Here is a 118,475-nt window from a genome sequence, read left to right as displayed (position 1 = left end):
GGTCCGGGATGCGCCCCAGCATACGCTTCATAAAGTTCGCATTATCCCAGTTCGGGGCATATACGTTCACCAGCACCACCGCCTCACCTTGCAATCTGCCACTCACCATCACGTATCTACCCCCACTGTCCATCACTGTGGTCTTCGCCTCAAACAATACCCATTTCCCCACCAGTATTGCCATCCCTCTATTTTTCGCATCCAAGCCCGAGTGGAATACCTGCCCCACCCATCCTTTTCTTAATCTGACCTGATCCGCCAGTTTCAGGTGCGTCTCCTGAAGCATAACCACGTCTGCCTTTAGCTTCTTTAGGTGCGCAAATACCCTCGCCCTCTTAATCGGCCCATTCAACCCTCTCACGTTCCACGTGATCAACCGGGTTGGGGGGCTCTTTACCCGCCCCCCCCCCCCCTCGTCGACTAGCCATCCCCTTTTTTAGACCAGCTCCTCACCCGGTTCCCACGCACCCGCTTATCCCCCGGACGGTGCCCTCCCGTCCCGACCATCCCATCCCGTAACAGCTCCCCCTTCCCCTTAGCAGCAGCAACCCAGTTAGCCCCCCCCCCCCCCTCCGCTAGATCCCTCTCTAGCTTAGTTGCTCCCCCCATATTGCTTCCGGAAGTCAGCAAACTCTGGCTGACCTCAGCTTCCCCCGTTTATCCTTAGCCTCCCATTATGTGAGGCCCCCTCCTTCCTGCGCCCCTTTTTCCCGCCACAATTTCCATACCGCGGGAACAAAGCCCGCGCTTCCCTCTCGGCCTTGCTCCTGATGGCGCAGCTCCCTCCTTCCCCCTCCCCTTCCCCACCGGCGCCCACATTTCTTCGTGTCCCCCCCCCCTTCGAGGGGAAAGAAAATTTGCCCCCATCTGATTCACAGTCCCTTGCCACCACCTCGCTACTTCATTTCAAACACTCATTCTCAAATCTAGTCCAACTTCTCCTCTTCAATAAATGTCCACTCCTCCTCTGCCGTCTCGAAGTAGTGGTGTTTACCCTGGTGTGTAACCCACAGTCTTGCCGGCTGCAACATTCCGAATTTCACTTTCCTCTTGTGGAGCACCTCCTTCTCGCCACCTCCGCACTCCAATCCTGATACACGCGGATCACCGCGTTCTCCCACCTGCTGCTCCGTGTCTTTTTCGCCCATCTCAGGACCATCTCCCTGTCCTTGTAGCGGTGGAACCTCACCACTATTGCTCGAGGTATTTCTCCTGCCTTTGGTCTTCTCATGAGGACTCGGTACGTTCCCTCCACTTCCAGGGGGCCCGTCGGGGCCTCAGCTCCCATTAAGGTATGGAGCATCGTGCTCACATACGCCCCAACGTCCGCTCCCTCTGCCCCTTCGGGAAGACCCAAGATTCTTAAGTTCTTCCTCCTCGAGCTATTTTCCAGGGCTTCCAGTCTCTCCATACACCTCTTATGCATTGCCTCGTTCATCTCCGTCTTCACCTCCAAGCCCTGTATCTCGTCCTCATTTTCGGCAGCTTTTGCCTTCACTCCACGGAGCTCCATCTCTTGGGTCTTCTGCGCCTCCTTTAACCCCTCAATCACCTGCAGCATCGGCGCCAGCACCTCCTTCTTGAGCTCCTCCACACATCGCCGGAGGAACTCCTGCTGTTCCAGGCCCCATACCAACTGACCGCCCTTCGCCGCCATCTTGCTTCTCACTTCCTTCTTTGCCGCTGCTCCAGAGGATCCTCCACAATCTGGTCACGATTATCTCTTCTATCCATTCACATCCGGGGGGACTCCCTTCTATGTCGCCTCACAGTGGGTTTAGCCTTCGAAAATTGCAGTTGGGGCTCCCGATAAGAGCCCAAAAGTCCGTTATAACTGGAGGTGCCGAAACGTGCGACTTAGCTGGTCATCGCCGCACCCGGAAGTCCCAGGATGGAACTTATTGATGTCATCGTGTAGTCGTTTCAGTGATTCTTCGCCGTCGGTCCAAAGGGAAAAAATGTCATCGATGAATCTGGTGTATAACGTCGGTTGAAGGTCCTGTGCGATGAGGCGGTTTTGTTCAAACTTGTGCATGAAGATGTTGGCATATTGAGGTGCGAATTTGGTCTGATTATCATTAGAGTAACAGACCCCATTGTGATTATTGTTAAGAGTATAAACTTTCGGTTTAATTATCATTGGATCAATAAACCCTCAGACTAATTATCAATAGAGTAACAGATCCCAGTGTGATTATCATTAGAGTAATACACCCTCAGTAATGAACCCTGGGACTGTTTAGCACAGGGCTAAATCGCTGGCTTTGAAAGCAGACCAGGGCAGGCCAGCAGCACGGTTCGATTTCCGTAACAGCCTCCCCGAACAGGTGCCGGAATGTGGCGACTAGGGGCTTTTCACAGTAACTTCATTTGAAGCCTACTTGTGACAATAAGCGATTTTCATTTCACTTCATTTCAGATTATCATTGGAGCAATACACCCTCAGATGAATTATCATTCGAGTAATAACAGCTCAGATTCTTTATCATTGGAGTAATAACAGCTCAGTCTGTTTATCTTTGCAGTAACAAACTCTCTGATCGGCCCGTGATGGGCCATTCCGTTGTTCCGGGGACGAAATACTTTGCGGGACCTCTTGGCCGATTCTAATTGGTGGGCTGGAGAAGCAGTGTCCCGCTAGAAACAGTCCGCGGGAGGAGAGTCTCGGAGCGGCAGTTGGTGAGTGACCTTCAGAGTCCGGCGCCGGGTTATTCGGCGGTGGGTGAGGGGGCTGCGGCTCGGCCTCCCGCCCGGCCCGGCCTCCCGCCCCCTGGCAACAGCGGCCTGAGGTGGGACGGGGAGAGGCTGCTCTCTCTCTCCCTCCAGGCCCCTGCTGTTGATTCTCTCTTTAGTCTCGCGGCTATTCTGGGTTAGGCCTCTCTTCATCTGATCCACACAGAACAAAAATAAAATACCGCAACTCTGAAATAAAAACAAAGTGCTGGAAATACTCAGCGGTCTGGCACCCTCTGTAGCCAGGGTTTTGTCTATTTTCCGCTGCCATTATTACCTGTCCCATAGAGAAACAGGTCCACCGTCTAATATCCTTCCATGCCATCCTGGTTCTTCCTTGTACACCACTTACAGGTGTTGTACTTTGCATTATCTTTTCCCAAACACTCCCCTACTGTTCTGTCTAAAATATGTGAGTTTCCTTGATAACCCTGCCTCAAAAAAGTTCCTCCGGACCACTTTCTCAAGCACCTGCTTGTTTGTCTGCTTGGCCGTCGACGACACACATCATATCCGTCCAAGTCCTTTCATTTCAGATGCTCTCATTCGAACCTTGTCACTCTTCTTGATGGTCCAGCTTTCACAGCCGTGCATTGTCATGAACCACACATTGGCTTTCAGAAGATGAGTTTTCATGGTAATCAGGATGCTGTGGTTACTACACCCTCTTTTACGTGAGTTCACAACGTCATGACCCTTGTTAAGTCTAGTCCAAATTTTTTTGGTTGATTGGAACTTACACGATGAGTGACCCAAGATAGTGGAAGATATCAACCTGTTCACGCTGAACTCAGTTAATCAGAATCCTGCAGGTCTTTCCATCCATCCTCATCAATTTTGCCTTGTCGACATTGATCAGGAGATCCTATATATGGTTAACTTGGTCAAGGCAATCCACCAACCCCTGTAGCTTCTCCACGGAGTTAACAAGCAGAATAATGTCACCAGCATATCAAAGATTCAAAACTTGCCACTCTCCAATCAGTATCCCACCTTTATATCTAAGTGTTTCTCCCATAACCCTTTCTGCTAAGATGTTGAATAAATATGGTAAGAGGACGTGTCGCTGTCAAACACCCTTTGTGACTCCACCATTCTGAGAAGGTGCTAGCAACTCTACCCCTAGTTTATTGTTTACGATAATGTCTGGCTAGCGAGTTTATTAAATGCGGTGGGTATCTCATGTTTAACATTATCAACCAGTGTTTCCATTGTGAGACTGAATTGAATGCTTCTCAAAATCAATGAAGCATGTGTACATTGGCTGCTGATGTTCCTTACACATTATGATTGCAAGATTAGTTACTTGAACTAATTCATCTTCCACATCAAAATCCAGCTTGCTCATCGGCAATCTTACTCTCGTCTTGTGCCAAGATGATCCTGAGCAAGATTTTACTAGCATGGGAGATCAAAGCAATTATTCTATAATTTTTTCAGGTCATTTTTCTTCAGAGGCGGGATAAAGGTCGCATCAGTCCAGTCCTCCATGCAATCGCCAGTCTCCCTCGGTGTCAGACATATTCTATACATCCTGTCCTCTACCAATTCTCCTCACATCTTAAGTCAACCTGCCTGTATATTGTCTGGACCTGTGGCCTTAAGTCACCCTGTCTGTATATTGTCTGAGCCCGTGACCTTACAGCTGGTTTGTCTGATGAATGACTCACTACCTCAGCTTGAAATGGAGGAGGCTCGCGTTCGACTTGGCCTTAAATTCCGACTCTCACTCATCCCTGTAAAGTTACTCACGATATTTGCGTCATCGTGCAACCATTTTCTTCACTTCTGTTTCATTCTTGCCAGAAGCTGACTGAATGCAATGTAGGCGAGATTGAAACCTTGGTGAAATTGATCAAACTGTTTGGAAAGGTTTCCGTATATTGCCTTTCTGAATCTCCATTCTTAATGCATCACACATGTCACTTAGCTGCTTTTCTTATCCGCCCACAGCTTTCTTTGAATTCCTGCCTTTAAACCTTTGTAACAATCCACATTCATTACCCTCTTTGCCTCCTTCATGGCTTCAATCAGAGAAAAAAGCCTCCTTAGCTATCCATCCTTTCCATCCCTCAGACAGCACAGATCACGCCATTTACTTTTTTACCTCCAGGTTTGCCAAAGCTCTTCTGCTGTTCTCTTGTCAGCCACCATCTGTCGAGCTTTGAACCGCTTGGTGATTTCTACTGCCCACTGCACTGCCTTATCATCCTTTAGCTCATCTAAATTCAGTTCTATCATTAAAACCTATCATCACTAGTAAATGATGATCAGTGTCACAGTCTGCTCCTGGATATGTCTTACAGTTCTTTAGATGGGATCTCCCATTGCTTTACTACCACATTGTAATCAATCTGATTTTTAGTTTGTCCATTTGGTGAGGCCCAGGTTTACAATCGTTTTTGACCATGTGTTGACCAGAACCAAATCATGTTCTTCACAAGAATCCCAAAGTTGCTCTCGAGCTTTATTCGTCCTGCCTAATACCAAAGGGCCAATTGTTGTCTGGACTCTATCTGTAACCCCAGCACCAATTTAGCATTGAAGTCACCCATAGCTAGCAAAATAGCTTTCTTTGTTTCATCGTCCTTAAAATGTTGTGATAAAAGACTGCAGAATCTTCTTCTGCAGCAGTCGATGCAGGGCTGTGAATTTGAATCAAATAGTTTTGCATTGAGGTACACATCTATGACCCTATCACTGATTGGCTGGAGCCACAATTGGATATAAACCAAAAACTTGTGTACTCCATTTCCCATGCATAGCCTCTGGAGTAAACTAAGGTGTGCCCTTCCAAGGTTGTGAAGTAACGCATTTCTCCCAGCCCACACATACCCACGCCAATTCTCTCCATTTCCTTTGTATGCAATTTGACTTTGCCAAGCTGAAGCATGCTACACACGTTCCATGTTCCAAGTCTGAACATTTTACAAAGTTGAACTGATGTCAGGAGATCACTTTCTTGGCCATTTGATACTGATAATGTTTCCTTTCCTTTTTCTTCCAGTAGCACGTTTTCCAACCCTGTCCGGGTGAGTCAACAGGTGACACGGACCTTGGTTCACTGGGCGTCATCTGAGCCGGTATGAGATCTGCTTCGTATTCATTGTCCATAGTGTTGTTTGGGTAAATAAGCTGGTAGGGCCCCTTGTCTTTCCATCTCGCAGTGAGGAAGCCATTCTCCAGTTGCACTGGACATCTGTCTTCCTGTTGCTACAGGTTGGCCATTGGCACTTAAACCGTGATCATCTGCCCAGTGGTCAGAAAAGCCCGCTGCTGCCCAAGTCTTCACCGCCCATGTTATGCAGCTGCTTTCAGAGTTCCTGTTGAATTGTCCACCTCGTGTAATGCCCTAGTTGGCACTTCAGGAATACTTTCACGACTGCTAGCAGAGCCCCAACAAGCAATCCCCTACTTCTAGTTCACCCATTCACCACATTGAGGTTCAGGTTGGATTTTGAAGGGGTGTGGAGAGAGTAACAGAATTAACATTTCAGGTTTGCGACCTTTCATCAGAACACACTTCTCTCCCTATTTCCTTCCCTCTCCCAGTTCCCCTTCAGCCCTTTGCTCCTCCCCCATCTCTCCCAGCCCCCTGCCCAACCATAACTGTCGTGTCCAGTGACTAATATGTAAACCGCCTGATTGGTTTTTCTCAGATTGACCTTCTTGCTCCTTTTTTTGCGCAGTTCGAAATCTGTTGATGCACTGAGAAAGGAAAGATGGGAAACACAAGCAGTGAACGTGCAGCGATGGACCGTCAGGGGATTCACAAGCCCCCTCGGAGGGACAGCACCGGCAGCTCTATTCATGCCAAAGAACATGATCGGCCAAAAATTCTGATGGACAGTCCGGAAGATGCAGACATCTTTCATGCTGAGGAAATCAAAGTAATGGTATCTTTACAGAGGATACTAGTGTTTTTCCATCCCTGGTGCTGCTATCTGCATGGTTCTAATTTGCTGTGTCTAACTTGTCCCCGAGATCATTATTCGTTTCCGTGTCTAGACAGTGTGTCTTGGCTGGCTACTGAACTAGGGGTGGCGGGGGCAGCACGTCTGAAGTCAGCATGTATGCATGTTGAGGGTGCAGTGAGTAATGGTTGACAGTGGAAACCTTGTTTGATTTATCCCTCACTTAAAGCTTGATGCTAAGGCCGATAATTTCACTGTAAACAGCCACTCCAACTGTTACCCACTCACACAGTGAAGTTCAAATCTGGGACCTTCTGTGGCTCACTACGCTTTGAAAAACCATAGCAATCTCGTGGGAAATGGATTTTTCCCTGAAAGTTTGTAATCAACGGTTTAAAGTTTTAAAAAAAAAAAACATATTTCTAATCTTAAATAATTTGAATCATAAAATGAATTGGAGAGGTTAGCATTAAAAAAGCCAGTGACTGAATAAAATTTCACCATTGTCTCATGATTTCCAGGCCCCAATGGAGAAGGAATACTTTGCCTGGCAGCAGGACCTGGAAGTTTCTGACAAAATTTCCAAACAGGCTCGTCCAACAGTATTTCGGTGGAAAGGGGGTGGGAAGGAAGTTTTCATCTCTGGATCCTTCAATGGGTGGACCAACAAAATCCCACTTAACAGAAGGTAAATGTTTTTCTAATCTCTGAATTTCTCATTATCAACTTGGCACAAGTCCAGGCTGTCGTCTGTGATGGTTACAAAGCAGGCAATGTACACTTTGTACAAAAGGGCTTCCGATTCGGGACTGGGAGAGCAGGAGCTTTTAAGCATGCTACTGAAAACTAGCATGCTGCTTACAGTAAGTCTAGTGTGAATGGCACATGGTGTCCACATGTAGCATAACTCAAGCAGTAAGGCACTTTCCCAAGCTCTTGAAGTATATTTCATTGGTAAGTCACCACGATCCATGGGTATATTTCAGTAGCTTAAACGATAAGAGACATGGGTGTATTGTATTGCACAATGTACACAGTGACATACACTGGGTATATTGTATTGCACAATGTACACAGTGACATACACTGGGTATATTGTATTGCTTAATGAACACAGCGACATACACTGGGTATATTGTATTGTGTAATGCACACAGTGACATGCACAGTGGGATATATTTAATTGGATTAAGTGCACAGTTACAGACATGGGTATGTTTAATGCGTTTGCATAAACAGTTGTACACAAGTAAATTTCATTGTTTAATATGCATGGTGATGTAACCTGAGGTATATAAACATTGGGTAGCAGATGCAGTTACAGACTAGAATATGTTTCATTGGAATGTTTGCACTCATTTGATACAGGATATATTTAATTTGGTAATGTACACCGAGGCAGATAATGCAGAGGCGTATACTAACGCTCCAAGACAAGAGTTCAAATCCCAACAATGGCAACTAGTGGAATTGAAAATCAATTAATTAGATTAATCTGGAATGAAAAGCTGGTCTCCGTAATGATGATGGTGAACCTACTGGATTGTTATAAAAGCTCCCTTGGTTCACTAACGTCTCTTTGGGGGATTCCTGTTGAGAGGGCAATTGTAAAATGCATTTTTAGTGTGTGTAGACCAAGGTGCATATTTTGAGGTTCAGGTGGTCTGCAGCCTGTGTGCTGGTCTCTCTCATTCAAAAACAAATACTTGTGTAAGCTGAGCAGTAATGGGAAACTGCAGAGCCCTGCAATGGAGAATTTCCAGTGAATTCTCACTCTCTCAATGTAACATGACGGAAAAGTGGTGGGGGCCCTTGGGAACCAATGTACTGTGCTGTTTACTCCAATTTTCAAAGGGAGGCACCAATCCCCTACAGGGGTCCCGCCAATCTGCTGGAGAAACCCCAACAGAAATCCCTGAGGTATGTCACCAACATGCCACACTGCAACCAGGGAGAAAAGGTCTGGTACTCACGCAGAATCCCCACCAGAAGGCATGACAAATTTCTGACAATCGAGTCATGCAGAGTTAGCCATAGAGAACAGGCGGAGAGCAGTGTGTTTCCTACCCTATCTACTGCCGAATTTACTGCGTAGGGGGAATTACATACTGACCACTGACTAAGGCATATTTCAATTTCATGGGTTTACTTTCTTCTCTCCCTCTCTCTTTTTCTGTAGTCACAATAACTTTGTGGCGATTCTGGACCTCCCAGAGGGTGAGCATCAGTATAAGTTCTATGTGGATGGTCAGTGGACCCATGATACATCAGAGGTATGATATGGAATTGACATGCTGCAGTTTAAATGTCTTAATTAAACATGCCCAAAACAATGTATATTGTATATGCGCTCATTGTAGTGTCCTGTGCCCTAAACACCTTTTATAGGGTTTGGGCTCTACTGGTCCGTGTTTATGACATGGGGGAGGGGCTGCCCTGATGGAGAATTGTAGAAATAATTCACGTAGACTGCCTTTTAGTTTTCTAATGTGGAGAGATTCACAAATGTACCCAGTGGCCCTGAAGGCAGGGACAGATGAACAGAAACCCGCTGCTGTGCTGAGTCCTTTGGATTTGTTTCCTGAAGCCGGAACTTACTGCCCTTGCAGTTACTATCAGTCTGCAGAGTGGCTGGCCAAAGAAAAAAGGATGTATGGTTTGTGTGTTAATGTGGATAGGTCGCCAGTGAATGATGCTGGCCTTGGGTCTGGATCGCAACGTGATTCCGGCACGTGGAACACACATTAGCATGGTGAGGATGATGGTGTTAAAGGCCTCTGCTATCTGGAGGTTGTAACATTGAAGTGTGCGATTGCTGACAGTTGTAATATGTGCTTTATTGCCCACAGCCCGTTACCACCAGCCAGCTTGGTACCATCAATAATGTTATCCGGGTGACTCAGACTGATTTTGAGGTGTTTGATGCACTGATGGTGGATTCACAGAAATGCTCCGACGTGTCAGGTGGGTCCCAAGTACAATGGGCAAAATGTCAATAATAACAGAAAGAGCCATTGAATATGGTCATGGAATGAGACAGCACAGATGGAGGCCGTTTGGCTAATTGTGTTGTAGTAGATCTTTGGTGGAGCCACCCAATTAATTCAACTCCCCTGTGCTTTCCCCACAACTGTGAAAATTTTCCCACAGCCAATGCTCTTTTGAATGTTACTACTGAATCTGCCTCCACCATTCCTTTCAGGCAGTTAATTCCAGACTCAACAACACATTATGTGAAATAAATTAATTTCCTCAAGTTGCCTCTTGTTCTTTTGCAGTCATCGGAAACGTGTGTCCTCTGGGTTAGCAACCCTCCTGCCACTAGAAGTGGTTTCTCCTTATTTACTTTATCAAAACCATTTGTGATTTTGAAGCCCCTATAAAATCACCTTCTCTCCCAAGGAGAACAATCCCAGCTTTTCCAGTCTCTTCACTTAACTGATATTCCCCATTTCCGGTAGCATTCCAGTAAATCTCTTCTACTTTCCCATTAAGGTTCAACGTCCCAGCTTGTGTAATCTGTGCCTCTCTTAATAAATCCAAGGACCCTGTGGGGTTTAATCTGTCACCTTCAAAGACATGTGTACATACGATGCCTGGTCTCTGTGCATGCATATGTTTTAAGTTCATGTTGCCTCTCCTCATTCCTCCCAAGATGAATCCCTTCATACATCTTTCCATTAAATTTCATCTGTCGTGTGTCTGCCCAGGTCGCCTGTCTGTGTCCTCCTGAAATCCTCTTAACTATTCTTGTGTCATCTGCAAACTTGAAATTACAGCTTGTATACACAAGTCCAGGGAATTAATATATATCAAAAAGTTGTAGTCCAATATCAACCCCCATGTACACCTATTGATTCACCACTACTCTCAACACCTTAACCAATTTTAAATCCACACTGTCACTATCCCTTTAATCCCAGTTGCTTTAATATTACTGCCAATTTTATTATGTGTTTACTTTCAAACATCTTTTGAAAGTCACGTATAGATCCACCACATTCGTTTCTGATATCAACCTTCTCCGCTACTTTATCTAAAAGCTCAATCAGGTTAGTCAAACAAGGTTTACCTTTAACAAATCAGTGCTGGCTTTCAAGTATTTGCCTATACTTTTCACAATGCTAATTAATTATGTCCCTGAATATTGTCTTTGAATGTTTACCCATCACAGGCTGACCAACCAATAGGTGCTAGGTTTATCCCTAGTTTCTTTTAGCATTTGCAATCCTTCAGTCCTCGAGCATTACCTCCACACACAAGGTGGATTAGAAGATTGTGGCCAGAGTCTGCATTTCCTCAGTAAACTAGAATGCACCCATTCTGGACTGTCGAGGTCTACTGATATTTTAATTGCCTCCTGTTTATCTATTTTTATCCCATCTAATAATGTGATTGGCACCTTCTTTACTGCTAAATTTGCAGCATTCTCTGCTCGAATGAACAGTATATTATTCATTTAATACCTTTCTTACAAGAAAATCTACGATTTGATCCCTAATTTGATTCCTTTGCCTATAGTTTTACTATTTATATGTTTACAAAACATTTCTGCATTTCCTTTTATGTTAGTTGCTAATCTCTTATCTTCTCTCTTTGCCCCTTATCCTCTTTTAGGTATCCTCTGTGCGTTCTACTTTCAATTTGATTTCGGTTGCATTATGAAGTTTACAATTGTTATCGGCCTCCTTTTATCCATTTCATTTTTAACGTTTATATCTTTAATCATCCAAAGAGCCCTGTCTTTCCACCAATTTCTTTTTAAAATTTGTTTCTGGGATATGAGTATTGCTGGCAAGACCAGCATTTGAATACCATCCCAAATTGTCCATGAGAAGGTGGTGGTGGGCTGCCATCTTGAATCACTGCAGTCCATGTGGTGTAGCTTGACCCACAGTGCTGTTAGGGAGGGAGTTCCAGGACTTTGACCCAGCAACAGTGAAGGAACCATCGTTCCAAGTCAGGATGGTGTGTGATCCGAAGGGGAACTAGCTGCTTTGTTCTTCCATGTAGTAGAGGTTGTGCGTTTGGAAGGTGCTGTTGAAGGAGCCTTGGAGAGTTGTTGCAGTACATATTTTACACTGTACTATTCTGTATCCAAACCATCTCCTCTTCTGAGGTCCTCTATTATTCAATTACTGCTTTTGATTACCAGCTTTTGATTTCAGTCCACCCACGCAGTCCCTTTTAAACTCAGAGTCACCCCTCCTCCTGTTAGTATTTTTATGCTTGATTGAATTTATCCCTTTTCCATAACTATTTGAAACCTGATATTGTGATCACTATTTCCCAAATGCTCTTCGACGCAAACATGCTTCACTTGCCCCAGTTCATTCCCAAGCCCTGTTTTTCCTCAGTGTGCCAGGAACACACCATGATCAAGAAAGTTCTCTTGTAAACATTCCAAGAATTGCTCCCCCCCCCGCCCTTCACCATATTACTATCCTAGTCTATATTTTCCCTAGTATCACTACTATGTAATTTGTCTGGAAATTTGCTTTTCCTTAATTCAAGCCCCAACTACGTCATCCCTCTTCAATGCTATGATAGTTTCTTTAGTCAATACTGCCACTGTCCCTCTTTTAATTCTTTCTTATCTTTCCTGAATGCCTTGTATGCTCCCAATCATCTCCTGCTTAGAACTGGACCTATGTAATTCCTATCATTTCATAATCCTATGTGGCGAATTTTGTCTACAGCTAGCCTATTTTATTTACCATGCTCGGTGCATTTACATGCGTAAACACCAAATTGATCTTGGACTGTTTAGCATTAGCCCCTGTCTGATGATCCTATTTGTGCACTATCCTTTACTCTTGTTCTATTTACTCCCCTAGCCGGCTGTACACGTTATTTCTGCTCTCCAATTTAGATCCATGCACAGCTTCTCTCATCCATCTCAATGCTAGTGTAATTGAAACAATTTACTTTCCTTAGATCTGTCAAGCTCTCCCCCCGGCCCGTATCATCAGGATCCTTATGTGTACAAACCTGAGGAGAGGATAAAAACGCCTCCTATTCTGCCGCCACACCTGCTCCAGGTCATTCTGAACAAGGACACAGGTATTTCAGTGAGTAAAAACTACTTTTATTTGCATTGAGTTGAGATTTGGTACCAGTCACTGTGGATAATCCTTTACAGCAACATTTATAGATTAGTTTTAGCTCAATATTGCTGGGTTTGCGAAATGGACATAATCTGATGGGCCAGCTTTCTATCAAAATATTCCAGTTAACAGACCTGGATATCTGGAGTAAGTGTGTACGGTTAATGCACAAGTTGCTATGTGCATGAGCCGGAAGCTGTGTACAGGTGCCCTGATTTTAACTCAGGGCAATGAGATGAGTTAAAACTTCCGGCTCCAGAAATTAGGCCAAGGATATCTTAACTCCTGGGCCACCAAGTCAGTGGGAAAAGATGGCCAATTGCAAGGGAGTCCTTGGACACAAGGTGGTTGTGTGGGAGTGGGTTTCCTTATTGGGCCTAGGGGACCGCTTCTCCTTCCAACAAAAGTGAGGTCTTCTTGGCCTCTTCCTGACTGGTCTTTTCCTGCTGTGGCTTCCCCACTCGACATGCAGATGTTAGAAAGTGCAATGAATATCAATGGAATTTCTCTGACACCATGAGGATGTCCCAAAGTACTTTACAGCCAGCGAATCAGTTTTGAAATGTCATCACTGAAGGAAAGGTGTCCTTACTGTTCACACAAGTTAGAATCGATCGCAGTAAAATCCTGGATGATCTTAACCTACCTGGCTCCCATCATATTGGTGACTTAAATCCTCCTCCATTGTCTGACATTGGCCAGTGTTGAGTATTCGAGTCTGGAGTTGTCTACATTAGAACAGTTACATGATACTAAATATGTGTACTGGGTACAGTCTATGCAAACTGGGATGTCTCTGACTGTGGGCATGTGTGACTTAATGAACCTGAACCTGTGTACATGTGCTGGGCACTCTTGTGTACGAGCTTGTGCCTGTTTATGTTTGTTGCAAGTGTGAACATATGAACCAACTTGCTAGGTGCTAAATGCACTCCTGCAGCCTGTGTTCTAATGTTTGCAGCTCCCAGTTCCTAGCCCTTCAAGGACATTCTGGATTCATTCCATTGTAACCTAACAAATAGCTGACCAATCCAACCATTAAATTCACAGAATCCATCTATTGTCTCACTTGAGAAACATTTATCCAATGGATCCTTTCATCTGTTTACAGAACCCAGGATTTTGGTTTCATTTTTCATTCAACACAGCCATCATCATTTTCTATGCTAACTGGGGAACAGTGTTGTCCATCGCTGAGTTAGCACTGTCTACAATACCATCCTCTCCCACATTGAAAAGCTATGAAGCAATCATTATACACTTGCCAAATCACTAAATATTAGAGCATAGGACTGGCCCACTGGACTCGTCTAGGACAATGCTCCAGCAATCTGCTATGACCCCACCCTCCACCACCCCTGCTTCCGAGAGCTGTGTGCTCCAATGCCCCCTCCCCTTGTGAGTTGTCTGCACTGACACCCCCATCCCGGGTGCTATTTGCTCTGAACCGCCTCCCCTCTCCCCGGGAGTTGTCAGCCGTGGCACCTCCACCCCCAGTGCTATCTGCCCTGAACCACCCCCTGGGTCCTATATGCTCCGAACCGCCTCCCCTCTCCCGGGAGTTGTCTGCTCTGTCCAACCTAAGATACAGTGAATGTTTTGAACCTGCCCAAGTAGGCTCAAACTCTCTCTGCTCTGTTCTGATTGCCTGTGCTGGATTAAGGATCGAATAAAGCTAGTTTAGCTGCTGTGTATCAGAAGGTGTCAATCGACATCCGGTGACGGGGATGTGCTGAATGGACGTGTGAAAGATGGCTCTCCTCCTGGAAACTTGAAATTAGGCACTTTTAACCCAAATATAGACGGCTAAACTCGGGGGGGGGGGGAATAAACCCCACCCTCCTCCAATACCACCTCAATGAACAGGGCATGCCAAGCAACGACCTGAGGAGCCGAAAGGACGACAGAATCAGCAAAAGTCTAGGGAGGAAGATTTAGATGATGACAAACACACGGGGTGACGAGGAATCGGCCACAGGACGGACCACCAGGACATATGCCAGGCTACCCCCCCGGTAAATGTAACACAAGAGCTCCGATTGCACAGAGACACGGCAAATTAGAAACAATGGTGGCGCTGATGGCAGCGGTTGCGGAGGCGCTGTCCCCCTTCAAGCGGCGCTGGAAAAACTGAAACGGCGACTAGTGACACAGGCAACTATCAGAAGGCTTGAGAAGGCTGCGACTGGTCAGAGTGAACGGATCGTCTCGCTGGAGATGGAGATGGCAAGGTTGGTGGTGACACAAGGGACTCTGAGGGGGAAGGTTAAAGACGAAGAGAACCAGTTGTGCCGTCAAAATCTCCGCATTGTAGGCCTACCAGAGGGTACCGAGGGCAGGAACCCTACAGAGTACATGGCCCACATGGTGGGCAAACCTGTTGGAAGGGAAAGCTTCCCCAAACCTCCAGAAGTGAACAGAGCCCACAGGTCACTCCGGCCAAAGCCGGGGAGCAGCCACAGGCCATCATCGCCACACCACCAGAACCAAAACTGGGAAAATATCCTGAATGGGACTCAGCACCTACGGTTCTGTAAGTGGGAGGGACACTCAATTCGTGTGTACCAGGACACTGGGCCAGACCTGGCCAAGCACCAGGCCAAGGTGGCCCTTATACAAGAACAACAGCACGGTAGCATTGTGGATAGCACAATTGCTTCACAGCTCCAGGGTCCCAGGTTCGATTCCGGCTTGGGACACTGCCTGTGCAGAGTCTGCACATCCTCCCCATGTGTGCGTGGGTTTCCTCCGGGTGCTCCGGTTTCCTCCCACAGTCCAAAGATGTGCGGGTTAGGTGGATTGGCCATGATAAATTGCCCTTAGTGTCCAAAATTGCCCTTAGTGTTGAGTGGGGTTACTGGGTTATGGGGATAGGGAGGAGGTGTTGACCTTGGGTAGGGTGCTCTTTCCAAGAGCCGGTGCAGACTCGATGGGCCGAATGGCCTCCTTCTGCACTGTAAATTCTGTGATAAACAACGTGCGGTTTGGGCTGCTGTAGCCTGCCAAACTTGACTTTGCAGGGTAAGGAGTACTACTTCACCGCACTGGCAGAAGCAGACAAATTTGTGCATGTCACCAGCAGGGAACCAGAATCCTAGTTACATCGGTTTAAAAAGAAGAGACAATTTGCGCGGGACAGATCTGCCTCGTCTTCAATCTGACTGAGGTTCAGGAAGGCGAAGGTGAGAGCGGTAGGACACAGAATGGGGTGAGGAGGGGGAATGGGGGGAAAGAAGCACAATGGTTGGGGGAATGGTTGGGATCGAACGCGAGCCACTGGAGGGGGACCTGAAGATGAAGCGGTTCCTTGATGGACTGGACATGCCTGTCTTGGGGGAAGATAGGGGACGGGGCCTGGAAGTACTATTAGAACTGGGAGAAGTCATGGAGAGTATTAACTCCATGCAGGCGGGGAAAGTGCCGGGACCAGATGGATTCCCGGCAGACCTATACAAAATACTCGCGGCAGCATTGGCCCCGCACCTGCGGGAGATGTTTGCAGACTTGCTCGCAAGTCGCACCCTACCACCAACGCTGGCACAGGCTTCAATATCGCCAAAAAAGACAAAGACCCAACTGAGCGCTGGTCCTACAGACCCATCTCACTACTCAACTTGGATGCAAAGATCCTGGTGAAGGCCTTGGCAAGGCGCCTGGAGAATTATGTGCTGGAGGTAGTCACGGAGGACCAGACAGGCTTTGTAAAGGGTACACAGCTGACAGAACATCAGCTGCCTGCTAAACATGATAATGACCCCATCTGGGGCGTGAACACCAGAAGTGATCATCTCTCTGAACGCTGGAAAGACCTTCGACGGGGTCGAATGGAAGTACCTCATAGAGGAATTGGAATGGTTTGGGTTCGAAGCAAGGTTCACCTCTTGGGTGAAACTACTGTACAGTGCTCTCATGGTGAACGTACCGACAAACACCACCAGTTCTAAATACTTCTGGCTGCACAGTGGCGCGAGACAGGGATGCCCGTTATCCTCGCTGCTGTTTGCTCTGGCACTCAAGCCACTGGCGGTCGTCCTCCGAGCAGCGAAGGGATAGAGAGCATAGAGCCTCACTCAGGAAACATCCTGAGATACATTGAGGTCAAAACCATTCTCTTAAGGAAACAGAGACTTACCCCCAGATACCAGGACACCCAGTAGTAGAAGAATTGCTGGACGTGGGCGACCGAGGGAAGGGAAACTGTGTGGGCATGTATGGACGACTGTTGGAAGAAGTATGCTACTCCCTGGACGAGAGAAGGGAAAATGGGAGGAGGAACTAGGCAGAGAGATGGGGGGAGGACTCTGGATCGTAGGACTACACAGGGCGAACTTCACCTCCAAGTGTGCAGGGCTGAGACTGATGCAACTGAAGGTGGTGCACAGAGCGCACCTAACCAAATCCGGGATGAGAGGGTTCTTTCTGGAGGCAGAGGACAAATGCAAATGTTGCCAGGGAGGCCTGGCTAAACACGCCCACATGTTCAGGGCCTGCTCCAGACTTGTCAGGTACTGGACTACCTTCTTTGAGGCCATGTCCAGAATTGTGGGAATGAAGGTGGAGCCATATCCAAAAGTGGCGGTCTTCGAGGTTTCATGTCAGCCAGAACTCTTCATGGCGAGAGGGGCCGAATCCCTAGCCTTTGCCTCCTTGATCGCCCGCCGGAGAATCCTGCTCGGCTGACAATCAGCAGCAGCACCAAAACTGCAGACCTAGCGGAATTTCTCAGGCTGGAGAAAATACAATTTGCCATCCGGGGGTTGGAGGAAGGTTTCCACCAACTTGTTCCAAGAGCGGTTCGTAGCCTGCAACCAGTAGAGTAAGAAGGGGGGCGGGGGGCACGAACGAGCCAAGGGACAAAGAGGAAAAGGAAGAGGGGTGGGGAGAGGGAAGGGAGGGGCACGAACGAACCAAGGGACAAAGAAACAGGGAAGGGCGGGCAGAGAAAGGGGGAGGCGAAGGCACGCAAACAGAACAAGAGGCACACGGGACAAAGCCACAGGGAACTGGTCCGAGGGCAAGCTGAAGCCCAAACCATACTTTAATAAATGCTTGTAAATACATGCTCTGGCCTTACTGGGAGTTGTAACATGTGTATGCCGGCTAAATGGTGGTACGGCAACAGCTTGTAAATGCATCTGTTGGTTTCTGTTTTTGTTTCTCTTTTCCTTTTTTTGGGGCGGTTTTGTCATGTGTTACTGATGAATCGTTAAATATAAGTTGTGAAAATCCAATAAAAACATTTATTGAAAAAAAGGAAAGGTGTCAATCATGGCAGACTGATAATCCGGCCCCTTTTCTACTGTCAATATCGCAAGAGCAGCTATGATTAGAGGCCAGGATGTTGTGGAGGAGGCCTGGTTCTCAGCCTTTTCTCTTTGCTCTTACAGTGTGATCCTGCATTGCTGCCAGAACCAAACCACGTCATGTTGAACCATCTTTACGCTCTGTCCATTAAGGTCAGTATTGCACCATCTACTCTACCAATTTGCTGTTCAACCCATCCATTTGACACTCATCTCACTGTGTCTGTTCACTTCCAACCTCCACGTCATTCACTCCCTATTCCTCTCTTCATCCTGTGACCCACTGTATCTTTCAAGTATTTTAAGGAGAGTTTGTTTCCGGGGCACAGGATGTGGGACTGTTCGGTTATGAGTTCACCAGAATGAGCAGAAGTACTTCAAAATGCTTCACAGCGCCAGTGTCCCAGGTTTGATTCCTGCTTGGGTCACTGTCTATGCGGAGTCTGCACGATCTCCCCGTGTTTGCGTGGGTTTCCTCCGGGTGCTCCGGTTTCCTCCCACGAGTCCCAAAAGACGTGCTTGCGAGGTGAATTGGACATTCTGAATTCTCCCTCTGTGTACCCGAACAGGTGCCAGAATGTGGCAACTAGGCGATTTTTACGGTAACTTCATTGCAGTGTTAATGCAAGCCTACTTGTGACACTAATAAATATTATTGTCAATTTTTCAAATGTAAATCTCACAGTAAGGTTCAAATGAAAACATGTTTTACTTCCATTAATCTTACAATTCAAATAATACAAACAAAATGAAAAATCAGCCGAAAATCTTTAAAGCATGAAGACTGCAGTTCTGTCTTTCTGGTCTCTTGATAACTGGGCTATTCATAGAATCCCTACAGTGGAGAAGGAGGCCATTCGGCCCATTGAGTCAGCACTGACTCTCCGAAAGAGCACCCTACCCAGACCCAATCCCCCCGCCCCATCTCCGTAACCCCACATAAACTTTGGACACTAAGGGGAAATTTAGCATGGCCAATCCACCCAACCTGCACATCTTTGGACTGTGGGAGGAAACCAGAGCACCCGGAGGAAACCCACGCAGCCATGGGGAGAACGTGCAAACTCCACACAGTCACCCAAGGCCAGAATTGAACCCGAGTCCCTGGCTGTGTGAGGCAGCAATGCTAACCACCGTGCCACCCCTTATTATTCACTGCAGTATTCCAGTGAACCCAACTAATCAAGTTTCATTGATTAGATTATGGATTACTCATTATCCATCGTTTGTGTTCTATCAAATTATCTAAAGCATGCTATTTTGAAAGGATTGGTATAAGAAATACTGAGAGAGATGGGAAAAACCCTTCCTGCCTCCCCACTGACTCCCTCATATCCTCCATTCTATACCAAATTCCTTTAGACACTTTGCTTCTCCCATTCCATAGTCCGTCCACCCTCTCCTCTAGTTTGTACACCTCTCCCATTATGCATCGCATCCTTACACATGCTTTTCGCTCTTAAGTGTTATTTAATGTGACTCAGAAGATCAGAGATTCAAAGCCAACTGCATACCTTTCGCATCAAACCTGATATTCTTTGCTGCGCTGTTTGGATACGATTAAACCAGACTTGGACTTGTCTAACTCTTCAGGTTCTCTGGCACTTTTTTGGGGAAAAAAAGCAGGATATACTCCCAGGTGTCCTGACCAATACATTATCCCTCAAGCAAAACCACCCGAACAGATTCATTGCTTATTTCTCTCCACTGCTGATTTTGGAATCTTGCTGCAAACCAATTGACTACTAGATATTTTTTTTATTCGTTCATGGGACTGGGCGTTGCTGGCTGGGCCAGCGTTTATCGCCCATCCCGAATTACCTTTTGAGGGGGCGGTTAAGAGTGAATCACGTTGCTGTGGGTCTGGAGTCACATGTAGGCCAGACCAGGTAAGGATTGCAGATTTCCTTCCCTCAAGGACATTAGTGAACCAGATGGGTTTATATCGACAATGGTTCCATGGTCATCATTAGACTTTTAATTTTGTGGAATTCAAATTTCACAATCGACAGTGGTGGGATTTGAACCGGGTCCCCAGAGCATTACTCTGGGTCTCTGGTTTACTAGTCCAGTGACACTCTGCCAGCGCCTCCTTCAGATTTACGCGTATTCCAACTCCATCTACACTTCAAAAGTACTTTATCTGTAAAGTGTTTCAGGACATTCCACAGATATATAAGTGACTATATATTTGCAGCTTATTTCCCCCCCCAGTTGAAAAGTTTGCTGCAACTTTCACAGACCCTGCACCTGTCTCCAACTCTGCACAATCCTCCCTCTCTTGCACATCTTCCGCTTTCCATCCCCCATTCTGTACTCTACGACCCCCTCCTTTTTTTCATGCTTTCTATTCGATTCTGCATGATGTCCAAACTCATCCTTTTTTAATTGTACAGTGATAGACTTCGGCTTCTGTATTGAAAGTATTTTGAATTATTCACAGGATGGTGTTATGGTGCTGAGTGCCACGCATCGCTACAAGAAGAAGTATGTCACCACTCTCCTCTACAAGCCCATATGATCTCTCAAAGCGACATTCCGCATTCATCCAATCAGGAAGCTCCAATTCCTTTTGCAGTCACTCGCACTCACCGGTTATTGTCCCCAGTGTGCCTAGGAAGATTGAATCGAATGGTAATTTCCGGGGCCCTCTTCCGCAATTGAGAACTTGCTTCACTTCCTGCTTCCTGTTTAGAAAAGGGAAATCTGTAATCTAAACCCAGGCAAAGTGCCCTCCTCCCGGTCCCTCACACTAAAGTGGCAGTAAAACCTTCTCCCCAACCATGAATCCATGCCTCTTACTGCAGCATGTCAAATTTCATTAATCTTAAGAGTTTCATAGATTATCATAGTTTCTTCAGCTCATGATCAGAGGGCTCTGTCATTTCACAGACCTTTTGTGTGAAGGAGTCACTGAGGCCCCCCACTACCATCCAACCCCCCCCCCCCCCCCAACAGACTGCATGGTGACATTTTCAGCATGTTAAAACCATATCATGGGATAAAACCATATCATGGGAACGCTGCTAACAAGTTCCTGGTGGAACATTCACGATTATTAAGGGAGCAAAAACAAAAGTGTGTGAATTATAATGAAATGGAGAACTGACTGAAATCCCATGTTTCTTTACATCTGTGGGCCCACTAGAATTGTAATGACTGAGTGCTGCACTAAACAAAGCTCACTGTGCGCACTCATGGTATATGGCAATAGTCAGATTTCCTCATCACATGATGGGATCTCCATTCTGTCCCTGGTGTTGTGAGGACTTGACTGATGGTTGCGGTGTTAGGAGGGTTCAGTTATATGGGTGTAGCCCTTAGTGTAATACCATGTATTTCAACAGTTTCAACTTGGCACTCCCTCTAATCATGTAGTTCCATTCATTAACACTTCTCTGTAATTCTCCTAATCACTGCAATAGAAATAGTCATTGGTAGTATTGAACCCAAGTATTGCTGACAAAAAGACACAAGTTGTCAATTTGTCACCTTGCACTCATCCGGACAATTTGCAAGAATACCACATGTAAAGGGAACAACAAAAATATTTCATGAGAAGGGAGTGCTGATTGGTTGACGAGTGGACTCTGGTAGAAGCGTTGCCATGAAGAATGCACTAGTTAACTGCTGACTGACAGTCTAACTGACGAGCTTTGTTAAATTCAAGCCAGGCTTAACTCTGCTGACCAAGACATTGCCCTGAGGAATGAACCAGAGAATGGCTGTCACAGATTTTGTTTTGTTGAAACTGGTGTAATGTGTGTAAATGACCTTTTCTGTCTTTTTTCAGCAATACTCAAGTTGCAATCTTGTTTCTTCAGCCTCATCAAGTCTTACTTAATTTGGGGAAATGAATCTTTAGTTCTCCCTCCCCACTAATCACAACCGCACTAATCCTGAGGCACCACTCTTTATGGTGTGAGTCGAAGTAGCTGTTGTGATAGTCTGTTGTCTCCACCAACCCCAACACCGCAGTTACTGGAAAGCCTGATCCCGCCCTTATTCAAATGCTGCCTGTTTGAAGGAAGCTGTACCCCCCCGCCAACACATTTCAGGTGGGAAGCTGGGTCTTTTTCCGTCCTTACGGGTATCAGAAGAGGTCACTGGTCAGTCCTTCTCCCCTTTTCCGTGGGCTAGGCCATTGTTGCAGCCATTGTTGCAACAGTTGATTTCTTACTCCTGTCCTAGCTCAGACCAGCTAATTAAACACAGATGGGGGACAAGTCTGGGATCCTCCCTGCTTCAGCATTGTATCAGACAAGGTGTTATGAGTCATTGGAAAAGATCTAAAAGAAAGCTCTCCAACTCACAATCACTCTTTTTTTTTTTTTGCTTATTTTTTCCCCTCTTTGGCACATTTGTGTTTGAGCCTGTCCCAGTTCAGCCCGTCCCAGCTCAGAAAGCCTCCATGTCAGACCCACTTGTTAGTAACTGTGCACCCTGAACCCCTTACGGTCAGGGAGGGAGGAGGAATGTGATGTTGTCAAATGGGTTGCTGTTTTAATACTTTACTAAATGGCAGGACTCCAGGACCGTGATTCACTTGCTCAAATGGGGTGGATGATTCTGCCAGTTACATTGGTTGGCTTTGAGCAATTTTCAGTTTTTACACCAACCTGGCTTTCTCTGTCAAATAAATTCCTGAAATGTCAAGTAAATGAAATTCATCTTGTCCAGCAACTCCTCATTTGTCACACAATGTCATATATCACAGGGATGAGTTGTATGTGTTGTATCCTCATGATAACAGTGAACCTCGCAGTAGGTGGCTTGTTTCCAAGGAGTTCTTTGGTTTGTTTGTATTACTAGCATTCTTCTGACAATCAATAAATATTCTGATTTGAGACTTGAGCCGAGTTAGGCTGAAACAAACATCACATTATTAGAGCTACTGTATATTAATGTACAGTGCTAGGGCAGCACGGTGGGACAGTGGTTAGCACTGCTGCCTCACTGCGCCGAGGTCGCAGGTTCAATCCCGCTCTGGGTCACAGTCCGTGTGGAGTTTGCACATTCTCCTCGTGTTTGCGTGGGCTTCGCCCCCACAACCCAAAGATGTGCAAAGTAGGTGGATTTTTTTTTTTTTTTTAAACGCATTTTATTACAAACTTGTATCAAAGTAGGTTACAGCAAATAAACACCCCGGAAAACATACTTCCCAACAATCAGCTATACAGTTTATACAGATTTTTCTCCTTTTTCACTCCCCATCACCCACCCCCCTGCAACAAACAGCTCCTCAAACACGGTCACAGACATCCCCCACCTTTTCTCGAACTCCCCTGATGAGCCCCTTAACTCATACTTTATCTTCTCTAACCGCAGGAAGTCGTACAGGTCGCCCAACCATGCTGCTACCCCCGGTGGCGATGCCGACCGCCACTCCAGCAAAATTTGTCGCCGTGCAATCAGAGAGGCGAAGGCCACGACATCGGCCTTCCTCCTCTCCATGAGCTCCAGCTTCTCTGAAACCCCAAGTATCGCCACCAAAGGGACCGGGTCCACCTCCTCCTCCACTATCTTGGCTAAGACCGCAAACACTCCCGCCCAGAATCTTCCCAATTTTTCGCAACCCCAAAACATGGGTGCGTGATTGGCTGGCCCCCGCCCACACCTCTCACACTCGTCTGCTACTCCCTGAAAGAACCCACTCATTCTCGCCCGAGTCATATGCACCCTGTGCACCACCTTAAACTGTATCAGGCTCATCCTTGAACAAGAGGAGGTGTGCAAGGTAGGTGAATTGGGGCCATGCTAAATTGCCTCTTAATTAGAAAAAATGAATTGGGTACTCTAAATTTATTTTTAAAAATTAATGTACAGTGCTACACTTCTCATCATTGTGGCCCCGGTAGTTTCTTCTACACGAAGAAGGTGGGAAAATGGTTGAGTAGCTACACTGGTGAACAGCCACATGGGAATATTGTGTTCTGGCAATAACAGAGACCTGGCACAAAAAAAGAACAGAAGAAATAGGAGCACCAGGAGGCATTCGGACCCTCAAGTCTATTCCGCCATCATTAAATTAATGGCAGATCTGATCTTGGCCTCAATGAAAATGAAATGAAAATCGCTTATTGTCACAAGTAGGCTTCAATGAAGTTACTGTGAAAAGCCCCTAGTCGCCACATTCCGGCGCCTGTTCGGGGAGGCTGGTACGGGAATTGAACCGTGCTGCTGGGCTGCCTTGGTCTGCTTTAAAAGCCATCTATTTAGCCCAGTATGCTAAACCAGCCCCAATTCCACCTTCCTGCCCTCTCCCCATAACCCTTTGCTCCTTTGCAGGTGGCACAGTGGTTAGCACTGCTGCCTCACAGCGCCGGGGACGCAGGTTCATTTCCGGCCTCGGGTGACTGGATTCTCCCCGTGTCTGCATGGGTTTCCTCTGGGTGCTCCGGTTTCCTCCCACAATCCAAAGATGTACAGGTGAGATGGATTAACCATGTGAAAATTGCCCCTTAGTGGCCAGGGTTAGGTTGCGGGGAAGGGGCAGGGTGGATAGGGAAGTGGACATGGGCAGGGTGCTCTTTCAGAGAGTTGGTGCAAACTCAATGGGCCAAATGGCCTCCTGCACTGTAGGGGTTCTATGATTGTCAATCAAAAATTTGCCCAACTTAGTTGAATATATTAATAGACCCGGCTTCCACTGCTGTAGACCAGGGTTTTTAAAAGTGTGGGTTGCGGGTATTGGGAGGGTCACGGAGCGATCGGTCATAGCGTTCCCATAATGGTCCCGATTGTGGGTGAAGTACCCAAAGGCCGCTACCAGCAATTTTATTGAGAGTGGTCCACAGCCGCCTTTTAAGTGAGTGGGAATGAGGCTGTGTGCAGTCTTCCAGTCAGAAGTGGCAGCAGACAACAGGTCACACACCCTGTACATACACTTGACAAGCACCCTCTATGTAAGTGCTTCAGGCACCAAATCATGGAGCAGAGTGGCACCAGGGATCCAGGTTCAATTTCGGCCTTGGGTCACTGTCTGTGTGGAGTTTGCACATTATCCCCGTGTCTGTGTTTCCTCCGGGTGCTCCAGTTTCCCTTCACAGTTCAAAGATGTGCACGTTAGGTGGTTTGGCCATGCTAAATTGTGCCTTGGTGTCAAAAAAGATGTGTAGGTTAGATTAAGGGGTTAATGGGATAGGGCGGGAGTGAGCTTGGGTGAAGTACTCTTTCAGAGGGTCGGTGCAGACTCGATGGGCCGAACGGCCTCCTTCTGCACTGTAGGGATTCTATGTGGAAAGCTTTTTTCCATTTTCCAGCTGCGAGCAAGCAAGGCAAGAGACTGAAGATTAATTATTTTCTTACAAGTAAGAGACAGCCAGCGACTCACATAGGCAGTGTACTTAGTGGACAGCATCTCACAACTGAATCTGCTGGTGAGAGCTGCTCAGGCGAGTCCTGGGCAGGAGAGAACCGTGCTGGTGTTAGCTCTGTTCAGAGCTTCAGGGCCTCTGGTTAACAGCCTACAAAGAAGAAACTTAACTCGGGAACAAATCAGTCTAAAGATGATTTCTTGAGTTATGGTTTTGTCAATTGTGCCAATGCTAATAAGGATGCAAAGCCATGTGTGTAAATGCAGGGAAGTACTGGCAAATGAGAGCAGAAGTATCAGATTTTGGAAGAGAAGTGATCACCTACATGTGCTAGGTTGGATTTTCCATTTTGGTGGTACTGAAGTCAGCACCTGATGTGCACATTGCCTTCTCCTGTGAACCTAATTGGAGTGAGATTGTGAGGACCAAGCAGGTTCACCTTTTGCATTAAAGATAAGCAAGCGTGGCGTGGGTTGGGAAGGTCAGCTTGTGTATGGTGCGAAGATCAGCTGGTTGGCAAAAGTGGGTCCAGGGAAAAAAAAGTTTGAAAAACACTGTTCTAGGCTATTGTGTCCAACTCTGGGCACTGCACCCGAGGCATGATATGAAGGCTTTAAAGAAAGTACAGAAAGGCAATTAAGAGATGGGCAATAAATGCTAACCCAGCCAGCGCGTCCTCATCTCATGAACAAATAATAACAAAAATATTTAAGTGAATGTGCTGTGGCTGAGGGACTTCAGTACACCGATTTAAGGTAATTGGCAAAAGAACCAACAGCAACACGAATGGTTAGAGTCTCGAATGCACTGCCACAGTGTGATGGAGGTAGATTCAATCATGACATTCAAAAGGTTACTGGATCAGCACGTGAAGAGCGAACATTTACAATAAAAGATTAGGGCAGTGGGACAAGCAGAATTGCTCTCACAGAGAGCCAGCATGGATGGGATGGGCCAAATGGCCTCCTGTGCTGTAGTCATTCTGTGGTTGGGTTGAAGAACCCCTGCAGTGTACAATGCCACCACAATTGAATAGGATGGAAGTTGGGCTCAGGTGATGCTGATCTTGAATTATTTTCAGTCTAAAGACTGTATGTGGACGGGGAAGTGGCAGACCTGTAATGAAGGCTCTGTGTAATAAGATGCATCTTAACCTGGACGACTTGGTGGATGAGTCATGGGAAGGGTGTGCAGATAGTCTGGGTCAAGTTGATATCAAGAAGGAGCAGGTGTTGGCATCTTAAAATGCATTCAGGTAGATATGTCCCCAAGGCCTGATTGGATCTGCCCCAGAATACTGAGGGAGGCAAGGGAGGAAATTGCTGGGGCCTTGACAGTAATCCTCATTGGCTACAGGTGAGGTCCCAGAGGACTGGAGAATAACCAATGTTGTTCCTTTGTTTAAGGAGGGTAGCAGGTATAATCCAGGAAATTGTACGCTGGTGAGCCTTCTGTCAGTGGTAGGGAAATTATGGGAGAAGATTCTTCGGGACAGGATTTACTCACATTTGGAAACAGATAGGCAGCATGGTTTTGTGAAGGAGAGATCGTGCCTCACTAACTTGATTGGGTTTTTTGAGGAAGTGACTATGATGATTGAAGGAAGGGCAGTGGATGTTTGGGTTTTTTGAGGAAGTGACTATGATGATTGAAGGAAGGGCAGTGGATGTTATGTACATGGACTTCAGTAAAGCCTTTGACAAGGTCCCTCATGGGACCATACTGGGACAAAGGATGAAGCCACACGGGATCAGTGGTGAGATGGTTAAAGAACTGGCTTGGTCACAGAAGACAGGGTAGCGGTGGGAGGATGCTTTTCTGAATGGAGGGCTGTGACTAGTGGCATTCGGCAGGGATCAGCGCTGGGACCTTTGTTGTTCATGGAATATATAAGTGATTTGGAGGAAAATGTAGCTGGTCTGATTTAGTAAATTTGCGGATGACACAAAGATTGGTGGAGTTGCGGATAGTGAAGAGGATTGTTAGATGATACAGCAGGAGATCGGTTGGAGACTTGGACAGAGAAATGGCAGATGGAGTTTAATCCAGACAAATGTGAGATAATGCATTTTGGAAGGTCTATTACAGGTGGGAATTATACAGTAAATGGCAGAACCCTTAGGAGTATTGACTGGCAGAGAGATCTGGGTGTACAGGTTCACAGATCACGGAAAGTGGCAACGCAGGTGGATAAGGTAGTCAAGATGGCATATGGCATGCTTGCCTTTATCGGTTGAGCCATTGAGTATACAAATTGGCAAGTCATGCTGTAGCTGTACAGAACCTTAGTTAGACCGCTTTTGGAAAATTGCATACAATTCTGGTCACCACACTACCAGACAGATGTGGAGGCTTTGGAGAGCATACAGAAGAGGCTTACCAGGATGTTGCCTGGTCTGGGGGGTATTAGATATGAGGAGAGGTTGGATAAACTTGGATTGTTTTCACTGGAAAGATGGAGGTTGAGGGGCGACCTGATAGAGGTTTGCAAAATTATGAGTGGATGGATAGAGTGGATAGTCGGATGCTTTTTCCCAGGGAGAAAAGTCAATTACTAGGGGACATAGATTTACGGTGCGAGGGGGAAAGTTTAGAGGAGACATGCAAGGCAAGTTTTTACACAAAGGATGGTGAGTGCCAGGAACGCACGCCCGGGGTAGGTGGTGGATGGGATACAATAGCGACATTTAAGAGGCATCTTGATGTATACATGAATAGGATGGTAATAGAGGGATACGGATCCTAGAAGTGCAGAAGGGTTTAGTTTAGACAGGCATAATGATCGGCACAGGTTTGGAGGACCGAAGGGCCTGTTTCTGTCCTGAACTGCTCTTTGTTCTATAATGACACATTTACAAGACATGGGTAATTACAAGTCTGATCCAATGTGGAAGTGACTAACCACAAGAGGGCACTGGGTACACTGATTTTTCTAAAAATTACAAATGTGTTTCTTCTGTTCTCGTCTGAAGACATCTTGCCCTCAATTTACATGTGTACACTTACAGGAAGGTCACTGGGGCAAGAAGATGTGGCTGATTGATCCTTCTCCCCAATCCAGGGCTCTGAAATCTGTTAGAGTGGCCCTGCATCTGTCCCAGCGAAGATCAGCTTCAGCAAATTACATTGGTACAGAATTTATAAAGGAAGAGCTCATATTTATATGACATCTTTCACAAACTGAGGCTGTGCCTAAGTACTTCACAACCACTAAAATACTTTCTTGAAGTATAGTTACAAGTAGTGGGACACAACAGCCAATTTTCATACAGCTGGGGGAGGGGATGGGATGAGGCATGGGGGAAAGCCAGGAAGGGTAGGGTTCCTCAGGGCTGAAGCCGTGTGGGAATCTGAGGCTGAGAAGTGAGGGTACAAGGAGATCCAAAGCAGTACAGTTTCCTGAGGAGGAAGTAGAAATAGCATTAAACTCCTTGGCGGAGCTCAGGATGATAGCAACCCATGTAAACTCTCCCCTGTGGCCAGTTAGGAAGTCCAACATTGTGGAGAGCCACGGTGGACTACCAGGTGCTCCATAAGAACATCTTTGCCTGTGCACCCACAGTAGCAGCATTGGCTGATTTAATAAGTAATATCCTTTCTTAGGCCACAACCTTCACTGCGTTGGACATAGTCAATGGGTTTTGGTCTATTCCATTAAGATAGGAAGACAAATACAAATTACTTTCCTGTTTAAGCGTTGGTGTAGTGGTATTGTCACTGGACGGTATTCCAGCGACACAGAGTAATGCTCTGGGGACCTGAGTTCAAATACCACCAGGCCAGATGGTGAAATTTGGATTCAATATAAATCTAGAATTAAATCAAACGATTGTTGTAAAAACCCACCTGGTTCACGAGCGCCCTTTCAGGAAATAAATCTGCCATCCTTACCTGGTCTGGCTTACATGTGACTCCAGACCCACAACAATGCGGTTGGCTCTTAACTGCCCTCTGAAATGGCCTAGCCAGTTCAAGAACAATTAGGATGGGCAATAAATGCTGTCCCAGCCAGCAATACCGACATCCCCTCAACGAATGAAAATAAATGTGGTCTTGTGTCCCGCAAGGCATTCCAAATAGTCCCTCAATTTTCTACTGGCGTATAGCTAACGCTTTGAAGAGCTTTATAAAGGCCACATAGCTGTTACAGGACCTGGATAACTTGTTACTGTGGCCTGGGTAGTTCAGATGATGACATGTTTCTATTGGATGATCTTTTAAAGGAAATTGGACAGGAGGAGGTGCAGTTTTTAGAGCTGACAATCAGAACAAGGAACTACTCGTCCTGAAGGATGTATCTGGGGATGAGATCTTTTCTGGGTACAACCGGGTAATGTACTGTTGGAGCCATGATGGCTCCTCTGGTTATGCTGCTTAGGAAAGGCGTAGACTCCGAATGGGATGTAAGTTGCCAGGAGGCATTCAGCTGTCTGAAAGAGAGCCCCCAAACTGGCCCCCTACTGGGAGCAGTAAATGGGCTTGAAGATTTCTTCTTCCGAGGTAGCAGCCACTGCGGATTGCTTGAGTGTTGTGTTACTCCAGGAATGATATGAAAGGCTGAGGCCAGTGACTTCTGCCTCCCAGGTGCTGACAGGTAGCAAGGGGTTATTGAAATTGTAAATACCACCTCTCGGTGACCTACTGGGCTGCAAACCTTTTTCAGTCTTTTCACATGCCTTTCCGAGTGACCTTACTAACTTGCCCCACCCTCCCTCACACACAGATACGTCTCTCACACGATGAATATAAGAAACTCACATTTTGTAGTTTGTATTTTTGCAATAATATTATTCAAACCTAGGTTAAAATGCTTACAGACATCATGTCTGCTAGAGCTGTGATTAAAAGTGAGGTAATCATTGATTTCTTCAGGGAAATGTTTTGCGGAGCCCCAAGAGAACGCCACCCTCGGAGACAAGAAAGGGGACCACGGTAATGGGGACACACCATTAAAAGTTTTACTGTGGAGTGGAGGACCCCTCAGTGCAATGCTAGTGTTTCTCGTTTTTTCACAGAAGCAAATTGGATCCAAAGATGAAAAATGGGACATGCCCTGTGGCTAAGTGTGGTAATCATCCTGGTCGGTTCAAGATATCTTTCACCTATGAGTGTATCGGGGGGATACGGCCCCATCATAACACCGAGCAGGACGAGGCCTGGGACACCGAAAGGGTGATCATATATTCCCACGAGCGAAAGTGGTTGAATTGAGTTATAAGTTGCCTGGATCCTATTGGCTGGGGACAATTGGTTACCCCATGTTTCTTGGGGAATATGAGCTCTCCCAATGAGGGGGCAGGGGCAACCATTAGCAGTGCAGCTGTATAAATAGAGCTGGCCAGTTGGTACCAACTAGAGAGGGAACCAGTAGTGAATTGCTGGTACTTTGTACATATTGCTGTAAATAAAGTTACCTTCTGTTAAGACTCACAAACTTGTGCTGAATTCATCCTGGCCCTCACAAAAGTTGGCTGGGGCCAAATTCGATCAAATACTCCAATTCCAAAAGCTACCAGTTCGGTGTGACATTAGTGTCCTGCCCAAGATTAAATAACACAGCCAGCATGGTATGGGTGAAAGAGGGAAGTTGAGTATGCCTGGCATGTCAGGGAAACACTTTGAGAGATGTGTGATGTATGTAGGAATTTCAGACATAGTGTTATATGTATTTGGTGCAGTAATGGTTAAAAATAGTGTGTGAGTGCTGCAATCATGTTTTAAAAAATCCAGGTTTGAAAGATAGCTTGGCTTTTTGGAGCCAGAGGTGCAATTAAAGCATCATAAAAGTTTGGACTAATGGACTTTTATTTATATTAAGAGGGTTCCCTGTGGAGTAGTTAATTAGGGGCATTATATTCAGTTTAGTGAGGTGATGTAGTTAATGGGAGGAGCCAAGGGTTGAAGCACCAGGTGTTGAGGTTTTCAGAGAGTATTAGTTGCCAATGGGACATACTGGGCTGGAATCTCCAAATTCTGGAGCTATGTCCCCACACCGGCTTGGGAAGGGTGGCGTTTTACGCCAGGAAGACGAGCGCAAAGCAGCCACCGATTCCCCATTTTGCTACTGATTGCCAACCAGAGAAATACCCATTAATCCCCACTCTTTGCTTTCTATTAATTAACCAATCCTCTATCCATGCTACTACTTTACCCTTAATGCCATGCATCTTTATCTTATGCAGCAACCTTTTGTGTGGCACCTTGTCAAAGGCTTTCTGGAAATCCAGATATACCACATCCATTGGCTCCCCGTTATCTACCGCACTGGTAATGTCCTCAAAAAATTCCACTAAATTAGTTAGGCACGACCTGCCCTTTATGAACCCATGCTGCGTCTGCCCAATGGGACAATTTCCATCCAGATGCCTCGCTATTTCTTCCTTGATGACAGATTCCAACAACTTCTCTACTACCGAAGTTAAGCTAACTGGCCTATAATTACCCACTTTCTGCCTACCTCCTTTTTTAAACAGTGGTGTCACGTTTGCTAATTTCCAATCCGCCGGGACCACCCCAGAGTCTAGTGAATTTTGGTAAATTATCACTAGTGCATTTGCAATTTCCCTAGCCATCTCTTTTAGCACTCTGGGATGCATTCCATGAGGGCCAGGAGACTTGTCTACCTTTAGCCCCATTAGCTTGCCGATCACTACCTCCTTAGTGATAACAATCATCTCAAGGTCCTCACCTGTCAAAGCCTCATTTCCATCAGTCACTGGCATGTTATTTGTGTCTTCCACTGTGAAGACCGACCCAAAAAATCTGTTCGGTTCCTCAGCCATTTCCTCATCTCCCATTATTAAATCTCCCTTCTCATCCTCTAAAGGACCAATATTTATCTTAGCCACTCTTTTTTGTTTTATATATTTGTAGAAACGTTTACTATCTGTTTTTATATTCTGTGCAAGTTTACTCTCATAATCTATCTTTCTCTTCTTTATAACTTTTTTTAGCAGCTTTCTGTTGCCCCCTAAAGATTTCCCAGTCCTCTAGTCTCCCACTAATCTTTGCCACTTTGTATGCTTTTTCCTTCAATTTGATACTCTCCCTTATTTCCTTAGATATCCACAGTCGATTTTAAGGAAGGAAGGAGCCCCTTGTGAAGATACAGAGGGCTTCTTCATATAGACCTGCCTTACATGGCTCAGGTCAGGGCTTTCAGATGTGGAGATGTACAAGATAAAATCAGAGGAGCAAATCACAGGACGAAGGAATTAGTGGTCTTGCATAAGAAAGCTGGGTAGATTCATTGAATCATAGAATTTACAGTGCAGAAGGAGGCCATTCGGCCCATCGAGTCTGCACCAGCTCTTGGAAAGAGCACCCTACCCAAGGTCAACACCTCCACCCTATCCCCATAACCCAGTAACCCCACCCAACACTAAGGGCAATTTTGGACACAAGGGCAATTTATCATGGCCAATCCACCTAACCTGCATTTTTTGGACTGTGGGAGGAAACCGGAGCACCCGGAGGAAACCCACGCACACACGGAGGATGTGCAGACCTCCGCACAGACAGTGACCCAAGCCGGAATCGAACCTGGGACCCTGGAGCTGTGAAGCAATTTTACTATCCACAATGTTACCATGCTGCCCTCATTGAGCATCATTCTCTCTACATCCTCACTATTCAGGCTCATTAGACCAGCCTCCTACAACAAACACTTCTTTTCCCAGACTATAGAACTGCAGAAATAATCATCTTCAAAAGCAAGACTTCCCTTAAGACTATAGCAGTCTCTACCCTTCCAAAATACTTCAGTGCGAAACTCTCCTGGAAAGAGCTGAAGATATGAATATTTTTAAAATAAATAAATTTAGACTACCCAATTATTTTTTTTCCAATTAAGGGGCAATTTAGCGTGGCCAATCCACCTACCCTGCACATCTTTGGGTTGTGGGGGTAAGACCCTCGCAGACACGGGGAGAATGTGTAAACTCCACATGGGCAGTGACCCGGGACCGGGATTGAACCTGGGTCCTCGACGCCTTGAGGCAGCAGTGCTAACCACTGCACCACCGTGCCGCCCCCGCCCCCCCTCCTGAAGATATGAAAGACGCAACATAAATACATGCCCCTTCTTTCACCCGACAATTTTCAGACTTGCCATCACTGAATTATTCCTCCCTGTGGAACCTTGTCAACCTTCAAATGTTACACAGTGAGTCAGGAAATAAATTGGCAGCTTCCTTTCATCAGTTCAACTATCAGCATTTCAGCAGAAAAGCCATTTGGCATTCGGAGACCAACACCATCGAAGGCTTATGACTAACGACTGCCAAGCTCTGCACAAAGTGTGGAACCGATTTGCTGAAATAGCCACTAGGGCGAGTGAGGAGATATATTTAGGCACCTTAGAGAAATATCAATCAACTTTGTCCTGAATCTGGGGGCCTGGTGGTCTCTTCAGTGTTACATGATCCAATCTCCCAGATTAATATTGGACGGAGCGAGACGGGGAACATGAAGGCGAGGAGCCAAGGATAGTTTCCCCTTCTGTTAACCTCTCTTTTTCCTTCCAGAGACTCTTCAGCTAATAACCGAAGGTATTAAAATTGGAATAACCTGGGCAAAAACTCACAAGATCAAACCGGCTAATGTGGAAATGTTACATTTTTATGTTTAACTGCCAGTATTCTCACTCTGCACATCCATATGTTTATTTCACAGGTTTTTTTAAATCTTATAAAAGATTGTTAACTCTTAAGTTTGAATGTTTACAATTTAAATACTCGCTATTGCTGTTTGCATTCAGTTTATGAGTTGTTGAATTTTTTTTGCACTGGGGACATGTGTCCCTATAATTAGCTGAGTCAACGATAGGATTACATATCAAAATACAGATTTTAACATGTACAAAATGCACCTGTCCTTATTCACAAGCTCCAGTCACTGACACGACTACACAAGCTGAGAGCAGCAGTTCTGCATCTGTCGCTGCCAGTAACAGGAGGTGTCAGGAGAAAGGATCACGTGCATTCCGTCCCCCGTCCCCCGTCCCCCCAACCCCGCTGCACACTTCTCCACCATTGGGGCATGGAGGTCTGCAAATATTTAAACCACTGCTTTCCCTGTAGTTTCTCCTTTCACAAAATCAGTCATGGAACTGTCAGCTGTTCTTGAGCAGTGGCACTCAGTTCTGAGTCAGAAGGTCAGGAGATTGAGTCCCAGTCCAGCGTGGGACTCAATCCACTCGACCAGCACTCAAATGTGCAGCGCTGATGGAGTGCGGTGCCATCTTCCAGCTGCAACAATGAACTGAGGCCTTCTGTTGTGACTGTGAAGATCCCAAAGCGAATAAGAGCAAGAGAGTTCTCTGGTGTCCTGATGAATTTTTATCATTCAATCAGCAAGATTCTCTGGCCATTATTATGCGGTACTCCTTCAGATTGTCCACTTGCCTGCTCATTGCCCATGGCCACAGCCACGTGCAGCCATTAGAATGTTCTTAGTGAGGAAAAGTAAGCCAGCTGAGAGCAGCCAACAGAAGGCAACCAACCCATTGTTTCAATTGTGACTGCGGTAAATAGACTGGAGCAACAGGCATCCCTAGGACTCACCAGACAAGGAAAACGGGCCCATGTGTTGGTAACTCCATGACTCAAGCCTCATACGTGCGATATTTTAAAGAAAGGACTCATCTTTGAAAATGTTCTCTTTATTTCATTATCATTAAACTGTACACCCTTTTTTCTCCTATGCACCAGAGTCACTTTTATTTACAAAATACATTTTTGAAAAGGTAGATAAACATCACTTCAGCCAACACTGAATGAGAATTTAATTTGTAAACATGAAACAAGAATAAAGCCCAACAATTCCATTACCTGTTACAGTTTTCTCTTACTACGAAGAATGTGACAACTGCAGAGTGTAAACAGCAAATATATTCGCTATATAAGCTAAGTCCAGTGTGTAGATGGATGAATTTATTCCGCACAGCAGGATCTGACTTTACACTGGATTGAGTAGTGTAGAGTCACTAACATTTCAGTAAAACACCATGGTGAAACTTCCATATAATGCCCTTTTGAACCACATACCTATCAGTAAATAGATATTGTCCTTCTAAACTTTGTCTTTCTAAACTTGGGTTGTGGCTGTAAAGAATAATGACCACTGTACAACATTGGGGTGAAGTGCCGGGAAATACAGGTCTGGTAGTATGCTCGCCAATGTGAACCACCAGAGATGGTTCAAGGTGACAGCCCTTCACCACCTTTTCAAGGAATGGGCAGTAAATGTCGGCCGCCCTGGCAATATCCCGAGAATGAATTCTACAAAAAATGCACTGGGAACAATTGGAGGTGATGAGTGCAAGTTGCACATTGTCATGGTTACAGGGTATTGGTGTTTTCTGGTGGGTGTTGATACCAGAATGTGAGTGACATCACCGGGTGATGCATGAATCCATTTGCATCAACTACAATATCGTTATAAACATACACACCTTGAGATTGAGCTCTTTGTCAGCATAGGTTTGTACCTGAAATCACTTCCTCTGCTATCGTCACAGCACCTATCATAAAATGGGGCTTGCACCTCTGTTGAAAGACTCTCAGGATCCTGGGAAAAACATATCCAATGTCATGAACTAATACTGTAAATGCTGACTTTCAAGGGATTATCTTTCTAATAAAATCATTAATAACATACATGATGATGTCCAGCCACATAGTAAACATGCAGAGCTAGTCGCAAATGATGTGATCAACTGCACTTGGGAACCTGTTTCTGCACCAAATTAATTCTGCAGCCTTAAGGGAATCATGAATACTGATACATTTTAAAATAACATCCCAAATTGTTGCTGCAGGTATTTTCTGTGTTAATCCAGCCACCAGTTTTGTTGGAATAGTCTTTCACGAGCTTCCTGTTAGCATAAAGGTTTGAAATTATTTCACTTTTCTTTTCCGATGAAAGGACGTGACTGGTTTTAAGACTTCAAAAAAAATTCTGACTTCTGGCCAGCTGAGTAAGATGGACACGTCAATTACAATATAATCTGCACGTGGTTGGCACCAATTACACGTGACTCCTTCCTCACTCAGCTTGTTGCTGGTGAATTTCCAAATCAGGTTATTTTCCTTGCTGTTTGGCCGATCAGTGCTGCTGCAAATTAAAAGGCAAAAAACAAAAAGATTAAATAAACAAGGAAAAGAAAAATCACGCGAATATTGGAAATGTGAAACAGAAAATCACAGCAAGCTATTCAGGATTCTGATGTGTCAGAGGGTTATGATCAGGAACCTTGCCATCAATAAATGCGTCTATTGTGAATTTCCAGCATTTTCTGCTTCATTGGATTATAAGTTCTATTTTTAAAAAAATATTTTTTTCTCCTTTTTCACATTTTCTCCCAAATTTACCCCCAACAATAAACAATAATCAATAACGAATGCAATGTCAATCCCCATATCAATAACAACGATCCCATCCCCCCACCAAACATGAGCCCCCATGATAACATAAACAAATGACAAAAAGGAATCAGGAATCACCCATTGTCACCATTAACACATACAGTCCCCCTCCCCCCAACCTCCCAGATCCAACCCCCCTAATGTTCAATGTAATCCAATTCTCGAAAGTGCATAATGAATAACGCCCATGAATTGTAAAATCCCTCCATCCTTCCCCTCAGTTCAAATTTGATCTTCTCAAGCATCAAGAATTCCAGCATAGGGCAGCACGGTGGCGCAGTGGATAGGTCTGCTGCCTCACGGCGCCGAGGTCCCAGGTTCGATCCCGGCTCGGGGAGGGAAGGTGCCAGAATTAGAAAGGTGCTACTACAGAGAGGAAGGCAGGCAGGGGGTTTGGGTCTTCCGAACCTGATGTATTATTACTGGGCGGTGAATGTGGAGAAGGTACGGAGCTGGGTCAGAGGGGTTGACTCCCAATGGGTCAGAATGGAGGAGTTTCAGAAGGCAGCTCATCACCACCTTCTCAAAGGCAATGAATGCTGGTCTGGCCAATGAAACACACATCCCTTGAATGAATAAAAAATATATATATTCTAGGTCCCTTAATAACATTGTCCATTAATAACAGTTCGGAAAGTCTGGGACATTTGTGGGACTTTAAAGCTTCATTAAAAATATTTTGCACCAATCAATAAGTTCATGGCTGGTTTGCAGGATATTTCAACATGACATTATATTAAAACAGTATTTGAAAGCTTTCATCGCTGGAGCTTTTTAAAACCGTGTCATTCCAGATTATTTGTTTCTCCATAACTGTTTTGTGCATTTATGTCCTTTATTGTTTCCTACATTAGAAAATAAATGATGTTCAACTGTTCCCCTTTCTGCAGCAATTTATTTTCATCTACAATTCAAAATACAATTTTGCCATGTTTGTCTGCATTTCAATTTTATATCTAATGAAATATTTATTATACTCATTTCGTTGACATGTTTTATATTCATAACTCCTTCATTTAATTTATCCATGACATCAACCTACTTTATGTGTCCAATATATTTCATATCACAAGCAAGGCAATGGCAGGATACTGAGAGGTGTAGTGGAATTGGGGGACCTCAGATTACAAGTGGGATTTTCCGGCCCTGGGACCCCCAGAATACGTTTCCCGATGGGACGGAGAATCAGGAACAATGCAAATTACTCTATTTAGCGGGCCCGACGCCCTATGTTCCAGCCTCCCATGATTGTCCGGTCCCTGCAGCCGGGAATCACATGAACGATCTAACCAAATTTGTTCTAAGTGTGGTAGCAAGCGGTAAATCCCGGGTGTTTCCAGATAGCCAACCCAGTGAGGCCGTCACTGGTATCTAACATTAATTGGTCCACTATATGAGGCCCCAAGGGCTTCACGCCGCAAATGACTACTCCGCTGGCTGATTCGGCGGGACCCTGCCCGGGTCTCCCCATTGACGTGGGGGAGCAGCGCTTAAACCGATCTCTCCAAGCACACCCCACACAACACGCAGCCATGCCAACACCTAGAGCAGTTTCTAGATTCAGAATGCCGACCTGGATTCCTCCAAAGGGCTCGGGGATCAGCCACAGGGCAGCCAGTGCCGACTGGGAGGATGTGGCAGCAGGCGTCAGCGAGGGGAGTGTGACCAGGAGTACCGGCACCCAGTGAGACAAGAATCTAAATGACCTCCACGGGGCCGCACAGGTGAGTTGGCATTGGCCCCCTGGCACCAATCCCGGCTGTCCTCCCCACCCTGCACCAGAGCAGAGAGACATAGCTCGGTGGGCGAAAGTGGTGAACAGGCTTCTGGGGCACAATCAGTTGGACACCTCACAGTTACAGATGCACATCAGGTGGAGGCAGGAATGTCCAGGGGAGACAGCAGTCGGAGGCCTGCTGGATCCCAGGGCCCAGCTAAGTCCCAATCCTAACTGAGCATCCGGACCAGGTTTACCCCGAGCTGATGCAGTCAATAGGGTGCAGCTGTGAGATTCAGAGGGGGATGTTAGGACACTCCAGAGGCCCACAGCCAATACGGATGCAGGAGATGGCGCTGGCAATGCGTGGCGCCAAGGCAAACACTGTTAAGGTGGCGACTGCAGTGGAGAGCCTGGAGCACGACATCAGCACCATGAATGGAGGTGTCCAAGGAGTGGCCTAGTAATTGATGCCATGGCTGAGCGCCTCAACAGCATGTCCCGGTCACTGGGGAACGTGTCCCTTATGCAGATGGATCTTTCTGAGGTGCTGCGGAGCATGTGCCAGTCTCAGGTAGACCTTGTCGGGTGATGCGGAGCATGTCCCAGTCTCAGGTGGACCTTGTCAGGGCGCTGCGGAGCATGTCCCAGTCTCAGGTGGACCTTGTCGGGTGCTGCGGAGCATGTCCCAGTCTCAGGTGGTCCTTGTCGGGGCGCTGCGGAGCATGTCCCAGTTTCAGGTGGACCTTGCCGGAGCGCTGCGGAGCATGTGCCAGTCTCAAGTGGACCTTGCCGGGTGCTGCGGAGCATGTGCCAGTCTCAGGTGGACCTTGTCAGGGCGCTGCGGAGCATGTGCCCGTCTCAGGTGGACCTTGTCAGGGCGCTGCGGAGCATGTGCCATTCTCAGGTGGACCTTGCCGGGGCGCTGCGGAGCATGTCCCAGTCTCAGGTGGTCCTTGCCGGGGCGCTGCGGAGCATGTCCCAGTCTCAGGTGGACCTTGTCAGGGCGCTGCGGAGCATGTCCCAGTCTCAGGTGGACCTTGCCGGGGCGCTGCGGAGCATGTCCCAGTCTCAGGTGGTCCTTGCCGGGGCACTGCGGAGCATGTCCCAGTCTCAGGTGGACCTTGTCAGGGCGCTGCGAAGCATGTGCCAGTCTCAGGTGGACCTTGCCGGGGCGCTGCGGAGCATGTCCCAGTCTCAGCTGGGCATCACTAAGGTGCTCCAGAGAATGCACCAATCACTGAGGACCATGTCCCAGATGCAGGTGGACATTGGCGAGGCACTGCAGAGCATGGCCAGCTCACAGAGGGGCATCACTGAGGGTATCAAAACATGGTGCAGACATTGGGGAGCCACCAGGGCTGGCTGAGCCAGATGACACTGGGGCATCAGAGCTCAATCCAGCTGCCCTGCGTTCCCGAGGAGACCCCCAGGGTCCTAATGGCATCGACCGGGAGGAGAGCACTGGATCCGGAGCCACCCTAAGGGATGCTGACGGCGGCCACCAGCTCCCCCGATCCCATCCCCCAACAACCGCATTTCTTGGAGTCAGCGTCCGGAACATGGGGGCAAATCAAGGCAAGTGCCACTGGCAAGTAAGCCGGGGCCCTCCGGCACCAGGGCCCCTAGAGGCAGGGGCATCAAAGGCCACGGGATGCGGTAAGTAGCAGGCTGCCTCCACCGCTGATGTGCATTCTGGGTACACACCGAGATGTAGCAGTAGAGCACAGAGGGCTAAGCAAAGACAGGATCACTGAGAGGGCACTGGGGTAGAGAACGGGAGTGGAGGGGAAGGGGGAAAATGGTGCAGAGAAGGGGTTGGGGGAAGGGGACAGCACCATCAGGGGCTAGGGGCAGTTGGGGTTACTACTGCACAACAACAATACACATTGCACCTAAAACATGTGAAGTCTCTGGCACGTTATTCTGCCCTGCGGCCGACCTCCAAACCCCAGCTCCCCAGGTACAGTGGTCCTGGATTTGCCCCCCCCCCCACTTGCCAGCATACCAGATGCAGCTGATGAGTGTGAGCGCACACTTGAACAAAACAGCACAGGAACAGGCCCTTCGGCCTTCCAAGCCTGCGTCAATCATGTGTCCTATCTGGACCAACCGCCTGTATCCACTGAGCAGACAGACTATGGCATAGAGTGAGGAGCGGCAGAGGGTTACCATCACCCTCCTGCCTTCGACATGGACCCGCTGACAGTGCCGACACAGGCCCATCACCTGGAGTGAGGTAACACAGACCCTGGGAGGGTGGAACATGGTGATTGAGGGGGGGGGGGGGGGGGTAACAGCAGTACATGCTTTTCACCATCTGTTCGAATGACCAGCAATGACTGTACACCTTGGACTATCGTCAGTCTCCCCCTCTGGATCGTTCCTGGTCTGATGGGCGGCTGGGTCCTCAGAATATAGGGTGGGGCCCTGCACATGAGCCACCGTCTCGAGTCTCTGTCAACGCTGCTGCCGCCGCCTTCTCCGGCATTTGGCCGCCTGACCTGCCACCAGCACGGGGGGGGGGGAGGCTTCCACGGGGTCCAAGATAACATCCAACCCGTGTAATATCTGTAAGGAATTGACCAGGGTGAGGGACAGTCAATCCACTATGGTTTCCAGCCCGGTACCGTCCGGTTCCCCCATGGCTCTCCCCCTCACATCCCCTGCCATCCCGCAAGGTGTCATCCAGCACGCCCCGCACACGCACCTCTGGCTGCAGCGGGAGCCCCTGGGCACCAGACCCCGGACCCTGTACCCCAACATCCACTGGTAACGTTTCCTGGACCGGGTGCTGGTTCCCTCCCTGGTCCACACACCCACCCTCTGGTTGTGGGGATGCCCACAGTGCTGAGGCCTAGCTGCTGAGTGTTTTAATGTTGGCTTCTGCCCCTGTGGTGTTGAAGCTTCCCATGTTCAGGCAAGGTGTCCAGGCCTCAGGGTCTGTTTGGGATGCTAAACTGTAACTCTCACCTGCGACATGGCACTTCTGCTGACTGGAATCCACTCGGGAGCTGTGAAGTGCTCACATTACTCGGATTGCCAATTCCTATTAGCAATAGCCGTCAGCTGTGAGCCCCGAGGCTGCCACGGTCAGTGGGGGTTGTGGGTGGTCGGTGGGACAGGTAGACAGGAGCTGCCCTCATTATGGGTACAGATGATCTAGAGAGTGTCATGTCAGATCCACGGCCTCCGAGGGACCCACCACCGCCCCAGCCCAGGGGCGACCGCCACCTCCCCCCCCCCCACTGATGGCGGTCCACCCCCTCCTCCGACCAATGCCATTAACCCCCTGGGGTCTCCCCCTGCCCTGTCCCCCCTGGGGTCTCCCCCCCGCAAACCAAGCATTGGCCCAGCTCGCTGCTCAGGATTGAAGACGGCTACACATCTCCTCAGATCCCCATAGCAGCCATTCCGCCCGCTTAATGTTTGTACTAATCAGCGCTTGCTGGGGAGGAGGTTCGATCACGCAAGGCCGTTAGATAGAGGGTTGTTCCCCTTAATCGTATGGAAATCAGCTTGAATTGGTGGCCTAAGTGATGAAACCCCAAGGTTTGTAAGCATTGACCGTATCAAAGAGATAAAAGTGGACTAAGTGCATTCCAATCACTCAAGCGTGTGATTTCACTGCACTTAACTCTCTTTGATGTGGTTAATGTTTACAAACATTGAGGTTTCACCACTTAGACAACTGAAGGGATATGAATGGATCAAAGCTGCAGATGTTTTTTGCGAGCTGTCAATCACAAACCAAAGCCATGAATGGATTGCAGTTAGTGGACCTATGGGAACCAGACACAAGCACAGCTGTTCTCCTTCAAGGAATGGATGCATGGAGCTACAAGGTAGATATTACAGCTATAATGCTTCCCACAGCCCATGTCAGGACTGCTCTCTGGCTTCCACAAAGGGGTCCATTTTCTGGAGGGGAGAGTGGTCTGTGTGGAGGGGGGAGGGTTCTGAGGGTTGGGGGGGAGGGGGGAGTCTGTGGAGGGGGTTCCTTTAGGCAAGAGTCCTTTGGGGGGGTCCTCATACTGCAGGGGTCCCTGGGGGGGGTGTCCCTCTATTACTGGGGTTCCTATGGTTGGGTCACCCCCATACTTGGAAGAAGGGGGGGGCAGGCAATCCAGGGGTGGGGAGCTGCCATGCGGTGGGGGGAGGGCGGGGAGTTTAGGGGGCAGGTTTGGGGCCGATTTGTGGTGGGGGGGGTCGGGGCTGATTTACGATACAGGGGGGCGGGAGCAGCTGCGGGGCTCCACTCTCGGGCCGCCCACTTAAGATGATGGCGCGACAGCAGGATTCTCTGGGAATCCCTCGTATTCCATGCCACGCATAAATTTGCACGGCGTGGAACACACAATTGCATCCCGCTTGATGACCACAAGGGAATTGTAAAACTAGCGCAATTCAGCTCCGGTGGGAGAACGTAGGGCGGGATTCTCCCTCCCCGGAATGCCCAGAATGTGTTCCACGATGGGGCAGGGAATCAGGCGCAGGGGCAAAATTCGGGATCAGCAACGGGCGCCGATCCGAATGCCATGCTCCCCTCGCTGGTGGCGTGAACGAATTCCACTACCTCCCAAACGGAGAATCCAGCCTTGCATGCCCACATGTAGGTAGCAGGACAGGTAGATAAGGACAGACAAGGTGATTATGAAGGCTTACAGGATACCTTGCCTTCATTAGATGACACACAGAATACAAGAACAGGCAGGTTATGCTAGAACTATATAATGCACTAGTATACCCCAGAGGAGTACTGCGCGCATTTCTGTTCCCCACAGGACACATGTGAATGCACTAGAGAAGATACTGAGGAGATTTACAAGCATGTTGTCAGGACTGGACCGTTTAAGGTACAATGACAGATTGGGATAGGTTGGGGTTCTATTCTTTGGAAAAGAGGAGGCTGAGGGGAGATTTAATTGACGTGTATAGCTTATGAAGGACGAAGATAGAGTGGATAGGAAGTACGTTTTTATCCTTAGCAGCAAGATCAATAACCAGGAGCACAGATTTAAAGTATTTGCGAGAGATTGTCCTGCTTACAAGGGTGGCCGGCGCAGAAATCCTCATCAGATTATTTTTTGTGCGCTCGGAGTGTCATAAGAATTAGGAACAGTAGGCCATCTGGCCCTTCGAGCCTGCTCCGCCATTCAATGAGATCATGGCTGATCTTTTGTGGACTCAGCTCCACTTTCCCGCCCAAACACCATAACCCTTTATTCCTTTATTCGTCAAAAAACTATCCACCTTTATCTTGAAAACATTTAAACTCAATGGATCAGGCACTGAATTAGGCTGGATTGTTCATCTTCGGCTACCACAAATACACTGAGCTGAGTGGTCACCTTCTGTCTAAACGTCTGTAAATTTCAATCATTTCCGTGATATTGCTGTGTTTAGAGTATTTCCAATATACTTAATATACTCATAACATTGAACCCACTCTATGAGGTGTTTCCAGTACAAAGAACAAAGAAAAGTACAGCACAGGAACAGGCCCTTCGGCCCTCCAAGCCTGCACCGACCATGCTGCCCGTCTAAACTAAAATCTTCTACACTTCCTGGGTCCGTATCCCTCTATTCCCATCCTATTCATGTATTTGTCAAGATGCCCCTTAAACGGCACTATCGTCCCTGCTTCCACCACCTCCTCCGGCAGCGGGTTCCAGGCACCCACTACCCTCTGCGTAAAAAACTTGCCTCGTACATCTACTCTAAACCTTGCCCCTCGCACCTTAAACCTATGCCCCCTAGTAATTGACCCCTCTACCCTGGGGAAAAGCCTCTGACTATCCACTCTGTCTATGCCCCTCATAATTTTGTAGACCTCTATCAGGTCGCCACTCAACCTCCCTCATTCCAGTAAGAACAAACCGAGTTTAAGACCATAAGACCATAAGACATAGGAGCAGAATTAGGCCACTCGGCCCATCGGGTCTGCTCCGTCATTCAATCATGGCTGATATTTTCTCATCCCCATTCTCCTGCCTTCTCCCCATAACCCCTGATCCCCTTATTAATCAAGAACCTATCAATCTCTGTCTCGAATTGGCCCCCACAGCCTTCTGCGGCAAAGAGTTCCACAGATTCACCACTCTCTGGCTGAAAAAATTCTTCCTCATCTCTGTTTTAAAGGATTGTCCCTTTAGTCTGAGATGGTGTCCTCTGGTTCTAGTTTTTCCTACAAGTGGAAACATCCTCTCCACGTCCACTCTATCCAGGCCTCGCAGTATCTTGTAAGTTTCAATAAGATCCACCCATATCCTTCTAAACTCCGAGTACAGACCCAAAATCCTCAACCGTTCCTCATACGACAAGCTCTTCATTCCAGGGATCATTCTTGTGAACCTTCTCTGGACCCTTTCCAAGGCCAGCACATCCTTCCTTAGATACGGGACCCAAAACTGCTCACAATACTCCAAATGGGTCTGACCAGAGCCTTATACAGCCTCAGAAGTACACCCCTGGTCTTGTATTCTAGCCCTCTTGACATGAATGCTAACATTGCATTTGCCTTCTTAACTGCCGACTGAACCTGCACATTAACCTTAAGAGAATTGTGAACAAGGGGTGGAATTCTCCCCCCCCCCCCCCCCACGCCGGGTGGGAGAATCGCCGGGGCGCCGCGCGAGTCCCGCCACTCCGCCCCGGCACCCGCACGCGATTCTCCCCCCCCCCCCCAAACCGGCGCGGCGAGAATCATGGCTGGCCGCTCGGAGAATCGCCGCTCGCCGTTTGTAACGGGCCTGCCCAACACGACAGATTCCCACCGGTGTCGTCCACACCTGGGGCGAAATTCTCCATTATCGGCGGAAAGTCCGCCGATCGGCGCAAAAAACGGCGCAAATCCCACTTGCGTCACGTCATAAAAATGGGCCGATAGTCTGCGGCCCGAAATGGCCTAGCAGCGACGTAACGGGATCCGCGCTTGCGCAGTGGTTCACGCCGTGCAGCGTCATACGCGCTGCACGGCGTGACGGCTCATAAGGCCGCGCAGCTCCCCCCCACCCGACCGGAACAGCCGACCGCAACACCCGACTTGATGGCTGGCCGTCTCTCAGCCCCGAGGTTCGAGTCACGCGATGTGGAGGCGCTCTTGGACGCGGTGGAGCAGAGGAGGGACGCCCTGTATCCCGGGCACGGCCGCAGAGTTGCCCCACGCCACAGCCGGCGTCTGTGGAGGGAGGTGGCAGAGGCCGTCACCGCTGTGGCCCTAACACCACGGACAGGCACCCAGTGCCACAAGAAGGTGAACGACCTCGTCAGAGTAGGCAGGGTGAGCCTCCCCATATCCCCCATATCCCCCCTCCCCCAAATCCCCCCCTCCCCCATATCCCCCCTCCCCAATATCCCCCCTCCCCCATATCCCCCATATCCCCCCTCCCCCATATCCCCCCCTCCCCCATATCCCCCCTCCCCCATATCCCCCATATCCCCCTCCCCCATATCCCCCATATCCCACCCCTCCCCCATATCCCCCATATCCCCCCCTCCCCCATATTCCCCCCTCCCCCATATCCCCCCTCCCCCATATCCCCCATATCCCCCCTCCCCCATATCCCCCCTCCCCCATATCCCCCCTCCCCATATCCCCCATATCCCCCCTCCCCCATATCCCCCCTCCCCCATATCCCCCCTCCCCCATATCCCCCATATCCCCCCTCCCCCATATCCCCCCTCCCCCCATATCCCCCATATCCCCCCCTCCCCCATCCCCCATATCCCCCCTCCCCCATATCCCCCATATCCCCCCTCCCCCATATCCCCCCCTCCCCCATATTCCCCCCTCCCCCATATCCCCCCTCCCCCATATCCCCCCCTCCCCCGTATCCCCCATATCCCCCCCTCCCCCGTATCCCCCATATCCCCCCCTCCCCCATATCCCCCCCTCCCCCATATCCCCCCCTCCCCCATATCCCCCCTCCCCCATATCCCCCCCTCCCCCATATCCCCCATATCCCCCCCTCCCCCATATCCCCATATCCCCAAGTGAATCCAGCCCTAACCTTAACCTCTGCAATGCACGCGCAACCGATGGCGTGCATTCATATACCTGCCTAACACTGTTGCCTTTTACCCCTGCCACCACCCCCCCCCCCCCCCCCAGGAGAAGCGCGCACACAACAATAGGGAGCATGTGAGGACTGGAGGAGGGCCCGCTGATGAGAGGCCACTGACCGTACACGAGGAAAGGGCCCTGGAACTGGCTGGCGGACCTGAGGACCGGGAGGTTGCTGATGCAGAGGTCGGGGCCCCACGAGCAAGTGAGCCACCAACAGCCCGTCCCCATATCCCCCCTCCCCTATATCCCCCTCCCCCGTATCACCTGATCACTGCCTGATGTCTAACCATGCATGCTTCATTGTGTATCGCAGGACCAAACGTCCAGGCACCCATCCCCGCAGATGCACACCGCCCGCAGGATGCCCCTCGGAGACCACAGGAGACGGAGAGACCCGCACCCTCCAGCATGCGACGCCCGCAGGATGCCCCTCGGAGACCACAGGAGATGGAGAGACCCGCACCCTCCAGCATGCGACGCCCGCAGGATGCCCCTCGGAGACCACAGGAGACGGAGAGACCCGCACCCTCCAGCATGCGACGCCCGCAGGATGCCCCTCGGAGACCACGGGAGACGGAGAGACCTGGAGCAACAGGGAGACGACACCCCTGTCACGTGCGGGAGCGACCACCCAGCGATGAGGGGGGTAGCCACAGGCCCCCGTCACATCCGAGCCAGGACACCCCTACCCGGGACACCACTACCCAGGACACCCCTACCCGGGACACCACTACCCAGGACACCCCTACCCGGGACACCACTACCCAGGACACCCCTACCCGGGACACCACTACCCGGGACACCACTACCCGGGACAGCACTACCCGGGACAGCACTACCCGGGACAGCACTACCCAGGACACCCCTACCCGGGAAGACGAAATACCGGACAGTGACTCAGAGTGGATGGGTGGAGACGAACCCCCACCCCAAAGTGCCATGGACTCAGAGTGGGACGAAGAGCACGACACAACGCCACTGCTGTCACCAACACCCTCCACCATCGCAGAAACACTCACCACGGTTGGGCACTTTAGTGATGAGGCGTCTGGTACACTCACTGGTGCGCACAACACAGCCGTCCCGGTACAGCAGGTGGAGGTAGGAGCATCAGAGGGACCGGGCGGTCGGAGGGCAGCCCAGGCCAAGCGAACATCTGCCGCCCAGATGGATCCCGGGTTCCTGCAGTTACCACACCCACACATAGATCCGATGCAACCACCGACACGGAGATGAGCGAAGAGGGTGACGGGTGGCTTGCGGCGGCTGCGGTCGCAGGTGGAGGAGTCCACCCGCGTCCAGGAGCTGGGAGTGGTCCCGGTCATGCGTGCCACCCAGGCCGACACCGCACGGGTGGCGTCCGCGGTGGAGGCAATGGGTGCGACGGTGTCAGACATGGGGAACGGTTTGCGAGGCCTGGGGCCTTCCGTGCAGGCGGCGTCTGTGGCCCAGGAAATGGCTGCCCTCTCACAGGAGGCCATGAGCCAGTGCCAGCGCCAGATGGCAGAGGCGCTCAACGCCATAGCCCAGTCTCAGCAGGCCATGGCCCAGTCTCAGCAGGCCATAGCCCAGTCTCTGCAGGCCATGGCCCAGTCTCTGCAGGCCATGGCCCAGTCTCAGCAGGCCATCGCTGAGGGCATCGGCGCCAGTGGCCATGTGCGAGCTGGCGTCGCACTGTCGCAGACAGGGTTCGACAACCCCCTGGGCTCCATGGCTGCAAACCTGCAGACCCCTGTCGATACCAGCACGGGCCTCCAGGACTGGCAGCGCCAGATGTCGGGGGCGCGTCGGATGGCCAGTCCGTTCGCATCCCCCACCCATGTAGAGGCCTGGGGGCCATCGGGCACCCCGAGGGAGGAGGAGGTGGTGTGGTCCATCCCGGCTCCCTCTGTAGGGGAGGTCCCGGTACACCGCGACACCTCGGACTCCCCCCCTTCCGTCCCAGGTGCATCGGGTGGGCAACGGGCAGGACAGGCTGGCAGCTCGCCATCCCAGTCGCCCGGGCCGCAGCCTGGCCCATCTAGGCCAGGACGCCCCAGGAAACGGCCGCCAAAGGGATCCAGTGTCAGAGGGCAGGAATCACAGGAGTCCACCTCCAGTTCTGCTGTACCGTCTGGGGAACCACGTAGACGTAGTCAAAGGGCCCGTAAGGCCAAACAATTAGACACTGAGTAAGTTGGCACGGGTGCAGGGCACAGATGAGTTTTAGGGGCTAGGGCACGTGCATGAACTCCTTTGGTTATTAAAGTCAATGTTACACCTACCGAAGCTGCCTTTGTGCTCTGTCCAAAGTGTGCGGGGGTGTCATGTACGTTGAGCGCAAGTGTGTGTGTGAGGGGTGGTCTTACCTCAGCCCCAGGTGAGTCTGCCCCCTTCCCCCTGGGCCGCCATCAACATCCCCCGGGCAGAGGACGGGACCGTGCGCTGCAGTGTCACAGCCGCATGCAGGGATGGTCCGGGTGGATGGTGGTACTGTGGCCATGGGTCAGACATAGTCCAACGATGTAGAGCCAGGAGCTCATCGGAGGCGGGTTGTCATCATCCTCCATGGCCTGCGATAGACACGCGTCCACCCGCAACTGGGTGAGCCCGGCCCGTTGTGCCGCCGGTGGATCGGCAATTGGGGGTGGGGGGGTGGTGTGCATGCGGGTGGGGTGTGTGGGGTTGGGGAGGGGGGTGAGGGTGCTGGGTGGGTGGATGGGTGGGGGGTGTGGTTGGTCGGCTGTTGTCATGGTGTGCGGTCTGTGGCCATACTACCCGATTCCCACGCCCATCTAGTCAGTGAAGCGGGCGTCTATCAGTCTGTCCCGTGCCCGCTGGGCCAGCCGGTAACGGTGGACAGCCACCCGCCTGTGTCTACCCCGTCTGCCCTGACCATTGCCCCCATCCCCCTCATCTGGGGAGGACTGGGCCTCTTCCTGCTGCTCCTCCACTCCGCCCTCCTCTGCCTGCGGCACATCGCCCCTCTGCTGGGCTATGTTGTGCAGGACGCAGCACACCACAATGATGCGGCCGACCCTATCTGACCGATACTGGAGGGCGCCCCCAGAGAGGTCCAGGCACCTGAAACGCATCTTCAGCACGCCAAAGCACCTCTCGATCACTCCCCTTGTCGCTACATGGGCATCATTGTAGCGGTTCTCCGCCTCATTGCGTGGCCTCCGTATAGGCGTCATCAGCCACGATCGCAATGGGTAGCCCCTGTCGCCCAGCAACCAGCCCCTCAGCCGGGGATGGCGTCCCTCGTACATGCCGGGGATGGATGACCGCGACAACACGAATGAGTCGTGTACACTGCCTGGGTGACGGGCGCAGACGTGCAGGATCATCATGCGGTGGTCGCAGACCACCTGTACGTTCATCGAATAGGTCCCCTTCCTATTAGTGAACACGGCCCTGTTCTCTGCAGGTGGCCGCACGGCGACGTGCATCCCATCGATCGCGCCCTGGACCATGGGGAACCCGGCAACGGCAGAGAAGCCCACGGCCCGGGCATCTTGGCTGGCCCGGTCCACGGGGAAGCAGATGTAGCGGTGCGCCATGGCATAAAGGGCATCTGTCACTGCCCGGATGCACCGATGCACCGATGTCTGCGATATGCCGGACAGGTCCCCACTCGGTGCCTGGAATGACCCCGTTGCATAAAAGTTCAGGGCCACCGTAACCTTGACGGACACGGGGAGAGGGTGTCCCCCGCCAGTGCCACGCGGTGACAGGTGTGCCAGCAGGTGGCAGATGTGTGCCACGGTTTCCCGGCTCATCCGGAGTCTCCTCCTGCATTCCCGGTCCGTGAGGTCCTGGTATGACTGCCGGGGCCGGTACACACGGGGCGCCCTTGGGTGCCTCCGTTGCCGTGGGGCCGCGACGTCCTCCTCCCCCTCCTCGTCCTGTCGGTCAGGTGTCCCTCCAGCCTGGGCGGCTGCCGCCTGCCCCTCTGCGGCAGCATGCGCCGCCTCTCTGGCACGCTCCTCCTCCTCCTCCTCCTCCTCATCCAGGGCAACATAGACATGAGCGGCTGCCACCACGGCGGCCAACATCGCTGGATGGTCTGAAAACATGACCGCCTGGTGTGGGGGAGGGGAACGACGACATGTCATCATTGCCCATATCCCCTCCTCCCCCCAGCCAGGTGGCATGGACCGCATGGGTCCAACTGTTGGAGGCTGGCACCTGGCCAGGTGGACCAACTCATTTGCCCTCCCATCACCCACCCCGGCACGGACCCCAACCCCCAACCTCCACCCCGGCACGGACCCCCCCCCCCCCCCCCAACCTCCACCCCGGCACGGACCCCCCCCCAACCCCCAACCTCCACCCCGGCACGGACCCCAACCCCCAACCTCCACCCCAGCACGGACCCCCCCCCAACCCCCAACCTCCACCCCGGCACGGAACCCCCCTCCCAACCTCCACCCCGGCACGGACCCCCCCCCCCAACCTCCACCCCGGCACGGACCCCAACCCCCAACCTCCACCCCAGCACGGACCCCCCCCCAACCCCCAACCTCCACCCCGGCACGGAACCCCCCCCCCCAACCTCCACCCCGGCACGGACCCCCTCTCCAACCTCCACCCCGGCACGGACCCCCTCCCCAACCTCCACCCCGGCACGGACCCCCTCCCCAACCTCCACCCCGACACGGACCCCCCCCAACCCCCAACCTCCACCCCAGCACGGACCCCCCCCCCAACCCCCAACCTCCACCCCGGCACGGAACCCCCCCCCCAACCTCCACCCCGGCACGGACCCCCCCCCCCCCCAACCTCCACCCCGGCACGGAACCCCCCCCCCAACCTCCACCCCGGCACGGACCCCCTCCCCAACCTCCACCCCGGCACGGACCCCCTCCCCAACCTCCACCCCGGCACGGACCCCCTCCCCAACCTCCACCCCGGCACGGACCCCCCCCCAACCCCCAACCTCCACCCCGGCACGGACCCCCTCCCGGCACTCCCCCGGAGCCCAGCCTACTCTAACCAGCCCCCCCCCCCCCCCTCCCCGCCGCACACACACACACACAAGCCGAGACACGCAATCCTCTCCTCACGCAATCAGTCTGCGGCCACGCCATTTCCTGCCCAGAGCCAACCCCCCAGGCCGTCACTCACCTCCTCGCTGGTCGGCGTGAGCCTGGAGCACAGGGTCACGCCGATGAAAAGGAGGTTTGATTGACGTCGACGTGAACGGTCATCACGTCGACGGGACTTCGGCCCATCCGGAAGGGAGAATATCGGCAGGCCGAAAATCGGCTGCCTTGCGCAGACCCGTGACATCCTCCGCGGCAGCGGCGCCATTAACGCCCCGCCGACTTTTCTCCCTTCGGAGACTTCGGCGGGGGCGGGATTCACGGCGGCCAACGGCCATTCTCCGACCCGGCGGGGGGTCGGAGAATGACGCCCCTGGTCTCTGCCGGCGGGAACAGCGTGGGAACAGTGGTGGGGCGGCCTGTGGGAGGGCGAGGGGCATTCCTGCACCGGGGGGGGACTCAAAAGGGGTCTGGCCCGTGATCGGTGCCCACCGATCGGCGGGCCTGCCTCTCTGAAGGAGGACCTCCTTTCCTCCGCCGCCCATCCGACATCTTCTTGCGTGGCGGCCGCGGGGAGGAGGGCAACCGCGCATGCGCGGGTGACATCATTTACGCAGCGCCGGCCGCGTCATTTACGTGGCACTGCTTTTACGCGGCGGCAAGGCCCGGCGCGGGTAAATGACGCGGCGCCGCTCCTAGCCCCCCGGGGACAGGAGAATAGGGGGCTGGAGCAGCCTCCGACGCCGGACTGAAACACTCCGGTTTTCACTCCGCCGCCAGGACTTAGTCTCCCGATGGGAGAATTGCGCCCAGGGACTCCCGAGTCCCTTTTGTGCTTCTGCTTTCCGAAGCATTTCCCCATTTAGAAAATAGTCTATGCCTAAATTCCTCCTCACACTTGTCCACATTGTATTTCATTTGCCACTTCATTGCTCACTCTCCTAGCTTGTCCAAGTCCATCTGCAGCCCCCTTGCTTCCTCAACACTATCTGTCCTTCTATAGATCTTTGTATCATCTGCAAACTTAGCAACAGTGCCTTCAGTACATCCTTCCAGATCATTAATGTATATTGTGAAACGTTGTGGTCCCAGCACAGACCCCTGAGACACACCACTAGTTACTGGCTGCCATCCTGAAAAAGATCCCTTTATCCCCACTCTCTGCCTTCTGCCAGTCAGCCAATCCTCTATCCATGCCAGGATCTTACCCTTAACACCATGGGCTCTTAACTTATTTAACAGTCTCCTATGCGGCACCTTGTCAAAGGCCTTCTGGAAATCTAAATAAATCACGTCCACTGGTTCTCCTTTGTCTAACTTCCTTGTTACCTCCTCAAAGAACTCTAGTAGATTTGTCAGATATGACCTCCCTTTGACAAAGCCGTGCTGACTCAGTCCTATTTTACCATGCACTTCCAAGTGCTTCGCCATCTCATCTTTAATAACAGACTCTAAAATCTTACCAATGACCGAAGTCAGGCTAACTGGCCTATAATTTCCCGACTTCTGCCTCCCTCCCTTCTTAGACAGTGGTGTTACATTAGCCACCTTCCAGTCCTCTGGGACCCTTCCTGCCTCCAGTGATTCCTGAAAGATCACCACTAATGCCTCCACAATTTTCTCAGCTATCACATTTAGGACCTTGGGATATAGTCCATCCGGTCCAGGTGACTTATCCACCTTCAGACCTTTCAGTTTCCCCAGAACCTTCTCCTTAGTAATGGTCACTGCACTCACCTCTGCCCCCTGATTCTCCTGGAGCTCTGACATCCCACTGGTGTCTTCCACCGTGAAGACTGATGCAAAGAAACTATTCAGTTTGTCTGCCATTTCTTTGTTTCCTTTAATTACTTCTCCAGCCACATTTTCTAGTGGTCCAACGTCTATTTTTGCCTCTCTCTTACCTGTTATATATTGAAAAAAATCTCTTCCTATCTTCCTTTATATTACTAGCTACTTTGCACTCATACTTCATCTTCCCTTATTGCTTTTTTAGTTGTCCTCTGCTTGCTTTTAAAGGCTTCCCAATCCTCTGGTTTCCCACTAATCCTCGCCACTTTGTATGCTTTTTCTTTAGCCTTTATGCTGTCCTTGACATCCCTCGTCAGCCATGGATGGCTTGTCCTCCCCTTAGCATGTTTCCTCCTCCTTGTGATGAATTGCTGTTATGCCTACCTAATAACGCCCAAAAACTCCTGCCATTGCTGTTCCACTGTCTTCCCTGCTAGGCTCCTTTTCCAATCAACTCTGGCCAGTTCCTCCCTCATGTCTTTGTAGTTACCCTTATTTAATTGTAACACCGTTACATCTGATTGCAGCTTCTCCCTCTCAAACTGCAGGGTAAGTTCTATCATATTGTGGTCACTGCTCAGGGTTTCTTCACCTTAAGTTCCCTAATCAAGTCTGTCTCATTACACATCACCAAATCCAGAATTGCCTGCCCCCTAGTAGGCTCTGTCACAAGCTGCTCCAAAAAAAATCTTAGACATTCCAAAAATTCCTTTTCTTGGGATCCACTATCAACCCGCTTTTTCCAGTCCACCGACATATTAAAGTACCCCATGATTATTGTAATATTGCCTTTTTCACATGCCTTTGCTATCTCCTGATTTATTTTCTGCTCCACATCCTGACTACTGCTAGGGGGCCTGTACATAACTCCCATCATTTGCGATTCCTCAGCTCTACCCACAGAGATTCTATGCCTTCTGATCCTATATCGCTCCTTGCTATCGATTTAACTTAATTCCGTACTAACAATGCAACCCCTCCCCCTTTGCCCATCTGCCTGTCCTTTCGATAGGACATATATCCTTGGATATTTAGATCCTAGCCCTGATCCCCTTGCAGCCACGTCTCTGTGATACCCACAATATCGTACCGTCCAATTTCAATGTGCGCAACAAGCTCATTTACCTTGTTCCGTATACTGCACGCATTTAGGTACAACACCCTCAATCCTGCATTAGTCACCTCCCTTTTCACAATCTCCTCGGTCACTGTACCCTGTACTGTGGCCCTTTTTGATTTTTGACTGTGGCTTCTCTGCCTTACACTTTCCCTCTTACTGCTTTTTGTTTCTGGCCCCGTTTTACTTCCCTCCGACTTCCTACATTGGTTCCCATCCCCCTGCCACATTAGTTTAAACGCTCCCCAACAGCACTAGCAAACCCACCCCCCCTAGGACATCGGTTCCAGCCCTGCCCAGGTGCAGGCCATCCGGTTTGTACTGGTCCCACCTCCCCCAGAACCGGTTCCCATGCCCCAGGAATTTGAATCCCTCCCTCTCTCGATCCACACATTCATCCTATCGATCCTGTCATTCCTACTCAGACTAGCTCGTGGCACTGGCAGCAATCCTGAGATTACTACATTTTAAGTTCCTACTTTTTAGTTTAACTCCTAACTCCCTGAATTCAGCTTGTAGGACCTCATCCCACTTTTTACCTATATCGTAGGTGCCTATGTGCACCACGACAGCTGGCTGTTCACCCCCCCCCCCCCCCCACCAGAATATCCTGCAGCCGCTCCGAGACATCCTTGACCCTTGCTCCAGGGAGGCAACATACCATCCTGGAGTCCCGATTGCGTCCGCAGAACTGCCCGTCTATTCCCCTTACGATTGAGTCCCCTATCACTATAGCCCTGCCATTCTTCTTCCTGCCCTCCTGCACAGCAGAGCCAGCCACAGTGCCATGAACCTGGCTGCTGCTGCCTTCCCCTGGTGAGCCAACTCCCTCAACAGTATCCAAAGCGGTATACCTGTTTTGCAGGGCCGCAGGGGACACCTGCACTGCCTTCCTACTCTTGCTCTGTCTTTTGGTCACCCATTTTCTATCTCCCTCTGTAATTTTCACCGCCAACTTGCTAAACGTGCTATTGAACTCACTGGGAGTGAGTTAAAGTTGCTCTTTTTAAATTGACCTGAGTTACTCCCCCCCCCCCCACCTGCTTTTAGATCAAAGTAGCTTAAGGTGACTGACACTTAACTGCCAACCAGTTATGTGAGTGGGTGGGGCAGCCCTTGTTAACCTTCACTGCACAATTCTAGATTAATTTAAATTCCTGAAATTTAAAAAAGAACAGTCTTACCGATTCATTTCCAACCTCGCTCCAAATTCTCAAACTCACTCTTCGCTGTGCCTCACTCTGGCTGTGTCTTCTCTGGCTCACTGGGAGAATTCACTGAGAGTTTATTTAACCTCTCCTCATAGCTAATGCCCTCCATACCAGGCAACATCCTGGTAAATCTCTTCTGCACCCTCTCTAAAGCCTCCACATCCTTCTGGTAGTGTGGCGACCAGAATTGAACACTATACTCCAAGTGTGGCCTAACTAAGGTTCTATACAGCTGCAAGGTGACTTGCCAATTCTTATACTCAATGCCCCGGACAATGAAGGCAAGCATGCTGTATGCCTTCTTGACTACCTTCTCCACCTGTGTTGCCCCTTTCAGTGACCTGTGGACCTGTGCACCTAGATCTCTCTGACTGTCAATACTCTTGTGGGCTCTACCATTCATTGTATATTCCCTATCAGTATTAGACCTTCCAAAATGCATTTGTCCGGATTAAACTCCATCTGCCATCTCTCCGCCCAAGTCTCCAAACAATCTAAATTCCTCTGTATTCTCTGACAGTCCTCATTGCTATCCGCAATTCCACCAACCTTTGTGTTGTCCGCAAACTTACTAATCAGACCAGACCAGTTACATTTTCCTCCAAATCATTTATATATACGACGAACAGCAAAGGTCCCAGCACTGATCCCTGCGGAACACCACTAGTCACAGCCCTCCAATCAGAAAAGCACCCCTCCATTGCTACTCTCTGCCTTCTATGACCTAGCCAGTTCTGTATCCATCTTGCCAGCTCACCTCGGATCCCGTGTGACTTCACCTTTTGTACCAGTCTGCCATGAGGGACCTTGTCAAAGGCCTTACTGAAGTCCATATAGACAACATCCACTGCTCTACCTGCATCAATCATCTTTGTGACCTCCTCGAAAAACTCTATCAAGTTAGTGAGACACGACCTCCCCTTCACAAAACCATGCTGCTTCTCGCTAATACGTCCACTTGCTTCCAAATGGGAGTAGATCCTGTCTCAAAGAATTCTCTCCAGTAATTTCCCTACCACTGACGTAAGGCTCACAGACCTGTAGTTCCCTGGATTATCCTTGCACATAATTTGAATGCATCCTTGGAACTGACCTGTTAATTTGGTTTGTCATATTTTTAATAGTTCTAGGTATGGACTGTTTTGCCTGTGTCTCATATTTAATACTCTTTCTTCTGCCTGATACATTTAACGTTTTACACTACATTTCTTGTTTTATGTGTAGCTTTTAGTCAAGATTTCCACGATTTCGACCTGTTTTCAATTACATTGACCCTGTTTCATGAGCGTCTGATATATTTAACCTTGTTATATATGTATCATACATTTAACATCACTAATCCAATTTATGTCTGTTTCATCTTTGTTTTATGGGACATTGATCTCTTCTATTACATTTTAACACAGTCTATTACTGCATTAGCTAATAAAACTCAACGATTATCACAAAACATGCCCAAGTCAACAGCTCAGTTCAATATCTTTCCTACTGAGATATGCAAAGTCAGAATAGACTCCGATTCTGTATAATCTGAGCAAAATGTTTACTGACAGAGGTTAAATATCAACAGTTCAAGAATGTGGATAATTTACTCAGAGAATGCTGGAAATAATCAGCAGGTCAGCAGCACCTCTGGAGAGAAAAAGAGTTAACATTTCTGCTCAATGACCTTCATCAGAGCTGGAAAATGTTAGACATATAACAGGTTGGAAGCAAATACAGAGGCAGGGAAAAGAGGGGGTCAAAGAATAAAAGAAGTCTATGGTAAATTGGGAGCAGGAGAGATTGAATGACAAAGGGGATATTGGTGAAGGGTAAAGGGTGAAGGGACATAGATGGGTCTGGAGGAGGTGCAGTGACTAATAATCCAGGCTCCCAGGCTAACACTCTGGTAAGGTGGGTTCAAATCCTCCCATGGCAGCTGTTGGCCATAAGACCATAAGACACAGGAACAGAATTAGGCCATTCGGCCCATCGAGTCTGCTCCGCTATTCAATCATGGCTGATATGTTTCTCATCCCCATTCTCCTGTCTTCTCCCCATAACCCCCGATTCTCTTATTAATCAAGAACCTATCTATCTCTGTCTTAAAGACACAGTGATTTGGCCTCCACAGCCTTCTGCGGCAAAGAATTCCACAGAATTCCACCCTCTGGTTGAAGAAATTCCTCTTCATCTCAATTTTGTCCCTTCAGTCCGAGGCTGTGTCCTCGGGTTCTAGTTTTTCCTACTAGTGGAAAGATCCTCTCCACTTCTATCTGGGCCTCTTATCCTTCTAAACTCCAAGTACAGATCCAGTACAGATCCAGAGTCCTCAACCGCTCCTCATATGACAAGCTCTTCATTCCAGGGATCATTCTTGTGAACCTCCTCTGGACCCTTTCCAAGGCCAGCACATCCTTCCTTAGATAAGGGGCCCAAAATAACTCACAATACCCTAAATTGGGTCTGACCAGAGCTTTATACATATTCAGAAGTTCACCCCGGCTCTTGTATTCTAGCCCTCTCAACGTGAATGCTAATATTGCATTTGCCTTCCCAACTGCTGACTGAACCTGCACGTTAACCTTAAGAGAATCGTGAACAAGGACTCCCAAGTCCCTTTTTGCTTCTGATTTCCTAAGCATTTCCCGATTTAGAAAATAGTCTGTGCCTCCATTCTTCTTACCAAAGTGCATAACCTCACACCTTTCCACATTGTATTCCATCTGTCACTTCTTTGCCCACTCTCCTAGCCTATCCAAGTCCTTCTGCAGCCACCCCCCCCCCCCCCCCCCCCCCCCCGTTTCCTCACTACTACCTGCCCCTCTACAGACCTTTGGCATTTAAATTCAATTTGTTATTAAATCTGGACTAAAAAGCTAACCTCAAAAATGGTAACCATGAAACTATTGGGTGGTCGTAAAAACCCTTTTGGTTCACTGATGCCCTTTGGGGAACGAGATCTTCCATCTTTACGTGGTCAACATGTGACTCCAGACCCACACAATGTGGCTCATGCTTAAACGCCCTCCTCTCCAGAAAAGACGGAAAGAAGTAGAACGGGATTTCCATCCAACGTTGACCTGAGCACCAGAAGCGAAAATGGCAGTTGCCCCGGCAGAATCCTCCTCACTAACACCAGGGGGCTGGAGTTAAAACTGGGAGAGCTGCCCCACAGAGTATACAGGCAACAGCCTGACATGGTCATACTGACCGAGTGACACCGTACAGCCATAATCCTCCTCCATCACCACACCTGGGAATTTCCTGCCTCACCAACAGGACAGACCCAGCAGAGCTGGTGGCATGGTGGTATACATGTGGGCAGGAGTTGCCCTTTTGAGTCCTCAACATTGACTGGTTCCCATCAAGTCTCATGGCATCAGGTTAAACAGGGGCAACCTACTGTCCTCCCTCAGCTGATGAACCAATGCTCCTCCATGTTGAACACCAATTGGAAGAAGCACTGAGGGTGACAAGGTGCAATGAATGTAATCTGGCTGGGGAACTTCAATGTCCATCACCAAGAGTGGCTCGGCAGTACCACTACTGACCAAGTCCTGAATGATTTACCTGCCAGACTGGGAGAACCAACAAGAGGGCCAAACCTACTTGACCTCGTCCTCACCAATCTACCTGTCACCGATTCACGACTAGATGTGGCAGCACTGCAGAGCTTTGATCCGATCCATTGGTTGTGGGATCACACAGCTGTTTCTATATCATGCTGCTTCTGCTGTTTGGTGCACATAAAGTCCTGTCTTGTAGCTTCACCAGCTTGGCATCTTATTGTTAGATGTAACTGGTGTTGCTCACGGCATGCTCCCCTGCACTCTTCATTGAACCAGGGCTGATTCCCCCAGCTTGATGGGTGGAGTGGGGGATATGCCGGGCCATGAGTTTACAGGTTTAATTTGTATACGATATTGCTGGTGCTGGTGGCCCACAGTTTGGTCATGGATGCCCAGTTTTAAGCTGCTAGATCTGTTCAAAATCAATTCAGTAGTGCCACAGAACACGATGGAGGTTTTCCGATGCATCTGTCCCATGACAGTATTGGTAGGAGTGATCAACGCACAGTCCTCGTGTAGATAAACACCTATCTTCACATTGAGGAAAACCTCCATCGTGCCAACCTGGTGAAGCTACAAGACAGGACTTTATCTGCACCAAACAGCAAAAGCAGCTGGATCGGATCAAAGCTCTGCAGTGCTGCCACATCTAGTCGTGAATGATACATAGGAGCAGGACCGTTCAGCCCCTCGAGCCTGCTCGGCTATTCAACTAGATCAGGCATCGTCAAACCCGGGGGCGCGACCCGCGGGTGGGTCGTGGGTAGGTATCGGGAGGGTCACGGAGCCGTCCGTCGCAGTGCTCCCGATCGCGCAAATCTGCGCGCAACAGCCGCCTGTTAATAACGCGGGCTGCAAGCGGCCTTCAAAATGGCCAAATCCAATACCAAATATTTCATTGTTGGGTTTCTGACATATTGGGTCAGAAAGAAGCCCTTTACACATTGCAGAAACTCCATTCCCTTATCGCCTTTAGTTACCTCTTCTACCCAATTAATATCAGGGTAATTGAAATCCCCCTGATTATTCGTCTATGTTTTTTACTCAATTCCCTAAGTTGTATATTTCTTCTTCCACCCCCTTTCACTATTAGATGATACACTCTTTTAGTGTGATTGATCCTTTATTACATTTTGCCTCTATCCTTATGAATTTCATTTCTGTGTTGCTGATAGCTGCATCTTTATTATGCATTATGAATAAGAACAGTTGCTCCAGCTTCTCAATTCCCTCTCTATCTTTTCTGAATACCTGCAGTATTTAATACCTATTTCTGATTTCCCTGTAGCATTGTCTCTGTAAGCCCTACTATGTCTAAATCCTCCGAAAGCATGATTGCACATAGCACTCCTATCTTATAAGACATTTTATGCAATGCTGACAGACATTTTAACTATTTTTAACAGGTTTTCCTCTCTATGTTTAACCATTTTATTATAATCCCATGCTATAACTTGATATATTCCCTTGCCATGAACTTTATTCCCTTACTTATTCTTCTCTGTGTTCTCTTGTGTTTACATTGAGGCTGCTTATATGTCTTTTAGATCCCCCCCCTTATCTTACTCGTCTTTGTCTTCTCCCTAGTCACCCTTTCCGCCAGGACATGTAACCCACTCCAGTTAAGGTGGCACATCTTCCATTGGTGTAGCTCCTTCCTGTCCCAGAACTGATGCCAGTATCCCATGAAAAAGAATCTCTCTTTCTCACACCAGCCCTTTAGCTATCAATTATTTTGTCTCACCTGTCTGCTCCTATGCAATAATCCAGAGATTGTTACCCCAGAAGCCTTGCTTTTTAATTTAGAGCCTAACTCCTGATACTCTTTCAGCAGGACCACCTCCCCCTACCTATGTCATTTGTTCCAACATGAACCACAACAACTAGATTTAACCCCTCCTTTTCCAAGTTCCTCTCCAGCAATTGTGAGATATTCCATCCTCGTCAGCAACACATCTATTGGGTTTCATTCTTGGTTGCAGAAGATGTTGTCCATCCCACAAATTATGGAGTTCCCTATAACCACCATATTCCTATTCTCCCCTTCCTCCTCTGGACAATCTCCCAAGCCATGCCGCCTTTATTTCCACTGTATCTGTCACCACAGGCAGTGTCTGCCTCGTACTGTTGGACAGGAGCAGTGTCTGTGGGAAATCCTTTCCAACCTCCCCCGACTCCCTGCTACTCAGCTGCCTATCAGTCACACCCTCCTTTTCCTGAACTTTTAATAATATCTTTATTGTCACAAGTAGGCTTACATTAACACTGCAATAAAGTTGAGGAGGAAACCCAGACAGGCACAGGGACAATGTGCAGACTTCGCACAGACAGTGACCCAAGCCGGGAATCAAAGCTGGGATCCCGGCGCTGTGAAGCAACAGTGCTAACCACTGTGCTACCATGTTGTCCATCGCTACCGTGAACTTGTGTTTTCCCCTGGGGTGTGATTATATTCTGGATATATGCTATACTTTATAATATATTTTATCTTTCATACAATTACTTCATCAGATTAACAGCCCTTCCATCCCTCATTTCCTATCATAGAATCCCTACAGTGCAGAAGTAGGCCATTCAGCCCATTGAGTCTAACCAACCCTCTGAAAGAGAGCCCTACCTCGGCCCAATACCCCACTCTATTCTGCATAACCCCACCTAGGGGCAATTTAGCACGGCAAATCCACTTAACCTGCACATTTCTGGACTGTGGGAGGAAGCCGGAGCACCCGAAGGAAACCCACGCAGACTTGGGGAGAAAGTGTAGACTCCGCACAGTCACCCAAGGCCGGAATTGAACCTGGGACCCTGGAGCTGTGAGGCTGCAGTGCTAACCACCAGGATCTCAGTCTCATTTTGTCCTCCTGACCACTTTGTGCAGGAGGTTTCTGTATTTTCACCCCGTGGTTTCCCTCAGATCTTTCCCTATGATTGTGGCAGAACCTGTTGTTCTTACTTATTTACATTGTAATGTTGTAGTGCTTTAGATTCTGTTCACTTAGCCTGCATTTGCTAGTTTTCAATATTGACTACGTTCTCAGTAAAGTCGCCATAGTCCCAGATGACCATAAGCTGCTTTCTTCTTTGAGGGGGAGAGCTGGCTGGTGGTGATTTAACCGGAGAATCATCAGGTCCTTAGTACATCTCTAAAGATGCAGTGCCTAACATTTAGATTATCCACGCTTATCACAGGCTGATATTGGGCAAATGACATTAATCACTAGCCGGTAGCATAGGAGTCAATTCCAAAGGCACCATTTAGAACTATTCAGCACCTCAATGAGTTTGAACATTTTACTGAGTGCTTTACAGCTTGTGCACGGTGACATTCCCAAAGACCCCTGCAAATATAGATACACACAGAGCAAAACATCGTTGCAGGCAATATTTATATGCATATACAGGAACTGAAAGCACATTCTAGTCCAGTAACAAAAAATCAACAGACTCATGGACTGGCCCATCCCTCGCACTGGCTTGACCCACATGGTGGAAAAATTTGGCATTCATCTGTCATTGGAGGGCTTTTATACAATAGAAGCAAAAAACGCTCAAAACACTCGCCAGATCAGGCAGCACTGATGGAATGAGGAACCATAGAAAGCATCCTAACGGGCTGCATCACAGTCTGGTAACTGCTCGGCCCAGGACCGCAAGAAACTTCAGCGAGTCGTGAACACTGCCCAGTCCATCACATGAACCTGCCTCCCATCCATTGACTCCATCTACACCTCCCACTGCCTGGGGAAAGCGGGCAGTATAATCAAAGATCCCTCCCACCCGGCTTACTCACTCTTCCAACTTCTTCCATCGGGCAGGAGATACAGAAGTCTGAGAACACGCATGAACAGACTCAAAAACAGCTTCTTCCCCGCTCTTACCAGACTCCTAAACGACCCTCTTATGGACTGACCTCATTCACACTACACCCTGTATGCTTCATCCAATGCCGGTGCTTATGTAGTTACATTTCTTCTCATGTACTTAATGATCTGTTGAGCTGCTCGCAGAAAAATACTTTTCACTGTACCTCGGTACACGTGACAATAAACAAATCCAATCCAAACCAATCCAAGTGAATCTTTCAGATCGAAGCCTGATCTGGTGAGTATTTCCAGCATTTCCTATTTTCCTTCCAAAGTTCTAGCATCCTCATTTATCTGGGACTCTCTCACCCAGGAGGGGGTACAAACACTGCCCACCACGCCCCCCCCCCCCCCACCCCCCAACACACTGCCTCAACCTCAGCCCCAGGTGAGGGAGCTGATCTTGAAATATAAGGCTAATATCTGTAAGTTTCTACGAGGATGCAGGCTACTTCACCGCTCTGTGTGCCCTCCCCTCCATGGATGAGTGAGGCCCCAATGGAGTTCCTCATGCTCCTCATTTAATGAAGATTCCGCCCACTACATTGATGACAATAACCAGGTTGGTAGCTCCAGGTATCCACCAGAGTCCCTGTGGAGACCAGCATATCCCTGAGGAATTTCAGCTTCAATTAGCCAAGAGGAGAGAAGTGCTAGTCCAGTTCAAATTGTTAGTATAGGTTACTTACCATTACCAGACAGAGATTGGCGTATTATTAATGCAACGTGATCCACCAGCGTCGTTGCACCCGACTCGGGACGCACCAAGGGTGCCAAATCTCGCGAGGGGCATCTTGCGAGATTTACGACACTCGTTATGCCTAGTGTGATCAAACGAGATCTCGTGAGGCATCGCAATCTGGATCTCGCCCTCAATGGGCAGGATCCAGTTTTGCATAGTCAAGTGAGTAGTTAGCCTCACTTGAATATGTCTATGCCGGAGTTACCCACGGTGCGGGATCAAACGCCTCGGACACCCCACTGTGGCGCCATTTGGCACTGGTTTCCACAAACGTGGATCAGGTGTACCGGCATTTGGGGAGTCTCCAAGGTGATTGGAGGAACTTGGGTGGTCGGGCTCTGGGCAGGGTGATACCCTGGCACTCCCAATGCCACCTGGGCTCCGTGGCACTGCCACCCTGAGACGTCTAGGGTGCAGAGGTGGCACTGCCAGGCTAACATGGGCACTGCCTTTTGCTTTGGCTTAATGGTCTAAAACTTTGCTTTGGAAATGTTTCAGCTGAGGGATCTTCTGGAAATCTTAACAGACTTTTAAGAAATATTTTTCTTTCAGGGGATGTGGGCATTGCTGTCGAAGCCATTCCTAATTGCCCTTGAGAAGGTGGTGGTGAGCCGCCTCCCTGAACCGCTGCAATCCATGTGGTGTAGGTGCACCCACAATGCTGTTAGACCACAAGTCCATAAGACTTAGGAGCAGAATTAGGCCATTTGGCCCATCGAGTCTGCTCTGCCATCTTCCTCAAATAGTGACGCGCACACACAGGAACTCCCCCAAATAGTGACCCACACACAGGAACTCCCTAAAATAGTGACCCACACACAGGAACTCCCCCAAATAGTGACCCACACACAGGAACTCCCTAAAATAGTGACGCACACACAGGATCTCACCCAAATAGTGATCCACACACAGGAACTCCCTAAAATAGTGACCCACACACAGGAACTCCCTAAAATAGTGACCCACACACAGGAACTCCCCCAAATAGTGACCCACACACAGGAACTCCCTAAAATAGTGACGCACACACAGGAACTCCCCCAAATAGTGACGCACACACAGGAACTCCCCCAAATAGTGACCCACACACAGGAACTCCCTAAAATAGTGACCCACACACAGGAACTCCCCCAAATAGTGACCCACACACAGGAACTCCCTAAAATAGTGACGCACACACAGGAACTCCCCCAAATAGTGACCCACACACAGGAACTCCCTAAAATAGTGACCCACACACAGGAACTCCCCCAAATAGTGACGCACACACAGGAACTCCCCCAAATAGTGACCCACACACAGGAACTCCCCCAAATAGTGACCCACACACAGTAACTCCCTCAAAGAGAGACGTACAGACAAGAACTCCCTCAAATAGTGACGCACACACAAGAACTCCCTCAAATAGTGATGCACACACGCAGGAACTCCCTCAAATAGTGATGCACACATGAACTTCCTGAAATAGTGACGCACAGACAGGAACCCCCCTCAAATATTGACTCACACACATGAAATCCCTCAAATAGTGACCCACACATAGGAACTCCCTCAAATAGTGACGCACTCACAAGAACTCCCTCAAATAGTGATGCACACAGTAACTCCCTCAAATAGTGGCGCACACACACAGGAACTCCCTCAAATAGTGACGCACTCACAAGAACTCCCTCAAATAGTGGTGCACACAGAGGAACTCCCTCAAATAGTGACGCACTCACAAGAACTCCCTCAAATAGTGGCGAACACACACAGGAACTCCCTCAAATACTGACTGACACACAGTAACTCCCTAAAATAGTGACACCCACACACAGAAACTCCCTCAAATAGTGATGCACACACAAGAACTCTCTCAATAAGTGACCCACACACAGTAACTCCCTCAAATAGTAACGCACACACACAGGAACTCCCTCAAATACTGACTGATACACAGGAACTCCCTTAAATTGTGACACACACACACAAGAACTCGCTCAAATACTGACATACACACAGGAAGTCACTCAAATACTGACTGACACACAGGAACTCCCTCAAATAGTGACCCACAGACAGGAACTCCCTCAAATAGTGACACACACACACAAGAACTCCCTCAAATAGTGCCGTACACACAGGAACTCCCTCAAATAGTGACGTACACAGGAACTCCCTCAAATAGTGACACACACACAGGAACTCCCTCAAATAGTGATGCACACACAGGAACTCCCTTGTGGTGAACGTATTGCTGCTACAATTCACCACTGTATTGTATTGTATAATGTTGATGCCCTTGTGGGCTCTGCCTGTGGCTCTGCCCCCTCGGGGGTGGTATATAGATCTGCAGCCTGTAGGCGGCACTCAGTACAGAGCAGTCGCAGGCAGGCAAAGATCTAGCTTATTAAAACCACTGTTCACTTCAACTCTTCGTCTCGTGTGAATTGATGGTCACATCATCCCTCAAATAGTGAAGCATACACAGGAACTCCCTCAAATAGTGATGCACACAGGAACTCCCTCAAATAGTGACACGCAGACAGGAACTCCCTCAAATAATGACACACTCACAGGAACTCCCTCAAATAGTGGCGCACACGCAGGAACTCCCTCAAATAGTGATGCACACACAGTAACTCCCTCAAATAGTGATGCACACACAGTAACTCCCTCAAATAGTGACCCACACACAGTAACTCTCTCAAATAGTGACACACACACAGTAACTCCCTCAAATAGTGATGCACACACAGTAACTCCCTCAAATAGTGACCCACACACAGTAACTCCCTCAAATAGTGACACACACACAGTAACTCCCTCAAATAGTGGCGCACACGCAGGAACTCCCTCAAATAGTGATGCACACACAGTAACTCCCTCAAATAGTGATGCACACACAGCAACTCCCTCAAATAGTGACACACACAGTAACTCCCTCAAATAGTGACCCACACACAGTAACTCCCTCAAATAGTGACGCACATGCAGGAACTCCCTCAAATAGAGACACACACACAGGAACTCCCTCAAATAGTGACCCACACACATGAAATCCCTCAAATAGTGGCGCACACACAGTAACTCCCTCAAATAGTGATGCACACACAGTAACTCCCTCAAATAGTGACGAACACACAGGAACTCCCTCAAATAGTGACGAACACACAGGAACTCTCTCAAATAGTGACGAACACACAGGAACTCCCTCAAATAGTGATGCACACAGTAACTCCCTCAAACAGTGACACACGCACACAGGAATTCCCTCAAATGGTAACGCACACACACAAGAACTCCCTCAAATACTGACTGACAGACAGGAACTCCCTCAAATAGTGACACACACACAAAAGAACTCCCTCAAATTCTTTTTTTTTGAAAGAATATTTTATTGAAAGTTTTTTGGTCAACCACCACAGTACATTGTGTATCCTTTACACAATAATATAACAGTATAAATAACAATGACCTGTTTTATAAACAAAGAATAAATAATATTTAACAAAAACGAAAACTAAAACTAAATGGCAACTGCCTTGTCTCAGATAAGCACTCTCCAAAAATATGGTTTAACAATCCAATATACAATTATTTATAGCAACGACCTATACATATTATACATATATATTAATAACCCTGAGACTCCTTCTGGTTCCTCCCCCCCCCCCTCCCCCCTGGGCTGCTGCTGCTGCCTTCTTCTTTTCCATTCCCTCTATCTTTCTGTGAGGTATTCGACGAACGGTTGCCACCGCCTGGTGAACCCTTGAGCCGATCCCCTTAGGACGAACTTAATCCGTTCCAGCTTTATAAACCCTGCCATGTCATTTATCCAGGTCTCCACCCCCGGGGGCTTGGCTTCCTTCCACATCAACAGTATCCTGCGCCTACTAGGGACGCAAAGGCCAAAACATCGGCCTCTCTCGCCTCCTGCACTCCCGGCTCTTGTGCAACCCCAAATATAGCCAACCCCCAGCTTGGTTCAACCTGGACCCCCACTACTTTCGAAAGCACCTTTGTCACCCCCACCCAGAACCCCTGTAGTGCCGGACATGACCAGAACACGTGGGTGTGATTCGCTGGGCTTCTCAAGCATCTCGCACACCTATCCTCTACTCCAAAAAATTTACTGAGCCGTGCTCCAGTCATATGCGCCCTGTGTAACACCTTAAATTGAATCAGGCTTAGCCTGGCACACGAGGACGATGAGTTTACCCTACTTAGGGCATCCGCCCACAGCCCCTCCTCAATCTCCTCCCCCAGCTCTTCTTCCCATTTCCCTTTCAGCTCATCTACCATAATCTCCCCCTCGTCCCTCATTTCCCTATATATATCTGACACCTTACCGTCCCCCACCCATGTCTTTGAGATTACTCTGTCCTGCACCTCATGCGTCGGGAGCTGTGGGAATTCCCTCACCTGCTGCCTCGCAAAAGCCCTCAGTTGCATATACCGGAATGCATTCCCTTGGGGCAACCCATATTTCTCGGTCAGCGCTCCCAGACTTGCGAACTTCCCATCCAGAAACAGATCTTTCAGTTGCGTTACTCCTGCTCTTTGCCATATTCCAAATCCCCCATCCATTCTCCCCGGGGCAAACCTATGGTTGTTTCTTATCGGGGACCCCACCAAGGCTCCCGTCTTTCCCCTATGCCGTCTCCACTGTCCCCAAATTTTCAAAGTCGCCACCACCACCGGGCTTGTGGTGTATTTCTTCGGTGAGAACGGCAATGGGGCCGTCACCATAGCTTGTAGGCTAGTCCCCCTACAGGACGCCCTCTCCAATCTCTTCCACGCCGCTCCCTCCTCTTCCCCCATCCACTTACTCACCATTGAGATATTGGCGGCCCAGTAGTACCCACTTAGGCTCGGTAGTGCCAGCCCCCCCCCATCCCTACTACGCTGTAAGAATCCCTTCCTCACTCTCGGGGTCTTCCCGGCCCACACAAAACTCATGATACTCTTTTCGATCCTTTTGAAAAAAGCCTTCGTGATCACCACCGGGAGGCACTGAAACACAAAGAGGAATCTCGGGAGGACTACCATTTTAACTGCCTGCACCCTCCCTGCCAGTGACAGGGGTACCATGTCCCATCTCTTGAAGTACTCCTCCATTTGTTCCACCAATCGCGTTAAATTTAACCTATGCAATGTACCCCAATTCTTGGCTATCTGGATCCCCAAGTAACGAAAGTCCCTTGTTACCTTCCTCAGCGGAAAGTCCTCTATTTCTCTGCTCTGCTCCCCTGGATGCACCACAAACAACTCACTTTTCCCCATGTTCAGTTTATATCCTGAGAATTCTCCAAACTCCCGAAGTGTCCGCATTATCTCTGGCATCCCCTCCGCCGGGTCCGCTACGTATAACAACAAATCATCCGCATATAGAGTTACCCGGTGTTCTTCTCCTCCTCTAAGTACTCCCCTCCACTTCTTGGAACCCCTCAATGCTATTGCCAGGGGCTCAATCGCCAGTGCAAACAATAATGGGGACAGAGGGCATCCCTGCCTTGTCCCCCTATGGAGCCGAAAGTATGCAGATCCCCGTCCATTCGTGACCACACTCGCCACTGGGGCCCTATACAACAGCTGCACCCATCCAACATACTCATCTCCAAAACCAAATCTCCTCAGCACCTCCCACAGATAACCCCACTCCACTCTATCAAATGCTTTCTCGGCATCCATCGCCACCACTATCTCCGCTTCCCCCTCTGGTGGGGGCATCATCATTACCCCTAGCAGCCTCCGTATATTCGTATTCAGCCATCTCCCCTTCACAAACCCAGTTTGGTCTTCATGGACCACCCTCGGGACACAATCCTCTATCCTCATTGCCATTACCTTGGCCAGAATCTTAGCATCTACATTTAGGAGGGAAATAGGTCTATAGGACCCGCATTGCAGCGGGTCCTTTTCCTTCTTTAGGAGAAGCGATATCGTTGCCTCAGACATAGTCGGGGGCAGCTGTCCCCTTTCCTTTGCCTCATTAAAGGTCCTCATCAGTAGCGGGGCGAGCAAGTCCATATATTTCCTGTAAAATTCAACTGGGAATCCATCCGGTCCCGGAGCCTTCCCTGCCTGCATGCTCCTAATTCCTTTCACTACTTCCTCTATTTCAATCTGTGCTCCCAGTCCCACCCTTTCCTGCTCCTCCACCTTGGGAAATTCCAGCCGGTCCAGAAAGCCCATCATTCTCTCCCTCCCATCCGGGGGTTGAGCTTCGTATAATATTTTATAAAATGCCTTGAACACTCCATTCACTCTCTCCGCTCCCCGCTCCATCTCTCCTTCCTCATCCCTCACTCCCCCTATTTCCCTCGCTGCTCCCCTTTTCCTCAATTGGTGGGCCAGCAACCTGCTCGCCTTCTCCCCATATTTGTACTGTGCACCCTGTGCCTTCCTCCACTGTGCCTCTGCAGTACCCGTTGTCAGCAAGTCAAATTCTACATGTAGCCTTTGCCTTTCCCTGTACAGTCCCTCCTCCGGTGCCTCCGCATATTGCCTGTCCACCCTCAGAAGTTCTTGCAGCAACCGCTCCCGTTCCCTACTCTCCTGCTTTCCTTTATGTGCCCTTATTGATATCAGCTCCCCTCTAACCACTGCCTTCAGCGCCTCCCAGACCACTCCCACCTGGACCTCCCCATTGTCATTGAGTTCCAAGTACTTTTCAATGCACCCCCTCACCCTTAGACACACCACCTCATCTGCCATTAGTCCCATGTCCATTCTCCAGGGTGGGCGCCCTTCTGTTTCCTCCCCTATCTCTAAGTCCACCCAATGTGGAGCGTGATCCGAAATGGCTATAGCCGGATACTCCGTTCCCCTCACCTTCGGGATCAACGCCCTTCCCAAAACAAAAAAGTCTATTCGCGAGTAGACTTTGTGGACATAGGAGAAAAACGAAAACTCCTTACTCCTAGGTCTGCTAAATCTCCACGGGTCTACTCCTCCCATCTGCTCCATAAAATCTTTAAGCACCTTGGCTGCTGCCGGCCTCCTTCCAGTCCTGGACCTTGACCTGTCCAGCCCTGGTTCCAACACCGTATTGAAATCTCCCCCCATTACCAACTTTCCCACCTCTAGGTCCGGGATGCGTCCTAGCATACGCCTCATAAAATTGGCATCATCCCAGTTCGGGGCATATACGTTTACCAAAACCACCGTCTCCCCCTGTAGTTTGCCACTCACCATCACGTATCTGCCCCCGTTATCCGCCACTATAGTCTTTGCCTCGAACATTACCCGCTTCCCCACTAATATAGCCACCCCCCTGTTTTTCGCATCTAGCCCCGAATGGAACACCTGCCCCACCCATCCTTTGCGTAGCCTAACCTGGTCTATCAGTTTCAGGTGCGTTTCCTGTAACATAACCACATCTGCCTTAAGTTTCTTAAGGTGTGCGAGTACCCGTGCCCTCTTTATCGGCCCGTTCAGCCCTCTCACGTTCCACGTGATCAGCCGAGTTGGGGGGCTTCCTACCCCCCCCCCCCCCCCTTGTCGATTAGCCATCCCCTTTTTCCAGCTCCTCACCCGGTTCCCACGCAGCTGTATCCCCCCCAGGCGGTGCCCCCCCGCCCATCCCACCCCATACCAGCTCCCCCTCTCCCCAGCAGCAGCAGCCCAATAATTCCCCCCTCCCACCCACCCCGCTAGATCCCCCACTAGCGTAGTTTCACCCCCCATGTTGCTCCCAGAAGTCAGCAAACTCTGGCCGACCTCGGCTTCCCCCCGTGACCTCGGCTCACACCGTGCGATGCCCCCTCCTTCCTGCTTCCCTATTCCCGCCATGATTATCATAGCGCGGGAACCGAGCCCGCGCTTCCCCCTTGGCCACGCCCCCAATGGCCAACGCCCCATCTCTTCCACCTCCTTTCCTCCCCCCACCACCTCCTGTGGAAGAGAGAAAAGTTACCACATCGCAGGATTAATAACATAAAACTCCTCTTTCCCCCCTTCTTCGCCCCCCATACTCGCCCCACCACTTTGTTTCAAACGTTCTTTTTTTTAATAACCCGCTCATTCCAATTTTTCTTCCACGATAAAAGTCCACGCCTCATCCGCCGTCTCAAAGTAGTGGTGCCTCCCTTGATATGTGACCCACAGTCTTGCCGGTTGCAGCATTCCGAATGTTATCTTCTTTTTGTGAAGCACCGCCTTGGCCCGATTAAAGCTCGCCCTCCTTCTCGCCACCTCCGCACTCCAGTCTTGGTATACGCGGATCACCGCGTTCTCCCACTTACTGCTCCGAGTTTTCTTTGCCCATCTAAGGACCATCTCTCTGTCCTTAAAACGGAGGAATCTCACCACTATGGCTCTAGGAATTTCTCCTGCTCTCGGTCCTCGCGCCATCACTCGGTATGCTCCCTCCACCTCCAGCGGACCCGCCGGGGCCTCCGCTCCCATTAACGAGTGCAGCATCGTGCTCACATATGCCCCGACGTCCGCTCCCTCCGCACCTTCAGGAAGGCCAAGAATCCTTAGGTTGTTCCTCCTCGCGTTGTTCTCCAGCGCCTCCAGCCTTTCCACACATCGTTTATGGTGTGCCTTGTGCATCTCCGTCTTCACCACCAGGCCCTGTATGTCGTCCTCATTCTCGGCAGCCTTTGCCTTCACGACCCGAAGCTCCCGCTCCTGGGTCTTTTGCTCCTCCTTTAGCCCTTCGATCGCCTGTAATATCGGGGCCAACAGCTCCTTCTTCATTTCCTTTTTGAGTTCTTCCACGCAGCGTTTCCAAAACTCGTGTTGTTCAGGGCCCCATGTTAAACTGCCACCTTCCGACGCCATCTTGGTTTTTGCTTGCCTTCCTTGCCGCTGCTCTAAAGGATCCACCGCAATCCGGCCACCTTCCTCTCCTTTTTCCATCCGTATCCAGGGGGGATTCCCTTCTGATTCACCGCACAGTACTTTTAGCCGTTAAAATTGCCGTTGGGGCTCTTATTAAGAGCCCAAAAGTCCGTTACACCGGGAGCTGCCGAAACGTGCGACTCAGCTGGTCATCGCCGCACCCGGAAGTCAACTCCCTCAAATTCTGACACACACACAGGAACTCCCTCAAATAGTGATGCACACAGTAACTCCCTCAAATAGTGACACATACATAGGAACTCCCTCCGAGTACTGCTGCACATGCAGGAACACCCTCAGATATAGGCGCACATACAGGAACTCCCTTAAACAGTGGCACACCCAGGAAATCCTTCAAATAGTGGCACACACAGGGGCTCCCTCAAATAGTAATGCACAGACAAGAACTCCCTCAAAGAGTGACTGTTACGGGCGAGGTGTTTTCAGAACCCCAAAATGTATCGTGGAGTTCAACCAACCTCCCCCTTTAATGCATTGTTGCTTTTGAAGCACACGGCTTGTTCCCCAGGAGTGATATTACAATTATGGACACGTGGTTTTTAACACAAAACAATGTTTATTCTATGAACTCAACTTAACCGTTTAAATAAACATTGGATCCCTTAACACCCCTTTCTTCAAAGATAACTCTGAAAATATTACAACACTAAATAATCCTTCAGTTATCCCTTTCAACATCCATGAGACTTAACACCTTTAAACAGAAACACACAAGGTCACAGTTAATATATATTTTCTGTTTTATGGCAGAGATATATCAGCTTGGTTGACTTCAGCTCCAGCACCTTGCTTTTTCTTCCTGCAGCTCTCTGGAAACACACCGACACACCCAAGCTGCTTTCTCACTTCAAGCAGATCACAGCAAACCAGGACTTCTCAAACTGGCTTTCTCCTTTTAAGCAGCTCACAGCAAAAACAGCCAGGCACTTTTAAACTGCTCTCAGCAAAACCAGCCAGGCACTTTTTAGCTGCCCTCAGCAAAACTGAAACCTCAAAATGGCTGAACTGAGCTCAGCTCCACCCATTCTCTGACATCACTGTTTTCTTAAAGGTATATTGCTCAAACATCCATTTCTTAAAGGTACTCTCACATGACACTTCTCATCAAGATAAAAAAATAAACCATCAACTTCAAGATGGTTTCATTTTTCACTTTTGCACCATCCACGAAGAATTGCACACAGTAAATATACATTTTCATTTAAAGAAAACAACACACTCAAACAGGTATAATAATATAGTCCATTTTTCTTCGTTCTTCTTCCTCCAACCGAAAACCTTCTCGATTGACAAGTCTCTTTGAACAAGAAAGTTTCTGCACAATCCATCCATTCCTCTACTCCTCGGCATTTCGCTTTAGAATCAGATACTTTAGTTCAATCTGACCACAGAGCCCCTTGCAATTCTCCAATACAGGAACATTGGTGATCACAGCTTTCAGGCAGTCAAATGCCTGTTGAAAGTCCGCTGTCCATTGAAATTTTTGACGTTTCATTAGCAAGTCCATCAGTGGAGCAACCACGCTACACATCTTTTGCACAAATGTTCGATCAAATCCACTCATGCTAAGAAATCGCATTATTTCCTTTCGTCTTGAGGGTATCGAAAACTCCGCAAAGAAAGTGATTCGGGCTTCTCCAAATTCACTTTCGGCTAGGTTCATCACCAAACCCACCTCCTGAAGTCGATCGAATAACTCCATACAATGTTTTAAATGTTCTTTTCTTGTCTGGAAGTTGGAAATAAAAGCAGATTGTCCCACTTTCTCAATGCAATCCTTCAAACGTGCGATAGGCTAAGAGTCCGTTCTTGTAACTGCATTCACCTTTCTACAGTACACATACAACCGTTGGGTACTGTCTGGTTTAGGTACCATCACTATGGGTGAGCTCCATTGGCTGCAACCCACTTTAATTATGCCATTTTTAATTTTACTCTTAATCTCTCTGTTAACCTGTGCCGATTTGAAAGGATTAAGTCTATATGGATGTTGTTTGACAAGAACAGCATTTCCCACATCTACATCATGTGTAGCCATTTTAGTACATCCCAATCTATCTCTACAGACGTGCCCATGTGATATCAATAACTCTTTCAGGTCAGTTCGTTTTTCCTCTGGACAATTAACAATTCATCCCAATTTTTAAGAACATCCTCATTTTCCAATTTAATTTGAGGTATGTCAAATTCACAGTCATCTGGATTTAGTTCGTCACTTTGAGTTAGAATCATTAAAACCTCCTTTTTCTCTCCTTCCCTTTCAAAGTACCTTTTAAGCAGATTCACATGACACACTCGGTGAGTTTTCCTTCTATCTGGTGTTTTTACCACATAATTCACCTCACTTCATTTCCTTTCAATCTGATACGGTCCACAAAACCTAGCTTTTAAAGGTTCACCTACCACTGGTAACAACACTAAAACTTTATCCCCAATGGCAAAACTACGAACTTTGGATTTCTTGTCCACTACCCGTTTCATCACATTTTGTGCAACTTTCAAATGTTGTCTAGCCAATTCACCTGCTCTATTTAATCGTTCCCTAAAATTTGATACGTAATCCAATAGTGTAATTTCCGATTTCTCACCCACCAAATTTTCCTTAATCAATTTAAGTGGTCCTCTTACCTCATGACCAAAAATTAGTTCAAAAGGACTAAATTTGGTAGACTCATTAGGTGCATCCCTAATTGCAAACAATACGAATGGAATTCCTTTATCCCAATCCTCTGGATAATCTTGACAATAAGCCCTCAACATTGTCTTTAATGTCTGATGCCACCTTTCTAACGCTCCCTGCGATCCTGGATCGTACGCAGTTGATTTAAATTGTTTTATTCCTAAGCTATCCATAACTTCTTTGAATAACTTTGAAGTAAAATTTGATCCTTGATCCGATTGAATTTCTGTGGGTAGACCATATCTAGTAAAGAATTTAAGTAACTCCTCCACAATCCTTTTACCTGTAATATTACGTATTGGAATGGCCTCTGGAAACCTAGTAGACACATCCATTATAGTCAAAAGATATTGATTCCCACTTTTTGTTTTAGGAAGCGGTCCTACACAATCAATTAGGACCCTTGTAAAAGGTTCCTCAAATGCTGGAATGGGTATTAAGGGCGCTGGTTTTATCACGTCTTGAGATTTCCCTATCACTTGACATGTGTGACATGATTGACAAAATTTAACTACATCTTTATGTAGTCCAGGCCAATAAAAATGTTTCTGGATTTTAGCTTGAGTTTTCCTTATTCCCAAATGACCTCCCACTGGTACCTCATGTGCAACTCGCAACGCCTCCTTTCTATACCCTACCGGCAATACTATTTGATGAAATTCTGCCAACTTTTCATCCGCCTGCATATGTACAGGTCTCCATTTTCTCATCTAGACATCACTTTTACAGTAATAACACTCTGGTATACTCTCAGATTCCTGTTCCGTATATGCTTTCTGATACATCCGTTTTATTTCTACATCTTTCTGTTGTAACTCCGCCAATTTTCCTGAACTAAAAATATCTGCCTCATCCTCCACCTGTTCTTATTCTTTTTCAACCATCTGATCAAAAATCGTTTCTGATAATTGCACTTCAACTTCATCTTCACTCTTTGATTTCTCCTCTTGTCTTAACCTGTGACTTTGCGACCTTGTTACTACACAATCCGGAAAAATCCCAGGATATTCGTCCCTCAACACTTCAGTTGTCTGATTTTCCACTGGCTTATCAACCACAGTTTGCATCACTCCCACCTGCGATCCAGCTATATCATTACCCAAGATAAACTGTATTCCTGGACAAGATAGTTTATCTATTACTCCTACTACCACTTCACCACTCTTCACTGGACTTTCCAACCTTACCTTATATAATGGAACGCTGCTCCTCTCACCCTGAATTCCACATATCACCACCTTTTCTGGCAACATTCTTCCCAAACTACATAACTCCTCATCTCTTACCATTAAAGATTGACTAGCCCCTGTATCTCTTAAAATTGTGATTTCTTTACCTGCTCCTCCTGATACACGAGTAAACTTTAACCACACAAGTAAATTCTTTAAAGACATCTGGCACCTTCTTAACAATTACTTCTTGAACAGGCTGTACAATCGTTTGCACCTCCTTCGCTTCCCTTGGGCTTTCCTTTACCACTCTAACAAATCTCACTGTCGTATCCTGTTTTACCATATCAGCCTTTCCAGTGCTTTTCTTCAACCACCAACACTGTGACTTTACATGGCCTAGTTTATTACAGTGAAAACATTTGAAACTTTTCATCTCTTTTCCACCCTCCTGGATTTCTTTTTTAATCTGAGGTACACTCTCTTTATTGTCTCCCATCAGATCACCTTTACCTTTACCACTTGAGTATTTCTCATGTCCCCAGATTCTATCCCTCACCGGCTGAAACTGATGTCGGAAACCAATCTATCATTTGTATCACAGGAAACCAATGAACTAATTCATAACCATCTGCCATTTCCGCTGCTAATCTCGCAGTTTTAACCCTCTGTTCTTCCACATGAGTTCTCACTACATCAGGAATTTAATTTTTAAACTCCTCCAAAAGTATAATTTCTCTGAGAGCTTCATACGTTTGGTCTATTTTCAAAGCCCTTATCGACCTATCAAAATTACTCTGAGCCTTTCAAACTCCATGTATGTTTGACCAAATTCTTTCCTTAAATTTCTAAACCTTTGTCTGTAAGCTTCAGGCACTAGCTCATATGCACTTAAGATGGATTTCTTCACCTCCTCATACATTCCAGATACCTCCTCCGGTAGTGATGCAAACACTTCACTAGCCCTAACTACCAGCTTTGTTTGAATCATTAATACCCACATGTCCTGTGGCCATTGCATTTGTTTAGCTACCTTCTCAAATTAAATTAAAAAGATGTCTACCTCCTTCTCGTCAAACTTTGGCAATGCTTGGACATATTTAAATAGATCTCCACCACGTCTTCGACTATGACGCTCTCTCTCATTATCCTCATCCAGCTCCTCCAACTGTACGTGTCCCTTTGCGTCTGCCAATTTTAACTGATTTTCATGTTTCCGAGCCATTATCCGAATTTCAAACTCTCTCTCTTTTTCCCTTTGCTCTCTATCTCGTTCTTTGTTTCTTTCTTCTCTCTCCTTTTCTTTTTCCTCTCTTTTTCTTTCATTGCATATTCAAGCTGCTTTAATTCTTTTTCATGTTCAAGTTGCTTTAAATCTTTTTCATGTTCAAATTGCTTAATCTGCAACTGGAGCTTTGCCATATCTAATGAGTCAGAATGTATCACAGGCAAACATAAATGCGCAGATATCGCGTTAAGTACCTCATCTTTTCGTATTTTGCTAGGCAGTGTTAACTGCAATGCTTTCGCCAAATCTAACAGCCTGTTTTTACTCTCTGTCCGTAAGGCATCACGTGTTACCGCGTCCAACCCCAAAAACCTCTGAGCCTCCGAAAGAGCCATTGTTCACAACCCTCTCCCCACTTAAACTAAAATACCACAACGGAAAAGCAACAAACCTTCACTGTCTTTAAGTTCACAAAAGCCAATCCAATAGATAGACTTTTATCCTGGACGAGCCCCCAATTGTTACAGGCGAGGTATCATGGAGTTCAACCAGCCTCCCCCTTTAATGGATTGTTGCTTTTGAAGCACACGGCTTGTTCCCCAGGTGTGATATTACAATTATGGACACGTGGTTTTTAACACAAAACAATGTTTATTCTATGAACTCAACTTAACCGTTTAAATAAACATTGGATCCCTTAACACCCCTTTCTTCAAAGATAACTCTGAAAATATTACAACACTAAATAATCCTTCAGTTATCCCTTTCAACATCCATGAGACTTAACACCTTTAAACAGAAACACACAAGGTCACAGTTAATATATATTTTCTGTTTTATGGCAGAGATATATCAGCTTGGTTGACTTCAGCTCCAGCACCTTGCTTTTTCTTCCTGCAGCTCTCTGGAAACACACCGATACACCCAAGCTGCTTTCTCACTTCAAGCATATCACAGCAAACCAGGACTTCTCAAGCTACTGTCTCAAACTGGCTTTCTCCTTTTAAGCAGCTCACAGCAAAAACAGCCAGGCACTTTTAAACTGCTCTCAGCAAAACCAGCCAGGCACTTTTAAGCTGCTCTCAGCAAAACTGAAACCTCAAAATGGCTGAACTGAGCTCAGCTCCACCCACTCTCTGACATCACTGTTTTCTTAAAGGTACATTGCTTAAACATCCATTTCTTAAAGATACTCTCACATGACATGACCCACACACAGGAACTCCCTCAAATAGTCGCACACAGACAAGAACTCCCTCACATAGTGACCCACACACAGGAACTCCCTCAGATACAGGCGCACATACAGAACTCCCTTAAATAGTGGCACACCCAGGAACTCCCTCAGGTACTGGTGTACACACAGTAACTATACGTTGTTTTTAATTAAACATAGCAAAATCAAGCAAGTTTAGTTTATCTCAAAGGTATCTGGTGTTGAGCAGTGAATCATTGAGTAAATCCTCCTTTTATACACGATAGCATGTAGCATTCCAAAGCAAAACAGTTTCATGTTGTCAGGATGATCAGAGAGCATTTCAAACACACAATTCTCCTGAAAAATAAACATATAGCTGGTAATCAGCATTGCTGTGTGTGCTGTATTTTCTCCTCGCTATAACACTGCACCTGTTTTCTTTCTGAGATTTACCCTCTCTAGATTATCCCCAATCCGGTGACATTCATTCAAGGTTCATATTACAGAGGAGGATGCTGGGCAGACAACTGCTCCTTTCCCTCTGCAAACAAGTGGCAAGGGATTATTCTGGTCCTCCTTTGAAAATAACTGATAGCATTAGCTGCTCCATGTGTCCGACAGGACAAATTAAAAAGGTTTGCTCTGGTGCTGTTAATGTTAGGATTCACGTTTACCTTGCACGGTGGTTTACGGTTGTTGCTCCTCTTCCTGAGGTGCATAGACAGACTATCATCTGTTCCCATAGTGGAGACTTTCCTGAAACAAGTCGCCAGCCTGTTGCCAGAGGCTTATAGCTTGAGGGGCACCACTCCACCTTCAACATGGCTGTCCAGTAGTCGCTCCTGCACTTACCGCCAGCCATTTTGGAAGGATTTTCCAAGTTGATACTCAACCTGTTAGCCGCGTTATGGACGCACCTTCCTTGGCCATCAGGTCGTGGGGTGGGACTAAAACCCGGAGCTCCTGGCTCAGAGGTAGGGGCGCTGCCCACTGCGCCACTAGACCTCCATGGGTTAGGGTGGACCTGTGTATACGAAACCCAGCGACGATCCTGTGGAAACTAATGCCAAGGATACAACAACTTGCATTTATGCAGCATCTGGGAACATCCCAAGGGGGTTCACATTTTAGAGGTGAACAAAAATTGTCACCAAGCCAAAGGGGGAGAAATGCTGGCTAAAATCTTCATCAAGGAAGCCATTATTAACCAGTCTTAATGGGGGAAAGAGAGGTGGGACATGTGATTGCTGAAGCTCATGGACTTACAAGTATGAAAACCAGGGATGGATCTCTGGAATTAGAAGCTAGGACTGGACCTCAAGGTATTCAAGCTGCAACTTGAATCTGTAAAAATTCCCACAAAGCTTTCCAATAAAATGTGCTGAAGTCAAGACCTTTAGTTCTTTGACTAGGTGGGCTTGTCAGTAAGAAAATCCAATAATGTGACAGCATTCATGTTTTTTACTGTGGTATGTTGGGAGCCTTCTGGCTCTTGGATGCAGAGCTGATAAAGCCCTTTTGAATGAAGGCCTCAATCAACCTACCATCCACAATCTATGCCAGCGATACATGGTGGAGAACTGCAAAGTGTCACAAAAGTTGGACTATAGGCCTATATAGGATCCAGGATATCACATGGAGAGATGGCCAGTGATGTGCTACTGCTGATCTGTCAGAGGTGCCTATGGGACATTGTGATGGAGAGATGACTGTGGCTGGCAGGACACATGTTTTGCCTCCCAGACTTACCAGAGTGGCCCGCAGAATGGACACCACTAGACAGAAGGAGGAGTCGGAGCCGGCCAAAGAAGCACAGAATTCCTACAATGCAGAAGGAGGCCATTCGGCCCATCGAGTCTGCACCAACCCTCTGAAAGAGCACACTAGCCAGGCCCACTCCCCCACCCCATCCCCATAACCCCACCTAACATTTGGTCACTACAGGCCAATCCACCTAACCTGCACATCTTTGGACTGTGAGACGAAACCGGAGCACCCGGAGGAAACCCACTGGGAGAATATGCAGGATGCCCACAGATAATCAACCAGTCAGAATCAATCCCGGATATCTGGCGCTGTGAGGCAGCAGTGCTAACCACCGTGCCGCCCTGGCAAAGTATCTTTAAGGAGGATCTTCAAGAATGGGACACCACCTGGGATGGAGAGAACGAGATTTTATGGACCGGGACTGGTAGCGGAGATTTGCTGCCCATTGTCCCACATGGGAACAGAGGAACCAAGTTTAAGTAAACCAAGAAACTTAGGTTTTTGGCATTGCTGTTGTGCAGTGGGTCAGAATTCTCACACACTCTAAGGCATTTGTGCTAACCAGCTGTCAATCACAGTGTTTGCTTTACCCAGCAGAATGAACAGGCGTATTCTATATTTTCTTTGATTTTCAGTCTTGCTTCTAAGCCAGTACCAGCTTGTATCTCCACACAGCTCAACATCCACAGAGAAGGAACTCCAATTAGACATGACTATAAGCAGTGAAACTCCAGCTGCTCGCTTTGGGAATTCCCTCCTTAAACACATCTTCCTCTCCTCAAAACCTTTCTAAGAAGAAAGAAAAAACATGAACATTTGGGAAATGACTGGTACTGGTCTGAACTGGTTCTGTATACCTTAACTCGGAACCCCAGTTCAGACCACTACCAATCTGTTTTACTGTTTTTTACTTCTGGCTGGCCAAGCACTTTTTAAACTTTCCTCCTAATGCCTCCTTCCTGGATCATTTTAAAAAAAGAAAATATGTCTCTTTGAGGCTCCTTAGAATGTTTTAAACAATAAAAGTGTCATATTGTTATTTGGGTGTTCAATAGCTCTCCTGCTTGCTGGAAGATGAGTGGGTCCAAACTTTACTTCCTTACAAGTCAATTATTCACGAGAAGATGATAGATGTTGAGGTTTGTCTCTCTATCCATTGATTGATGTGAATGAGTAGAACATTACAGCCCAACCAATATAGAAACAAAAGCACCATTGTGGTTTTTTAAGAGTACCTCTAGATCTGTCAATTCATTTTAAAATAAGCTCCCTACCCGTTTTCTACCAGTAACAGACCTAACATTTAAATTCAAGGGCTCAGGAGTGTTTCCAGGTAAAGTTTCCAGACCACGAACAGAGAGTATAGAAGGTCACAGGAATCTAACTTGGTTCAGGCAGAGAAAAGACGAAGACAAGTATGAGAAGGGAGGGGCTCAATGCAGGACTAAGGGTGTTACACCTAAATGCGCGTAATATACGGAACAAGGTAAATGAGCTTGTTGCGCACATTGAAATTGGTCGGTACAATGTTGTGGACATCACAGAGACGTGGCAGCAAGGGGATCAGGGCTGGGGTCTAAATATCCAAGGATATGTGTCCTATCGAAAGGACAGGCAGATGGGCGGAGGGGGCAGTGTTGCATTGTTAGTCGGGAATGAAATTAAATTGATAGCAAGAAATGATATAAGATCAGAAGATATAGAATCTGTGTGGATAGAATTGAGGAATCGCAATGGAAAATGACCCTATGGTAGCTATGTACAGGCCTCCTAGCAGTAGTCAGGATGTGGGGCTAAAAATAAATCAGGAGATAGAAAGGCATATTAGAAAAGCAATATTACAGGCGGCATGGTGGCGCAGTGGTTAGCACTGCTGCCTCACGGCACCAAGAACCCAGGTTCGATCCCGGCCCCGGGTCACTGTCCTTGTGGAGTTTGTACATTTTCCCTGTATCTGCGTGAGTCTCACTCCCACAAACCCAAAGATGTGCAGGCTAGGTGGATTGGCCACGCTAAATTGCCCCTTAATTGGAAATTAGGTACTCTGAATTTATTTTTAAAAAGGCAATATTACAATAATCATGGGGGACTTCAATATGCAGGTGGACTTGGAAAATCAGGTTGGTAGTGGATTCCAAGAAAAGGAATTTGTGGAATGTCTAAAAGATGGTTTTTTCGAGCAGCTTGTGACGGAGCCTACTAGGGAACAGGCAATTCTGGATTTGGTGATGTGGAATGAGGCAGACTTGATTAGGGAACTTAAGGTGAAGGAACCCTTAGGGAGCAGTGACCACAATATGATAGAATTTACCCTGCAGTTTGAGAGGGAGAAGCTGCAATCAGATGTAACGATATTACAATTAAATACGGGTAACTACAAAGACATGAGGGAGGAGCTGGCCACAGTTGATTGGGAAAGGAGCTGAGCAGGGAAGACAGTAACAGCAATGGCAGGAGTTTTGGGGGGTTATTCAGGAGGCATAATAGATATTCTTCCGAAGGAGCAGAAAACATGCTAAGGGGAGGATGAGGCATCCATGACTGATGAGGGATGTCAAGTACAGCATAAAAGCAAAAGGAAAGGCGTACAAGATGGGAGAAGGTGAGATATGAGTGTAAGTTAGCTAGTAATATAAAAGAAAATAGCAAGAGATTCTTTCTGTATATAAAAGGTAAGAGAGAGGCAAGAATAGATATTGGACAACTGGAAAATGAGGCTGGAGAAGTAGTAATGGGGAACAAAGAAATGGCAGAGGAACTGAATAGTTACTTTGCATCAGTCTTCACGATGGAAGATACCATTGGGATACCAGAACTTCAGGAGAATCAGGGGGCAGAGGTGAGTGCAGTGGCCATCACTAAGGAGAGGATTCTGGGAAAATTGAAAGGTCTGAAGATGGATAAATCACCTGGACCAGATGGACTACATCCCAGAGTTGTAAAGGAGATAGCTGAGGAATTTTTGGAGGCATGGTGGTGATCTTTCAGGAATCACCGGAGGCAGGGAGGGTCCCAGATGATTGGAAAATGGCTAATGTAACATTCCTGTTTAAGAAGGGAGGGAGGCAGAAGATGGGAAATTATAGGCCGGTTAGCCTGCCTTCTGTAATTAGTAAGATTTTAGAGTCCATTATTAAAGTTGAGGGGGGCGATTCTCCAAAATGGAGACTATATGTTTGCGCCGTCGTGAACGCCGTTGCGTTTCACGACGGCGCAAAACGGGCATGGGGACGACCGATTCTGTCCCCCACAGGGGTCCAGCATGGCGCTGGAGCGGTTCATGCCGCTCCAGCCTCCCTTCCGGCGCCAAATGGGCACCGTGCCAACCCACGCATGCGTGGGGGACTTCTTCAGCATGCCGCCCCCTACACAACATGGCGTGGGGGTTCAGGGGCCGGCCGCGCAACAAAGTAGGCCCGGGGGGGGGGCGGGGGGAGAGAGGCCGGCCCACCAATCAGTGGGCCCCGATCGCGGGCCGGACCCCATCGGAGGCCCTCCCCGGTGAAGGAGCGCTTTTCCCTGCCCCACAGTCCGCCCCCCGATCTTTCACGCAGAGTTCCCGCCGCCAGCGACGAGGGGGTGAACAGCGCCGGCGGGACTCTGCTTTTTCCGCGCGGCCGCTCAGCCCATTCGGGCCGGAGAATCGGCGGCCCCACCGCGTACAACGGCCCGCGACCGGCGCCGCGTCAAACGCGACAGCACAAATGGCGCGATTCTCTGGCCTGGCGCGGGGCTCGGAGAATCGCGCCTGAGATTGCGGAGTACTTGGAAGTGCATGACGAAATAGGACTGAATGCACTCCAGAATGCTAGTGATTCAAAATAAACCTGTTGGACTTTAACCTGGTGTTGTAAGATTTCTTACTGTGCTCACCCCAGTCCAACGCCGGCATCTCCACATCATTACAGTCTTATGGTCTTATCTTGTCCTTGCTTGACTTCCACAAACATGTACTTTTGTAATAAGGGTCATTGGATGGAAATCCTCCTCTAACCTAGGAGCACTGATGCTTACTTTTTAAAATATATTCTTTGATGGAGTGTGGACACCATTGACAAGGCCAGCATTTGTTGCCCATCCCTAATTGCCTTTGAGCTTTGTAGCTGACTAGGTCATTTCAGAGGGCAGTTAAGAGTCAACCACATTGATGTGGGTCACATGTAGGCCAGACCAGGTAAGGATGGCAGATTTCCTTCCCTAAAGGAGATTAATGAACCAGATGGGTTTTTATGACCATTGGTGACAGTTTGATGGTCACCATTAGCTTTATATTCCAGATTTATTAACTGAATTTACATTCCAGCTGTTGCCATGATGAGATCTGAAACCTGGTGTACCCAAAACATGAGCCTGAACCTCTGGCTTACCCGTCCACACATTACCACCATGTCGTCATCTCCCCTAATCATAACCCAGAACTCAGCACAGATCGTGGACTGAACCCCTGTGATATTCCCAGTCTGTTCATCTCAGTTTCACATCTCCTCAACCTTACACGGAGTCAGGAGTTTCATTCCAATCCTGATTTTACCATCATTTTTGCCATCTTTTACAAAACCAAAGAAACCTTTGGTAAACTTTGGCAGGAAACGTCACTCATTTCCATGGATCAAAGAAGATGAAGTAACAGACTGCTGATAATTCTGCATCAATTTTACCAAAGCTGTAGGACTTCAATTCATATTACCAACTTCCAAATGTCAGATGAAGTTCAAACCCAGATAGGTTAAAAGATATAAACTGAAAAGAGCCTACCACAGTGAAGTGAACGATGCAAGAGATTGCGATAATTAATAATCCAACAATAATGGCTGCTATGGCAACCAACGTCGCTATGTGTGCCAGTTTTTTGCCTCCATCAATATTTCCCTCATTGTAGCTGTGTAAAGCCTGAAGGAGAGAAAACAACCATGAGTACAAAATCATGTTTACTTTAACTTAGTGATTAGACTGGCACTTAGCAGAGTGAATACTGCTACACTCCGCACTACCAAGATCCACAATTGCACTTTTGTACACCTACCTCCACCCCTCCATCATAGAATCATAGAATTTACAGTGCAGAAGGAGGCCATTCGGCCCATCGAGTCTGCACCAGCTCTTGGAAAGAGCACCCTACTCAAGGTCAACACCTCCACCCTATCCCCATAACCCAGTAACCCCACTCAGCACTAAGGGCAATTTTGGACACTAAGGGCAATTTATCATGGCCAATCCACCTAACCTGCACATCTTTGGACTGTGGGAGGAAACAGGAGCACCCGGAGGAAACCCATTCACACACGGGGAGGATGTGCAGACTCCGCACAGACAGTGATCCAAGCCGGAATCGAACCTGGGACCCTGGAGCTGTGAAGCAATTGTGCTATCCACAATGCTACCGTGCTGCCCGTAAACTTATCTGCTGCTGTAACACACCTCACGCCTTTGTTATCTCCAATCTTGACTATTCCAGCACTCCACTGGTCGGCTATCCACCTTCCACCCACCATAAACTTGAGCTTGTCTAAAACTGTGCTGCTGCCATCTTAACTCACCACAAGTTCTGTTCATTGATCACCCGTTGTCCGCTAACCTATATTGATACCCAGTCCAGTAACACATCCTTGTGTTTAAATCCCTTCCCCATATCTGTAACCTCCTTCACATCTCTACACTTCTCTGCAACTCCTCCAATTTTGGTCTACTGCTCGTCCTCCATTATCATTGGCCGCTATCAGCAGAAAGTGCCTTCAGCTGCCTAGGCCGGTAAGCTCTGGAATTTCCACCCTAAACCTCTCTGGCTTTCTACCTCTCTCGCATAGTACCTGCAATGGATCACCTGTCCTAATATCTCATTACATGGGTCTGTCCGACAATGCTCCTATGAAATGCCTAGAAAAGCTTTATTATGTTAAAGACACTGTATTTTTTTTAGTTTTTAGAGTACCCAATTCATTTTTTCCAATTAAGGGGCAACTTAGCAAGGCCGATCCACCTACTTGCACATTTTTTGGGTTGTGGGGGCAAAACCCACACAAACACGGGGAGAATGTGTAAACGCCACACGGACAGTGACCAGGATCAAACCTCGGACCTCGGCGCCGTGAGACAACAGTGCTAACTACTATGCCATTAAAGACACTGTATTAATTCATTATATTGTGATAGGGAAAAATGGCAAATGAGCATTTGCATCTCTCCTGATTATTATTTCCACTGACTACCCATTTACAGTCACTCTAAATCTTAAGTGAAATCAGATTTCCAGATCTATTTTTTCATGAGAACGACGACATCCCTTTAAAACCATAAGGAAAAGTAATTATGATATGCAATATGGAGAATAACAGCATATCATGGTGCAAATCTCATTTGCTACTTGGTGGGCACAACATCACCACAGGACAGTCCCTCAGCCATGATGGTCCAGGCTGTTAATAGATTAAATCATCTCAGATCAGTCACGGTCTCATTGGATTGCAGTGTAGACTCAATGAGCTGAATGGCCTACTTCTGCTCCTATGTCTCATGGTCTTATGGTCTAAACATTAGAATCATAGAATTTAGTGCTGTAGGAGGCCATTCGGCCCATTGGGTCTGCCCCGGTCCTTGGAAAGAGCACTTACTAAGCCCACACCTTGCTCTCAAGGGAGTGCAGCGAAGGTTTACCAGACTGATTCCAGGGGTGGCGGGACTGTCGTATGAGGAGAGATTGACTAGGTTGGGATTGTTCTCGCTGGAGTTCAGAAGAATATGGGGGGATCTCATAGAGACTTATAAAATTTTAACGTGATTCGACAGGGTAGATGCAAGGAAATGTTACCAATGATGGGCGTGGCCAGAACCATGAGTCACAGTCTCAGGATTCAGGGTAAACCATTTCGGACAGATATAAGAAGACATTTCTTCACCCAAAGTGTGGTGAGCCTGTGGAATTCGTTGCCACAGGAAGTAGTTGATGCTAAAACATTGAATATATTCAAGAGGCGGCTGGATATAGCACTTGGGGAGAATGGGATCAAAGGCTATGGGGAGAAAGCAGGATTAGGCTATAGAGTTGGATGATCAGCCATGATCGTGATGAATGGCGGAGCAGGCTCGAGGGGCCAAAAGGCCTCCTCCTGCTCCTATCTTCTATGTATCTATATACCTCCATCCTATCCCCACAACCTAGTAATCCTACCTAAACTTTTTGGACAATATTGGGCAATTTAGCATGGCCAAGCCACCTAACCTGCACATCTTTGGACTGTGGGAGGAAACTGGAGCACCCGGAGGAAACCCATGCAGACATGGGGAGAATGTGCAGACTCCGCACAGACAGTGACCTAAGTCAGGAATCGAACCTGGGACCCTGGAGCTGCTAACCACTTTGCTCCATGCCACCCATTCCTAGGGCAAGTGCATACACCATGGCAATTCAGCGATTTTTCAGTGCACCGATCCCACTCATTGTTAAAATTGTTGAAGTACCAAACTCAATCAGTTCTTGCATCTTGGCTCAGGGTGGAGAGGAGAAGGGTGATTCACTGTATGTGACACAGGGCGAGATGTGTGCTAATGCTCTACTGATCACAGCATGTGATCTCAGAGTTTGCATCTTTTTCATACATGGATAACCAATTACTTTACTGTTTTTCCCTTCACATTATTACGATCCCAGACCAGACCCCAACAGTGGCAGGACAGAAACCCTAATATTTTATTTTAATTTTGTAAGACTGTGAGGAAAGGATACTTCGCTCCAGGTGTGATTGCACAAAGAGGGATATGGTATATTAAAACAAAACTTTATTACTGGCACGGTATAATAATCTTATAATCTTTATTAGTGTCACAAGTAGGCTGACATTAACACTGTAATGTTAACAATGAAGTTACTGTGAAAAGTTACTGTGAAAAATATTAAAATATCTTTAACTCCACACAAGAAAATAGCTTACAATTACCCCTTAAACAAAGCTAACCAATACAGTGACACAATGACCCTTAACTGCTATCTTTATTTCCACTCAAACAGCAAAACCATCTCAGATCCCAATCCACTTTTAAATACAGTTAGCACTCAAGAATACTTGCTGTACAGCAATGCCTTTTGAGATTGTTTGAACAGATAGACCTGAACCCTATGAGAACAAAGCAAAATATCTGGCTGTATTTCTTCAGAAACCTCTCAGCTTGCCTTCCAGGCACAAACTAAAACTGAAACTCAGCACCTGACTTCTTGAACCCCTGGCTCCTCCCATTAAGTACATCATCTTACTAACAACACACTGGGCCGGATTTACCGACCACCTCACTGTGTGTTTTTCGGCGGGGGGAGGGGGGGGAAGGGCGGCGTCAGCAGGATCTACAGGTCCCGCCTTTGTTAACAGGATTTCCCGTTGACAGCACTCCTCGGTGCCGGGGAACCCTTGTACCGGCATGGGACCGGAATATCCCACTGGGTGACCAGTTGGTAAATCCCGCCCAATGTCTCAAATTAACTGCACCACAGCGAACCCTAATTCAAACTTTTATGATGCTTTAATTGCACCTTTGGCTCACAGCCTCACTGCGCCAGGGACCCGGGTTTGATTCCCGGCTTGGGTCACTGTCTGTGCGCAGTCTGCACGTTCTCCCCTTGTCGGATGGGTTTCCTCCGGGTTCTCCGGTTTCCTCCAACAAGTCCCGAAAGACGAGCTTGTTAGGTGAATTGGACATTCTGAATTCTCCCTCAGTGTACCCGCAGGTGCCAGAGTGTGGCGACTAAGGGATTTTCACAGTAACTTCATTGCAGTGTTACTGTAAGCCTACTTGTGACAATAATAAAGATTATTATTATGAAAATGCCTGGCTGGCTTTCAAACTAGGACTTCTTTAAAAATCACTACTGCAGCAGTCATATACACACTAACCAAGGCTTTTAACCCTTGTTGCACCAATTACATATAATACAGTATATCTGAAATTCTTCATGCATCACAACATCAGACCTAACACAGCTTCTTCATGTTCTACAAAGCCTAGAATTTTAGTAACTTATTGGCTTTGATATTTACATGGAGGGGGAGAGAACTTGTAGTGGCTGGGAAAGTCAGAAATGCAAGTAATACTGAATCTCTCCTGGCTTCAATGGCAGGAGTTGGTTTGAATTGTTTTTCTGTTTTGCAGCCAGCCAGGCTGAAAGGTTGACCAGCTGTTGAATGGGAAAGACACAGCCAGGGGCTGGAGGGAAGGCAGGGGGAAGATTACAGGGTTTGTTGAGGAGATTGCGGATCGGAGGGGTGATAGCGGGCAACGGGGGTAAGGGGAATGTGGATGGAGATATAGGAGATGGCACTGGGATTGTGGATTGTTGGGAGATCGCAGGTCGATGGAAGGGGTGATTATGGTGAAGGAAGCTTATAGCTTTGGGGGTAAGGGCTGGGGGGGGGGGGGTTTAAGCACTCTGCTTTCTTTAGAAATTTTTGAATTTCTGTCTGAAGGCTTCAGATTGTAACCCTGGCACATTGAGTATTATTTACTCTGTCACCGTCATCTGCTTGCTCTTTTGAAAGAGCAAATACATCTACAAGGTTTCTCTCTGTAGGAGCACGGTACAATCTTATTTTGGCTATTCCATTTTTGCGGCAACTTTCTCAAATTATACAAAATGCATTCCTTGTCCTTCCTCACTACATTTAGTCATCAAGCGAATATACTTTGCAAAATCACAGGTATGAGGTGCTAGCTCTGAGCATCCGCACCGTCCTCCGGCTTTAAACTTGTATCTTTCCAATTCTCTGTGCCTTTCGTAACCCCTGTCCTCTCTTTCTAAGTCTCCCTTTCGAGTGAATTTAAGAATCGATTATGTACAAACACGTCTAGTATCCCCACTTTCACATTATCACACTCATCTTCCATTGACTCAGGGAGGCTATTGCCGAGGCTAAATGTCACATTCACTGTCAGGAGGGTGAAATGTGAGTTTTGTGCTCCGGTGTCTTGTCAGAAGTCGCTCCTCAGTTAACTCTTTAATAATGTTATGCTAAAACATTCAGCTACATTCCCTTCCCCAAATACAACTGGAACATCTGAACTATGTTTCTGTTTAAATAGGTTTCTATTTCTGCTCCTCTCTCGAGTAATGTACCCATGGTATTTTCCCACTAAAGCTAAGTCTATGGGTGGGATGGGAAATTTTAACTCAGAGTAGGTTATGGATGGGAAAAGAGTGAGATGATTAAGATTTAAAGAGGCTTGAAAGAGTATTGGAGCGAGTGGAGAGGAATCCAGTCATTGTGGTCCATGATGAACCAATAACACAAGAAAGTATAGGCAAGAGGTTTGTTTGAAGGCGACCAAGAATGAGGGCCTGAACTTTCTGGCCCCACCTGCTGATGGGACCATCTCCTCTCAGCATCCTCCACCAAGGCCTCCAGACTGACATCCAGAAACATTGGAAATTGCTTTCTGCCACGCTGTGCAACTCTTTAATGTTTCCCATATCCGGTTCACGGCCAGTAGCTGCTGTGGCCACAATGCCCTTCCCAGTTTAAGCAGGCTAGATTTAAGTGATGCTAGTCCTTCACACTATTAACCCGCCTACAGTGTCCAGATAATCAACAAAGCAGCTAATACTGTCTGGACTATCTGGCACAAATTTGGTGTGCCGTCTGCATCGATGGGAATGGGTTAATCCAATATGGCCCTCTTAGTCTTTGCACATCTCCTTAACCCCACGCCCACCCAATTTCTGAGGAGAGCGAAAACTCCCTCTATATCCAGGCAACTCAGTTTATGAGAAAAATATTCATATATCTCGCTGAGCCAGACATGCATGTTATGGGAGTAGAAATCCTTTCGACCTTTCACTTTTAACAATACAATTAAACGCTGGCAGATCAGATGTAGCACCTCCCAATTCCTCTGATCTGTCCCAGGAATGTACTTGGTACTTGCCAAGTCTAAAATTTGAGAAAAGACCGTCGATGTGTGAGGTGAAAAGAAAGAATTTGAGCTTACACCTTGGTGAAAATTGCTGAATGAGCTTAATGATAATCTCACCTCACACAAACAAGTGAAGAAAACATAATTTATTTTGAGAAGCAGACTTTTGTGCTCCAACTTTAATTCAGACCCAGTGCGGTTTGGGGGATGGTGTGTGTGTGTGTGTGTAGGGGAGGTGGTTGCAGTTATGTCCCTAGGCTGAGAGACAAGCTCACACAGCTCTCCTCACCGTTCTAAGGTTTGACTCTCACCGGGTCCTGGTGTGAATGATGAGAGGGTTGAGGGTGTGGGGAGGCTGTATCTGAATTTCAGGCAGGAATCCACACCACCAGTCTCCAGCCAGAAGGTACGTTGTCGAGGAGAGGGGATGTTGAATGATTATGATGAGGGAGTGGGAAATTCTGGGACTTGGAGCACCTAAGACTTTTTGTTTGGAGGGATCAGAAATTTAAAATGTTTGCTGATCCTCGCCTCGCACTAGATTCATCAGTGGGCAACTTTCCCCAGCTTATTCAACGCAGTATGACCGATACATCTCAGGGTTAAAATAGTGTCAGGGTTTAAATAGCATCATCGATCGGGCTCTCGAATATCTATGAATCACAGAACCATTACATCACAGAAGGAGGCCATTCGGCCTATTGTGTCTGTGCTGCCTCTTAGCAATCAACCTCCTTTACCCTGTGGCCTGCACATTCTTTATTGTTAGATAATAATCCAACTCCCTCTTGGAAGCCCCAATTGAACCTGCTTCCATCACACTGTGAGGCAGTGCATTCTGGGTCCTAACCAATTTCTTAAATCTGTGCCCTCTTATTCTCGATCATCCCACCAATGGGGGCAGCTTCTCCCCATCTACTCTGTCTCGAAAGATTTGGAATACCTCAACTAAATGTCCTCTCAATCTTCTCGTCTTGCAGTGAGGGCCTCACACACCCACCAATCGAAGGGAATTACATTGGCAGCGGGAATGGAGCAGGCCGGATTTGAACACCTGGGCCGGGTTTCTTCGCCCCGCCGCGCCACCTCTCTTCCCCGACCGGCCGGTGGGATTCTCTGTTACACCAGCGGTCAGTGGGGTTTCCCATTGTGGGGCAGCCCCACACCATCGGGAAATCCCGGGCACCAGCATAACGGAGAATCATGCCAGCGGAGAATCCCAGCCCATGCCTGTATTTGTTGGGCCTCAGGGGTTAAACCCAGGGTTGTAACATTTAGTTTGCATTCTGAACATTTTGGCAAAGCTCCCTGAAAATGCAACCTTAGCTTCCGAGGGCCACCCCGACTGTCCAAATATGAGACGGAGAGGGAGGGAGAATGCAGAAAAGAGAGAGAAAGAGAAAGTAATAATAATCTTTATTATTGTCACAAGTAGGCTTACATTAACACTGCAATGAAGTTACTGTGAAAAGCCCCTAGTCGCCACATTCTGGTGCCTGTTCGGGTACACAGGGGGAGAATTCAGAATGTCCAATTTACCTAATAATTACGTCTTTCGGGACTTGTGGTTGGAAACCGGATCGCTCGGAGGAAACCCACGCAGACACAGGGAGAACATGCAGGCTCTGCACAGTGACCCAAGCGGGAATCGAACCAGGACACTGGTGCTGTGAAGCAACAGTGCTAACCACTGTGCTGCAGCCCTGTATAAGGAAAACAAAGAGCTACACATTAATAGCCTCATAAAAAACAAGAATTTATGTACAGGATGACAGCGACTTCGACAGGGATCTGAAATCTGCTCTGTATCTTTTTCTGTGGTACAATAACTTCAAATTCTGGGATAGACCATAGGCTGTTTTCCCCTTTGCGGGGGCGAGATGATGCGTGGTGATTTAACCTGAGGGCCACCACACCTCAGGCGAGGGGCAAGGATGGGAAAGCGGGGCCTTCATGGATAACCACAGCTGGTACGGGAATTGAACCAGCGCTGTTGCCGTTGCTCCGCATCACAAACCAGCCAACTGAGCTAACCAGCCTCGCTCTGGGATGCATATTGGATGTCCAAAATCTCTGATGGTGGAATGGGGGGGTCAGGGAGAGATAAAGCAATCAACTCAGTGTTAAACTACTTTCGGATTGTGTTGCAGGGAGGAGGGAATAGTAAGAGGAGCCTACTTCTCATGATATTTCCTCACTATGTGTTATGCTCATATTTAATAAAATATTTCCTGACTTTTCCACACTAATAAAATCAGCTGCAAGGATGAAGCTGTCAGCACGAGTGTTTACTGGATGTCCCACACCACTTATCCAGTTGGACAGGAAAATGATGCCATAAAAGTGATGAAAGATGTGATTGAGGAGACAAATTGCTGATTATGAGGTATGTGCCTTTTGAATTCCATGCAACACACTCATGTAGGATTGATGATTACAGCAACAAGAGAAAAGGATGCAAAAGAGATTTACCAGGCTGCTGCCTGGTTTGCAGGATAGGTCTTATGAGGAAAGGTTGAGGGAGCTAGGGCTTTTCTCTTTGGAGCGGAGGAGGATGAGAGGCAACTTAATAGAGGTTTATAAGATGATGAAGGAGATAGATAGAGTGGATGTTCTATAGAGACAATTTCCTCGGGTAGATGTAACTGTTACAAGGGGGCATAACTATAAGGTTCAGGGTGGGAGATATAGGAGGGATGTCCGAGGTAGGTTCTTTACTCAGAGAGTGGTTAGGGTGTGGAATGGACTGCGTGCTGTGATAGTGGAGTTGGACACTTTAGGAACTTTCAAGCGGTCATTGGATAGGCACATGGTGCACACCAGAATGACAGGGAGTGGGATTGCTTGATCTTGGTTTCGGACAATGCTCGGCACAACATCGAGGGCTGAAGGGCCTGTTCTGTGCTGTACTGTTCTATGCTCTATGTTCTAACTCTAATTCAAACTTTTGCATTGCTCTTTCTTCTCTTTCAAACTCAAGTTTATTTTTTCATTTTCCTCTTCTCTTTTCTCCTCTCTCTCTTTCTAAAGTTTTTTTCATTTTTCTTTCTTTTCCAAATTTCATCCTCTCTTTTTCTAATTCTAATTCTGCTAATTCGACCTGAACATTAGTCGAGCCATCCTTTCCTTCCTTAAACTACAAGTACTACAAGTATAAGTACAAGGAGAACCATTCGACGTGATTTATTTAGATTTCCAGAAGGCCTTTGACAAGGTGCCGCATAGGAGACTGTTAAATAAGTTAAAAACCCATGGTGTTAAGGGTAAGATCCGGGCATGGATAGAGGATTGGCTGACTGGTAGAAGGCAGAGAGTGGGGATAAAGGGGTATTTTTCAGGGTAGCAGACGGTAACCAGTGGTGTGCCTCAGGGGTCTGTGCTGGGACCACAACTTTTCACAATATACATTAATGATCTGGAAGAAGGAACTGAAGGCACTGTTGCTAAGTTTGCAGATGATACAAAGATCTGTAGAGGGACAGGTACTATTGAGGAAGCAAGGGGGCTGCAGAAGGATTTGGACAGGCTAGGAGAGTGGGCAATGAAGTGACAAATGAAATACAATGTGGAAAAGTGTGAGGTTCTGCACTTTGGAAAGAGGAATTTAGGCATAGACTATTTTCTAAATGGGAAAATGCTTAGGAAATCAGAAACACAAAGGAATTTGGGTGTCCTTGTTCACGATTCTCTTAAGGTTAACGTGCAGGTTCAGTCGGCAGTTAAGAAGGCAAATGCAATGTTAGCATTCATGTCAAGAGGGCTAGAATACAAGACCAAGGATGTACTTCTGAGGTTGTGTAAGGCTCTGGTCAGACCCCATTTGGAGTACTGTGAGCAGTTTTGGGCCCTGTTTCTAAGGAAGGACTTGCTGGCTTTGGAAAGGGTCCAGAGGAGGTTCACAAGAATGATCCCTGGAATGAGGGGATCAGGAGTTATGGGGAGAAGGCAAGAGAATGTGCATGAGAAAATGTCAGCCATGATTGAATGGCGGAGCAGACTCGATGGACCGAGTGGCCTAATTCTGCTCCTATGTCTTATGGTCTCATGGTCTAAGCACAAGCACAAGTACAAGGGCAGCACGGTAGCACAGTGGTTAGCACTGTTGCTTCACAGCTCCAGGGTCCCAGGTTCGATTCCCTGCTGCGTCACTGTCTGTGCAGAGTCTGCACGTTCTCCCCGTGTCTGCGTGGGTTTCCTCCCGATACTCCAGTTTCCTCTCACAAGTCCTGAAAGACGTGCTGTTAGGTGAATTGGATATTCTCCCTTAGCATACCCGCACAGGCGCAGAGTGTGGAGACTAGGGGCTTTTCACAGGAACTTCATTGCAGTGTTAATGTAAACCTACTTGTGAAAATAATAAAGATCACTATTATCAAGTGCTGAGCCACCACTTCGACAGTCTTTGCTTTCAAGTCAACCCTTAATTCCTTCAAATAAAGCACTTCTCTGCAGAAAGCTCTGGGCATTAAAGGTAGTCATGTTGATTCCCAATGAATATAGCAAATGTAAATGTGAAATCACGTTTGTTTCAATTTCGGAAAATTCCAGTGTACCCAATTTCCAGTCTCAGCATTTTGAGCTCCCGGACGAGCCCCAAAATTTGTTACAATCCTGTAGAGACCAATAACTTTAAAAGCAAGGAATCCCTATTAAGCAATGGGGAGAAAAAATAGACAACATTTTACTTTTTAAAACCTTTACTAGAAATACTAAAATCAACATAATTCAAACATTAATAACAGGTGAAATACATTTCAAATAGAAAGATAAATTTCACTTTAATAGTCGAAATAACAAAGATTTGCCTCATGCAGTTACAAGCATTTACATTACTTCCCATACAAAGCAGTCCATGTCCAAATGCAGCAAGACCCGGACAATATTCAGCCTTGGGTTAACAAGTGGTAAGTTACACTCGTGCCACACAAGTGCCATGCAATGGCCATCTCCTCCAAGAGACAATCTAACCACTGCCCCTTGACATTTCAATTGCATTACCATCGCTGAATCCTCCACAATCAACATCCTGGGGGTTACCATTGATCAGAAATTGAACTGGACTAGACACATTAATACTGTGGCTACCAGGGCAGGTGAAAGACTAGGAATCCTATGTCGAGTAACCCGCTTCCTGAACCCTCAAAGCCTGTCCGCCATCTACAAGGCACAAGTCAGGAGTGTAATGGAATATTCTCCACTTGCCTGGATGGGTGCAGCTCCAACAACACTCAAGAAGCTTGACACCATCCAGGATAAAGCAGCCCGCTTGATTGCTCCTCCTTCCACAAACATTCAGGCCCTCCACCAATGACCAACATTGGCAGCCTTGTGTACCATCGACAAGATGCACTGCAGTAACTCACCAAGGTTCCTTAGACAGCACCTTCCAAACCCACGACTACGAACGTCTGGAAGGACAAGGGCAGCAGATACCTGGGAACCTCACCACCTGGAGGTTCCCCTCTAAGTCCCTCACCACCCTGACTTGGAAATATATCGTCGTTCCTTCACTGTCGCTGGGGCAACATCCTGGAACTCCCTCCCTAACTGCATAGTGGGTGTACCTGCACCTGAAGGACTGCAGCGGTTCAAGAAGGCAACTCATCACCACCTTCCGAGGGCAACTAGGGATGGGCAATAAATGCCTAACCAGCGACGCCCACATCCCGTAAAATGAATTTAATGTTTTTTAATGTTGGACCATGTGCAACCTCACAGTCTTTCCGACTGACCCTCTGCTATGTAGGACCTTAATTCCCATTCAATCAGTTCAGTCCTTGAGTCACATTCACCAACAGCTGCATTTCAGCCAATGTCCCCAGGTACCGTTAACACCCCAAAGATGCACATCTATGAACCTTCTCTCACACTGGTCATTAAGATCCTGATAGTGCGAAATCCCTAGGGACTCCCCTTTCCTATCCCTTCAAAATGGTTTGGTATGCTCTGGCAGTAATGGGTCTTATCCAATTCATAATCCCTTACCCTCCTTGGATCTGTTTGGAGTCTGCCAAATAGAAAACTGTTCCATTCAGAGATAACCTTGCTTATTTCATCTTTAGATGAATTCTCAGTGCAGTCTGAACTACCAACTGATAACACAAGCTGACCTATTCCCACTGCAATTGGCTTTCTATTCACCCTTTGCTTCTTAGTTGTTTATCCTCATAGCAACCACAAGTCACATTGGCATTTCTTGAAGCCTAATGATGGAATTCACAGGGACCAATAAAGCTGCCTTCAGAATGTTCCCCACACCATTTTGGTCTTGAAGGGACATTACACAAGAGAAAACAGACCCTCTTCCCAACACATGGGTCATCACAATGAATAGTAGAAAAAATCAACCTGGGAGAAAATGATACAAACGGTTTCGGAAATGCATTATGCAAGTTGTCAAAACCAGTGAAAGGTTCTGGGCGGGGTTCTCCAATTCCGCGGCAGTGTCCACGCCGTCGTAAACACCATCGCGTTTTACGACGGTGTGAACGGGCCGCTGCCAGGACTAATTCTGGCCCCTACAGGGCATGCCAGCGCCAACGCAGGCATGCGCAGTGGCCTCCTTCAATGCGCCGGCCCCGACGCAACATGGCGCAGGGCTACAGGGGCCGGCACGTCGAAAAGGAGGCCCCTAGCCTGAGAGGCCGGCCTGCCGATTGGTGGCCAACGATCGCGGGCCAGGCCACATAGGAGGCCCCCCCCCCCGGGATCGGACCCCCCCACTCCCCCGACAGGCCGACCCCCCGACCCTTCCACGCTGAGTTCCTGTCGGCTGAGAGCAGGTTAGAACGGCACTGGCGGGACTCGTTTTTTTTTTCACGGCCGCTCGGCCCATCCGGGCTGGAGAATCGGTGGGCCGGCCGTGTAGAGCGGCCCACGACCTGCGCCACGCGCCAACCACGCCGGCGTCAATGGCGCCGATTCTCCGCTCTGGGAGAATCCCGCCCACTATTTCCCGGTCAGGACGGTGAGTGGCTTCCGGAGTGTGTGATGAATGTCAAAATTGTTATATCTTATGTTATTAAAAGCCTAGGTTAAGGTATATATTTGTTGCAGTAAGATTATTAAAGAACCTAAGTTAAGGTATCCAGACTGTGCGTCTGCTAAAACTGTAATTAAGTAGTCCTAAAAGGTAAGGCCATGATTGTTTTTAACCATTCACTTGTTTATATATAGAGGGCTAATGGAACATTGTTTTGATTGCTGGAGATTCCCTGGAGAGTGATAATTTATTGGGAGTGGTGTTTAGTGCCAACTAAGCAGGTCATGCAACTTTGACAGAGTAATCCAAACTTGAAACGTTCTCTCTCCACAGATGCTAGTGATGGTACATATTGCTGTCACTGTGCATCAGTGGAGAAGGGAGCTCACGTTTCAGTTGATGGGTAAGTTGCCAATCAAGCAGACTGATTTGTCCTGGATTATGTCACGCTTCTTGAGTGTTGTTGGAGGTGGGTTCATCCAGGCAAATATGGAGTCTTCCATATTCACACTCTTGATTTGTGCCTTGTAGCTGATGGACAGACACTGGGGAGACAGGAGGTGAGTTACTCACTTCAAAATTCCCAATCTGCTCTTGTAAACACTGTATTTGTGTGACTGGTCCTGCTAAGTTACTGGTCAATGGTAGCCCCCAGGATGTTGATGGTGGGGATTCAGTGATTATAAAGCCATTAAATGTCAAGGTGAGATGGTTAGGTTCTTTGTTGTTGGAGATGGTTACTGCCTGGCACTCGTGTAGCATAAATGGTACTTGTCACTTATCAGCCCAAGTCAAAATATTGTCCAAGACTTGATGCATTGGGGAAGTTGCGAATGATGCTAAACATAGTGCAATGATCAACAAATATCTCCACTTCAGAGCTTTATGTTTGGAAATGTTTTTTATTGGGCAGCGTGGTGGTGCAGTGGTTAGCACTGCTGACTCACAGCGCCGAGGTCCCAGGTTCGATCCCGGCTCTGGGTCACTGTCCTTGTGGAGTTGGTACATTCCCCACGTGTTTGTGTGGGTTTCGCCCCCACAATCCAAAGATGTGCAGGGTAGGTGGATTGGCCACGCTAAATTGCCCCTTATTTGGAAAAATTGAATTGGGTATGCTAAATTTATTTTTTAAAAAGAGAAGAATAAAGGAAATGTTTTTTATTGAGTTTTCATATTTTATATCCAACAAATTATAAATTATATATTATCAGAAAAAAACTGCGATAAACACAACGTGTACTTTTATGAGTGACACTTCAGAGCTGATGATGGAGGGAAGGTGATTGATGAAGCAGCTGGAGATGGCCATGACGAGTACACTACCCTGAGGAACTCCTGCTGCAATGTTTTTGAGCAGTGATAACTATCTTCCAACAACCACAACCATCTTCCTTTGTGCTCGGTATGACTCCCAGCCAGTGAGGACTTTCCCCCCTGATCCCCATTGACTTCAATTTCACTGGGGCTCCTTGAAGCCACACTCAGTCAAATGCTGCCTGTGTCAAGAGACTCATCTCTGGAAATCAACTCTTCTGTCTGTGTTCAGACCAAGGCTGTAATGGGATCTGAAATTGCAAATCCAAGCAGACACAAACTGAGTGTAAGTGATCAGGTTATTACTGAGTAAGTGTCGCTTGATAGCACTGTCAATAACACCTTCCATTACGTTGCAGATAATTGAAAGTAGACTGGGTAGATGCCACTCTTGTAGCTACAGTGGAACAGCTTGGCTATTTCTGGAGCAGATGTCTTCAGTTCTACAGTTGGAATGTTAACAGGGCCCATGGCTTTAACACTGTCCAGTGCCATTAGGTAATACAGTGGTTAGCACTGTCACTGCACAGCTCCAGAGTCCCAGGTTCGATTCCCGGCTTGGGACACTGTCTGTGCGGAGTCTGCACGTTCTCCCTGTGTCTGAACATAGAACATAGAACATTACAGCGCAGTACAGGCCCTTCGGCCCTCGATGTTACGCCGACCTGTGAAACCACTCTAAAGCCCATCTACACTATTCCCTTATCGTCCATATGTCTATCCAATGACCATTTGAATGCCCTTAGTGTTGGCGAGTCCACTACTGTTGCAGGCAGGGCATTCCACACCTTACTACTCTCTGAGTAAAGAACCTACCTCTGATGTCTGTCATATCTATCTCCCCTCAATTTAAAGCTATGCCCCCTCGTGCTAGACATCACCATCCGAGGAAAAAGGCTCTCACTGTCCACCCTATCTAATCCTCTGATCATCTTGTATGTCTCAATTAAGTCACCTCTTAACCTTCTTCTCTCTAACGAAAACAGCCTCAAGTCCCTCAGCCTTTCCTCATAAGATCTTCCCTCCATACCAGGCAAAATTCTGGTAAATCTCCTCTGCACCCTTTCCAATGCTTCCACATCCTTCCTATAATGCGGCGACCAGAATTGCACGCAATACTCCAAATGCGGCCGCACCAGAATTTTGTACAGCTGCAACATGACCTCATGGCTCCGAAACTCAATCCCACTACCAATAAAAGCTAACACACCGTACGCCTTCTTAACAACCCTCTCAACCTGGGTGGCAACTTTCAGGGATCTATGTACATGGACACCGAGATCTCTCTGCTCATCCACACTGCCAAGAATCTTACCATTAGCCCAGTACTCTGTCTTCCTGTTATTCCTTCCAAAATGAATCATCTCACACTTTTCTGCATTAAACTCCATTTGCCACCTCTCAGCCCAGTGCTGCAGCTTATCTATGTCCCTCTGTAACTTGTAACATCCTTCCGCACTGTCCACAACTCCACCGACTTTAGTGTCATCTGCAAATTTACCCACCCATCCTTCTACGCCCTCCTCCAGGTCATTTATAAAAATGACAAACAGCAGTGGCCCCAAAACAGATCCTTGTGGTACACCACTAGTAACTGGACTCCAGGCTGAACATTTCCCATCAACCACCACCCTTTGTCTTCTTCCAGCTAGCCAATTTCTGATCCAAACTGCTAAATCACCCTGAATCCCATGCCTCCGTATTTTCTGCAGTAGCCTACCGTGGGGAACCTTATCAACCGCTTTACTGAAATCCATATACACCACATCAACTGCTTTACCCATCCACCTGTTTGGTCACCTTCTCAAAGAACTCTGCGTGGGTTTCCTCTACTTTAAAAAAATCTGGAATTTTTTTTTTAAATGCATGTAGCTGAGTAAGAGTGACTATACAACTGTTAGACTTGTTAAAAACCCAACTGGCTTACTAATGTCCTTCGGAAAGGGTCACCTGCCATTTATCGTGTGTCAGCTTTAGCTCCGTTAGAAGGTTGTGGATTGCAGCCCGTTCCAGCAATTTAAGCAGATAGTCTAGGCTGACACTACAGTGCAGTGCTGAGGAAGTGTTGTTCAGTGTCGTGTTAGCTAACTGCCTGACCACTCAGGTGGATGTGAAAGATCACAGACGGGATTCCCCATTGGCTGATGCCGAAATCGCAAAAGGTGATTGGGCGGAGAATAGGTTCCAATGCTAAAGGTATGGCGGGTGCCGATTTGACGCCAAATCGCAATTCTCCATCACCTCGACAGTGGCGTCAATGCGGTGCGGAACGCACGTACAGAAAACAACGTTTGCACATCATTAGTGGTCCTGACCCGGTATTCTGCAGGGCCTCCGCGATTCTCCGCCTCTAGTGGTTTCCAATGGCGCGGTTCACTATGCTTTTAAAAAACATGAAACCGGCATCTTGGCTGCTGAGGGAGAGGGGGTATGGAAAGTGTCCAACATCACCATGGTTTGCTGGTAGTTGTGCCGCTGGCCAGGGGGCTTCTGCCAGGTCTGGGGGGAGTAGCGGGGGGTGGCCAGGAGGTGGGCTGTAGGGTCGGAGTGGATCGGCACGGAGCACCATTGCCACAGCCGGAAAGGCAGCCATGCAGCTGCGCACACCGCTGACTGCTCACTGTGAACTTGGGGCCATGGGTCTTATGGGTGTCCCCTCCCAGGCCATCCCCTCTGGGTGCCCTGTGGCCCCAGCTGACCCATCAGCTGTATGGGCGCACCCCAGCATAACGAGTGCCATCCTGTTGGCTGGGATGAGTGTGTGTGGGGATTGTAATATGCATGTGCTGCTGCAGTTTGTCAGCCTCCAGAGTGTCAATCACGGACCCGGCAAATCCTGCACCGTTTTCCATTGGAATTGTTGGGTTCCTCGTGGCGCCGGTGCTAGCCCCGCCCAGTCGCTGAATTGATCCAGGTTCGGCACCAGTTTTGCTGTCATGAAAGTCAATGGTTCAGCGTCAACACTTAGGACGTGAGCTTCCGGAAAAATTTCCAAGCGCTGTAGCGAGCGTGAATTGCCACTAGTTTCCCGATGCGCGACCCAGTGAAACCAGCAACGCAATTCAACGTTAAGTGGTCCACTTAACGAGGCCTCAAGGGTTTCTCGCCGCAAATAACGCCTCGCCAGATCTCCCCAAAATGACGGGAGAAGGCCCAGACTGGTGGAGGGGTGCCAGACATAAGAATCCTCATCTCCGTCGAGGAATGGGCCCTGGAGGGGCCGAGGACAGGGCGGTCACCCACGCGGAGGCTGGCAGACGCCGCAGAGGTGAGGAACCACCGGGCTCCACCCAGAAGGCCGGTCAAACGTGAGTAGTGATTGCCTTACTGACTGACCCATCCCTCCGACTGACCACATGTCCATTCTCCCGCTGGTCCTCAAGCCGACGGCACCGGCCCATCCCGGGAGGCCCCTTCTCCTGATTCTGAGGAGGACACCTGGGAGGAGAGCTCCGAGGATGCCACTGTGGTTGGGGCACAGCTGTCATCCCCGCCCTCCACCAGCGCAGAAACACACACCTCGGTGGGAAATGTTAGTGTTCAGGCTTCTGGGGCACAATCTGGTGAGCACCACACTGCTGCTGATGTACATCAGGTGGAGGCAGGAACCCCCAGGCGAGACTGCAGTCAGAGGGCTGCCGAATCCAAGTCCCAGCGGGGTCCCAGCCTGATGCTGAGCCTCTGGAACAGTGTTACCCGGAGCTGATGGAGATGATAGGGAGCGGCTGGGACATTCAGAGGGAAATGCCAGCATCACTCCAGAACCCCCAGAGGACGCTGTCAGGGGCATCGAAGGCCACGGGACAAGGTAAGCAGCTGGCTACCTCCACCTCAGATTTGCATCCTGGGGAAACACCAAAACATAGTGGTAGAGTTAGGAGGGCCAAGCACTTAGAGCATCATTGAGGAAACCGGGATAGGGGTTGGGGAGGGGGTGTTGGGGGGGGGGGGTGCTGCACAGTTGGGAATGGGGCATTGTACAGCACATTAAACAACTTTTTGCACAACCATTATGATGCCTCTGTCACTTTCTTCCACATTGCGGGCAGACCCCCGGACCCTTTGCCCATCTCTCCAGGCAACCCCCGCTCTCCATGGCACCCACCCACCCTCCGGCCATGGTCATGTCCCCAGAGCTGTGTCCCATCCCCTGGGTGATCGGATGTTGGCTGCTTTGTGTGTGGTGTTGCCTCCCACAGCGTTCAAGCACAGTGTCCAGGTGCGATTGGAATGCTAGGCAATGACTCCCACATGCTACATGGCCTATCCACCCACGGGAATTCATTTGGGTTGTGCTCACTTAACCACGATTGCCAATTCCCAATTAGCAATAGCCTTCAACCGCGCAGCCAGAGTCTTCAGCAGTCGGAAGGACAGATTGGCGGGGACAAGGGTTGCCCCCGATATGGGGTTGGGATCCAAGGGTTGTCAAGGTGATGCCTTGAGTGATTGCACACCCAGAGCCTGCGGAGAGTCGTTCCCCCCCCCCCCCCCCCCCACTCAAGTACTGGGGCAGCAAGCCCAGCACACCCTGACTCTTTGCCTATGAGCAAAGATGGCTACTCTCCTCCTCAACTCCCCACAGAAACCCTTCCACCAGGTTCACACTGGAAATTGGAAATAAAGGGAAGATCCCGAAACGAATAAGTGGGTGCATCGCTGCAGTGGTCCACTTTTGGAATCTGTTTCCCCGCCCCCCCTGTCCAAAGCGAGCGGAACCCAGCTAGGATGAATTTTCGGGGGCCCTGGTGATGGTTGGTTCAGTGAACACTCAGCTGAGGGGCGGGGACTCCTCGGCTCCATGAACCTGTTGACAGTCAAAGTGATCTGCATTTGACTTCAAAACTGTCCGGGAGTTGGCTGACTGCCTGGGGAACTCACGCTAACATATTACAGCAATTTCCAGTCCTGATATAAAACATTTTTTCTTTCATGTTGAAAACCTTTAAACTCTGCTTTACAGAACGCACCGAGGAATTAAACTGTTTGTATTTAACAGGCAATGGAAAGAATCTCATGCTGGTTAATCACTTTAGGAGCTGTTGTTTGTAGCAGCTTCCCCTCTGCCCCTTGGACTCACCATCATTGAAAACACGAAGGCCACGATGTTGATGGGGTAAGATGGGCAGAAACAGGAGAATATGGTGAGGAAAATGTATTTCCGAGGCATCTCTTCTCGCTGAGCTTCATTTTCAGGATCGCTCTCTGGACCCCCTTCTAAAGATTCCTTTAGAACCGTCTTCCTGCCTGCCCCAGACATGAGGCAAGTTTGGAAGCTTCAAGGACTTCTCGGTGCTGGGCTCCTGTTCAGACTGAGGGCTGGGCTCTCCGACAAACCCCGAGCAGGTCAGCACTGACCTAATGTGACCGGCAGCCAGCCTGGAATCACACAGCCCATTACCGCCCAGTCAACACTGACCACCAGCCAGCCATCCGTCAGTCACCAGCAACTGCTGACCGAAAACACCTTTAGCATCAGGGATATTCATTTCTATCCGTGACTTTTACTCACAGTCACAGGGATTTATTCATTTCTCACTCCCTGTAACTAGCGTTAATTAATATCTGTCTCTAACTAGTGTTTATTAATGTATCTCTGTAACTAGTGTTTATTAATCTCTCTAACTAGTGTTTCTTAATCTCGCTGTAACTAGCGTTAATTAATATCTCTCTCTGTAGCTAGTGTTTTATTAATCTGTCTGTAACTAGTGTTTACAAGTATCTCTCTCTAACTAGTGTTTATTACTCTCTCTGTAACTAGTGTTTATTAATGTCTCTATAACTATTGTTTATTAATCTCTGTCTGTAACTAGTGTTTATTACTATCTCTCTCTATTAAGCTCTCTAACTATTAAGCTCTCTCTGTAACCAGTGTTTATTAATGTCTCTCTGTAACTAGTGTTTATTAATCTCTCTAACTAGTGTTTATTAATCTCTCTAACAAATGTTTGTTAATCTCTCTAACAAACGTGTGTTGATCTCTCTGTAACACGTTTGTTAATGTCTCTCTCTGTAACTAGTGTTTATTAATCTATCTCTGTAACATGTTATTAATATCGCTCTCTGTAACAAGTGTTTGTTAATCTCTCTCTGTAAAGTGTTTATTAATCTCTCCTTCTGTAACTAGTGTTATTAATCTCTCTTTGTGACTAGTGGTTCAATGTAAAGACCTTTCTCTCACGACAGTCAGATTGACCTCCAAGGAAGTTCAGTCCAGCAGCAGCTGCAGGCAGGTGCCTGTTGTTTAAATAACTATCTTTAAAATCTCATGAAGGGATCTCTGTTTTTCCTCTGTAAAACTAGGAGATATTCTGGTGGAGTTGGAAACAAATAAGAATTACACAGGCCTGAGGCGGATCTTCTGAGAGAAGCCCAGGTTAATGAAAGTGACTCCCCAGAGGGAATCCTACAGCTGGAGAGTACTGACTGAATGTGACTGCCAAGAGATCACCTCTAAGCATACATTGGTGGCTTTGATCCTCAAACATCCTGGAGGGACAGTCAGCTGAAAAAACAACTTCAACACCTGAAGCAAGGGCACTCATCTTCCATCTCACATCAATCCTCTTTTATTTTCCTCCTCCCCTCCCTCTGCATGTGTATGTCTTGGTAGAGGGTGGGATGGTAAAAGGGAGGGGGAGCAGTAGTTGAGCTGGCCGTTATTCTAGTATAATTGTTGCATGCCTTTGTTGTTATAAATAAACAGCTGTGTTTCACTTACAAATCTGATGCATGTAAGTCACTGAAGCAGTCAAGGGACAATATCTCCAAAACGTTAACAAATTTTTGCTTAGTTCACTTTTGCTGGGACTCCAGGGCCTGTGGGACTGGAATTGACCGCACACTAGGCCATGTCATAACAGGGATATCAGAAATGTGTGGGCATACATATCAGGAAAGAATTGATTGATTTTTCCTCTTGCAAAAAGGCGACTGAGGGGGGACCTGATAGAGGCCTTCAAAATTCTGAAAGGTTTTGATGGAGTGGATACAGAGAGAATATTTACACTTTTGGGAAAGAGTATAAATATAGATTATACATGTAAGAAAATTACCAAGATATTCAACAGGAAATTCAGAAGAAACATCTTAGTGGTGAGAATACGGAACTGGCTAGCAAGTGTTTTAAAAAAAGCATTGAAGGGAAAACCGTACAAGCATCTGTGGGGAAGTGAACAGAGGGTTCCTAGGGCAGACAAAGATGAAGAAAGATCGGAGGAGCTTCCATGTGTTTCATAAACTCCAGCATGCACTAGTTGGGTTGAGTGGCATGATCCCCTGTGGTATATCCTATGTAAGGAAATTTGTTTTTACACAGAGGATGTCGGGAGACCAGGAAGCATCGAGGTTTATCAAATAATTTGTATCCCGGCAGAAGAGTCTTATTTCCTGTGTGACAATTGGAAGATATTAGGAAAATTGGATTCTCAATGTAGTGGGAACTTTAAGGGTTAAAAGCCTGGAGTTAGAATGTGTTTGTTGAAAAAGAATTATGTTCTGCAAAGCTTAGGTGGTTTAAGCAAGCAGCAGATGAAATTGACAAAATAATGTGTTTTTCAGTCTGGGCTAATGCAAAGTGGTTTTCCTGGGGAAGTCCCTGGGGAGGAGTGGTTTTCCTGGGGAAGTCCCTGGGGAGTTTATTGCTTTCAGTCCCTGGAGAGATCACTTGATTTTTAGTTTCGGGAGATGAGGTTGTTGCTGCCTGGAGCCAAGGAAGGAAGAAATACATTTTGAGAAGCTGTGGAGAGAGGCAGTTTTGGGACAAGCTGTTAGAGAGACAAGAAATGATGGTCAGAGTAGAAATGACAAGATATATTGGATGGATACATGGCTGAAGAGATGGTGTCAGGGGGAGGGTTTCAGATTCCTGCGGCATTGGGACCGGTTCTGGGGGAGGTGGGACCTGTACAAACTGGACGGGTTACAGCTGGGCAAGACTGGGACTGATGTCATAGGGTGCTTGAGCAGTTGGGGAGGGTTTAAACTAATATGCCAGGAGGAGGGGAACCCATGCAAGGAGTCAGAGAAAGAGGGAGCAAGGACAAAAACAACAGGTAGAAAAGTGAGAAAGAAAGTGATAGGTGGAAAAACCAAGGGCAAAATTCAAACAGGGCCAAAGAGAAAAATATTGGGAGCAAGACAAACAATGTGAAAAAGACAAACTTGAAGGCTCTTTGCCTTATGTACGAAGCATTTGCAATAAAGCGGATGAACTAATCGCGCAGATAGATATAAATGGGTATGATATAATTGGGATTACGGAGACATTGGCTGCAGCGTGACAAGGGATGGGAACTGAATGTCCCATGGTTTTCAGTATTTAGGAAGGACAGACATAAAAGAAAAGGTGGTAGTGTGGCCCTGCTGGTTGAAGAGGAAATTAACATAGTAGTGAGAAAGGATATTAGCTCTGACAATGTGGAGTCTGTAGGGTAGAGTTGAGAAATACCAAGGGGCAAAAAACATTAATTGGTGTTATATATAGACCCCCAAACTGCAGTGGTGATGTTGGGAATGGCATTAAACACAAAATTAGAGATGCATGTAATAAGGGAATATCGGTGATCAGGGGTGATTTTAATCTTCACACAGATTGGGCAAATCAAATTAGCCACAATGACATAGAGGAGGAATTCCTGGAGTGTATACGGGGTGGTTTTCTTGACCAATATGGGGGGGAACCAAGTAGAGAGTAGGCCATCTTAGACTGGGTTCTGTGTAATGAGAAGGGAATCATTGCCAATCTGGCTGTACGAGACCATTGGGGATGAGCGACCATAACATGATAGAATTTTTTATCAAGGTGGAGAGTGTAGTTGATTCGGAGACTAGGGTGCTGAATCTTAATAAAGGGAACTATGAAGATATGAGACGTGAGTTGGCCTTGACAGATTGGGGAGAGTTACTTAAAGGGATGACAGCGGCTAGGCAATGGCAAACATGCAAGGAACGCATGGGGGATCTACAGCAACTGTTCATTCCTGCAAAATGGGTAAGAGGGCCAATCCATAGCTTACAAAGGAAATTAGAAATAGTATCCAATCGGACTTCCAGAGACGACCATGGAGTGAACGATTGCACATTTGGCAGCTCCCGCTCATGGTGGGCTTTGTGTGGTTTGTAAGCCGGATTGTTGCAGGAAATTTATAAAGAAAGGGTGCAGAAGCAATAACAGATGAAAGGGACCCCCAGTTTATGGAGCTGCGGCCCAGAAGTCTGGAAAAGAACGAACCAGGCGGTGGCGGCGAGTGAGGGCGGACAACTCGAGTGGAGATGGCGGATGAAAAGGGTCGGTTGATGAACCAGTTGGTGAGCTTCTTAAATGAGAAATTCACCCAACAACGGAAGGAGAGTGCAGAGCACCTGGCCCGGGTGGTGGACTCGATCAAGGCAGTGGTTGACCGCGTGGAGACGAAATTGGCAGCCCAGGATCAGGTGATCCAGAGGTTCAAGGAGCAGGCGGGGGAGCAGGAGGAACAGACTACCTCAATGGTAATAGAGATTAGCATGCTGCGTGACCAGCAGAAGAGGCTGCTGGAGGAAGTGGAGGACCTGGAAAATCGTTCTCGGAGGCAGAACATTCAGATCATGGGTCTGCCGGAGGGAATCGAAGGATCAGACACTGATGTGTATGTGGGGAAGATGTTGGAGAAGCTGCTTGGGGAAGATGTGTTTGATCGACCACTGGAGGTGGATCGGGCCCGCAGGGCACTGATGCGCAAGCCCCAGGGGGGGGCGGGCCGCCGAGGGCGATAGTGGTGCGATTACATTGGTTCCTGGTGTTATGGGAGGGGCGTTTTCAGAACCCGAAAATGTATCATGGGAGTTCAACCAACCTCCCCCTTTAATGCTATTTTGTTGTTTTTCCAAGCACACGGCTTGTTCTCCAGGTGTGATATTACAATTATGGACACGTGGGTTGTTAAACACAAAACAATGTTTATTCTATGAACGCAACTTATCCTTTTAAATAAACATTGGATCTCTTAACACCCCTTACTTCAAAGATAACCCCGACAATATTACAACACAAAATAATCCTTCAGTTATTCCTTTCAACATCCAAGACTTAACAACTTTAAACAGAAACACATCAAGTTAAAGGCTTCACTATTATGAGTTTACATCACCCAAATGATCCAGAGATAGTCTTTCATGGCAGAGATCACAGCAGATCCAGCTCACTGCAAAACACAGACACACACCCAAGCTCTTTTCAAACTGAAACTAAAAAACTGCAAAATGGCTGAACTGAGCTCAGCTCCACCCACTCTCTGACATCACCGTTTCCTTAAAGGTACATTGCTTAAACATCCATTTCTTAAAGGTACTCTCACATGACACCTCCCCCCAAGAAAAGAAAATAAACCATCAACTTCAACATGGTTTCATTTTTCACTTTTGCACCATCCACTAAGAAATGCACACAGTAAATATACATTTTCATTTAAAGAAAACAACACACTCAAACAGGTATAATAATATAGTCCATTTTTCTTCGTTCTTCTTCCTCCAACCGAAAACCTTCCCAATTGATCACATTTGTGACAAAGCATCGGCTATCACGTTTTCTCATCCACCCACATGTACTATTTTTAAATGAAATGGCTGTAACAATAAACTCCAGCGAAACAGCCTTGCATTGTTAGTCCGGAATCGCTCCAAAAACGTCAGTGGATTATGATCAGTTTGTATAATGGTGTCAGATGGATTGCTGGTCACATAAATGTGAAAATGCTGCAAAGCCAGCACCAAACTCGAAGTCTCCTTCTCAATCGTGGAATACTTTTTCTGGTGAGAATTCAATTTCTTTGAAAAATAACCAGCAGGCCGCTCTAGCCCTTCGTCGTCGTCTTGTAGAAGCACTGCACCTACGCCCACATCACTTGCATCAGCAGCCACTTTGAATGGTTTGGTATAATTTGGGATGACTAACACAGGAGCAGTGGTTAACACAGCCTTCAGGCCACCAAATGCCTGTTGACACTCCGCTGTCCACTGGAATTTGTTACGCTTCTTGAGCAAGTCCGTCAGTGGAGCGACCACACTGCTACAATTTGGTACAGATTTCCGGTAAAATCCACTGATACCAAGAAATCGCATTATTTCCCGTCGTGTCGAGGGTATCGGAAACTCCGCAAGGAAAGTGATTCGGGCTTCTCCAAATTCACTTTCGGCTAGGTTCATCACCAAACCTGCCGCCTGAAGTCGATCGAAGAACTCCATATGATATTTTAAATGTTCTTTCCATGTCTGGAAGTTGGAAATAAAAGCAGATTGCCCCACTTTCTCAATGCAATCCTCCAGACGTGGGATAGGATAAGAGTCCGTTCTTGCAACTGCATTCACCTTTCTATAGTCCACACACAACCGTTGGGTACCGTCTGGTTTAGGTACCATCACTATGTGTGAGCTCCATTGGCTGCAACCCACTTCAATTATGCCATTTGTAAGCATACTCTCAATCTCTTTGTTAACCTGTGCCAATTTTAAAGTGTTAAGTCTATATGGATGTTGTTTGATCGGAATAGCATTTCCCACATCTACATCATGTATAGCCATTTTAGTACTTCCCAATTTATCTCTACAAACTTGCCCATGTGATATCAATAACTCTTTCAAGTCAGTTCATTTTCCTCTGGAAGGTGACTTAACAATTCATCCCAATTTTTAAGAACATCCTCATTTTCCAATTTAATTTGAGGTATGTCAAATTCACAGTCATCTGGATTTGGTTCGTCACTTTGAGTTAGAATCATTAATACCTCCTTTTTCTCTCCTTCCCTTTCAAAGTACCTTTTAAGCATATTCACATGACACACTCGGTGAGTCTTTCTTCTATCTGTTGTTTTTACCACATAATTCACCTCACTTAATTTCCTTTCAATCTGATACGGTCCACAAAACCTAGCTTTTAAAGGCTCCCCTACCACTGGTAACAACACTAAAACTTTATCCCCAATGGCAAAACTACGAACTTTGGGTTTCTTGTCCGCTACCCGTTTCATAACATTTTGTTCAACTTTCAAATGTTGTCTAGCCAATTCACCTGCTCTATTTAATCGTTCCCTAAAATTTGATCACGTAATCCAATAGTGTAATTTCCGATTTCTCACCCACCAATTTTTCCTTAATCAATTTAAGTGGTCCTCTTACCTCATGACCAAAAATTAGTTCAAAAGGACTATGTTTGGTAGACTCATTAGGTGCATCCCTAATTGCAAACAATACGAATGGAATTCCTTTATCTCAATCCTCTGGATAATCTTGCCAATACACCCTCAACATTGTCTTTAATGTCTGATGCCACCTTTCCAACGCTCCCTGCGATTCTGGATGGTACACAGTTGATTTAAATTGTTTTATTCCTAAGCTATCCATAACTTCTTTGAATAACTTGGAGGTAAAATTTGATCCTTGATCCAATTGAATTTCTGTGGGGAGTCCATATCTAGTAAAGAATTTAAGTAACTCCTCCACAATCCTTTTAGCTGTAATATTACATACTGGAATGGCCTCTGGAAACCTAGTAGACACATCCATTATAGTCAAAAGATATTGATTCCCACTTTTTGTTTTAGGAAGCTATCCTACACAATCAATTAGGACCCTCGTAAAAGGTTCCTCAAATGCTGGAATGGGTATTAAGGGCACTGGTTTTATCACTGCTTGAGGTTTCCCTATCACTTCACATGTGTAACATGATTGACAAAATTTAGCTACGTCTTTATGTAGTCCAGGCCAATAAAAATGTGTCTGGATTTTAGCTTGAGTTTTCCTTATTCCCAAATGACCTCCCACTGGTACCTCATGTGCAACTCGCAGCACCTCCTTTCTATACCCTACCGGCAATACTATTTGATGAAATTCTGCCCACTTTTCATCCGCCTGCATATGTACAGGTCTCCATTTTCTCATCAAGACATCACTTTTATGGTAATAACACTCTGGTATACTCTCAGATTCCTCTTCCGTATATGCTTTCTGATAAAAATATCCGCCTCATCCTCCACCTGTTCTTGTTCTTTTTCAACCATCTGATCAAAAATCGTTTCTGATAATTGCACTTCAACGTCATCTTCGCTCTTTGATTTCCCCTCTTGTCTTAACCTATGACTTTGCGACCTTGTTACTACACAATCCTGAATAATCAGAGGATATTCGTCCTTCAACACTTCAGTTGACTGATTTTCCACTTGCTTATCAACCACAGTAGGAATCACTCCCACCTGCGATCCAGCTATATCATTACCCAAGGTAAACTGTATTCCTGGACAAGATAGTTTATCTATTACTCCTACTACCACTTCACCACTCTTCACTGGACTTTTCAACCTTACCTTATATAATGGAGCACTGCTCCTCTCACCCTGAATTCCACATATCACCATCTTTTCTGGCAACATTCTTCCCAAACTACATAATTCCTCATCTCTTACCATTAAAGATTGACTCACCCCTGTATCTCTTAAAATTGTGACTTCTTTACCTGCTCCTCCTGATACACATGAGTAAACTTTACTCACACAAGTAAATTCTTTAAAAACATCTGGCACCTTCTTCACAATTACTTCTTGACCAGGCTGTACAACCGTTTGCACCTCCTTTGTTTCCTTTGGGCTTTCCTTTACCACTCTAACAAATCCCACTGTCTTATCCTGTTTTACCACATCAGCCTTCCCAGTGCTTTTCTTCAACCACCAACACTGTGACGTTACATGGCCTAGTTTATTACAGTGAAAACATTTGAAACTTTTCATCTCTTTTCCACCCTCCTGGATTTCTTTTTTAATCTGAGGTACACTCTCTTTATTGTCTCCCATCAGATCACCTTTACCTTTACCACTTGAGTATTTCTCATGTTCCCAGTTTCTATCCCTCACTGGCTGAAACTGATGTCGGAAACCAATCTTTGATTTATGAACTAATTCATAATCATCTGCCATTTCTGCTGCTAATCTCGCAGTTTTAACCCTCTGTTCTTCCACATGAGTTCTCACTACATCAGGAATTGAATTTTTAAACTCCTCCAAAAGTATAATTTCTCTGAGAGCTTCATACGTTTGGTCTATTTTCAAAGCCCTTATCCACCTATCAAAATTACTCTGTTTGAGCCTTTCAAACTCCATGTATGTTTGACCAAAGTATTTCCTTAAATTTCTAAACCTTTGTCTGTAAGCTTCAGGCACTAGCTCATATGCACTTAAGATGGATTTCTTCACCTCCTCATACGTTCCAGATACCTCCTCTGGTAGTGATGCAAACACTTCGCTAGCACTACCTACCAGCTTTGTTTGAATCAGTAACACCCACATGTCCTGTGGCATTTCATTTGTTTAGCTACCTTCTCAAATGAAATGGAAAAGGCTTCCACTTCCATCTCGTCAAACTTTGGCAATGCTTGGACATATTTAAATAGATTCCCACCAAACCTTCGACTATGACGCTCTTTCTCACTATCCTCATCACTATCCTCCAACTGTACGTTTTCCTTTACGTCTGCCAATTTTAACTGACTTTCATGTTTCATGGCCATTTTCTGAAGTTCAAACTCCCTCTCTTCATCTTTTTCCCTGATCTGTATCTCCCTTTCTTTTTCATTTTGTTCTGCTAGGGCTATTCTTTCTTTTCTCCTTTCTTCTCTCTCCTTTTCTTTTTCCTCTCTCTCTCTTTCTCTCTCTTTTTCCACGTTCTCTCTTTCGTATTCAAGCCGCTTTAATTCTTTCTCATGTTCCATTTGTTCAATTTGCAACTGAATTTTTCCCATTTCCAATGAGTCAGACTCTATCTCAGGCAACTTGAAATGCTTAACCACCGCCATAATTACCTCATCTTTTCGCATTTTGTCAGGTAATGTTAACTGCAATGTTCTTGCCAAATCTAAGTCTGCTTTTCGTCTCTGTACGTAAGGTACTATGTGTGACATTCTCCACCGCCAAAAACCTCTGAGCCTCTGAAAGAGCCATTGTCCACAACACACTTAAACTAAAATACCACACCGGAAAAGCAACAATTCTTCACTATCTTTAAGTTCACAAAAGCCAATCCAATAGATAGACTTTTATCCCGGACGAGCCCCCAATTGTTATGGGAGGGGCATTTTCAGAACCCCAAAATGTATCATGGGAGTTCAACCAACTTCCCCCTTTAATGCTATTTTGTTGCTTTTCCGAGCACACGGCTTGTTCTCCAGGTGTGATATTACAATTCTGGACACGTGGGTTTTTAAACACAAAACAATGTTTATTCTATGAACTCAACTTAACCTTTTAAATAAACATTGGATCTCTTAACACCCCTTACTTCAAAGATAACCCCGACAATATTACAACACAAAATAATCCTTCAGTTATTCCTTTCAACATCCACGACTTAACACCTTTAAACAGAAACACATCAAGTTAAAGGCTTTACTATTATGAGTTTAAATCACCCAAATGATCCAGAGATAGTCTTTCATGGCAGAGATCACAGCAGATCCAGCTCACTGCAAAACACAGACACACACCCAAGCACTTTACAAACTGAAACTAAAAAAATGCAAAATGGCTGAACTGAGCTCAGCTCCACCCATACTCTGACATCACTGTTTTCTTAAAGGTACATTGCTTAAACATCCATTTCTTAAAGGTACTCTCACATGACACTGGACAAGGAACGCATTATGATGTAGGCCAGGCAGACGAGGCGATGTACGTGTGAGGATGCCGAGATCCAGGTGTATCAAGACCTGGGGCAGAGCTCTCAAAAAGAGGGCGAGCTTTAACAAGGTCAAGTCAGCCCTGCCCAAAAAGGGCATTACGTTCGGACAACTATACCCGGCCTGGCTATGGGTAACCTATGGGGGCTGGGAGTGGTACTTTGGCTTGGAGGAGGAGGCAGTGGACTTCATGAAGGAGAATAGACTGTCAGGAGAAGGAGGATCTTGAACTTTGACTGAGGAGAACCAAACTATGTTTTGTAAAACTTTGGATCTGTGTTGTTTGCACTTATTTTGGGGATTTTGCTTGTTTCCTGCAGGTTTTTTTTTTCAGTTCGGTTTAGGGTTAGGCTGGTATGTAGTAATTTGTAAAGGGAGGCGGGAGCCTTTGTGCTCGGACCTTGGGAGGGATTGTCCGTTTGTTTTTGCTCCTTGCCTTTGTTTCGAGTGTTTGCACTAGGAGTGGAGGGAGGGGGGGAGGGGAACCATTGTGGGTAAAATGCTAGGCGCCATGGGTGGGGGCTGCCAGGATAGCTGGGAGGGCTAGTTCACAGAAGCAAAGTGGGGGGTGAGCTGAAGTCCGATGGGGGGGGGGATTGGAGGGGGACTAGACTGCTGACGGAGAGGGGACTTTCAAAGTAGAGGAGAAGGGTTGATGACGGTGGTTGCTGTGGTAGTCATCATGAACTGTATATTAGATGTAGTACGGTAAGGCTCCTGTACTAGAGGTACATGGGTAAATCCCTGCCTGCTGGCTCCGCCCAGTAGGCGGTGTATAAATGTGTGTGCTCACCGGAGCTGCTCCCATTCTGGTGGCAGCTACAGGAGGCCACACATCATTGCTCAATAAAGCCTCGATTATTCACTACTCTCGTCTTTGTAGTAATTGATAGTGCACCAATTTATTGAGCAAAGATTTTTAAACGATGGATCTCCGCATCAAGCCTGATCACCTACAGCTGAGCCCTCACGCAGCCAGCGCCGCGTCCGCCTTTGACCACTGGCTAGCCTGTGTCGAAAGCTACCTCCGATCATCGGCTGAACACCCCTCGGACGCACAGAAGCTCCAGGTCCTTTATTCACGGGTGAACCCTGACATTTTTCCTCTCATCCGGGATGCGCCCACTTACGCTGAAGCAATGGAGCTCCTGAAAGGACATTATGTTCAGCCGGTTAACAAACTCAACGCCAGGCACCTCCTGTCCACGGGACAGCAACTCCCCGATGAGTCCCTCGAGGATTTCTGGCGTGCCCTGCACATCCTGGCGAGGAACTGTGACTGCCAGGCAGTTTCAACAGTCGAGCATACAGAACCTTTAATCAGAGACACTTTTGTTACGGGCATGGGGTCGGCGTACATCCGCCAGTGCCTATTGGAAGGGGGTACGCTTAACATTGTGGGAACCAGGTAGCTCGCGAACTCGTTAACAGTGGCTTCCCGTAACGTCCAGTCGTACACCCCCGACCGCACAGCACCCTTTTGTACATCGTGGGCCCCACCAGCTACCGACCCCAGCCCACCGCAAGCCTGCACCGCGAGGCAGCCAGCCAACCCCGGGGGGCCAAAATGCTACTTCTGCGGGCAGACCAAACACCCCCGGCAGCGCTGCCCGGCGCGGAGTGCAACCTGCAAGGGCTGCGGAAAGAAGGGACATTTTGCTGCTGTGTGCCAGGCCCGGTCGATCGCCGCTGTTTCTCGGCCCAGCGTTCCTAAAGCCCCCATGTGCGACCCAAGGGCGCCGCCATCTTCGTCCCCGCAGATCACGTGCGGCACGAGGGTGCTGCCACCTTCTTCTCTGCAGACCACGTGCGGCCCGTGGGTGCTGCCACCTTCTCCTCTGCCGATCACGTGCGGCACGTGGGTGCCACCACCTTCTTCCCCGCAGGCCACGTGCGGCCCGTGGGCGCCGCCATCTTTAATGCTGCCCGCCATGGGCGCCGCCAGCTTCAGCACCATTCTGGACGGCGCCTCAGGACCCCTGCTCATCGGGAAGTTTGTCTGACCGCTCATCGCCTGCCACCACCACTGACCAGCCCGGGGCCTACCAGCATCAGCCGCAGCTCGCCTCGATCACCCTCGACCAGCCCCGGCCCCGCAACCTTGCAACCGCAACGACAACGGTGAAAATCAATGGGCACAAGACTTCCTGCCTTTCTTACTCTGGGAGCACGGAAAGCTTCATCCACCCCACTACGGTAAGGCGCTGCTCCCTCGCGGTACACCCCGTTACCCAGAAAATCTCCCTGGCCTCCGGATCCCACTCCGTGGAAATCCGGGGGTACTGCATCGCGACCCTCACCATCCAGGGCGCAGAGTTCAGCAACTTCCGGCTCTACGTCCTCCCCCACCTCTGCGCTGCCCTGTTACTCGATCTGGACTTCCAGCGCCACCTCCAAAGCTTAACTTTAAAATTCGGCGGACCCCCCCCCCCCCCCAACACCGTATGCGGCCTCACGGCCCTTGAGGTCGATCCACCTTCCTTGTTTGCGAACCTCACCCCGGATTGCAAACCCGTCGCCACCAGGAGCAGATGGTACAGTGCCCAGGACAGGACCTTCATCAGGTCGGAGGTCCAGCGGCTACTGCGGGAGGGGATCATTGAGGCCAGCAACAGCCTCTGGAGAGCCCAAGTGGTAGTAGTAAAGACTGGGGAGAAGCACAGGATGGTCATTGACTACAGTCAGACCATCAATCGGTACATGCAGCTCGACACGTACCCCCTCCCACGCACATCTGATATGGTCAATCAGATTGCACAGTACCGGGTCTTTTCCACAGTGGACCTAAAATCTGCCTACCAC

At 47.8% G+C, this 118,475-nt stretch overlaps 2 protein-coding genes across 8 annotated transcripts; one reads left to right on the top strand and one right to left on the bottom strand.

Annotated features, from left to right (window-relative positions):
* The first annotated feature begins 2,551 nt into the window (after window positions 1-2,551).
* prkab1a (protein kinase, AMP-activated, beta 1 non-catalytic subunit, a) lies at window positions 2,552-35,075 on the top strand. 7 transcript variants are annotated; one of them, XM_072497899.1, is made up of 9 exons: window positions 2,552-2,679; window positions 5,741-5,816; window positions 6,423-6,629; window positions 7,169-7,335; window positions 8,827-8,920; window positions 9,497-9,611; window positions 12,585-12,718; window positions 18,142-18,210; window positions 30,246-30,807. In XM_072497899.1, the coding sequence occupies exons 3-9, from the start codon at window positions 6,456-6,458 to the stop codon at window positions 30,324-30,326; spliced, it is 834 nt and encodes a 277-aa protein (XP_072354000.1). In that variant the 5' UTR covers window positions 2,552-2,679; window positions 5,741-5,816; window positions 6,423-6,455; the 3' UTR covers window positions 30,327-30,807. The 7 variants fall into 7 exon arrangements, with proteins under 7 accessions (XP_072354000.1, XP_072354012.1, XP_072354020.1 ...); XM_072497911.1 differs by having other exon boundaries at window positions 2,553-2,679; window positions 6,423-6,623; XM_072497919.1 differs by lacking the exon at window positions 30,246-30,807 and adding an exon at window positions 33,899-35,075 and having other exon boundaries at window positions 2,554-2,679.
* Window positions 35,019-105,435, bottom strand: LOC140409533 (transmembrane protein 233-like). The gene is made up of 3 exons (XM_072497929.1): window positions 105,054-105,435; window positions 85,540-85,674; window positions 35,019-36,488 (listed from the first exon to the last, which is right to left on the bottom strand). Exons 1-3 carry the CDS (start codon window positions 105,231-105,233, stop codon window positions 36,480-36,482), a joined length of 324 nt encoding a protein of 107 aa, XP_072354030.1. The 5' UTR covers window positions 105,234-105,435; the 3' UTR covers window positions 35,019-36,479.
* Window positions 105,436-118,475: the final 13,040 nt, after the last annotated feature.

Source organism: Scyliorhinus torazame, chromosome 1, assembly GCF_047496885.1.
Source record: "Scyliorhinus torazame isolate Kashiwa2021f chromosome 1, sScyTor2.1, whole genome shotgun sequence".
In the NCBI taxonomy this organism is placed as follows: Eukaryota; Metazoa; Chordata; class Chondrichthyes; order Carcharhiniformes; family Scyliorhinidae; genus Scyliorhinus; species Scyliorhinus torazame.
Note: the sequence above shows the minus strand (reverse complement) of the source record. Positions and strands in the feature narration are given on the sequence as shown.

Coding starts and splice junctions, on each gene's coding strand:
- prkab1a (XM_072497899.1), top strand. CDS start 6,456: ATGGGAAACACAAGCAGTGAACGTGCAGCGATGGACCGTCAGGGGATT. Junction 9,612..12,584: donor GAAATGCTCCGACGTGTCAG/GTGGGTCCCAAG, acceptor TACTTTCCTTAG/ATCTGTCAAGCTCTCCCCCC. Junction 12,719..18,141: donor ACAAGGACACAGGTATTTCA/GTGAGTAAAAAC, acceptor TTGCTCTTACAG/TGTGATCCTGCATTGCTGCC.
- LOC140409533 (XM_072497929.1), bottom strand. CDS start 105,233: ATGTCTGGGGCAGGCAGGAAGACGGTTCTAAAGGAATCTTTAGAAGGG. Junction 85,675..105,053: donor CCTTCGTGTTTTCAATGATG/GTGAGTCCAAGG, acceptor TCTCTCCTTCAG/GCTTTACACAGCTACAATGA.